This window comes from Onychostoma macrolepis, chromosome 03 (genome assembly GCF_012432095.1).
Source record: "Onychostoma macrolepis isolate SWU-2019 chromosome 03, ASM1243209v1, whole genome shotgun sequence".
Taxonomy (NCBI): domain Eukaryota; kingdom Metazoa; phylum Chordata; class Actinopteri; order Cypriniformes; family Cyprinidae; genus Onychostoma; species Onychostoma macrolepis.
In genome coordinates, this window is record NC_081157.1 from 48,634,924 (window position 1) to 48,767,937 (window position 133,014).

General features: G+C 36.5%; 7 protein-coding genes and 2 long non-coding RNA genes across 18 annotated transcripts; 4 read left to right on the plus strand and 5 right to left on the minus strand.

Annotated features, from left to right (window-relative positions):
- Positions 1-9,669: 9,669 nt before the first annotated feature.
- Positions 9,670-21,181, minus strand: LOC131537116 (zinc finger protein 135-like). The gene is made up of 2 exons (XM_058770395.1): positions 20,525-21,181; positions 9,670-10,278 (listed from the first exon to the last, which is right to left on the minus strand). The coding sequence occupies exons 1-2, from the start codon at positions 20,841-20,843 to the stop codon at positions 9,815-9,817; spliced, it is 783 nt and encodes a 260-aa protein (XP_058626378.1). The 5' UTR covers positions 20,844-21,181; the 3' UTR covers positions 9,670-9,814.
- A 7,864-nt stretch (positions 21,182-29,045) lies between these two features.
- On the plus strand, positions 29,046-34,940 carry LOC131537093 (zinc finger protein OZF-like). Of its 2 annotated transcripts, none has more exons than XM_058770355.1 (3): positions 29,046-29,171; positions 30,184-30,359; positions 32,027-34,940. In XM_058770355.1, exons 2-3 carry the CDS (start codon positions 30,251-30,253, stop codon positions 33,304-33,306), a joined length of 1,389 nt encoding a protein of 462 aa, XP_058626338.1. In that variant the 5' UTR covers positions 29,046-29,171; positions 30,184-30,250; the 3' UTR covers positions 33,307-34,940. The 2 variants fall into 2 exon arrangements, with proteins under 2 accessions (XP_058626338.1, XP_058626339.1); XM_058770356.1 differs by lacking the exon at positions 29,046-29,171 and adding an exon at positions 30,066-30,081.
- A 4,049-nt stretch (positions 34,941-38,989) lies between these two features.
- LOC131537117 (gastrula zinc finger protein XlCGF49.1-like) lies at positions 38,990-43,737 on the minus strand. 2 transcript variants are annotated; one of them, XM_058770398.1, is made up of 3 exons: positions 43,433-43,737; positions 40,797-41,544; positions 38,990-40,658 (listed from the first exon to the last, which is right to left on the minus strand). In XM_058770398.1, the coding sequence occupies exons 1-2, from the start codon at positions 43,488-43,490 to the stop codon at positions 40,826-40,828; spliced, it is 777 nt and encodes a 258-aa protein (XP_058626381.1). In that variant the 5' UTR covers positions 43,491-43,737; the 3' UTR covers positions 38,990-40,658; positions 40,797-40,825. The 2 variants fall into 2 exon arrangements, with proteins under 2 accessions (XP_058626381.1, XP_058626380.1); XM_058770397.1 differs by having other exon boundaries at positions 38,996-41,544; positions 43,433-43,735.
- A 4,266-nt stretch (positions 43,738-48,003) lies between these two features.
- On the minus strand, positions 48,004-58,547 carry LOC131537091 (serine/threonine-protein kinase PLK4-like). 2 transcript variants are annotated; one of them, XM_058770353.1, is made up of 10 exons: positions 58,440-58,547; positions 57,227-57,364; positions 53,822-53,888; positions 53,600-53,703; positions 53,049-53,132; positions 52,300-52,361; positions 52,073-52,159; positions 51,930-51,984; positions 49,948-50,136; positions 48,004-49,228 (listed from the first exon to the last, which is right to left on the minus strand). In XM_058770353.1, the coding sequence occupies exons 2-10, from the start codon at positions 57,350-57,352 to the stop codon at positions 48,356-48,358; spliced, it is 1,647 nt and encodes a 548-aa protein (XP_058626336.1). In that variant the 5' UTR covers positions 57,353-57,364; positions 58,440-58,547; the 3' UTR covers positions 48,004-48,355. The 2 variants fall into 2 exon arrangements, with proteins under 2 accessions (XP_058626336.1, XP_058626335.1); XM_058770352.1 differs by having other exon boundaries at positions 58,364-58,446.
- Positions 58,548-60,787: 2,240 nt separating this feature from the next.
- On the minus strand, positions 60,788-70,263 carry LOC131537104 (GTPase IMAP family member 9-like). Its single transcript, XM_058770376.1, has 6 exons — positions 70,051-70,263; positions 67,287-67,933; positions 66,974-67,127; positions 61,961-66,829; positions 61,490-61,554; positions 60,788-61,398 (listed from the first exon to the last, which is right to left on the minus strand). Exons 1-4 carry the CDS (start codon positions 70,073-70,075, stop codon positions 66,633-66,635), a joined length of 1,023 nt encoding a protein of 340 aa, XP_058626359.1. The 5' UTR covers positions 70,076-70,263; the 3' UTR covers positions 60,788-61,398; positions 61,490-61,554; positions 61,961-66,632.
- Positions 70,264-73,521: 3,258 nt separating this feature from the next.
- On the plus strand, positions 73,522-96,870 carry LOC131537087 (uncharacterized). Of its 5 annotated transcripts, XM_058770347.1 has the most exons (5): positions 73,529-73,588; positions 73,677-73,708; positions 91,338-92,104; positions 94,261-94,430; positions 94,580-96,870. In XM_058770347.1, exons 3-5 carry the CDS (start codon positions 91,361-91,363, stop codon positions 95,634-95,636), a joined length of 1,971 nt encoding a protein of 656 aa, XP_058626330.1. In that variant the 5' UTR covers positions 73,529-73,588; positions 73,677-73,708; positions 91,338-91,360; the 3' UTR covers positions 95,637-96,870. The 5 variants fall into 5 exon arrangements, with proteins under 5 accessions (XP_058626329.1, XP_058626332.1, XP_058626330.1 ...); XM_058770346.1 differs by having other exon boundaries at positions 73,522-73,708; XM_058770349.1 differs by lacking the exon at positions 73,677-73,708 and having other exon boundaries at positions 73,528-73,588.
- LOC131537129 (uncharacterized) lies at positions 76,528-78,634 on the minus strand. The gene is made up of 3 exons (XR_009270172.1): positions 78,554-78,634; positions 77,598-77,778; positions 76,528-76,742 (listed from the first exon to the last, which is right to left on the minus strand). It is a non-coding gene; the product is annotated as an uncharacterized LOC131537129 (long non-coding RNA).
- Positions 96,871-104,860: 7,990 nt separating the features above from the next.
- On the plus strand, positions 104,861-113,047 carry LOC131537083 (golgin subfamily A member 6-like protein 26). Of its 3 annotated transcripts, none has more exons than XM_058770338.1 (7): positions 104,861-104,895; positions 105,800-105,896; positions 107,576-108,175; positions 108,448-109,674; positions 110,500-110,583; positions 111,485-111,756; positions 112,115-113,047. In XM_058770338.1, the coding sequence occupies exons 1-6, from the start codon at positions 104,890-104,892 to the stop codon at positions 111,730-111,732; spliced, it is 2,262 nt and encodes a 753-aa protein (XP_058626321.1). In that variant the 5' UTR covers positions 104,861-104,889; the 3' UTR covers positions 111,733-111,756; positions 112,115-113,047. The 3 variants fall into 3 exon arrangements, with proteins under 3 accessions (XP_058626321.1, XP_058626323.1, XP_058626322.1); XM_058770340.1 differs by having other exon boundaries at positions 111,554-111,756; XM_058770339.1 differs by lacking the exon at positions 104,861-104,895 and having other exon boundaries at positions 105,803-105,896; positions 107,582-108,175.
- A 15,648-nt stretch (positions 113,048-128,695) lies between these two features.
- LOC131537132 (uncharacterized) lies at positions 128,696-129,720 on the plus strand. The gene is made up of 3 exons (XR_009270177.1): positions 128,696-128,790; positions 128,872-128,977; positions 129,068-129,720. It is a non-coding gene; the product is annotated as an uncharacterized LOC131537132 (long non-coding RNA).
- The last annotated feature ends 3,294 nt before the right edge of the window (positions 129,721-133,014 follow it).

The following is a 133,014-nucleotide window of genomic DNA, read 5'->3' on the forward strand; positions in this document are numbered from 1 at the left end:
TTTGAACTTGGCTCTTGAGCACATTGAGCCCGTTGTGGAGTGTTGTATGGATCTGTAGACAGTCACATACTTACGTAGCTCTCTTTTCCAGTCCTGGCCTTCAGCTTGGGCAATCTGTACTCGTTTCATCAGTGATGCATTTTGTCTTTCCACTTCCCCATTTGTTTGCACCCACTTTGGGGTTATTTTAATGTGGTGGATTCCATTTTCCTGACAAAACGTTTGAAATTGACTGGACTTTAATTGTGTCCCACAATCTGACCTGATTGACGTGTCCTTGGGGGCGGGGTGGGGTCTTGCTTTGATACGAGATATTATTAAGTCTTGCTTTTAATAAAACAAGCTCTTTCTATCATTAAAAAAACCATTTTCATCCATTTTATAGCATATGAATGATTTAATTGTGTCTGTGTTGTTTCAAGGGGAAAAGCATGAACTGTTTATGAATTAAACACTCAACGCTTCATATATTAAACTGGGAATAAATAACAAGCAAAGACAGCGCTCCATGACTTCAGTGTAAAAATGTGAGTTCTGCACTTTCACAAAAACTCTCGTTATAATTACTGAAGCTGTCTACATTGCACAATCCATCTTTTTTCTGCAGTTTGTTGTTTATGCTGATGAGAGAATTTGTGAATTCAGTCAATGAGCGTGCACACCAAATAAATCCGGAGTTTTCCGTAGTCATGAATCAAAACGCCTCTGATTGGATATTGCATTCATGAGCTCAAGAGAATCATGTGTGATTGGTGATAATGCACAACGCTGCAGACCGCAGAATCCTCTGACAACACTCAAAAAGAAATTTGATGTAATGAAATGATACAAATCTACTATAAATAAAATACGCAGAGATCTTGATCCACTGCGAGGCATGCCAACGGTGAAGGCTTGAGTCTCGTCAAGTCAAGTCAAGTCAAGTCACCTTTATTTATGTGTCAGATTGTGTGGCTGCTCTGCTTCGGCCATTCCTTCCATCTGGACCGCTGTCATCGGCTGCCGCGTCATCAGAGCAGTGTCGTTCTTGATGTTAGTAACACAGGAAACAGCGCGAGATCTGTGCATGCAAAGCTGGATTGTAAGGGAAACATCGTGAGATTCCTGCACATCAAGCAGGACAGAAAATGTGGAGTGAATTCCAGTGTACTACGGCCTCTACAGAGATTTACTTCCCATTAACACTTAAAATAGAACTTTTTAATACACAATCCCTTACAAATAAATCATCCTTTATACAAGACCATATCATGGATAAGGGATTAGACTTTATGTGCATTACAGAAACATGGCACCAGCCAGAGGTCTACTCAGCATTAAATGATGCCCGTCCCCCTGGTTACAGCTACCTGGAGAAAGCCCACAGCACTGGTCGTGGTGGTGGCTTAGCTATAATACACAGATAGAATTTGGAATTGTCCTCCCTTCCCTTGCCTACATTGTCTTCTTTTGAATTCCTTGCATTTAAGTGTAAATCTCACTTTCCCATAACAATACTTCTCATTTATCGGCCCCCTAAACAAAACTTTCATTTCAGAGATGCATGATCTACTTACAACACTCTGCACGATTTCTACTAACATTATAATTTTAATATTCATGTAGACACTCCCTCTTTCCACTTTGCAGCTGAGTTTCTGCAATTACTGGATTGTCCCAACCTCCAACAACATGTTGATGTCCTCACACATTTCAGGGGCCACATATTGGATCTGGTCATTTCAAACTTAGCCCCTATTATTAACTTTCTGGTGTACGAACTAGGTGTATCTGACCACAAGGCCATCTCAATTGAGCTGCCACTCCCTCTTTCTACACTAAAGATAAGCGTCAAATCTGTTTCAGGGATCTGAAAAAGATTAACTTAAGACACTTTGACTTAGAGGTCTGCATTCCCGCGGCTGTCCAGCGGGAACCGCGGGACCTGACCAGATTTCTCGCGACGCGGGATTAAATTCCCGAATAAAACGCGGTTGTGGTCAGTAACTCTGGTGCAGTTTGAACAGGAGCGGGTGGTCTAACAATATCCCGTTCCCGACGTCTTTTCTGAACAGCATATCTGTGCTTTATTCAAGCACCGGTATAGCTTGCACTCAGCTGTTATGCACGTGCTGCACGCATGAACCAGTGCTTCGTTTTATTTGCAAGGTCTGTGCGCAGCATGTGCATAACGATGCTCAGAACAGGCTAGCCTACCAGTGGTGAATATACGGCCCGCAGACAGAACAGGCAGGTGAGTGACAGAGCAAAATAAAGATGGAGCAAAGTGTGGATGCGCTGTCCTTGAAGAACACTCAACTCGGTTTTGTTTATATTTTGATTAGCCTATATTTTAAATGACAGATGTCGAATTTATTTATTTTTCTTCCGCGACACTTTTCCTAGGCTACTGTGTTTACAGCAGATGTTAAACGAATTTAGTATTTTGACAAGATGAATAAAATTATAATAGGCCGTTTTTGTACAACCTACATTTTTTTCCCCTCTGTGACACTTGTTCCTATTGTGTTGTAAAGGTAAAACTAATTGTATCCTGACAAGACGAATAAAAATAAGGAATACTATTTTTGTACATTTTTTTTTTCTCTGTGAGACTTTTTTCCTACTGTGTTTTTGTCTTAAGACACAAAATTTATTTAAAATTTTGCTGTCAATAAAAGACAAGTCGAACAAAATAACAAATACAATTTTGTACAGACTACACGTTTATTTGTTAGCCAATCTGTCTTTCTTTCAGTAGAGGAAATTTAAATGTGTGATTCTGGAAACAAGATCTAAATTTAGCGGGAGCGGTCGGGTCGGGAAGAAAATTATTCAAAGCGGACAGCGGGTGAACAAAGAGTGAATATATCGCGGGAGCGTGTGGGTGCGGGATATTACCTCGCGGGAGCGGGACTTAACAGTCCCGCGCAGACCTCTACTTTGACTATAGACCTCCAGCATCTTTCATCTGTTGATTTTTCCTCAGTCACTGAGTCAGTTGATTTCTACAACCAATCTCTGAGTCGTCTCTTGGATTTTCACGCCCCTATCAGAACGGCGTGTACTTGAACGTCGCTTTATGGCCTCAGGACTTACTTTTCACAGGCAAGCCTACAGAGAACATCAGAAGGCCTATGCAAGGTCTTTGAGAGACGCACGGTCACAGTTCTACTCCAATATCATTAATAATAGCCCTGGTAATTCCAAGCTACTTTTTTCTACTATCAATCACATCCTTAAACCACAAACTCATTGGAGTCATTCAGGAGTTACAGAGGAGAGGTGTAAAAACTTTATCGCTTTTTTCAGGAAAAAAGTAGATAACTTTCGCTCCGTCCTGTCCAGCTCCCCTGTTCTGTCTGTTCCGACTGTCGACCCACAGCCTGGGATTTTCCAACCTCTATGCCGTTTCTCGGACATCTCACAGCAAGAGGTTGAGAACATTATTAGAAAGATGAAACCATCCACCTGTGCCCTGAATCCCTTTCCCACATTGTTGGTAAAATCAAATCTCTGTGTTATAAGTCCTTTGATCACTAAGGTCATCAATCATTCCCTCCAGGCTGTTCATGTTTCATCTACACCGAAATCTGCTGTCATTAGACACTCAAAAGTCTACTTTAGACCCAGAAGTCTTTGACAACTACAGGCCCATCTCCAACCTTCCATTCCTCTCTAAAGTGCTTGAAAAAGTAGTAGCTGCGCAGCTTCTGGTCCATTTAAAACAAAATAAACTGTTTGAGAAATTCCAGTCTGGTTTTCGGTCCGGCCACAGCACGGAAACAGCCTTGGTCAAGGTTACAAATGACCTACTGATGGCCGCAGATGCTGGCTCCCCATCTCTCCTTATCCTCCTGGATCTGAGTTCAGCATTTGACACTGTGGACCACAACATTCTCCTTCATCGTCTGCACTCCACCATTGGTCTCTCTGACTCTGTGTATAATTGGTTTTCATCTTACCTCTCGGAGAGAACTGAGCATGTCGCATTGGGCGAGGTTAAATCATTGACTCACAATGTCACCTGTGGTGTCCCTCAAGGCTCAGTGCTCGGCCCCATCCTGTTTATCCTCTACATGCTCCCCCTTGGTCATGTCATCAGCCGGCATGGAATTTCTTTTCATTGCTACGCTGACAACATTCAACTCTACATCAGGACAATCCGAACATCTGTCATTAACAGCATTACTTTCTCTGGCCAGGATATTTTACTTTCATCATCAGTTACCAACCTGGGTTTTAAAATGGACTCACATCTGACCTTTGAGGATCACATCAAATATCTGTGTAAGACCTCTTTTTTCCACCTGAGGAAAATCCCTATGCTCACTTTTGAAGATGCAGAAAAGCTTGTCCACGTCTTTGTCACCTCCAGGCTGGACTATTGTAATGTGCTCCTCATCGGGATCCCTGGCAAAAGCCTCCAGAAGCTGCAGTACATTCAAAACAGTGCTGCTAGGATCCTGATGAGGGTCCGCAAATATGAACATATCACTCCCATCCTTAAATCACTCCATTGGCTCCCTGTCTCATACAGGATTGAGTATAAGGTTTCCCTCCTTACCCACCAGTGTGTCCATGGTGATGCCCCCCTCCTCCCCTCACTTCTTTCTTCACAATGCTCTACACGTACCCTCCGCTCTGTTTCAGCAAATCTTCTGAAACCCCCATGGACCAAGCTCCGTACTATGGGCGATCGGGCCTTCTGCTCAGCCACTCCCAGTCTGTGGAATGCTCTCCCGGACCATCTGAGGACACCACAGTCGGTGGATGCTTTTAAATGTGGCCTTAAAACCCACCTTTTTAGCAGAGCTTTTGCTTGATTGTGTTTTTATATTGTAGCACTTTGGGATTTTGTTGAAATATAAAGTGTTACAAATAAAATGTAGGTTTCACTTTATTTTGATGGTTCCTTTAACACATTCTATTGACTATAAGTAATGTTGCACCTACATTTCTACTTACTCTCATTATAGTGTTAGTAGTGTATTAGTTGACTGGTAGGGTTAGGGTTAGATTAAGTTGACACGTTCTTGCAAAGTTACTTATGGTCAGTAGAATATCTTTTGGGAAACCAACACAATAAGGAGTTAGTAGATATGAAGTAGATAGTCTACTAATAATCTTATGAGAGTTTGTTGACATGTAGTTGCAAGATTACTTAGTGTCAACAGAATGTTCAAAAGGGACCATCAAAATAAAGTGTTACCAAAACGTATTATTATTTATTATTATTAAAGCAATTAACAGTATCAAATTGGAGGATAGAGTGTCAGTAATGTATAATGATAAGATTAAACACTCAATTTTCAGTTAATGGCATTTCATTATTGAATTCAGATATGTCATTGTTTAGCACAGTTTAGTTTAAATAGTATCTGTGAAATCAAATTGACAATAATCAGAAATTAAGTGTCCAACTGAGCAAGCCAGAGGCGACAGCGGCAAGGAACCAAAACTCCCTCTGTGACAGAATGGAGAAAAAACCTTGGGAGAAACCTGGCTCAGTTGGGGGGCCAGTTCTCCTCTGACCAGACGAAACCCGCAGTTCAATTCCAACCACAGCCATGTCAGATTGTGTAAAGGGCTTATCTGATACCATGGTCTTGTCTCGATGGGGCATTTTAATTTATAATTTAATGCATTTGTTATATTTGTGTTTTATTCATTATTTGACGTTTTATTCATTTGCTATAATTGTAATGTATAGTTCAATGCATTTATTGTTTCTCTGTCTATTTTTATAATATATATTTGTTTGTTTATTATAATTTTAATTTAGTTTAATTCATTTAATATATTTCTGTTGTATATTTATACATAACGGGGCTCCCTTGTAGTGCAAAGATTGTCGTCGTCGCTGAAGGAGAAGAAATCTGAGGATCCTATTTCTCTTTTAATGTTTGACGGTGGTTGGCATCCAGCGTAATTGGTGCATTACCACTACCATCTGCGAGTGTGGATCAGATAATAGGTTTACAGACTAAGAGAGAAACCGAGGACTTAATTAGAGCAAGCAAATGAGAACTAAACAATCTACTAAACAAGCTGCACCTGAACAAAAGAGAAACAAAGGAGAAACAAAGGAGAGCATGACTTAAACGAGATGATGAACTAAACAGAACAGGAACTCAAACATGACAATAACAACATAATTACATAGAGTGAATAATTGTACAAGGCGAATTAAGGTATATGTACAAATAAAGTATAAAATTGTATTCAGATTTCAGAAAAAAGCACTTTCATTTGTAATACATTTATTGAGGATCTTGTCCATCAGATGTTCATCGTGTTCATCTGATGTTTGCTACTGTAATGAATATGATATATATATATTTTTTAATAGGCAGATTCCCAACATTAAACAAATAATCTTTTACATGCAGCACATTTGCGTTGTAAAACCTTCAGATATAAAAACACTGACTCGCTCGGTGATGTTTTCTCATTAAGATCGTAAAATTCATTGTTAATTCAATAGAATATATGAGAATACTAGTGAATAACAATATGGCGCTGCAGTGGCTTCACTTCTGTGATGTCATCAGCAATCCAGTCAGGCCCGGATTAACACAGTGTAGTGCCCTAGGGTGACCACATTTGAATAAGAACAGGTAGAATAAGAAGAATAAGTTACTAATCAAAAGAAATCATTTAACAAAATTAGTTTCCACTACAAAGGTGGCACAGAAGAACACAAAAGTGGCATGTAGGTAAATTTACAGACATTTAGAGAGGCTCAGAGGTGGCATGGATGTTTTAAATTCATAACAATGTTGTGAGATTAATGTTTTAAATATAACATTTTGAATATAGAACTATTGTTTGATTGAAATGATTTAAATAACTGAAAGGACACTTTAAACATAAAAATAAAACTGCCAACAGGTGGCGGTAAGTCACTGATTCGTTTGAACAGCTGATTCATTCAGGAACGAAGCAAGTGACTCACTTTATGAGTGGGTAATTGAATCACTGACTCACTAGACTCATTTAAAACGCAGGTTCATTCATAAATGAAACACCGCTATGTTTGAATGGAGATCTTGCGGCTCGGCTGTGACTGTTTGAAACTATGTTCCTTGACTAAATAGAGCAAAATCAGGCAATATTGTTAAAAGTCATACAATGTACATCACTTTATATAACTTATTATTTATTGAGCTGTTGTATTAATTTAATATCACATTTACAAACACCTTTAATAATCTTTAAAAGCTGTTACTCACTTCAGCAATCTCACAAAACTCCATTATAATCAATGAAGCTCTCTACACTGCACAACGAATCTCTTATTTACACCGTCTACACTTTGTTTGTTATAACGAGAGCATTTGTGAGCGTGCATAACTCAGCAATGAACAAAAGTATTTTGAGCAGTGAGTGGATTCTGATTAACATTGCATTCAAGGAATCAACATATGTCTGCGATATATTAGGCCTACTCACCGCTGCACAAACACGCAAGTAGAAAGCTTTGAAGCTCCTCTCAGCGCAAACACAAATAGTCTATGCTGATCGGGTTAGTCGCACAGGTGCTCCTAAATATGTTTTGATAGTCGCACACAGTAGCTACTTTTCAGTCGCCCTGTATAGCCCTGGCTATGTGTCATGATATTTTCTCGTCTTTTTTTTTTAATTTACGTTTCGCACAACCGCCAAGTCGATGCTGCCTATCCATTTGTGAATAAATATGCTCGACTCTGACTGGGGGGAGGGGGCAAATACACTGTGACCTGACACAATCGCAATTCTTTATATGCGTGCATATATTTGATATTCTCTCTGTATATTGTATCATTAACTGTTCATTTTCTATGCATCTGTATCTCTTCCAGCAAAATAATATATACAAAACATGAAAAAATATTTTAAAGGTCTTGTCATTATCGTAATCACTTGGTGCCCCAGGGCACTCGCCCAATCCCGTCTATGGATAATCCGGCCCTGAATCCAGTTCTCTACTATGTATCAGTGGTGTAAACTCATAATAATGGATTACTACGGTCACATGGACATAACAGACACACACAGCGGCCATAAAGTCATCAAGACATCAGATTTTCTCTCATATATCACCAAGTCAAACAACTTGTTTTCATAATCCTTGGAAGTCAAACTCAATCGAAAATCAAATTAGATTAATCTCACAGCCCTAAAGTACAAGAGAGATCTTGCTTCTGGATTGCAGAAACAAAAACGCGACAGTGATGAATGTCTTGATATTATCACATGTAGAAACGGTTGACAAGATACAGTTAGCTTGATAATATTTATGTAGCAATAATAAACTGTAGGTGTATTTCCTTAATTTACCCAGCAACAAAAGAAGAACAGTTATCATTTGCTTTTCGATACTACAGTCTTTCGTAATTAAGCCCTAGAGCTCATTTAATACCGGGTTCATGTATTCATTCCTACTTACAAGAGAAGCAAAGAAGGATCAGTTGCAAAGCTTCATGACAGTGTATCTAGCACATGCATTTCCTAAATACATCTTATGTGGAAGAATAACGCATTTTAAAAACAACAGTGAAGAACAATATTAAAAAAGTGAACCAAAAGAAGTGACCTGAACAAGAACAGTTTGTAAAAAGCATCTACAAGTAAACTACAAGTGATACACATGCATTAGAAGGCAACTGAACATAATATGAAATTCACAAGAAAACACAATGATATAATTTATATCATGAAGCAAAACGGCATACAAGAATAAAACTTTTTGACATTGTTCTTTGGGGAGGAAGTCCATCTTTGAGTTAATCTGAATCAAGTTGAATCTGCTAGTTTAGAACATGAAGATTAACTTCAGTCACTGTGAAAACTTTAGATAATGTTTCTTTGTCATGTCGCTTGTTATGACTGGTCAGGACAGATTTATCCAGATTATATTTTATGACTTGAAGCATTATTCTTTATTACTCATCCACACGAAGCCAGAGCTTTCCCTATCCAATCTTTTATTTTCTCATTCTTCCGTAAACACAGCGTTGTCTCAAGAAATATCTGCATACACACAAAATCACTGAAACTGACTCAAAATGATGTAGTTTTCATGCCAGACCAGTATGTGGCGCTGTAATTCTGCCACAGAGATGCACTAAAAATGGAGAAGAAGACTTGGAGCATGCGCATAAACCTTGTGCACTGTATACAAACCCAACACAACAACAAGAAAAGCTAGTAAAGTTAGTAAAGCTAACAGGCTTCTGCAGGATGCACACAAGCATGTAGTTGTTGTTGTTGTTGCTGTTATGTGATGTAGCGGTGTCTGACTAGGGTAAAGACGTGGGGTGATGACATCATCGTTTCACAAAATATACAGATTGGCTGTACACACAAAACACAAAGGTGTCGTTTTCAGATGTATCCACTCTGAGACCCGGTTTAAAGAAATAGTGTTTTCAGGTTCCCAGAACGCCCGATCCGTCTGGACGAAATGCCAATATGATACACATTTTTACATATACAGCTAAATGCGTCTCCGTGTGTACAGGGCCTTACTGTGATTGTTTTTTGTATGACTGTGTAGAGCAGATGAACGATTGAAACACTTCCCACAGGCAGTGCAGTGATACGGTTTCTCTCCAGTGTGAATCCTCTCATGTGTTTTCAGAGTTGATGACTGACTGAATCTTTCATCACAGTGTGAACACTTATAAGGTTTCTCTCCAGTGTGGATCCTCTCATGTGTTTTCAGAGTTGATGACTGACTGAATCTCTTGTCACAGTGTGAACACTTATAAGGTTTTTCTCCAGTGTGAATCCTCTCATGCAGTTTTAAACAGGTTGCTGTAGTAAAAGTCTCTTCACACTCAAATCACATTTACTCTCTCACAGCAGTGTGTATCTTCTGATGTTCTTTCAAAATTGAAAAATGTGAAAAACTCTTTCCACACAAATAACATGAATACGGCTTCTCCTGTGTATGAACTGTCAGGTATTTCTTTAGGACTGAAGTGCTCAAAATGTTATTATCAGATTGATCACATGAGTACATTTTCTCTCCAGTGTGGATGTTCATGTGTTTCTTAAGGTGTGCTGATTGTGCGAAACTCTTCCCGCATTGATCACACGTGTAAGGTTTCTCTCCGGTATGAACTCTCATGTGACGATCAAGACTATATTTGCTTGTGAAACTCTTTCCACACTGAGTGCAGGCGAAATATTTCTTCTTTAAATCTTTCTGTTTAGTTTGAGAGCAACTCAAAGGTTTTTCTCCAGTTTTGACATCATTTTTCTCATCATCTTCATTCAATTCTTTGTTCTCCTCACTTTCTTCAATAAACTCTAAAATAAAAGCAAAACATTTTATTTGTCAGTAGCTTGAAAAACAAACAAACAAACAAAAAAAAAACAACAACAGAGAACAATGGACTATTTTGACGATGTCTTTCATACCCTCTGGGTCTTGACAGTGTTTTTTACTTGGCAGTCAATGGGACAATCACAAGCCTCCCAGGTTTTCATCTAAAATATCTTAAATTGTGTTTCGAAGATGAATGAAGCTTTCACGGGTTTGGAACGACATGGGGGTAAGTGATTAATGACAAAATTTTCATTTTGGGGTGGAGTAACCCTTTAAATATGTTTGATCAACTACAAAATTATCTAACATACATTTTGTTGAAAAAAGCGTCCCTTATTATTTGCTGCTCCATTTATATCGGCGGTTGGGAACAAAAATCTCTTTGACAATCATGTGGCTCATCATATATAATCAAAATTACATACATTGATACATCACACACACACACACACACATATACATATACATATATATATATATATATATATTTTTTTTTTTACTTTGGCTCTTTTGGAAAAATGCATTTAAAAAAAAAAAAAAAAAATGGCTCTTTGGTCAAAAAAGGTTCCCAACCCCTGATCTATATTATTCAGCAGCTCTAAAGATTGTTTATATTACAATAAACTAAAGGTGTATTCACACCAGGAAAGTCCACTAGTTCATTTGCTTTGGTCCGGACCAAATACAATAGTGATTTTTTGTTTTGTTTTTTTGTTTGGTGCGGTTCGCTTTCACACTGCCCTTTTTGCAAGTGAACCAGAAACTGTAAACAAAACCACACGTCTGCTTAAGGTCATCCATTCATTGGTTCATGCATTCAACTGTACCAGAGTTCGTTTGGAAGCGGACCGAGACCACCTCTTCAGCTGGGTCTCAGTACGGTTGTTTGGTGCGCACCAGAGTGTGATTGCTGTATTCACACCTGCCCAAAATATCCACACCAAAGGGGAAATGAACTTGAGTTTGATTCAATCAAACCAAACAAGACAGGTGTGAATGCAGTGATGTATGGTCTGAGCACTGACAGGCTGACCCCCACCCCCCACCCCTTCAACCTCTGCAGCAATGCTGGCAGCACTCATACGTCTATTTTCCAAACACAACCTCTCGATATGACGCTGAGCACGTGCACTCAAGGCGAACGCGAGGCGAACACTCTGGAATGCAGTTAAAGGATTTATAAGGAATAACTCAATTTCATATGCCTCTTTCCTTCAGAAAAACCGACACAAAAAGATAGTTGAACTGGAATCACAGCTCCAGAATCTGACTAGAGATAATCAACACTGTTTCTCAGACAACACACTCAGTAAAATCATGGCAGGTTAGGTCCGAACTCAATTCATTACTGAGATCCAGGGCAGAATTCTTGACTCAAAGATCCAGGCAGAATTACTATTTTCAAGTGAGTAGACCAAGCCACCTTTTAGCTCTAAGATTACAATGAAAAGTTTTCTAATATTTCAGCAGTGAAATCCCAATCTGGGCTCGTTATGACAGACCTAAAAGACATTAATATCACCTTCCACTCTTTTTACTCTAACCTCTATACTTCTTCTGCTGATGGTGACCCTGACTCTTTTGCATCTTTGCTGTCCAACCTTGATTTACCTGGGCTGTCAGATTCAGATTCGGATTACCTGGCTGAACCGATCGCTCTTCAGGAGCTGGAGTCAGCAATACGATCTATGAACAAGGGGAAATCCCCAGGCATAGATGGTATTCCAATTGAATTGTATACTACTTTTTGGTCAGATTTAGGCCCCCTCATGTTAGATATGATACATTTTTCAGTTACTCAAGGCTCATTCACCCATATATTAATATAGCTGTTATTTCCCTCTTGTTAAAAAAAGTTAAAGATCTGACTTCCTGTTATAGTTACCAGCCACTTTCTTTGATAGGGACTGATGTTAAATTATATGCTAAAGTTCTATCTCATCGTCTAGAGAAATTTATGAATAGGCTAGTTCATTATGAACAAACAGGATTTATTAAATCTCACTCAGCTTCGGATAACTTATGCAGGTTATATCATATTATTAATTCAACAAATATTACGTCCTCCCCTTGTGCAGTATTATCTCTAGATGTGATGAAAGCTTTCGACCAGCTAGAATGGAACTATTTATGGGCGGTTCTACAGCATCTGGGTCTAGGATCGAGTTTCATAAATATGATAAAAGTTCTGTACGCCAATCCAGCAGCCACTGTTCTCACAGGTTCTGTTCGCTCTAACCCATTCTTTATACATCAAGGTACTCGTCAGGGTTGCCCGCTTTCTCCTCTGTTATTTGCCCTATCCTTGGAACCCTTAGCTCAAGCGGTCCGACAATCTGAAACTATTTCTCCCATAAATATATGGAATACTCATCATCATATTTCTTTGTTTGCTGATGATATCTTATTATTTTTGGAGAAGCCGTCACATTCTATTCCTCATGTGTTGAATTTATTTGACCATTTTGGATCTCTCTCTGGGTTTAAAATTAATTGGAGTAAGTCATGTTTACTTCCCCTCAATTCTAAAATTGATTCCATTTCCCTTTATATATCTATTCCATTGGTTCAAAACTTTAAGTACTTAGGGATGGATGTTTTTCCTTCTCTACAGGAAATTGTCTCAAAAAACTATAATAGTATTCTAGCCAATGTATCCTCAGATTTGGAAAATTGGTCTCGTCTTCCAAAGAAAGAAGGCGTGGTTTCAGTAACCGCAGTAGTGTTGATGCAGCTGTGTCAGGGAGAGGCTGTGTGCTTCTATGTGAAAGCAAAAGCGGCTTGTGTGTGTGTGTGTGTGTGTGTGTGTGTGTGTGAGAGAGAGAGAGAGAGAGAGAGACAGATGGTCACATCACAGTGGAGTCAGCTGTCTTAATCGAGGCTTGTGACTCTGTTCCCCTCTCGGGCTTGAACTGATGGTAAAACTACGGACATTATTAATTGTCTTTAATTTTATTTTGATAGCTGAAGCTCGCGATTATGGAAAGGGGCGTTACATTTCCGACGAGTGCTTGTGGTGTTCGGCCAATCACAACGCACTGTGCCAGTTGGCCAATCAGAGCAGACTGCGCTTGTCAGAAGGAGGGACTTTGTACAAAATTACGCGTTTGAGAGAGGCGGGGCATAGAGGACCTACAATAATGTACAGTATTTGAAAAATAAGCATGTCAACATATTCTGTTACACCAAATACACAAAATAATGATCTTTAAAAAAAGCATCATATGTCCCCTTTAATTTATTTTCTTCCATGATTCCTCTCGTTCCACCGGTTGGCTACTGGAACAAACTAGATGCATGTGTTTCAAGGTATATATGGGATGGGAAACGTCCTCGTATTAAACTGACTACTTTACAACGATGTAGATTACATGGAGGTCTTTTTTCCCCAATTTTAGACTGTATGCTCAAGCCTTTTCTCTCCGATCCTTTATCAGTTTGGTTTGATCCTGATGCTTCTGTGTCTCAGTTTGGTCCCACTGTAACCCACCTCCTCTCCACACACTGGCGCCCTCCGTCCATGCCGCTGTTGCGCGCTCAGACAGCAACAGCTCAGCGTACAGGAGGAGGAGTGAAAGAGATGGCAGGGGAGCAACAGAGGCTTAGTAATAGTGAGGAGGAGGAGGAGAAGGAGGAGAGGAACAGACAGAGCAGCATGACAAGGATACACAGCCAGCATTAGTTACAGAACACAATGACGAGGAAAAACCTGGTAATCAGAATCAGACTATTGATCCCTGTTGGGAAAGTCCTGTTACATAAAGCAAAGATGTGATTGTTTCTGTCCTTGCTTTTATTTGTATCTGCTTTTCCCCAGTAACTGTTTTGTTTGCAATAAATGTACACCTTATGCCAAATATAATTGCAAAATAAAAATAATTGTTGTGCAACTCAAAATGTTAACTGTACTGTTATTAGTCTATGCACATTATATCATTAGTAACATTAAATATAACAGAATAAACCAAAGTATATCAGTAGGAGTTTCCTTAAGTCTTTCTGATAGTGTTTTCTACAGGCCGGTTTACTACAACAGTAGAATAAAATTCTGAAATTATGGTTTATAGTTTTGGTGTGCCACCCCAAGATTTTAAGTGGCCCCATCTGGCCACCCCTATGAAAAATTTCTGGAGGCGCCACTGTCTCCACATGGAGGGATGTTGAAAGACATTCACAACTAGTTACAATATGGCATAGGCATTTGCCTACTTTCCACAATAATAACCTTTTGTCAGGCAGTACTCCATTCCATTGTCCGCAATGGACTCATAATAAAGTAAAGGGTTTACTTGACTCCAATGAAACGTTTTTATATGAATCTGTCATCTTCTCCTAAGTGTAATCTCTGTTCCCAAGGAGTTTTAGCATTTTTTTTTTTTTTTAGGAGTGCCCCTCTCTCTCACCTTTTGGGACATGTTTGACTCCGCACCATTTTTTCATGAATGACTTTTGGGACTTTACCTTGTCCATCCAACAGAGATGTTTACTGTTGGCTGCTGTCACAGCAGCAAAAAAATTGCTAGTTAACCGTTGGAATCCTCCTCACACAATGGACAGATGAACCTGGACTGTGTATTTGTTGGACATTATCTCGATGGAACTCTCAACTTCTCGTATACATGGATCTAATGTGAAAACTGTAAATTCATGACACTCAGCTTTTAATGTTGTCATATTTTCTAAAATCTTTGCAAAAAAATATTTTATTGTTATTTGTTTATCTATTAATATATTATTATTTTAATTTATTTATTTTTGAAGTCTACCAGGAGCTGGGTTCTAAATTTGTACAGCTGCTTTTTGCTTTGTACTACTGTTCCACTGAATAAAATTCAATAAACAGTTGTTAACAAAAAAAATAGTTTTCTTTCATTTAGGACTGGTTTTGTGTTTCTATTTGCATCTGATTCATAGTAGGCCTCATTTATCCAATTTTTGAGTGAAAAAAAAAGCATTTTTTATGAATAATTTTCACAATATGAGAAAAAAAAAAAAATATATATATATATAAATTTGCACTGTTTATCACACTAGTGTGCTTTAATGTTTAATCAGGAAGTTTGCTTTTAAATGCTTTAATTTTGTACAAAATTGCACAAAGTCTCTTGTCAAAAGTGGCTGGCCATTGAAAGTCAATGGGGAAGAATGAAAGTAAGAGAAACAACTAGTGTTCAGGAGCATATTGTGCTTGCAAACATAAAGGCCTTGGACCTGTGCATGTGTGGATGCATGTTTACTCACGCAATCTCTCTCTCTCACACACACACACACACGTCTGGTTTGCTATCCTTGTGGGGACTCTCCATATGCGTAATGCTTTTTCTACTGTACAGACCGTATATTCTATTGCCCTACACCAATCCTACACCTAAACCTACCCCTTAACCCTAGTTCACACTACACGACTTTACACATCGGCAGATCGCTGTGCTGTTCAGACTACATGACTTCATTGTCTGTCTTTAAGTCGTTGTGGTGTTCACACTACGTGACTCAGTGTAAATGATCTGCAACCAGGGGTTACACAATACAAGAGCTGACAACAACTCTGTCACCCAACGACTTGATTCGGTCCCTAAACCACGTTTTGTCATGAAAAGATGCAAGAACTGACCATTAGCAAAGAGCTCGTTGACATGCAATCTGACCAATCAGAAGGCGCATATTATTTGCAGCCGCTGTGGCCAGTCTTCATAGAAATACATGTTAAAACAGGGTAAAAAAGATCGACTGAACTGAAACTTTTTCAATATAACTAAATATAAATATGTGCGGAGGGTTAAGCTGTGCTGTTGTTGGCTGCCATGGTAACGGCTAGGGTTGTAACGATATACCAGTATGACGGTCTATCGCGGTTTGAACGTGCACGGTTATCATACCGTAAACAATTGCATATCTACGGTTTAAAAAAAAAAATAATGAAAAAAATATATAAAAATCTCACCCGCGCATATGCAATGTATTTCGGCTGCTTCACTCTGCATTCACGTGGCTGCTTACACGCACTTGCAGCGGAGGAAATGGCAGAGACAGAGATTATATCTAATCTCCATCCCCCACTGAAAAAAAGTTTAAATCTGCAGTATGGGAATACTTCGGATATAAAAAAAACAAAAACAAAAAACGAACGAACGAACGCGGTGCTGTCCTTAAGGACAGATCCAATTGTCAAAAAATGTAGACGCAAAGTGGCTGCAAAAGCAGGCAATACATCCAACAAGTTCGCTCATATTCGCGGACACCATCCCTCCGTGCAAATAAAGGTATGTCGCATTTATAACAAGTTAAAAGGCCGTATAATTTCCGTGATGCAGAGGGAATCCCGGTGTAGTCGTGAACATGAGATTCACAGTATAACGTTAACGAGGTTGTCACGTAAAACGCGCAATCTGATGGATGGATAAATCAAAAGATATGAGTGGCGCCGTTTTATCTACTACTACATACTGAAGTATGCATGCATGACACTAATGGTGTTTTCAGCGTCTACATAAACATGAACATCAGCAGAGCTGCTCTGAGAGAAAACCCAAATAAACATTTCCCAGTTTTATTTGAGACAAACCATTGTCAAATACACTCTGAAACTCAAAGGTCCGCTACAACCCGTCAAAATAAAAGTTCAATTTAACTTGGTCAGAAATATTAGCATTGTACAATGTACTTAAAATTTATAACAGCAACAATAATAATAATAATATTCTTTATAATAATTAATTTATTTAAACATTATTTTTAAGGAATATCATGTTTGTCCATGTTTTAACTTAGTGTACCTCTGTTGTGCAGCACTTTGCCAAAAATTGACAATCGGTTCACGTGTTTGAACTGAGGCAATACAGAAGCCACAAAACAGTATTTATTGTTTGAATTTCTTTAAAAATAACTCAATTTAAAAGCTGAGAGTCCTGAGATCTTGTTTCATATCAGAAGGAACCTGCTCTGTCTGGCAGAAGAGCACGCCGCAGCACTTCGACCTCGGCGCAGTAATATCATCACTCAAGTGAGCAAGTCGCAGCACTTCCACCTCGGCGCATGATGATATTACTGCGCCGAGGTCGAAGTGCTGCGACGTGCTCTTCTGCCATACATTATAGTTATCATTTTTTATCCGTTTAGAAAATCACCACGTTTTATTTTGTGTCACCATACTTACTCGTGTAAACTACTCATGTAACCATCTTTAAATAGGGAAAACATGGAAGTGTTTGGTGGCTTCTAAATTCATCCCTGTTTGGATCCTAAGGAATGAATGGTGCTAAGCTAAACGCTAACATAGTTGCGCCGTGCACTAGAGCGATTAAGTGCACGCACTGAGACGGGAGAGGTACGTTTCAACTCGTCTAAGTTGAGGGAAGAACATATTAGAATATGGAAAACCGGTGGCGTTTTCCTTTAAACTAACATTTTGATATGCTTTAATTTTATTTTCAGCAACTCGTAATTACATCGTATGACATTCATTCAGGGGTGTCATGCACTCATTATTTTTGAGGGGGGCACTTATGCCTAGGGATGCAACGATTATAGATTTTGTTGGTACGATTATAGTCTGAGGAATAATCACGGTTTCACGATTATTACGATTATTATGCATTTATTCATTTCACAACATAAAATCACATAAACACTCTTTAGATATTAAAGTGTTATTTATTGCTGCCTTTTGAAACAGAAATAACACAGTAACCAATACTACAGCACAAAATAATAATACTAAAGAAAAAAAAAAGTCCATCTCTCCTATTGGAATTTAAAAAGGTGACCTCTGCTCTGTAAATATCCATGTCAGTATTTCCCTTTTGAAAATAACAAATGTATTTGATGTTTTCATTTCATTCTTTCTACATTTCTTTTGGACCTGAGGTACAGAACTTGGAAAGATGGTGAAAAATAAATTGACTTATGAATAATACTATAACAGGGATGATAAATCACAATATTAATGAAGTATTATTAATATATGACTAATATTAACTTTATTTATCCCACAGAGGACACTGTTACTAATGAGGGGAATAAACTAAACTATTAAGTTAACTATTGTAATCAACTGTCATCAATACTTATTCATTTTAATAATCTTTATTCATCTGATTTTACATAAGGCCTGAGAAAATCATGTCTATTATTTTGTTTTGTGAGATCGAGATCGAGCTGCCCACAAACATTTAGGAGGACAGAAACATGTTGTCAACGCTGCCCAGCGACTTTCATTAATAAAATAGCTTAGATACTGGATCGCTACATTATATTAATCAGCAAAGAGGGGGTAAAATGACTGTTTAAATAACTAAACTCAAATCTTCATTGTTTGTAGTGACGCAGATGCAGGTAGGCTAAAGCCTCGTTTATACTCGCGCCTGGCTCCGCCGCGAGCCTCCGCTGACTGCGCGCGCTTCACACGCGCCGCGCTCTCTCACTGCACTCATCTCTGAAGCGGCAGAATGTTCGAGCTAACGAACGTCGCGTCAGGTGGTCCTTGCCTTCACGTCGTGCATTAAAATCGTTTATTGCACAGCCAGAACAGGTTGGCTAGCTGTGCATTATCCCTTATGTATTCACTCTTTAACAGCGATTTTTACGGCAATATTGATGTACCCAAATTTAAAATGGTCCCACACTATCGAATTCAGTCATTTCTCTGAAATAAAGGATCACTGTTTGGTTCCTCTGTCATAGTTAATCTAGTAGCCTCTGTGTCTCTGATAAGCACGGCATTTTAAGCTGGTGCACCGCTAGTGTAACTTTGTTTTCGTTTTGCTCATGTTTCAACAGTTCCATTCCATACAACAGAAACACTCGGTGTAGCGGAGCCTTTACGATTAATTAACCGTGACGTTTTAAAGCGCGGTTAATCGTAAAACCGGTAAATCGCTGCATCCCTACTTATGCCCTTATGTTTTATTTATTTTTTCCTTTTTATTCGAAATATTCCCAAACGCATTAATTATATCATGAAATATATTGATCTAACATATACATGTTAGTTGATCTAGTGGGCTATGGTCAAAGTAACCTAATAATGTAATCTATAAACTATGCATAAAAACCTGTCAGTTTACTTAATTAACAGATATGGGTGTCATGCCATAACATATTTTAATACGACTGACTTTATATGTGAATTTAACATTGAAATGTAATGTGAATAAAAATATTGTAAGTTAGGCTACTAATCATAACACTTTCAGAGCATTTAGCTACATTATCAAAGAACATTTTCACTGACAGTCTAGAGTTCAAGCACTCTCAAAAACTCCCATTAAAATCACTGAAGCTGTTTACACTATTAAATGAATATTACTTACAGATTTGTACACACATTTGCACTTTGTTGTTTCTGATGAGAGAATTCGCCAGAAATAGGTATTCAGTCAGCGAGACAGTGAAGAAAACACAACATTTTAGCGATGACTCATCTGAACGCCTCCGATTAGTCATTGTGTTCATAAGCTTAACAGAATCGTGTGTGATTGGTTATAATGCGCAGTGCTGTAAAAAAACGGCTCAGGTACCCGCCAGCGAACACAGATTTGAATTTAACAGCTGATGATATGACGCGCTGAACGATTTCACGCCGGTGTGATTGTATTAAGTATAGAAAATATTAATCGGCTATTTTTTGTCCTTTGGAAGCTGCATTCAAAATCCACTTGGCTCAAAAATCTGAGGAGGCACGTGCCCCCTCACTTTGAATGAGCATGACACTTCTGCATTCATTTGATTCTCATAAGTTTCTTCATATTGCGTTAGTATCTCATAATAGCAAATCAGAAAAAATAAAATAAAAATTGCACTACGAAAGATCTCCATAATTAGCCTGTTTTTGCACTTCCTGTTTTCCCTGCTTGAGAATTTCTGTTCAATGAAGACCTTAAGCATACATGTAGTTTTGTTTACAGTTTCTGGTTAACTTGCAAAAAGGGCAGTGTGAAAGCGAACCGCACCAAACAAAAACATCAACATAGTATTTGGTCCAGACCAAAGCAAGTGAACTAGCGGACTTTCCTGGTGTGAATTTACCCTCAGAAATCCATTTTTAAAACCTTGATTAACTATTCTAGATTAAGCCTACTTCTGGCTTAATTTAAACCCTGTCCAGGAAACGAACCTAGAATTTACCTCAGAAGAATGCGACGTGGGGTCAAACCCCAGATGGTTAAAGCTCTGTAAGCCTAATGTGCCATTAAAGTCATTAAAGATGAATGAAATATAAACACCGACCTCCTTGTTCCTCCTGTTTTATTCTCCAGGTTTCTGGTTCCTCGTGTTTTATTCTCTGGGGTTCTGGCTCCTCGTGTGTTATTCTCCAGGGTTCTGGTTCCTCGTGTTTTATTCTGCAGGGTTCTGGTTCCTCGTGTTTTATTCTCCAGGGTTCTGGTTCCTCGTGTTTTATTCTGCAGGGTTCTGGCTCCTCGTGATTTATTCTGCAGGGTTCTGGTTCCTCTTGTTTTATTCTCCAGGGTTCTGGTTCCTCATGTTTTATTCTGCAGGTTTCTGGTTCACTCGTGTTCTCTTCACTCTCCTCTTTAACAAACACCATCTTCACAGCAGCAGATCTCAGTTCAGATGATACTGCTCCAGATATTCCTGCTTGCTTCAAAACTTAGTCACGACTGTGAGGATCAGAATATTACAGGTATTTACTGACCTGATTCCAAAACTGTATTTTTATATTTACAGAAACAACATTTCGAACAGACTGTATTAAAATAGCACCACAACAAAACAAAACAGAGAGCCCGGTTAACTGATCTTCTTCATCTGAGGTTTAATGGTGTTTGGCAAACAAACGTAAGTGTTTTACCGCCACCCGCTGGACTGGAGCGAAGCGGAGAGAGGAGGGAAATATAATACGGGGAATATTTACTATGTGCGCTGATTTGTTTTCCTTTAAAAAAAAGCTTATCTGCACAAATAAAATTATAGACTCGCGTGGTATTTGATCATCATAAACAATCTTCGTGAGTGAGGATTAGAGGAAAGGAGCGAATTTATTAGTCAAATATTTCATTGAAAATCACACAAAGTTGCAGCATGTAAATATGGAAATTGAGATCAATGAAAACACGTGATAATGATAAGATGTAGCCTTATGAAAAAAAAAAAAAAAAAACTAACTAAATCCACAATATTAAACAGGTTTAGCATGAAAACATCCTTGGGTTATGTGTCTGTCTACATCTGGAAGTTAAACAGTTAAATGACAGGTAATGTGATCCACAAAATAATGTATTTTGAAGAAGTTTCTGAAAAGGTGCTTTTGAGGATTCAACTTGATATTAAAATTGATATTGCATTTTGCAGTGTCTAACATCAGCTTCTGTGGTGAGGTCATTCTATGGATTTTTTTTCTGTCCCTAGCCTTTACAGAAGTATTACACTTGAAAAACACTTTAGGGTTATTTTTTTTATATTTATATTTTAAAATAAAACAATGTGTTATTTGAACAATTACACCTTCTTAAACCATCAATGTAGCAATATTTGTTTTTAATTAATTATAAAGAATTCCAAGCACCACAAAACTGCTCGTCCCCACAGCCATGTACAGAGGGAACATGCTTTATTTTGATTTCAAAAACAGGTTTTTCTTTAATTTAAAATACAATAATGTATTCATAACTATCAAACATATGATGTAAATGACATTAAAAAAAAAAGCCAAATAAATATTATAAAATATATAATGAAAGTAGTGGTCCCCTGGAGTTGTGTCACTGTTGTTACCGTTTAACAAAAAACATAATTTATTTTGAAATAAAAATCACACTGATGACATTGCTTGACTTCCTTCTTCCTATTTCCTGAAAATCTATTTAAAAAATGCCCATGTTAAGTCCACTGTCTCTTTTCAGTTATAAGAAATTTTCTCATTTATCTCATATGATTTCATATGAAGCTTTTAGTTGACGTCACTGGTATGACTTACATTATTGTTAGGGAATTGTAAAAAACTAATACAAATGGATTAAACTGCTTAATTTAGTGAGTATACCATGATTGACTACATTTGGTTTGATCATTTGCAAGAGCATTTTTCACAAAATTTGTCACTGGTGTCACCTTCCTTATGGATAACAACAGTAAAGATCAGTTTATGTTTATGTTCTTTCACTTCACTAATTGCCAAATGTAACAATCTATTAATTATAGTTGAAGAATAAGTATCTTTGGTCTAATGTATGTCACTGGTGATTCATTGTGTCACTGGTGTTACCGTGTTTTTTTTTCTGTCGCATTAAATAAAATGTCACATGTGGCATGATAATAATTTTACATCCATTGAATTCTGCTACACTCAAGAGTTATGATTTTAAGGATTGCATCATTACTTGTTTATAACAGGTTTTTCAAATATTTTCATTGTTATAGAAAATGCATGGTTGCGCATATGAACTAATTTCATTCAATCACACTTTTAACAAACCTGATTAAAATAAATAAAACAATCTCCTTATTTGTTGCATTATCATTATTTTTCTGTAACTCTGACTACATGTGCTGAAAAAATTAAGAAATAATATTTCATAAAAACCTTTAAAATTGCCAAAGAAGTAAGGTAACACCAGTCAATCATTAAGCTGTCATTTATGTGTATTCATAAAGTCAAAAGGTAATCTAATAATGTGGTCTAAGTTTAAGTGTTAAAAAAGAAATACATTTTAAGACATCTTGTCATACTAAAAGTTGACGTTTCTGTAGAGAGGATATTGCAGAGAGAAGTAGAGAGAAGATTTTCTTTCTCTCGAAAATACTAGTTAAAGTTATCGCATTGGACTCAAACTTACTGACTTTGTTCACACAGGGTATTAGTAGTTCTCAGAATTTTTTATTTTATTTTCGTCATTTTTTGTGGGTTTTATTTCACCTGGTCACACTTGTGGTGTTTTGTGAGTATATTTTATATTCTCTCGTGCTCCAAACATGAACCAGCACTGTGTTCGTGCACATATCATGTCTTCTTCCAATGAAATATACACAAATAAGGGCTCTTATACAGCGGTACGTACGTCTGATCATGAATGTGATGACACGACAGATTATTGTGAGACATAGCAAACAATGATATAGAGCGAAAATTCAAAGAAGAGTAAACAAAAAGTAACTATGCCTTTATTCTTTCCATTTTAAATAGATATTAATATTCATTTGTCTGTATAGTGAGTGTGTTGTAGGTCTGTGTGTTATTGGCTGTTGTCTCCCCTCTTTCCACCCTCTACACTCCCACTTTTCCACAGTTTAACACGCCCAACTATAGATGTGTTAAAAAATAATGAGAATATATATACATATATATCCGAGTTCTGTTCGGGAGGTAACATCCGATTCCGATCGAGTCTGAAACCACGTGATCGGGCCCGATTTCCGATCACGTGATCGGATCTGGACATCCCTAATGCAGACCATGAAATATGGAAAAATTGTAGAAAAAAACAAAACAAACAACAACAAAAAAACACTTCAACTTCACAGAATATCACCAAGCATAATTAAAGATACACATTTTAAATTTAACAAAACTGTGATGTTTAATACATTACAATTTTTAGTAGGCACTGTGTAATCACTGAAAGATAAAAAAAGAAGTACAATTTGGCCCAAGTTAGCTGAAATTACTCAAAATGCTACCCCACCCCAGGGTAACACATTACAGCTCAAAATCAGCCTAAAATATGACACAGCACATCTTTACTCATCAGTGTCACCCCTATCCCTCTCATCAGAGCTTCATCCTATGTATGTCTTTTGTCTGTGTTCTGGGAAACAAACATTTGTGCAATACTGGACATTAAGGTGACTAGACGTACGGGGACATGCACTTTGATGTCATGCAACGATCATTCTGTGCAGCACAAACAACCAACACCTGGTTATTTTAGGCAATATAGAATTACTGTGCAGAACGTGTCCCCAGGAAGTGGCACATCTGGGCACCTTAACTGACATAAATCAGTAACCAACCATTTCATTCAATTAACTTCTCTGCACAGGCATACAAAAAACTATCACAGTAAGTAGATCATCTTCAGATCCAGCACTTTCAGGTCTGATATCGTGTCCTCACCAAATTTGACACAATAATGTATCAAACAGTAAAATAAAAATAAAGTAAAAATAACCAGCAGATTGAACTGTGAGATTCCGTTCAACTCAAAGATGGAGTTCCTCCCCAAAGAACAATGTCAGAAAGGTTTATTCTTGTGTATCATTTTGCTTCATGATATATAAATGATGACATTGTGCTTTCTTATGCATTTTATATTATGTTCAGTTGTCTTATAATGCATATGTGTCAGCAGCCTAATAAACCTGCAGCTGTCTGTGTCCTTAATGGTCATTCTACAGAAACGCCCACTTTTGGTATGGCAAGATGTCTTAATTTTTTATTTTTTGTTAACATTTAAACTTAGACTACATTATTAGATTACCTTTTGACTTTATGAATACATATAAATGACATCTTTATTATTTTTTGTAGCTTTTTTGTGCAATTATTTCAAGACCACATGTATCATTTTTTGTCACTGGTGTTACCTTCTTTAGCAATATTAAAAGTTTTTATGAAATATTATTTCTAAAAAAAAAAAAAATTCAGCACATGTAGTCAGTTACAGAAAAATAATGAAAATGCAAGAAATAAGGAGATTATGTTTTATTTATTTAATGTGACAGACAAAAACAGTACAGTAACACCAATATACTGATCTTCACTGGTGTTATCCATAAGGAAGGTAACACCAGTGACAATTTTCATGAAAAATGCATTTTACAAAATGTCTGCTGCAAGGTATCAAGCCACATGTTGTCGATCATGGTATACTCACTAAATTAAGTAGTTTAAACCATTTGCATTATAGGTTTTTTTGTTACATTTCCCTAACAATAAGTAGGTCACACCAGTGACATCAACTAAAAGCTTCATATGAAATCATGAGATAAATGAGAAAATTTATCATAACTGAAAAGCAACAGTGGACTAAACATGGGCCTTTTTTCATAGATTTTTAGAAAATAGGAAGGAGGAAGTCGAGTGATTCCAAAATAAAAAACATTTGTTAAGCGGTAACACCAGTGACACGACTTCAGGGGACCACTATTTTCATTATATATTTTATAATATTTATTTGGCATTTTGTTTTATTATGACGTTAACGTCAATAGCAAAAATATATATATATTTTTGAATGTTAAAAGTCATGTTAGAGTAATACTGTCACGCCCCTGGATTGTTTTGTTGTGTTTTGGCTCCCCATGTGCTCCCTGTGACCCAGTCTGATTGTGTTAATTTGCTCCAGGTGTGTCTTGTTTTCCCCTGATTTCCCTGTCTTTATAAGCCCTAGTCTGTTCAGTTTGTGTTTGTCGGGTCTACCAGTTATGTTTGTGTGCCATTCTTCGTTCCATGTGCGGATTTACCCTGTGTGTTGGATGGAATTAAAGTCTATTCCATTTATCCACGGCTCCGTGTTCATTCTAGCAGCAACCGTGACAAATATGTGGACAATTTAGATGTTTTAATGCAACTGGAACTGTCAGACGGTCCCTTAGGCTTGTGCCATTATAGTGCATCAAATCATTCTGATATATAAATGCAGCTATAATGTGACTTGGCAGTTTTGATCAAATGTTTCATGTTGATATACAATAGCTGCATATTATCAAAACCAACTGTGGTATTGATATCTTTGTTAGACTGTCGACTCTATAGAACAAGGGGCAGGGAAAAGATTATCTGTAGAATACCGGACCTAAACTAACTTTAATTACTGTGCTTTACATGGTTGAAATTAAAAACAGATGCTGCTATACTTCATATTGAGCCATGTGCTACATTTTAAATCTATTCATAAATATGAACAGAGATTTATGCATCATCTGAAAGCTGAATAAATAAGCTTTCCATTGATGTATGGTTTGTTAGGATAGAACAATATTTGGCTGAGATACAACTACCGGTATTTGAAAATCTGAAATCTGAGGGTGCAAAAAAATCGAAATATTGAGAAAATTGCCTTTAAAGTTTTCCAAATGGATTTCTTAGCAATGCATATTACTAATCAAAAATGAAGTTTTGATATATTTATGATAGGAAATTTACAAAATATCTTCATGGAACATGATCTTTATTTAATATCCTAATGATTGTTTTGCATAAAATAAAAATGGATAATTTTGACCCATACAATGTATTGTTGGCTATTGCTACAAATATACCTGTGCTACTTATGACTGGTTTTGTGCTGCAGGGTCACATGTGTGAGTGCAGTGTTACTGAATGAGCATTTTAAATATACAGGTGCATCTCAATAAATTAGAATGTCGTGGAAAAGTTAATTTATTTCAGTAATTCAACTGAAATTGTGAAACTCGTGTATTAAATAAATTCAATGCACACAGACTGAAGTAGTTTAAGTCTTTGGTTCTTTTAATTGTGATGATTTTGGCTCACATTTAACAAAAACCCACCAATTCACTATCTCAACAAATTAGAATACTTCATAAGACCAATAAAAAAAAAAAAACATAGCGTGACTGCTCTCTTTACTTCGTTTTCTGTGTATCAACTTTTTACTGGAAAAAAAACGTAACACTGCATTCTGGGTGATGTAGTCAAATAAGCAAAGTTAACAAAATATATCATCTGTGCAAGAAGATCTGGTGAGTTTTTCAGCCTCACACAATCCAAATTCTGTTCAGAGGAGAACTGACCCCCGACTGAGACTGCTCTCTCACAAGGTTTTATTTATTTATTTATTTATTTTTCTCCATTTCTGTCTCCGATGGAGTTTAGGTTCCTTGACACTGTCACCTTTATCTTGCTTAGTTGGGGACACTTAATTTCTGGCAGGATTGTCGACTAGATTGCACAGATACTATTTGAACTGAACTGAGCTGGACGATATAGACATCACTGAATCAATAATGAACTGACTTTTACTGGAAAACTGACTGTTCTCTGTTGTCCTCTTGTATTATCAGCACAAGTTTTTCCTGTTTAACACTATAAAGCTGCTGACACAATCTGTATTGTATAAAGTGCTATTGAAATAAAGGTGACTTGACTTGAAAATCTGATGATTCATATTGATCTGTAACAATCTACAATCATGAGAGCTCAGTAAATGCTTTTGTGTTGAATTATTTTGCAGGGAGGAAGAACTCACAGCACCGAGAGGAAATAGTGACGAATACAATATTAGAATAAAATACTCTCAACAAATAACAAGCCAGATTACAACAAGATTTATCTTCATTTTTTAACATTTTACAACAGTAGCCAGGTGGTGAAGACAAGAAAAAAAGAAACAAAATTACAATGTCAGTTGCAATCACCACCTGCACTCTCCTCTATCTGCTTCTTTACTTGCAATCGACACAAATCGTGTGTGTTGTCAATGGAGACAAGATGCTATGGTGTTCTCTTTCGTAGGTTCGCTTATGCTACGTTTCTGGACGTTGATTGTGTTAATTACATTGCTGTCTATGGGAGGGTCAGAGAGCTGTCAGAAAACATAAATATCTTTATTTTACGAAGCTTTTACTGGTTTGGAACAACATGGAGGTAAGTGATTAATGACAAAATTTTCATTTTGAGGTGGAGTAACCCTTTAACCTGATTTGTGTATCAGTTTGGAGGACAAAATGTTTGCTTTTTTTTGTTGTTTTTTTACGCCAAACCACAAAATGAATGAATGAATGAATGAATACATGTAAAATCCAGTAATCCTTGATATTATTATTTGTGACATTAGAATGAAATATATGGATTTAATAGTGTAGGTACAAATCAAAATTTAACAACAGTCTCTTGAACATTTTTATTTTAACATTTTCATCTCATTTACAATTTCATTAAACATGGACCTTTACTTTCATTAAAAAGGCTTATTTCTATTGTATCCTCATTTTGTGAGTGTCAGCTATTAACTTAAATTACAGACAAGTGCAAAATGGGTGCTTAATGCAAATGTAATTGGCCACATTTACAAAATCAGGCGATTATGTTCGCCCATCTATGTAAATGTGTCTTTATGTATAGAGACAAAAGAATGAGGTTAATCACTGTCGTTTTGTAGCGATATTGTAGATTTGCAAAGATGGAAGGCACACCACAAAAAATCTTCAGCTTTTGGTTTTATTTCTCAACAAACACAAAACAACTTTAAGCAAATAGTATTAAATCATATCTAAAGGAATACTAATCTAATTTAATTTTAATTGGCTCCACTTCCGAATGTATAACTTCAAGGCGACTTTATTTGCATGTGTGTACGCCATGTGCACCAGAAAAAAAATGCATGGGTTCTCTGTTTTACGAAAGTCCTAGAAGCATGCAGCATTGTTTTTTTCCCCTCCTGGGGCCTGTTTCATAAAACAAGTTTACCAAATAAGCCAGGCTTATAAGTCTGACTTATTTTGAACCAAATCGGCTGACAATAAGTCAGACTAACTGAAATAAACCTGGCTTATTTGGTAAACTTGTTTTATGAAATAGGCCTCAGATTTATCATGGTCTCGACTTAAGTTGTTTTCTCGTGATCTAGACATAACAAAATAGCTGTGAACTCCAGAAAGTAAAAAAAATAAAAAATAAAATAAAAACACATGGCCTCTTCTTAGGTCGTTTCTGATTGGGTAGTTTAAAACGCTCTGAAATTGGAGAACGCCCCTTTTTTTTTGTTCTGCAGGGACTCTACTTGAGCTCAGCAGCTGTAGTCCTCGATTCCATGCTGCCTCAGAACAGAAGTCTGTCTGAAATCAATTTCTGGAGAAACCATGTACAAACGCTGGCTGTAAAGTCATTGCCTGATAAGGGATCAAGCAAGTCATCAAAGTTTAGATGCAGCAACGACGACTCTTCTGAGGAGAGGTGAGCAATTATTTCACATATTTGCATAAACATGAAACACATTTTACACAATGCTGTTTCTGTGTTGTTTTCATCGAGTACAGCTGTGTTTGCTTAGTTAAATAAACACTTAGTAGAACAACAGACAAGCATGTGAGGGAAAGATGAGTTCATTGAGACCTGAGTGATTTTGTGTTTTGTATGTTTAAATGATTGTTTTGAAGTTTGGAGTGATAATGTTGCTGTTACTGAATGTCTTGTGATCTGTGAGGGGAATGCTTGTGAGGCCCCTGTCTTTAATTCAGATTCAGGGCTGTGGGCCGAGGGAAAAGCGGTTGTGTACCGGAGCTGGGCCAGAAAACAATTGCTATGTGGGTTTGCCTTTCTGAATTTGAAAGGACAAATATCCTTTTTCAAAATATCCTTGTAGTCGGGTATGTCTTAAGTCCAAGATATTTAGACAGACACATAACCCAAGGATGTTATTTTTCATGCTAAATCTGATCAATTATTTTGGATTTATTATTATTATTTTTTTAGTTTATTCTTCTACATCTACATCTTATTGTTGTCGCGTGTTTTCATTTATCTTAATTTCCATGCTGCAACATTGTGTAATTTTCAATGAAACACATTTTGCTCGTTTCTCTCCTCTAATCCTCACTCACGAAGACTGTTGATGTTGATCAAATACCAAGCGAGTCTATAATCTTAATCTTAATTCCTTTTCATTTATTTGTGCAGATCGTTTTTTTTAAGAAGAAAAAAATAATAATAATCAGCGCACCTTATGGACGCACTAAGTAATTTCGCCGTATTAGTTCCCTCCTCTCTCCGCTTCAGTCCAGCGGGTGGCGCTAAAACACATGCGTTTGTTTGTCAAACATCATTAAACCTCAGAGGAAGAAGATTAGTTTTACCGCGTTCTCTGGTGTTTTGTCGTGATGCTGGCTTAATACAAACTGTTATAAATGTTGTTAAAATAGTTTTTGAATCATGTCAATAAATACCTGTAATATTTTCATCTTCACAGTCGTGTTTTGAAGCAAGCAGGAATATCTGGAGGAGTATTAGCTGAACTGAGGTCTGCTGTTGTGAAGATGGTGTTTGTTAAAGAGGAGAGAGAGGAGAACACTAGTGAACCAGAAACATGGAGAATAAAACAGGAGGAACCAGAAACCTGGAGAATAAAACAGGAGGAACAAGGAGGTTGGACTTTATTCTTCATTCATCATTAATGACTGTTTGTGGTACATTAGGCTTACAAATAGGGCTGCTTGGTATTGGAAAAACAAAACAAAAAACTCATATTGCAATATTTAGTTTTTCTGCGAAATATGAGAAAGAAAAAAAAATGAGATCGCCAGATGACTGGAAGCTCTAATTGGAAAAACAACAACAACAAAAAAAAAACACAACAACAACGATTGGGTTGATTATGTAGGTGAGTAAATCAGCAAATAAACAAATTACAAACAGATAAATATAACCAAACAAAGATACAAATGAAACAGTGCTTTATATTTTTCAGGCAAGTTTAACAGTATTCAGGACAGAAATTGAATAATCAAATTTAAAATAACACTACATGGTCTTCACTGTATAAATTAAATATAATAAATCTGTGTTACAACTACAAAAGTGTTTTTTCTCTATGTGTTTTGTTGTTTGATTAACATTCATAACACCGAAAGCCTCAAGAACATTAAACTGTTTTGAACCAATATACTGTTACACGTACGTTTTCTTTCTCAATTGTTTACCTTCACTTAAGCCATAAGCAACTGTGTTTTTTGCATTTTGAATAATTTCGCACGTATGTGTCTTTTCGGGCACAAATAGACGTGGAACTGAATGGAATTAGTGTTTGTGTGCATCTGCTTGGCTCTCACTGTGTCTGAAATGTACGCGAGTGGTGTGGCGCGACAAAACACAATAGAACCCATTCAGTGATGCTGTCTGCACTGGATGCAACATGACAAATCTCCGCCAGTAAACTGTTGCCTTGTTCTATTTATGACGTACTGACACAAAGTTCAAATGATTGGCAACGGTTGCTTTGTCGCGTCCAGTGTAGACAGACTTTGGGGCTGTTTGGCATGCCTAAAAACGTGTGGAAAGCGCTGCTTTCTCCTTCTTTCCAAAGTGCTCGGGAGCTTGCACTTTCTTAGTGTCTCCTGTTGCTAAGCAACCGTGACCCACACTGTCCACAACGACGTGGAACTTTCAAAGGATAAATGGTTTTCCAGCACTGAAAATCGCTTGCTGTAGCTCTGCTACTAAACCTATTTAAAATCTCTATACAGCTGTCGTGTCCATTGTAGACGAGGTGTCTGTGTGCGAGCAAAGAAAACGATCACTATACAAAACATTGCACATCCTGCGATGTGACTATTGTGGATGCACACATCGCGATATCAATGCTGAAACGATATATTGTGCAGCCCTACTTGCAAAGCTTTGATAATACTGACAGTTATAACATTTCAAGAAGTTTTAATTTAGTTTGTTGTAATTGAAACAATCATTAGAGCTGCTGAATAATAGGCTATAGATGGAGCAAAGAATAAGGGACACTTTTTTTCAACAAAATGCATGTTTGATAAGTTTGTAGTTGAGCAAACATTTTTAATAGTTCTCCTTATAGAAACATGGGATTTGTGTCTATAATATTTTAAAAGTGATTCATGAAAAGTTTCAGGGATGTATAATTTTTAAAATTGCATCAAAGGAACAAAATTTTGTATACAAATTTCCTTTAAACTGTTACACAAGGGTTCACTTTTATGTCCTTTCACATTTGTGTGTGTATTTTTATTTTATTTGTTTGTTTTTCAAGTTACTGACAAATGAACTGTTTCTCCTTTTTTTTATAGAAGAAAATGAGGAGAACGAAGAATTGGGTGAAGTTGAGGAGAAAAATCATTTGAGTTACTCTCAAACCAAACAGAAAGATATAAAGAAAAGAAGAGCCAAGAAATCTTTCACCTGCACTCAGTGTGGAAAGAATTTCACAAGCAAAACAAGTATTGACCGTCACATGAGAATTCACTCGGGAGAGAAACCGTACACATGTGATCAATGTGGGAGGAGTTTCACACAATCAGCAAACCTTAAGGTACACATGAACATCCACACTGGAGAAAAACCATACGAGTGTTCACACTGTGACAAGAGATTCAGTTGGTCAGGACAACTGGAAAAACATGAGAGGATCCACACTGGAGAGAAACATCATAAGTGTTCACACTGTGATGAGAGATTCAGTACGTTTCGAGACCTGAAAGCACACGAGAGGATCCACACTGGAGAGAAACCTCATAAGTGTTCACACTGTGACAAGAGATTCAGTAAGTCTCGAGACCTGAAAGCACATGAGAGGATTCACACTGGAGAGAAACCGTACAAGTGTTCACACTGTGACAAAAGATTCAGTTGGTATGGATACCTGAAAACACATGAGAGGATTCACACTGGAGAGAAACCGTACAAGTGTTCACACTGTGACAAAAGATTCAGTTGGTCTGGATATCTGAAAACACATGAGAGGATTCACACTGGAGAGAAACCATACACATGTGATCAGTGCGGGAAGAGTTTCACACAAAAAGTAAACCTTATGACGCACATGAGAGTTCATACTGGAGAGAAACAGTTCACTTGTGAGCAATGTGGGAAGTGTTTCACACACTCAGCAAACCTTAAGGTACACATGAACATCCACACTAGAGAGAAGATGCATACATGTGATCAATGTGGCAAAACATTTTTGTGGGCTTCATACCTGAAGAAACACCTGACAGTTCATACAAAGGAGAAGCCATATTCATGTCATTTGTGTGGAAAGAGTTATTCATTACTACAAAGTTTAAAAGCACATCAGAAAATGCATACTGTTATGAGAGAGTACACATGCTTTGAGTGTGAAAAGACTTTTACTTCAGTAAGCAGTTTAAAACAGCACCAGAGGATCCACACTGGAGAAAAACCTTACAAGTGTTCACACTGTGACAAGAAATTCATTCAGTCAATACATCTGAAAAGACATGAGAGGATCCACACTGGAGAGAAACTGTATCACTGCACTGCGTGTGGGAAGCGTTTCAATCAATTGTCTTCCCTACAGAGTCATACAAAGGACAATCACAGTAAGTAGATCATCTTCAGATCCAGCTCTTTCAGGTCTCCTCACCCAATGCAACTCAATAATGCATCAAGCAATAAAATATCATCTGGATAAATCTGTCCTAACCAGACATTACAAGTGACATGACAAAGAAACATCATCTAAAGTTTTCACAGTGAATAAAGTTCATCTTCATCTTCAAAACCAGCAGATTCAACTTGATTCAGATCAACTCAAAGATGGAGTTCCTCCCCAAAGAACAATGTCAAAACATTTTATTATTGTGTATCATTTTGCTTCATGATATAAATTATATTATTGTGATTTTCTTATGAGTTTCATATAATGTTCAATTGTCTCATATTGCATACAGTATGTGTCACGTGTAGTTTACTTACTCTTTCATGAAGGAAAGTAGAAGCTTTTTCCAAACTGTTCTTGTTCAGGAAGCTGATGAAGTGACTGTAACACTTGAGCTTTAATTTTAATGTGTTCTTCATTGTTGATTTTAAAATGACTGAGTTATTCTTCCACTTAAGATGTATTTAGTAAATCAGATACAAGATATACTGTCATATAGCTTTGTAATTGATCCTTATTTTCTTGTAAGTATGGATGGGTACCTGAGCCCTGTGGCAAAATTATGAAAGACTAGTATCAATAAGCTCTAATGTTAACTCTTCTGCTTTTGGAGCTGGGGAAATTAAGGAAATACACTTACAATTTATCATTGGTAAATAAATATCAAGCTAACTGTATCTTGCCAACCATTTCTACATGCGATAATATCAATACATTCTTCACTGAGGCATTTTCGTTATTTTGCAATCCAGAAGTGAGATCTCTCTTGTACTTTAGGGCTGTGTGATTTATCTAATTTTATTTTCGACTGAGTTTGACTTCCGAGGATTATGAAAACAGGTTGTTTAAGTAATTATTAGAGAAAATATGATGTCTTGAGGACTTTATGGCCGTTAAGTCCATGTGACCGTAGTAATCCATTATTATGAGTTTGCGCCACTGATCTATAATAGAGATCACGATTGCTCATGACAGCATAGAAGTGAAGCCACTGCAGCGCCATATTGTTATTCACTAGTGCTCCCATCCATTCTATTGAATTGAGTAAATCGTATGATTTCAATGAGAAAACCACCTAACGAGTCAGCGTTTTTATATGTGAAGTATCTGAATAAAATTGTATACTTTGTATGCACACATACCTTAATTCACAAGTATTCACTGTTTATGCAATTGTTGTTATATTGTTTTTATTTGTAACTGCAAATGTTTCAACAACGATTTCATTAACAGTCTGCATTTTGAAGCATTTAATGATTTTAAGGGTTGATTAAATTAATAAGCGATATATACATAACATTTTACCGCATCACAGTAGTACCACATTCACAGTTTTCGATTAAATTACATTAAATTTGTCCCGAATCGTTGTTATTGTACATAATGAATTATGTATTGTGCATTTTCAGCAAATGTTTGTCCTTCTGTGCCTCTAATAAAGTTTGTATGCTTCACTTATAGACCTATAATATAGATTGCGCTTTCTCTTTCCATTTGCTGAGTTTTTTTTAACTCAATTATGCCTCATTGTTCAATCTTGAAGTAAACTGATGTCTGTTTGGTGATTAAATAAACAGTTTTAGACCGCTGCTCGAGTTGAACGTGATTATTAATTAAATAATGCCATAATAAGCGGTTTACACCATGGTTTCCATATCTTCAACATTTTTCAGGTTTTTGTTATCCAGATACTTGCTGTCAGACCAAGCATTCAGTAGTCTAATCAGTAATCATTTCCGTATAAAATTTATCAGAAGCTACATTTCAGTAAATTTAATTTCAATGTTAGAAAGTGTTCAAATGCTAATACTTTTGTTCTAATATAAATTATTGTGTATTGTGACTTATTTATACACATGAACTGTGCAGGATTAGGCTGGGGTATGGCGGAGTGTTGGCTAAACGTCTGATGCATATAGCACACTTATCTGGAAACATTTCAGGACTTTCGAAGTCGTCATCGGATTGGTTAAATTATACAGGATTTCCGGGAGACGAGTGTGTTGCATTCTTTAATGTTCTGCCTGGAAACAAAGATGTTGTGATGCCAAACTCCCTCTTTGAAGAAGAAAGCTGTCATGTTTACAACTGTGACAATGAGCGCCTATCAGTATCAACTAAACTCTGGATTTTCAAAAGTATGTGAAATCTTAAAATTTCGCGGCATAAAATTTTTAAAATATGTCAAAGAGTTTTAAGAGTCTGTTATTGTGGCGACATTTCCACGCCCCTAAACATGACGCCCCACAAAACGAAACGTGATTGGTTGCTTTACCTGTCAGTCAAATAAAGTGTCTTACACACATTTGACTGACAGGTAAAGCAACCAATCACACGAGACTACACTGTAAAAAAAAACATCCGTAAAAAAACGGTAAAATTCCGGCAGCTGGGGTGCCAGAAAAATACCGTAAAATAACAGGCACAATAAATAACAGTAATTTTCCGTAATGAAAAAATACAGGTTTTTGCTGTAATTTAACATGAGATTTTCTGTATTTTCTTCAGCTTTTAATGTTCAGTAAGGAGCTTTACTTAAATACTCCCTTCTCGGGGTTCATCTTAAAAAGGCATCTGTTGAATGGAAAAAAAATGTTTAGTAATGAAACATGGACTGTAACATATGCTGTGAATGTATTAAAAATAAAAGCAGAATAATAAGAATTTGCAAAGGGCATGCTTGTGGTGGTCGTTACTATAAAGACATGTATGTGAGTGGATGTTGTGTGCAAGACAGACTGAGGAGATTGTGACAGTGTAAGAGAGTGTGTGTATGTGAGAGGATGCATGTGTGACAGTGTGTGTATGAGAGTGTGTGTGTATGTGAGAGTGAGGATGTGTGTGTGCATGAGGGTGTGTGATTGTGAGGATGTTCGTGTGAGGATGTGTGTGAGACGATGAGTGTGTGTATGTGAGAGTGTGAGGATGTATGTGTGAGTGTTCGTATGTGAGTGTGTGAGGATGTGTGTGTTTTTGTGAAAAGTCAGGACATAGTTTTGTATAATGACAAAGGTATGACTTAGGTATTACAAGGTGAAGGTGACTTTTCAGGACATTGACCCATGTCCCCACTTTTCAGAACGCTTATAAATCATACAGAATGAGGTTTTTTGGGGGAAAGTTGAAATTCACAGTCTCCTGTAAGGGGTAGGTTTAGGTGTAGGGTTGGTGTAGGGCAATAGCACATACAGTAAGTACACTATAAAAACCATTATGCCTATGTCCCCACTTTTCACAAAAACGAACGTGTGTGTGTGTGTGTGGGAGAGAGTGTGTGAGTATGAGGATGTGTGTGAGGAAGCGTGTGTATGTGAGAGTGGGTGTATGTAAGGATTTGTGAGTGCATGTTGAAAAAGTGTTTGAGAGAGTAAGTGTATGTGATGCGTGTACGAGTGTGTGTTTTTACCTTTGCACAAACTCTAGCATTGCTCCTTGGTCTCCTGGGTATGAAATGTTCAAGCAGTAGTACGAGGCAAACATCAACTTCAGAGCATTGCAGAAGATGGTGATGTGGCTGTTAACTATGATTTGGTCGACAGAAAACAAAGTTCTCTGCAGTCAAAGGGGAACTTCCTGTTGTTATGCATAAGAAAAAGAAGAGATCAGTAACACTGTGACAAACATAAATTCCTGCAAATATTAAATTGTTTTCATTTAAAAATATTCAAACATACCACACACAATTATGCAGGGTGTACTAGGAAGTTTGACACAGTCCACCTCAGAGGGCAAGGTTGTCTGATCCACTTTATGGAACATCTGGTCCTCTCTCTCGCTGAAGTACTTGAAAACTAGCTGAAGAAACCCAGCAGTGTTGACATCATCCACATTCTTGCTTTATTTTTTCATTTCCCTGCATCTTAGCTGTCTTATCATTACATTTGAAGCATGAAACAACCCTAGCACACTCACTTGCTATCGCTTTGTCATAAATTTCTATCCCTGTTAGCTCTTTAAAGTGAGTCATCATGCCAGCTGTTTCAAACAAATACGGCCATTCGTGCATCAAATCAAAGGTGTCAACACCATTGATGATATCTGGCCTTCATCATATTCTCAACAGTGTTGGTGTCATGGCACCTTTGTTTGTTCATTTTCTTAATTTCCTCCTGTAAAGATTTCTGGGTGTCAGGCGTTTCATTAGCTGGTAGCTGCACCGGTTGCCAGATTTTACACCCGCAGCTGTGTAGTCTCTTCTTTCTACATAAAGTATCTTCTTCTTCACTGTTGCCAGCTGCTTGTCTCTTTAAAGAAAGTGATGTCTTTCCTCTCCTCACATTGTCCACTCTGTTAATCAGCTGTTGGATGACTGAATCATACCCACTCCCAACAACTTGACCTTCAATGACATCTTTAAATGCCCCAGGATATGCCATAGCCATTTTCCGTGCAATCTCAGTGATGTGCTTCTTTACAGGTGTTGGACATACTGTTAATATTTCACTCACTACAAGTCTTATAATTTCAAGTCTCTCGCTTTTTCTTGGCCTCTTCCCTGTTTCCAGTTTTCTGAAGATCTCAGATGGGATCTTCTTCCAAGGAATTTGAAAATGATAATGCCAGCTGTTGTCAGGCAGTTGAGGTGTACCGCTCACACTTGAACTAGATGTTGACACTGAGCTTGAAATTGCTGAGCTGTGAGTACCTAAAGAGTTGCAGAAGTTCACAAAGAACATGGGCTGTTATTAAATGATGCAACATGCACTATAAAGTTATCTATTTTTCCACACACTGTAAAATTTGGGGTGTTACTTAATGTTTTAATCCATCAAAGAAACATACAATACACTATGAGATGTCTGAGCTGGAAGAGCCTCACATATTTAAATCCTATTTTATAATGTAGAATGGTAAATTATGACATGTACAACAGTGCGAGAACATTATTTAAGGTTGGGTATATCACTGAAAAACATCCTAACCCAATAAACTTAGGTGTCATGTATCCTTGAGGAGAGGAGAATGTATCCTTGCACCAGGGCGGGGATTTCTTCAGTTCGAATATTTAAAGTCTTAATTTTTGTAATTTAAATATCAGCGTATTATTATATCACATTATGAAACGATACTGTGGGAATAAATGCGTAAAAAAAAACACTAAACTGAGCAGAACTACTTTGATAAGCGGAAGAAGATGTGGTCAGTCAGTGACAGCAGTATGGAAATGATTCGGGTAGGACGTTTCAACAAACCAGTTCAAAAACTGATTCCCCTTCTCTTTTACGCAAACACGCAATGACGTATACAAAATGTTATATCAATAATAATTATATAAAAAAATAAATAAACTTGTTTTAATCAAAATGTCAATTTAATAAACCATGAAAACACATCATAAGTTGACATTTCACCCCTCATTTAAGTCGGCTGCTTAGTTCACGAGTTACTGACTCTGCTTAGAATAAGCTGGCAGAAGAAAAATCTGTGTTGATTTGAGGCAAATAATGTGAATACAAGGCATAATTGGCAAGTGGGATGACATGCCTGCACTGCTTTTTGCCAGGATCCATATTGTCGCAACCATTTTTGAAACATCTCACGCCATGGACATATATTTACAGTTGAACAGGGAGTGTTATTTTCGTTCGTTTGTGTTAAAACGTGACGATCTAGCGCTGCAGTGTCCTGTTTTTCAAAATAAAAAAACAGACCTTCGGCTACATATAAAAGTGCTGATCTATCTGTTTATTTATAAAGAAATGTCTTCATAAAGACATGTTTTACTACAGTAAATAAACTATGAAACCTATAAATATCCATATTTACATGCTGCAACGTTGTGTGATTTTTCAATGAAATATTTGACTAATAATTTGCTGTTTTCTCTCCTTGCAAAGAAACATTTTATCTTTAAGAAACGTTCAAGCTTGAGTCTGAAGTTTAATTACACTTTTTAAATAGCATTCTAATAATCAGAAAGCATGTAAAAAGAATGTGTAAATGAAGTTAATGAAATTATTAGCATACAATGTTGCAGTTGCGTTTCCAGTAAGTCATGAAGTTACCAATATATTATGATTAGAGTACATATCTGGGACGTTCTTGGTTATCTTGTTATGTTAAGAGGACATACTGATGACGTGCTGAGTTGGTAAAGGGATGGTAATGGAATTACGTGCACACCACGTTACAGTTACATTGCCAGTAAGTCATGAAATTACCAATATATTACTAATAGAGTACCTATCTGGGACATTCTTGGTTATCTTGTTACGTTAGGATATATTTGTTTGTTTTTTAACACTAGTCAGGAGCAGTGCTCATTGTATGCAAATACAATGACAATAAAGGCTTTCAATTCAATTTGAAAGCTTTATTGCGAAATTTAAAACAGAACTAAAAAAGCAAACATAACACTTCATGGCCTTCAGACATAAAAACTAAAATTAGAAAATGTATTTTCCTTATTCAAATACAATCGGCAGACTATAAATGTTGTTGATAAACTATTAAAAGTAAAAATAACAATGTATTAATAAAAAGTTAACATTTAATCGATAATTACTCAAAGCAAAAGTGATCAATAATTACTGAAGGTAAAAGTGAAAACTAATGAGATGGATCTTTCTACTACTGACTTACAGGTAGGGATGTGTATCAATGAGGTTTTAAAGGTATTACTATTCTTACAATACTCAGAATCTGCGCATTAGTCCGGTTCTTTAACGGTAGTTTATTCCAGGTTTTTATTTATTTATTTTTTTAAATTGGAAATGGCTTTGTGTTCTAAAACTTAAAAACCTATAGCAAATAAACAGCATGTTTGAACAAATTACTATTATAATAAAAATATATATAAAACATCTATTTGTAATTGCACCAGTATGAAGGTATTTTTAGTGATTAAGATTTATATACATACAGTTTATATTTAATTCTGATACTAAAGAAAAACCTATGGTCTAACAGTAATATTCAGGTAAATAATAGCCTACAAAACCAAACTCAAAATCGAAAATAAAATTAGATTAATTGCACAGCACTAATGTACAAGAGAGATCTGGCTTGCAAATAACAAAAATGCATCATAAACAAGTGTCTTGATAATAATCGCATATACAAACAGCTGCAATTAGCTTGATAACATTTATGTACCAATTGTAAGGGAAAAGAGTAAGCAAACTACAAGTGATACTTATGAATTATAGACATTTGAACATTTTATGAAACTTATAAGAAAGCACAATGATATAATTTATATCATGCAACAAAAAGAAATACAAGAATAAAACTTTTTGACTGTTGTTTGGGGAAGTTCATTGTTCTCCATCTTTGAGTTGATCTGGATCTCAGAGTTGAATCTGCTGGTTTTGAAAATGAAGATTAACTTTATTCACTGTGAACTTTAGATAACGTTTCTTTGTCATGTCGCTTGTAATGACAGATTTATCCAGATGATATTTTATTGTGTCACATTTGTTGAGGACGCCACATCAGACCTGAAAGTGCTGGATCTGAAGATGATCTACTAACGGTGATATTTTTTTGTATGTCTGTGTAGAGCAGATGAATTATTGAAACGGTTCCCACATTCAGTGCAGTGATACGGTTTCTCTCCGGTGTGAATCCTCTCGTGTCTTTTCAGATTTGCTGAATCACTGAATCTCTTCTCGCAGTGTGAACACTTATAAGGTTTTTCTCCAGTGTGGATCCTCTCATGCACTTTCAAATGTTCAGCTGAAATGAAAGTTTTTTCACACTCAAAGCACATGTACTCTCTCAAACCAGTATGTATTTTCTGATGTACTTTCAAATGCTGTAGAAGTGAAAAACTCTTTCCACACAAATGACATGAATGTGGCTTCTCTGTTGTATGAACCGTCAGGTGTTTCTTAAGGTATGAAGCCCTCAAAAATGTTTTGCCACATTGATCACATGTGTGCAGTTTCTCTCTCGTGTGGATGTTTATGTGTTTCTTAAGGCCTGATGATTGTGTGAAACTCTTCCCGCACCGATCACAAATGAATGGTTTTTCTCCAGTGTGAATTCTCATGTGAACATTAAAACTATATTTGTCTGTCAAACTCTTTCCACACTGAGTGCAGGTGAATGATTTCTTGGCTCTTCTTTTCTTTAAATCTTTCTGTTTGGTTTGAGAGCAACTAAAAGGTTTTTCTCCAGTTTTGACATGATTTTTCTCCTCAACTTCACTCAATTCTTCATCCTCCTTGTTTTCTTCAATCAACTCTGAAATAAAAGTAAAAATGGTACTTTTTTTAGTAACTCGTAAAACGCAGAGAAATGTGGACATATAAAAAGAAACCATGATAACAGAGTAAAGTAGATAATTGTTATACACAGTTTTGGTCATTTTGATGATTTTTTATAAATTATATATCTCTGAAATCTTTCCATGTGTGCGCCTCAGAGCATTTCTCTCTTGCCCAGGTTAAGGCTAAAGTAGCTTAATGTTTAGCCTACAATAACTACAGAAAGCAATTGACACTTTTCATTTAATTTGCAATTTATTCACTTTATTATACACCACAAAAAAGTGGGGAAATGTGCAAAAAGATCACTCATCTCACTAAAATAGGCTAATATTATCACTTATGTAATGCTATTTTGCTTGCCCATTATTACACATAGTACAACAACATACATTTTTCAGTCCAACTTCAAAGAAAAAAAAAAAAGTCCATGGTAAGTTCATGGATTATGGTATTTTTAAATTTATTTGGCTGAATTTGTCAAAGCTGATGTAACATGAATTTCATTAAGAGGAGGCAGAAGGGTTTGCCCAGGGCTCCACACGAGCTAGAACTGCCACTGTGTGCCATTATTCTTCTGTACTGACCAGAAACTTCAGAGATTAAGGAACTGAATTTTTCAAAATATAAAGCAAAAAGTAAAAATAAATGACTAATAAGCTAATAAGTGCTCCTCTGCTGCCATTGAAGTAGTAATTAGATTTTTTTTTGCTTTAATTCCTGAAATTAATGAGGGGTAATAACATTTGACTATTTCTGCCACAACACCATGATATGTATTACATTGCATTACATTAAGTCATTTAGCAGAGGCTTTATCCAAAGCCACTTACAAATGAGGACAATAGAAGCAATCAAAATCAACAAGAGCAATTATATGCAAGTGCTATAGCAAGTCTCAGTTATCTTAATGCAGTACACATAGCAAGTTTTTTTTTTTTTTATTATATAATAAATAAAAAGAAAACATATATTAGAAAAATAATAGAGCAAGCTAGTGTTAGAGGTCTTGTTAACTGTATAATAAATGAAAAGAAAACAAATAGAATACAAAAAGATTAGAAAAGCTAGTGTTAATATTTTTTTACAGAATAGAATTAGAATAGAGAGTGCTATGTGTGTGTGTGTGTGTGTGTGTGTGTGTGTGTGTGTGTGTGTGTAACTGTCCACTGACTCGTCTGCTCCGAGCGGGTCTCCCCGTGTCTCTACACTCAGCGACAAACCCGCCAACAATAACCAACAATGAGTTTTCAGAGGAGAGTTCAGCAGTTCACGGTATTTCATATTTTGCTTATTTACACGACTATCAAACACACTTTATACAGTTTTTTAAAGCGTCATTTTACAGGCTCATTTCTGTATTGTTTTCATCGGGTTCAGCGCTACTTGTGTATCTTTTCTGGCGTCTACTGAAATAAACATTTAGAGCAGCAGCAGCGAGCATGTGAGGAAAATATGATGGTTTTCTACATCAGCACTATTTGCTCGGTTTATAGCAGATAATTCTGTGCAGAATTCAACGCTTCTCTCTGGATCTCGCAGCAGTAACAGTGTCGCGAGATCAGCGCTGGGTCTGTTCTGATCTCGATCGGTTTGCACGCGTTTGCGCTGCGCTCAGTTATTGGTCCGAGCTGATAAGCAGCTCAAACGAGTTTGGTTACACTTTTGTTTCGATTGCCGTTTGAGGTTTCTCATATGTAACAGAAATGGCAGCTGTTATTAGTTGGAGCCCTGCCTTATTATTTGTTGCTTCATCTAGATATTGCAGAGCTCTACAGATTTTTTCCTATTACAGCAAATCTAAACCTGCTTGAAGCTTTATGGCCATCAGCACTATTAATAAAGGAAGAAAAATAAACACCAACCTGTTTGTTGTTCAGTATCTTCAGTGTGTTTGATTCTGTAGGGTTCTGGGTCTCTCATCTTCTCTCTGTCCAGTCGTTGCAGATTTCAGCTCTTCCTGATGATTTGATGCTTATTCACTTGTGAACTGATGGGAATATTATAGAATTTATAGCTGAATTACTGTGGGAGGAGCTTCACTGATGATAAGATTCTTCTTCTTCTAATGATGTTTTATGGCGGATGGCAAACCAGCTTGTGGTGCATTTACCGCCACCAACTGGACTGGAGTGTGAAGCACTAATAATCACTTTATAATAACTAATAAAAAAAATAAAAAAACTTGCATTGCTTTTCAAAAGGCTTGTCAAATTAAATGATTCAACATCTATATTTCTTACGTTTAACTTTTATTTTTTCATTTTTTCATTTTTATTTATTTTTTACATTTTATTAAAACATGCTCTATTGTTAAAACATATTAAAACATATTCTATTCTGCCTGATTACAATAAATACATTGACCTGCTTATGATGCGATTCTTGTGGGAGGAGCTTCATTGAAGGTGAATTGCAGCATGTGAGGAGCTGATCTGCTAAATAAAATAAAAAATATATCACTTACTGCAGATCGTTTTCACAGCACACTATAAATAATGTAGGCTAATATATATATATATATATATATATATATATATATATATATATATATATATATATTGTTTTTATTTATTTATTTTTTCAAATAATAGTAAGAAAAATAGTTGAAATCATAAACACAGAAATACATCTACAGATTTGTTACCAACAGTATTGACACCAGATCTCCTGTAAATTGCCACTTAAAGCTCCTTTCATTGAAGACATCAGCATAATAAATGAGGTGAAAACAGGATTCTTCTTTTCAGCAGCTGTTAATATTGATGAGCCTCAGACTATTAACACTCATTCAACAAGACATTCAGTATCTTCAGCAGATCATCGCACTTTATTCTGAGTGTTTGCTGATAGAAACACATTATTTGAGTCAGAATATATGATAAAAGTATATAAGTGTTCAAATGAAAGACAATACTGTTATTTCTCACAATGTGACATCTTAATATAGTTTGATTTTCTACTAACTACAGTAATTGCAGAAAAGTAATTAGATAATTAACATTTTACAGTTTTTCATGTAGGCTACAGAGACTGACAATGATCATAAAACTTAAAAAAAATAAAGAGCAGCAGCAATATTTAAGATTTTTTTGTGTGTCAGACTTCATTAATATTTATATATATATATATATATATATATATATATATGTTCATATTTCTGAATAGATTTTAAATTTCCCTCATTAGGTTACTATAATAAAGTGTTTAGAAGTTCTATATATTTCAATTTTAACAAGTAAGCATAATCTGCTCGAGATTTGATGCTACACCCCTGTTTGTGCAAATATAATGTAGCTACAATAAAGAATGTTGAAATAAAAATGGAAGTAAAAATAAATAAATAAATAAATGTAAAATCCCAGGCGAATGAAAATCCACAGAGCGTCCAGTAGGTGGCGCCAGATCTTTATTCAAACCGTAGACTGATTCGAACTCTCGACGACAAACCCCGCCAATAATAACCAACAGCAGAGACTTCAGAGGAGAGGCGAGCAGTTCATGGTATTTCTCTTATTTACACTACTATCAAACACACAGTTTGTTTAAGCGACATTTTACAGGCTCATTTCTGTATTGTTTTCATCGGGTTCAGTGCTACTTGTGCATCTTTTCTGGCGTCTTCCTACTGAAATAAACATTTAGTAGAGCAGCAATGAGCATGTGAAGAAAATATGATGAATTCATTCAGACCTGAGTGGTTTTGAGTGCTTTTGTGTGTTAATTTGTGTGATTGTTTAGATGTTTGTAGTGAGAACTGTTACTGAATGTAAAAAATTAAATAAAAATAACAAGTTTAAGTTCACTGATACAATCTACTGCCCAATGGATAGGCCTCAGACTTACAGTCTACATTAAGACATCCAGTATTGGAATAACTCAACATATTAATCAGTATATTGATTACTTTCATGACCATGCATCATATTTTTGAGTAAAATAATACCATATTGAGTAAATAGCATAATATAAAGGAAAATTACACAATAATATTTACAGGTAAACACATTCATAGCTGTCTCTGGTTAAACCAAAATATTCTGGTTACTGCTGGTAAACCTCATCTGCAAACATGAGTTGAGAAGATTAGGTTCTACAAATCAGGTAAATGTGTTACTGTTGTTTATTCTTAGTTTTAACCCTCTACTGCATGCATTTTGATGGTATATGATTAAAAAAAAAAATATTCCACATAATTTTGGGGGGGTTTATTTGGGAACATTTTATTGATAACCACCCAATAAAGCATTAAAATAATCTAGCCTCGAGGTCATGAGTATTAAATCTAGAGTATGATTTCGACAATGAGTAGGTCCTGACACGTGTTGTTTAACACCAATAGAGTTTATAATGTCTATAAATGCTGATCCTAATGCATCTTTTTCATTATCAACAAGGATATTAAAATCACCAACAATTAGGACTTCATCTGCAGTCAGCACTAACTCTGATAGAAGATCAGAAAATTCTTTAATAAAGTCTGTATGGTGCCCTGGTGGCCTGTATACAGTAGCCAGTACAAACATCACAGGGGATTTATCATTAACACTTGTTTCTTTGGATAACGTTATATGAAGCACCATTACTTCGAACAAATTATTCTTGAATCCCGACCTCTGAGAAATACTGAAAATATTGCTATAAATTGTAGCAACACCTCCCCCTTTACCTTTCGGACGAGGTTCATGTTTGTAACAGTAATCTTGGGGTGTAGACTCGTTTAAAGTAATGTAATCATCTTGTTTTAGCCAGGTTTCTGTCAGACAAAGCACATCTAGGTTATGATCAGTGATCATATAATTTACAAAAAGTGCTTTTGTAGAAAGGGATGTAATATTCAATAAGCCAAGCTTTATCATGTGTTTATCTGTATTATGTCTGTTTTTTATTCATTGAACATCAATTAAATTGTTACTCTTAAATTGGTTTGGATGTTTTCTGTATTTTCTAGTTCGGGGAACAGACTCAGTCTCTATAGTGTGATATCTAGGTGAAGGAGTCTCTATGTGATGAAAATTAACTGACTTCTGTGATTCATTAAATGAAAAGGGAAAAACACTTGAAACACATTGATATATTACATTTGATACAGACGAACGTCTGGGAAACTTCGGTCCTGGAGGGCCACTGTCCTGCAGAGTTAAATCACTAGATCACTAGAAAGCTACAGGCAGGTGTGTTTGATTAGGGTTGGAGTTTTTAATGATAATTTTAAAAATAAGTTAATTGAATTGTCAAGTTCACTTAACTTTTTTTTTTTTTTTACATTATTATGTACTTAATAAGTTTAAGGCAACGGTTTTCCTCAATTTTTTTAAGTTAAGTCAACTTTAACTTTTTAAAGTGTGGCTATCTCAAATTTTTTTGTCCTTGAATGAAGAGAAAACTGAGGTGGTTGTTTTCAGCCCATCAGAAAACATGAAGGCCTTTAATCTTGACCTAGGACCTTTATCAGTTTTTAGGTCCTCGCAGGTATGGAATTTGGGTGTTCTTTTAGATGACTCGCTAAAATTCGATAAACAAATTTCCTCTGTGATCGGGTCCAGTTTTCATCAGCTCCGTACACTGGCAAAAATTCAACATTTTTTCAATGACAAGACTATGGAGATGGCAGGTCACGCTTTTATTACATCGCGTCTCGATTATTGTAACTCTTTATACTGTGGCATCTCCAAAGCTCAAATTACCCGTCTTCAACTGATCCAGAACGCTGCCTCTAGATTCCTTTTAAAAAAGAAAACAAAAAAGGGATCACGTCACTCCGCTCTTGAAGGCCGTTCATTGGTTGCCTGTTCAATTTAGAATACACTTTAAAATCTTATTTGTTTTTAAATCTCTGCATAATCAAGAACCCATTTATCTATCTGAATTGCTGCATCAGAATATCCCCTCGAGAAGCCTAAGATCTTGCGACCAAAACCTTCTTTTAACTCCGCATTCCAGACTCAAGCGTAGAGGTAATTCTTCTCAGTAATTGGTCCTCGCCTTTGGAATGACTTGCCAGCTGAGATCAGAACGGCCCCTAGCCTGACTATTTTTAAGTCTCTTAAAAACCCATTTGTTTTCATTGGCCTATTAGGCATTACATTCTTGCCTATTGTATTTTCTATTTGTGTGGGGGGGTTTTTTTGGTTGCAGTTTTTGTATTATTAATTTTATTAAGTTTCTTATTGTGAAGCACTTTGGTCAGTCTTGTGGTTGTTTTAAATGTGCTATATAAATAAAGTAAACTTGAAACTTGAAGCTTTTTCTTCTTGATAGTATTATATTACTTAGTATTACCTTCACCTCTTTAGATTTGAACCTTTTAAACATTTAATCAATCATTTTACAGTTTGATTAATATTCATAAGTGATCCCTATTTAATATTAATTTATAATAGGTCTGTTAAAGTTTAGTGAATTAAATCAAAAGAAAATGTAAACGTCTGCATTTCTGATATATTTATTTTGGTACAAGTGAAAGAAAATTACAATAAGCAGCCACTCGCATACAGAAAAAGAGGACACATTTTGTGCTTATATTTTCTGAAATCCAAAACATCAAAGAAACGAAGGCAAGAAGTCCCGATATGCATTCTTAACATAATGGGACCGCAGTAAGCTTCATTTATTGCTTCTCAAAAAGTTTCTCTGTGCATTATTGAAACTAGCAATATTGAATTAGATATTTCATCATAAAAACCAAGAATATACAGTTACCATCACCTTTGGTACGACTATAATAAATCTATGATTGAAGAACATATGAGCTTTACTAACAGTTTTTGTTGTCAGTGTTTGGCAGCTCAGTTTGGGTGCAGTGCATCTCGAAGTGTATCCAGAATCCTCTGAAGCTCCTCTGTCGTCTCCTTTATTTTTGTCACAAATTTCATGGTCTCAGACTTCAGCTCTTCTGCCTGTTGAGTGTTTGAAGGCAGCAGGTTTGTTCTGTCGCTGTTATTTGACGTCTGGTTAGTCGACTCAGCGGTTTGGTTGCTTGTGGATTCTGATTCTCGTTGACTCTCTCTTAATGTGTAATCTTGGCGGATGTTGTGGATTTCTCTGGAGTCGAGAAAAACAAAGAAGACATCAACAGCTACAAAGAGTGCAGACAAAACTCCAGTAGCTGCTTCAACCACACTAACAGCTCTCGCAGCCTGAGCTGCAACCTTCCCAATATTTACGACTTCAATTACACGGAGAATCTCTGGAATTCCTCCCAGTCCTCGCCCAAGTCGAATTCCAGCATTTGCCCCAGATTGTGCATTGGAAAACGAGTCATCAGTAGTGGAAAACTGTCTTTCTAAAGTTTCCACGGCTATTTGGATGTTTTGGATGCAGCAAACTGTGGAGGTGATTTTTTCTTGGAACTCTTTTATGAGCATTTTGATCTTTTGCCGGTTTGTTTTCTGGTTAACCATGTTTGTTATGTTGCTGGCACCAGCTGTTACTCCTCCAGCTACCGCCACACTGATTCCTATTCCTGTTACTATCAGGGATGCTCCGAGAGTGAACGGAGAGAGAATAAGTCCAGCTATAGATGTGATTCCTCCAGCCAGTCCTATGACACCTCCTGTGAGACTGCCTACAGTTGTTTTGAAATGGACTCTTTCCAAATCATCAGCCACGGCTCTCAGTTCCTCTAGTGTCCTATAAAGGGTCTTAATAGTTTGCATGTTCTGGAAAAAAAGGCAAATTTCATCAAATCTTAATTATTATTTTTTTTTGCAAATTCTCTGAACAATTAAATACCGTATTGTCCCGAATATAAGACGATGTTTTTTTCTTGGAAATACATCTGAAAAAACGTGGTCGTCTTATATTCGGGGTCTAGACTTTGACGTGTCAGTAATACACCCACAACAATAGGTGGCGCCAAAAACGCATAAAACGAGTGAGCCATGAAATATGTAACGTAATGCGTGTTGTAAAGTCGTGACTGTCATGTTAGCCTGACGGGACCAAACTTCCTCTGTAAGTGATTTTAAAACATAAGACAGTACCCAGATTTGAAGACTACAATAAGATTTCACTTCTACTGATAATAAAATTTTGGTTGGCTACTATGAGATGGATAGCCTAAATGTTATATAATTCAGATGGGCTACCTGTTATTTCAATGGTATATCAAAAATAAATTTTTCAATGTCATTGTTGGTACATTTTTACCAGTATTTACCATAATTTCAAAACAAAAATTAAAATAGGAAAAATATGCAATTTGAAAATAATTTAAGAAACAAATGTGTTTTACAGAGAGAAAAAAAAAAAAAAAAAAACAAGATTTGGTTTTAAAAAAGCCTTTTTCTAAAAGGTACATCTGGAAAAAGGGGGGTCGTCTTATAATCAGGGTCGTCTTATATTCGGGACAATACGGTATTTTAATGAGGTAACTCACCTTTTCACGAAGATAATTAATGATAAAAGGTCTGGTCAAGATCTCGCTGACAGACGGACGATACGCTGGATCGGTCTGAAGTGTGTCTGTTACCAGCTGACGAAGATCCTCAGAGAAGGTCTCAGGAAGAGCTTCATAGGAGGATGTCAGTATCTTTTTAACAGTCTCAATTGTGAGTGTTGCAGGAAACTAAATGGGGACAAAAATTAGGTAATCAGTTGTCAAAATCTTTCATTTATCAACAGGCTCAAACAAAAACATACTAGCGGTATTCCCAGTGAGACAAAACAATTAAGCAAACACATTTAAAACGTGTGAGTCTTCAGTCATTTTTCAACTATTATTTGTCGGGTATGTTCAAGTAAGCTAGATATGCACAGATGCTGTGCAATTAGGCTGTGTTTAATATATAACAATGACTCACAAGTTCAGTAATTATTGTTCAGTATTTGCGCTAAATCTGCACAGATTTGGCTTAAATGAACTTGCCCAAGAAATTAATGATTGAACAGAATTTTGAAAAGTAACCCACCAAATTAGCTATTGATTTGACAGTGTTACACAGCTGATTTTTACTCGAAAAATGTTTACCCCAAAGAAATTGTTTGAATGAAAACTATAAGGTTTGGATTTTATGTACCCTGTACAGAATATTAATGTAAAGACGTTCAACGTCTGTAGTGCCAGTGCTATATGCAAAAAGTTAACATACAGCCCTGATATGATATTTATTGTTTTGACTGGAGGAAAATAATTAATAAAATCGGTGTCTTATCTCCCTCCTGCCACCAGAGTGTTTACCTTACTGACAAAAATATGTTTTCGATGTGTTTGTTTACAAAAGATTGTTTCTTTTCTATGTGGATTCCTAAAAAAAAAAAAAAAAAAATCCTGTATAATCTCTCTCCTATATGTTGTTGTTGGTTCATTAATATTCAACATACAATTACCATACTGAGCAGAAACGCAAATTTAAAAAGTACTAGTTTCTATTAAGTTCAGGATATCTTTGGTCTAAAAGTTACTAGTAACTAAAAAATAAGTACTAGTTCTAATTTTTCTTAACAAGAAAACTATATTTAAATACTAGTCACTACGTTAAAATGGCTTGCCATAACTAGCATTGCATCCTATAAAGTTAAAAGGCAGGAAATGTAATTTATTATGAATAAAACAGTTCAATATAAAATATTTACATATTATAAACTGATTGAGGATAAGATTGAAAAATAATAATTCAACAAAATTTTAAATTAATAAAAAAAATGTTAAATTTTATTTTATTTTTTTTTTGTTTTTGTTTTTGTTTTAGAACGAAAAATAATAATTCAACAAAATTTTAAAGCAAAAATCCATATGAATTGAGTTGTGAGATTTCAAAACATTCCCTCCCCTAACATTCAAGGTCCAGAATGGTATGAAAGACATTGTTAAAGTAATCCATGTGACTCCATAATTTACCACTTCATTTTTGAAAATACTGGACTGCAATGCACATTCACGCGAGAGTTGACAATGTTGCGTGAACATGCTTTGTTTGCGCCAAAAAATTAAAAATAAAAATTACAAAATGATATCCAAAGCACTCATGCCGCTTTATAAAATTTTAATTAAGCTACTGGAGTAATATGGAGTACTTTAATTATGTCTTTCCTGCGTTCTGGACCTTGAATATGAAAGTTGCACTGGCTCTCTATGGGGGAACAGAAGCCATTTGGATTTCATTAAAAATATGTTAATTTGTGTTCCAAAGATGAATGAAGGTCTTACAGTTGGGGAATGTAATGTGCTTATGACAGAATCTGATTTTGGGTGAACTAACCATTTAACTGATTAACCAATGAATTGATGCAATTATATATTATTACTTGATACCGCATTGGTATTTCTTAATACATTATATTAAATTCATTGCAATATATTAGAACATCATTGTTTTATCCTGTTGAAACGGTTTCAGTCTGATGAAAGGAAAATCTCACCGCACATTTCAGCATGCACAGCTCATAGATGACACATCCCAACCTCCATATTTCACTGTGAAAGTTATTAAAAGCATAGTATAAGTATTCAGTTTGAAACATATACTGTATAGCCAGTCAACAATTTGAAGATGTTTTATTACGTTTTTTCCTCATAAGGTTTGTCATTCAAAATTTCAGGTGCAACATATGAAGAAGGTCCATTTTCCGCTGTTTGCTCTTCAGTGGACCTGATAGAAACAGGGAAAATATGGCACAGAGTACAGATCATAAGGCACAGATCATGTAAATGATCTCTGCTGTGTTTTTGGTATTATGCACTGAAGAGTTCCTGGCAAGTTATGTTTTGAATTATAGGAGCAAACAATACCGTTGATGGACCACTCCAAACTCTCCAAGACGTATGGTTCCAAATGTAGTGAAGAATATACTCTGTCATAAGAAAACAGATATATTTTTTAAGTTTGGAGATACTGGTAATAAGTGAAAGCATTTTCTATCAATGCTTTGACTATCTGCTTTATTCTCAAGTTTTTTTGTTTGTTTGTTTTTTCCTCAATGTTACTGAGGGTATGTTTACACGAAAACGATGTACTAAAAACAGATGACAACATTGTCAAAATGATCCCCGTTCAAACGGCTCTGTGGGAATGATAAAAAATGCTGTATTCTTCTACCAGGCCAGTAGTTGGCGATGTAACTTTGTCAAGAAACACTCTGTGAAAATGTATTAGGCATGAGCATGACATCAGTAAAGGCATCGTTTTCAAAACCTTGCACTTTGAAAAGCTTATGTTTTCATGCCCCAAAACACTGTTGTCACGTAAATGAACGGCCAAAACACATAAAAAGCTTTCCATTTGCAGTTGAAAACAGTTTTGTGTAAACAGCCCCTTTGTGTGTTTCTGAGTCGTTGCATTTATGGTTTCCATTGGATTATTTTACATCCTAATTTCTTCTCGATTTGTCAGCCACTGTGTATTTAATGCTGCTGCTTATATTAATTCTAAGTGTAAAGCCAGAATACATTTTTAGAGCACAGTAGCCGAATTATAGGCTCCAGCACTCCCTTGTTCCCATATAGATGATATGTATAGATGAACTGAGTTAAATCTGTACCTCAGGTTGCAGGTTTTTATGCAGGATCTGTTGATCATGCAGGTACTTTAAAGCCATGCAGATCTTCACAATCCAGTCCAGAATCTGTAAATCAGTCAAATGTGAATTTACCAATTTTATTTAGTTAAAAATACAATATTTAATATTGACAGCAAGAGGTGCACACCAGAGCAAAAACAGAACTGTGGCCAACATATGGCGTATGAAGCACAAGTATATTATGAGATACTTTTACTGGTGTGTAAGAAGTTGTTTGCTCAGGTGTTCTCTGACGTGCATCTCACAATGAAATGCATAATATGAATGTCATTATATAGGGTTGGGTTGTTTGAAAAGATCCTATAGATCACGGTTGCTCAATCCTGCTCTTGGAATGTGCTCCAACCTGCTCCAACACAGCAGTCTGGAAGTTTCTACTAACAACCTACCAGCTGGTTCAGGTGTTTTAATTAGGGATGAAGTTAGACAATGCTGCTCCAGTTTAATAAATCGTGCTAACATATGGATGGATGGCTAATGGGTTAAGCCTTTCCATCAATCTACAATGATACCTCATTCTCAGGAAACGTAACGTTTTCCTCCTTTTTGTTTTTGATTTTCTGAGCGAGATCTCCACCTTCACAGTGCTCCAGGACAAGATACAAACAGTCAGAATCTAAAAACAGATTAATTACAGTTTAAAAACACTCATATTTAATAATTTATTTAGCCGTGAATGCAGCTAATGTAAATGAATGTAGATGAACAGAATTAATTTTTGAATTTCTCTCAACCTGTGATAAATTCCTTGAGCTGGACGATGTGTGGGTGATTGAGATGTTGGAGAAACTTTGATTCGTCCTAAAAACACACAGGAACTCATTGAGTCACAGTTATAGTACTTTATATAATACATTTTGTTTCAAAGCAGCTTCACAGTAATAAAGAGGAAAATAACAGTTACTGGTCAATGTTGTTTAAAGGGTTAGTTCACCCCAAAATGAATATTATCCCATGATTTACTCACTCTCAAGCCATCCTATTGTGTATATGACTATTTCTTTCAGACGAATCCAATCTGAGTTATAATATTATTAATAATAATAATAATAATAATTCCTGGCTCTTCTAAGCTTTATAGTGGCAGTGAATGGGTCACTTTATTTTGAAGCCCCAAAAAGTGCATCCATCCATTATAAAAGTTTAATACTTAATAGACTAAAATAATTGGCTTTAAAATATATAAAATAAGTTTTAAATATGGATTTATTTTTGTTTTTTTTTACAAAACACATGGCATGGCTTCAGACGGTCTTTATTAACCACCTGGAGCTGTGTGGAACACTTTTATAATGGATGGATGTACTTTTTTTGGGCTTCAACAAGTAAAGTCATAACATAATGATATCTTTACAAATCATTAGCTAATGATTAAATAAAGCAGACATCTGGAAGTTGAAGTGCATAGCTTTGACCCGTTGTTGTAATTAACACATTACTTTATATTATTAATACTGTATGTTGTTAAGGAATTACTACATGTTGACATGTTTAATTAATAGCAATTCATGTATCACTTAATATATTATTCAGATAGACTATTTATTAGTTGTTGATAGTAATCATTAATGAATGGTTTAGTTCTTCATGAGTCATGCATTAACTCATGATTATCTGTGCATTAGTTAAGAATGAATTAATATGCTTATTAGTGCACAAGTATTATAAAGTGTTTATATATATATATATATATATATATATATAAAATCACTCAGATTGTGTATGTCTGAAAGAAGAAAGTAATGCTTCCACTTTATATTAGGTGGCCTTAACTACTAAGTACCTACATCAAAAAATAAATACAATGTACTTATTGTGTTCATATTGTATTGCAATACACCATTTCTGCTATTAAGGTGGGATATGGGTAAGGTTTGGGACAGGTTTGGTGGTATGGGTAGGTTTAAGGGTGGGTTAAGGTGTAAGTGATAGGCAAACAGTGTAATTATTAATGTAAATACATGTAATTACATGCAGGCATTTTTTTTTTTTTTTTTAATATAAGTACAATGTAAAAACATGTATGCACACAATCAGTGCAATGTATCAAATTATTAATTTAAACGTAAGTACATAGTTCCCACTTTATTTGGTGACCTTAACTACTATGTCATATAGTCATAGGCGCCTGTATTGCAGCAGTGAAGCAAGAAGCAGAATAGCAACTAGCAACTCTAGGATATACAGCGAACATTTCCATTCAGGTAAGGAAATATCCCCCCCCCATTTGATTATTTGTATTTCTTTACATTAACTCTTCAAGTATGATGCAGCATTGTGTTTCCGTCATTGTTTACATATGCGCCTAGCATTTTGATTCTTGTTTAGTGAAAAAGGCCAAGCTTTTATTTCCGTTTTATTGCAAGCGTTATAAGGGCTATAATTAAATATGAGTTCCCATTAGTTGTCTAGCTATCTTGTCAGCAGATAAATGCAGTGCGTAACACATTATAGAAATGTATACTGTAAACTTTAATGTTGTATAGTGTAACAGTTAACTGCAGTAGTTTACAATTGTAATATTTCAAAATATGACTGTTTTAAATGCAGGCTTGATGAGCAGTTTTTTTTTCCGTCTGGTCGACGCTACAGAGCTCTGAGCACCAGAACGACCAGGACAGAAACTGTTTCTTCCCTCAGGCAATCCATCTCATGAACACCTGACAATAATTGTGGAACACACACTATTTATACACTTATACACTTATTTATCTAACACACATACTTAGTCTACATTTCAATTGCACATAATATACCTACATACAACTGTGTATTGTTATATACCTGTACATACAATTGTCAATTTGTCTATTGTTATTCCTTATTTACTTGTTCTATTTTTTAATTCTTTTTTTAATTTTTTATTATCTGTATTTTTTGTTCTGTCACTGTCATTCTGTTGCACTGTGGAAGCTTCTGTCACGAAAACAATATGTGTAAACATACCTGGTAATAAAGCTCATTCTGATTCTGATAAACATTAAAAATAGTAAGTGCCCACACTTTTGACCAGTACTACTGTATATGTGTTTACAGTAAATGTGCATAAAAACATGTATACCCACATATATACTGTATTTATTGTGTGTGCATTTATTAATCTGCATGTAGGCGTATGTAAGGTGTATGCAAAACACGGTAGCCAGCACTGAATTGCATTCATCTTGTTTATTTGTGACAACATGATGGCTGATAGAGCATTGAAATTCTTTCTCGCACTGTTCCACAGCAACAAACTTAACCAAACTAAGCACCCATTTTAAAACGAATGAAATCAGTAATAATGGCATGTAGTGATTAGTTTATTAGCATTCATATAGCGTTGTAATATACATGCATGTTCTATAAAGCTGCAGTGAAACGATATGTATTGTGAAAAGCACTGTACAAACAAATATGGAAAAGAATATTTGCATAGTTATACAGACTGACCCAGCAATGCAAATTAAATGTAAACTAATCAGCTCCGCGGACATCTTAGCAACAAACCATGATAAGTACGTAAGTGACACTGTTTGTCTAGCTTCAGTTTAACCAAACATAAGACTGATGTCCTCGATTGTACGAACAAATGATCCCAAACTTTCCGCTATGGAGTTAACTGTAAGCATCCAGACTGCGATACATTTACTGCCATCACTTGTGTACACGCACGCAGCATCAGTCAGAGCCGCTTTGAGCTGTCCGGAAGACTACTTTTAATGTTCTTTGTAGGTTTGCACCTCAGTCATATTTAGGGTATTCCAATCACCGTTTATTTATTTATCATTCATTTATATCATTTATGCATTTAGCAGATGCTTTTATCCAAAGCGACTTACATTGCATTCAAGTTACAGTTTTTACATTTTATCAGCTCTTGCTTTCCCTGGGAATCGAACCCATGATCTTGGCGTTGCTAGCACCATGCTCTACTATTTGAGCTACAGGAAAGCTTTTGAAAAAATTTATTTTTTTAAAATAGCTTAAATGTTACATTTTCACTAGACTTAAATACTACGCGTTTGTTTTGACAGATCTGAGATGTAAAAATGGCGCTATTGGAAATGCTTCAGAACCAGACATGCGCAGTAGAGTTCCAACGCCTTTGTTATTGTTTACGTCCTTGAAATGGTCTATAATCAAACTGTCTAACTTACCTGGTTAGCGCTCAACTTTTTAATGACAAACTGATCACCACCTTCATTTTTCACCGGGATCTTATTCTCCTCTTCACTCACTAGAGAGTAGCCATGCTCTTTTAGAGCTGACAGACTGTTGTCCATTGCTGAAATTTTCTGCAAAACAAAATGTTTAAGAAATGAATATATTTATGTGTCTTTAAGCTAACCAAAGATTTACTTTCTGTTTACATTTTTATTTTATTATTATTAGTAGTAGTAGTAGTAGTAGTAGTAGTATTTATTAAATATGCAAGGATACAAGGGTGAATTAAGCAGATACTTTCAATATGAGAAATAGAAACAAGGTAATCGATTTAAAGAGCATTGGTGAGACCAGTTAAAGTGTTTACTGTTTGTTTCCTAAGAAATTATATTTTGAGACCATAAAATTATTTTCATGATTTGTTATCGCAACTGTTTTTCTTTTGACAAATCAACTAAGATAATTAATGTTGTTCAGATAACATAATATTTAGAGTTTCTGTTGATGAAACTAAACTCTTTTGTTGAGTTAACTGATTTTTTTTATTTCAGTGAACTCAAAATTTCAAGGCAATCAGATTACTTTTTAAGTTAAATTGGCATCCTGTGGTAACTAGGAATTACACAAGCTTCAGTCTGGATCCAGACCATACAAAGACCTGAGAGGCCCGAACACCTGAAAAGAGATGATGCCAACCCCTCAGAGGACCTCAGATGATGCCAACCCTGAAACAACATCCAAAACTACCAAATTTTGCTATAAGTTTGATCGCAACATATTATCATTTCTGTTAATAGTGTTCACCGTCTGTTTACGATTACTGATTACATGACATTAACTAACTGCTTGATTTTTACCGTACATTTCTGCCATATGGACATCAGCTTGAGATAGTCACCACCGATAAACTATTACTAAACATAATGTAGAAACTTTACATTTCTGTAAAGCTGCTTTGCAACGATGTGCATTGTGAAAAGCTCTATACAAATAAACTTGAATTTAATTGAATTAAATAAAAAATAAATTTGTGCAGTCTAATTAACAACAATCAATCTTAAATCAGATGTTTTTGAATCAAAAATGCAGTTCAATTATTGTAAGTAATGTATCTTTGAAATTACTTATACCATCTGAATAGCTCTTTTTGGACTGATTTCCCTTACGTAAAAAACTAAAGAAATGTAAACAACCGGGAGCAAAAACCTGTATTCCTGTCTTTAGAAATAGTTGTTATTGTCTTCAATAATGTTTCCTTCTTCGTTTAAGACTTCGACCGATGAGAAGAACAGTATTTTTTTCAGTGAACAGAACATGTCATTAAATGCAGTAGTCTAGTTTCACTTTGACAGATATTTGGGAGGGGCGAAAACAGTATAGGAGGTTTGTGGTTTTTAAACAAATCAAATGTTGTATAACAGCATGCCTCTTGAAAACATTTTAGTATAAAAGATCAGTTAAATAAAATAATGAATAAAATAATTAATGAATGCAGTTGTCAATGTTTTACTTAAAAACACCTCACTGCCACAGGGTATTGAAAAATATGTCAGCACTTTTTATTTGATTTTATTTATTATTTATTTAGTTATTAACCAAATTAATTATTTGTTTCAAGTAGTTTGTCAGATTTACACATAGACTCATCTGTTTCTCTGAGTAGCTGGTGAACTGAGAGAAGAATAAGTAAACTTTATGGTTAACCACGCATTGCATGTTTGCCATGAATAAAATGTATCATCAAATTATGTTTGAAAGGTTATTTTGATTATTACTGGCACTTAATAAATATGTTTTGTTACTATATATGGTTATTTAAATGTTTGATACATAAACATTGTGTTGTTGAAAACATAGAACAGTTATCATTTATGACAAGTACATTAAATTTAGCAGATGCTTTTATCCAAAGCGACTTACAAATGAGGACAATGGAAACAATCAAAATCAACAAAAGAGCAATGATACACAAGTGCTATAACATTTCTCAGTTAGCTTAACACAGTACATGTAGCAAGTTTTAAAAAAACATTTTTTTTTATTATATAGTCAATGAAAAGAAAACACGTAGAATAGAAAAGAATAGAGCAAGCTAGTGTTCAAGGCCTTTTTTGCTTTTGTTAATTGTATAATAAAAAGAAAACATAGAATACAAAAAGATAAGAAAAGCTAAAGTTGCAAAGTCTGGAACCATATCTCCATCTGCAGATATTAAGATAGTACTTTGAAAACACAGAATGATGCACAAAACATTTACAAATATATGCATCTGTAATATGCTGCCCCATCCATACAATATACACAGAATCACTTCTTTTCAGGGTGTAAAATGATATCAGTTCAGTTGAATTTTACAAGAAAGCCCCAAAGTCCAAACACACTCAGACTACCTCAGGAGGTGGTGTGAGTACAGTTTACTCCAGGATTTTAGAGCAGTTCACTTAAAACACACACTGGGAAAACAAAGCACTCTGTGTACATATTCAATTTACATAAACAGCATCTGAAAACCTCTATGAATAGCTGTATTGTACAGTGAGGTTGACATGAGATAAAGTCAGCACAATTTTTCAAAATATCTAAATTTCACGATGACTTACACAAATTTTGCATTACCTCTGTACCTCTAATTATATATTTCATTAAAAAACATCGATAAAGATGTGTTAATTATGCTGAAGATCAAGAAGGGATGCTTTTAGTCCTTTGTTTTATTCTGCTATTCAGACCTTAAACATTTAATTATCTTACTATCTAATTACTGTAAATTGGACAGTCTCATCTGCATGCATTATAACAGTCAATATAATATTAATGTATTATCAATTCTAAATGACTATACTCTTAAAAACCGGCTGAGCTCACTCTGTTACAGTTAACTGACATCAAGTAAAGAAGTAAAATTTAAGTAAAAAAAAAAACAAAACAATTTTCTGTCATATAAATGTTCATTTTGCGCTTTTTAATGCATGTGAATCGCGCACATGGCCCGTGTTATGTCAATTAGCATATATTAGCTTTTCAAACGCATTAATTATCTGAATTTCTATCATACGTATGCCTCATTCTCTTTACTGTCATCGTTTTCTTTACCGATAAACCCATTTCAGTGAACAATATGATTAATCTTCTCAATCACAACGCGAATTCAAGGCATTTGGAGGCTTTATAATGAGTCGATTTCCTCAAAATTGATGTGACCGTTCTTCCAAAACTTCCGTCATACTTTTAATATTGCTAATCTTTCATAAGTAATTCGTTAGATACATTATTATTTAGTCGCGGCCTATCTTCGAGCTTCTTAAATCGCATATATGGATTATGACTGTGTGAATATATCTTGTAACAACTGCCAACAGAAAACAATGCACAGAAAATAGGCCATATAGACAAGACTAATTTTTATGAATCAATATATAAATCTTAAAACTTTATTTACTTACCTAATTGGCTGCTGCTGTATCACTCTTCCATATTCAGATTGCCTGCTGCCGGAGAGACCCTGCCTCCACTGCGTCTGAGCTTGATTAACCAATCAAAAGGCAGCCCACGTTTTCCGAGGCGTCTCCGCACATTCAGGTCTAATGTGTATAAGGGTGCTTTCACACATTGCCGTTTGTTTTTCGGAACCTGGCGCGTTTTCCCCTTAGCTCGTTTCGTTTGGGCATATGTCAATCCACGCCAAAACAATCGATCCGAGATCGCCTGAACGAGGTGGTCTCGGCTCGATTGAAAACGAACTCTGGAGCGGTTCAGTTGTAGTGAGAAAGCAATTTGATCCAACAAAATGAATTTATTAATATCAACGTTTCGACCCTCAGGTCTTCATCAGGGTCGAAAAAAAGTGCTTCGAGTGATTGTGTCATGTATCTGGAGGAAGGAGTCAAATGCAGAGTGAGCGTTAACAGATTTATTGGACAGACTTGCAGACAAGACGAGAGATGGTGAGGAGCGGAGTAAACACAATAGGCAGGGAACGACTTGTAAACAGGCAGGCCTGGGTGAACGGCCACAGAGTCCAGTCCAGGAAGGCTGACCGCCAGAGAAGGCAGCAAAGCAGGAGGCCAGTGGTTAGCAGCGGCGGCCTGACACTCCTCACCACTCTCCAAAATGTGGCCACCATCTTTGCTCACCATCCACTTTGTTAGTGACAGAAATGTCTTCTCTGAAAAACAAGACGTAGAAATAGCACAGTTTTAAAAGGCAAACCTCATATAGAATACACAAACCTCTCAAAACCATAGTTGTTCTCTTACCATGAATTGTCAGTCTCAGGGTGGCTGGCCTGCTCATGTCTTTCTTGATGCTGCATTGTAGTTGCCTTTAAAACACAAATATAAAAAAATGCAGTAAATCTTAAATTCCATTAAAAACTATAACAAACTAATTCTAAAACTAGAAAGGCAGCAAGCCATAAAACTAGTTTAACTTAGCTAACATACGATTTTATTTTCTCAATAGGCTACTGGCAAACATTAACTACTAACACCTGGACTAAATTTCACATTAGTTAACCTAATGTTAATATAAGATAAGCGTTGCTCGTTAAAAATAATTTAATTCGGTAACTTAAATCAATAAGCTGACAAAAGTCGTTTGAAACGACAGCGCAGTTTACCATGGTAAAGATCTGTAACCGCCATGTTGACGAGCAAATGTTACTATGGGTTAAACTGGTGTGCAAAAATCTGATACAAACACACAGACAAACGTACATATATTTTTACCTTGCTTGCTGGTCTTATTCTCTCGAAAGGTGCATCGAAACACAGCGTAGATGTTCTCCGGTGCTCTTCCACGCTCACGGGTTCATCCCCAGGAAAAACCCCGCGGCACGGACAACAGACAACAATATAGAACCCATTATATATATTATCTACAGTGGATGCTGACAGTAAAGTGATGCCCCGGTATATTTCTGACGTACAGATGTACTCCAAGCGCTCATGCTGTGTCTGACAAAGTACAAACAGATTTTCCAATCACTACAAGTGATGTAACACATTCTGTAGTCAGTCCCAAGCTGCTGCGGCGTTGTAGACACGGTGTGTCAAATCGTGTCAATCCAAATGTAAGAAATGAGGAAAATAAAAAACAGCAAATACAGTAGTATACAGCAATTTTAAAAAATACAGCAAGTCTCTGTATGTGGGGTCTGACGTCACAGAAAATTCCCATGATGCAAAGGTTATTACAGTTATTTACTGTAAAGGGAATTTGCAGTATTACACTGGGTGATATACAGTAAATAACTGTGGAAATTACAGAAATGTCTAACAGTGTAGTCTCACTCACACGTTTTTCTATCTGTGCTTATTTCTGCCATTGGTAGCAGAAAATAAAGAGGCCTATAATCTGTTACTGTAAACATAAAAATGCACATCTGACCACATTCATGACATTTGTTTAGTCGAGGTAATAAGTTTCATATACATACTGAAGCAAATCATTGAAGCCTGATATTCAACTCCTTTTGCTGGGCACAATTTAAATTAAAAATAACAAACAATACTCTTATACACGAGCTGCATGCTTTACTGAAATGTCAGTTGACTTGTTACGTGATGTTTAGATTTTTTGGTTCTATTCTTTTTCTAAAAAAAAAAAAAAAACCTTGCTACGTGTATTGTGTCATTGCTCTTCTGTTGGTTTTGATTGCTTCCATTGTTCTCATTTGTAAGTCACATTGGATAAAAGCGTTTGCTAAATGACTAAATGTTTTGACTTTATGATCATTAGTTCCCTTTTCACGTTTCTGCTTCACAAACAGGTCAAATCACTGTGGTATTGTTGTGGAAACAAACAATGGTCTTTTCAAATTTGTCAATGAAGCTCAAGAAGCAGAGTTCCAGATGTCAAAATAAGACTTTATTGACCACAGCAACAAAGCCGGGTTGACAGCCGCCGCATCTAATTCTCTGTCTGTCTGTGCAACCATTTTATATCTTTCTTTCTTACCATAATTGGTAGTTCCGGTTTTTAATTGGCTACGCCTATCTGGTTTGCCACAATTTCTTATCAGCCCACCTGGCCAATTATTTAATGGTGGAATTTGGCCAGATCAGCCACTTTTATTCTGCTGCCAATAAGGTGGTCACATGAGTCATACATCAAACTTGTTTACCTGTCACACTCTGGAAATCACCCAAAGTTCATAAGGTTATTTAAGTTCACTGATACAATCGAATGGAAACCACCAGTACTGCACAAATGGATAGGCCCTCAGACTTACATTCTACATTAGGACATCCAGTATTGGAATAACTCAACATATTAATCAGTATATTGATTACTTTCATGACCATGCATCATATTTTTGAGTAAAATAATACCACATTGAGTAAACAGCATAATATAAAGTAAAATTACACAATAATATTTACAGGTAAACACATTCATAGCTGTCTCTGGTTAAACCAAAATAGTCTGGTTACTGTTGGTAAACCTCATCTGCAAAATGAGTTGAGAAGATTGGGTTCTACAAATCAGGTAAATATGCTGCTGTTGTTTATTCTTAGTTTTAATATTGCTTCCTGCCAACTTTAAAATGATAAAACTATATTTAATAATAAATATTAAAATACGCTCTTTATGAACTCGTTCATGGTGAAAATGCTGAGAGCATGACGTTGTTGAATTTCACACTTTTAGCAATAAGTTACTGTAGTATGATTTCCAGGGTGCATCGAGTTGTTCAGTGTTTGTATTTCATTGTTCACAGATTAATTCTGATGAATATGGAATGTGTTTTTCAGTGCAGGTGAGACGAGAGCTGCTCCTCAAATCTAACCCTGTTGTAATTTCAGTTTTATTTAATCAATTTAAAAGATGGGGCTAAAATTTTTATTGAAATTTTATATGACACCTCACTAGCTGACTCATAGTTTTTGACTTTATGACAACAGATCAAATACGCCATGATCATCTTCACACACAAACATCAGCTGAAGAATTGAAACAAAAACATGTGAAAAAAAAACATGACTTTCCATCTTCTGTGAAACACAAAAAGAAGATATTCTGAAGAACACCTTTGTTTTGACTCTTATCTAGAGCTAAAAAGTGAAAGTTAAAGTGAAATATGGCGACCCATACTCAAAATTTGTGCTCTGCATTCAACCCATCCAAAGTGCACACACACACAACACACACCCGGAGCAGTGGGCAGCCCGGGGAGCAGTTCAGTGCCTTGCTCAAGGGTACCTCGGTCGTGGTATTGAGGGTGGGGAGAGTGCTGTTCATTCACTTCCCCCTATTACAATCCCTGCCGGGGCCTGAGACTCAAACTCACAACCTCTGGATTACGAGTCCGACTCGCTAACCATTAGGCCATGACTTCCCACACAATACAGTAAGGTTATACTGTAGAAATGGTAGCAATACTCTAGTCATTGCAGTGGGTAGAAGAACATAAGCCTGAGAATGTTGTCATTTGTTCTGATTTAGTTTCAGTCTTAAAGGCCTGGTTACAGAGATGGGGCTTAGCTTAATCCAGGACTGGGCCTTAGTTAAACTAAGATATTTAAGCAGCTTTTATAAATAAATAAATAAAAATGCCTTAAAAGAAAACATTACTGGTGTGCATCTTGACACAAAACAAAGGCACTGGCATATTTTAAGATATGTCAGAACAAGATATTTTCAGTTGAGACAGCTCAAACATGCATGGGTTCCAGTACACAGGAATAAGGGGAAATGAAGAAGTGGATAAATTAGCAAAACAAGCTTTACAGAAAGAGACAATACAAGTTCCATTAAGTAAATCAGAGATTAAGGTTTTAATCTGGAGTAAAGTGATTGAAGAATGGCAAGTAAATGGGAAAAAAAGGTAGATTTCTTTACAGCTTAATTAACACAGTAAAATATAAAAAACAAAATATAAAATGTATAGGTAAATCAAGGAAAGAAGAAGCTATTTATTAAATAGCGCACTTAAAATAATAATAGGGGAAAAAAGGAAATAATAAGAAAATATCCAAAAGGCTTATGTGAACAATGTAACAGAAACAGCACCTCATTTGTTTCTTGAATGTAGCAAGTACGAACAAGGAAGGGAAAAAAAATAAAAAATAAAAAATGATAGGCTAGAAGAAATAAAGAAAAATAATTTAGGACATTTAATTCAGGACAGACAGGACTGATAAATCGAATATAAAACTCTGTTCCACTCTGTTTTACTGAAGGTATCGGTAAAACCAAGAAGAAGTTTAAAATGAAAGTAAAGCTAAATGCTACAGCTACATTTCTTCAGATATAAAAACACTAACTTGCTACCACGGTAAACACAGTAAGCAAACACAGTTTTTCCTAATGACAACCATGCTAAAATCTAATGAGAAAAGAAAACAAGACACTTACAAACTGCTGTCCTCTTCTGCTGCTCGACTGCTTCTTCTGACTAATGACTGACTGGTAAAGCAACCATTCACATTTCGTTTTGTGCCACATCATGTGTAGGCGTGTGGCCACAGCCATATCACCCTGCAGCCCTAGGTTGCCCTCTGAAGCTAAGCAGACTTGAGCTGGTCAGTACCTGGATGGGAGACTCCTGGTTGCTGCTGGAAGAGGTGTTAGCGAGACCAGCAGGGGGTGCTCACCCTGTGGTTTGTGTGGGTCCTAACACCCCAGTATAGTGACGGGGACACTATACTGTCAACAAGCACCGTCCTTCGGATGAGACGTTAAACCGAGGTCCTGACTCTCTGTGGTCATTAAAAATCCCATGGCACTTCTCATAAAGTGTAGGGGAGAGTAACCCCAGTAAATTCCCTCCACTGGCCTCTGACCATCTTGGCCTCCTAATAATCCCCATCCACTTGATTGGCTCCATCACTCTCTCTCCTCTCCACCTGTAGCTGTCATTCAAATGTCCCCCCAATAACAGACAGGTATGTAAAACTCTCTGACCTATTTTAAAAATCGTATGCAGCAAAATGTAAATATTTTACATACTTTTGAAAATCCAACAGCAGCTTTGTTTCCCTGGCAGCACGTTAAAGAACGCGACACACACGTCTCCCAGATATATTTCAACCAATCCGAAAACTACTTTGACTATTGTTTTCAATTTTGTGTGCAATATGCATTGGACATTCAGCCTTGGGCGTGACCTCTTAAACTAAGACTAGCGGTTACCATGGTTTTACCATGATTTTTTTTTTTTTTGCATTTTGAATTTTTTGTTATTATTATTAATATTAATACATTATTCTCTACTATAATTTAAAAAAAATTGTAGCCTAAAGTTTTATAAAGAAATGTACAATGTGTCAGTGTAGGATGTATATGTTTGGGGGTGGGGGATGGTTACGTGGAACAGTAGGTAGAGATATTATATATAATATTATATATTTTTTAATTTATAATATTGGCCTTGGTTTATTAAATATATTTTATATCTTAAGTGCATCTTTTCACCTGAAGAGGCTGGATTTGGAGAAACAGCAAACAGACTGTTCTGAGATTGGTGGAATGAGACAGAGTTGGTGGAGCCATCTGGAAAACATAGGTTGATACAACCAACCAATGAGAAGTGATTTGTGTGACTTTGATGTTACTTTCGCTTTTGGTTTGTTGTCTCTGTATTTCAATGGCAGCTGAAGTCAGAGGATCAAAGAACACAGAAAGGTTTATTTAAACTTCATAACAAATCATACAATCTATTAAAAGTCAAATATAACATTTATTCAGATGTGGAATATTTCTATAAGAAAACACAAACAAAAAAGATCTAATCTTACTGCATGCACCCAAGTATGAAAAGTGACCAAAAAGTTTTTTATCTGACAGACTAAGATCCCAGATCCAGTTTTTTTCCAGCAGAACCAGCCTGATTTGATCATTTCTCTCCGGAATCTGATGAATCTGAATCTGCTGCTGAAGACTCTCCTTAAACTAAAACAGAATGATCAAATCAATTAAAAAAAAAATGGTCTCTATAGATTTTTTTAGAATAAGTGTGAAATGCTAGTGACTTAAACCTATAAACAAACTTCCATGTGTTTGTATTATAAAAGTAATTGACAAATAGAAAGAAAGAATGAAACAACTTACAGTTGATAAGGCTGGCTTGCTGTCACCCCTTTTCATTTTTGCCATGACAAATTTCCCTCCGTTCTCTGTCATCATTTCTTCAATCTTCTGCAGTAGTTCTTGTTTCTGATCATCTGATTCTCTCTTATTATTAAAACAGTGAAACTTTCCTCCACATTCTGTCACCAGTTGCTGGAGATCTGCATGGTTTTGTAAATATTCATCAATAGTCTGTGGTTCATTCAGATCATCCAGTTTATCTTTGTGTGTAAACAGAATCATGATGTATTTCTGAACTTCAGGACCAAATAAACACTTAATAAAATCCAAGATCTCTTCCTCATTCTGCAGAGATTTCTCTAGAGGAACAGTGAACAGAACGGCACTGAGACCTGCTGAACATTGAGAGACCAGCTGCTCTTTCATCGTCTCCAGCTGCTCTTTATTCAGATCTGGATCCAGTAGATCTGGACAATCAATCACAGCAACCTGCTTCTCTCCAATCTGTGTTGCTGCATCACAAATGTAAGCATGTAGTTTTTTACTACGATTGTTTAATTTAAACTTTCTTTTTCCTAGTATTGTGTTTCCAGATGAGCTTTTCCCAGACATCCTTCTGCCCATCAGGAATATCCGGATCACTGGATCATCTGGACTCGAGCTGAACGCTGACGTAAATTAAAAAAAAAAAATTGAAATAAGACATCAAGTCATGACAAGAGCAAGACAAGAACTAGATACAATTTTAATATAATCTTTATAATATTATTTTTATAGTTTAATATAATTTAACGTTATAAAATGTAAATTATAAACATTTTTGTTAAGTGTGTAAATGGACTGTGCACAATATTTTCACTGACATCAATTGTGGAACAAACACCATTATGATACTGAAATCTTTATGTGGAGTTATATTGTACATTTACATCTTATCGCCTTTGCATCAATAACTCAAAATAATCAAAAACAAGGGTTGTGTAATGATATGCATAAAAAGGTTTTAGATTTCTGTGGCAGCTCTTTATTGCTTCTCACTTTTCCCTCTAAAAGGCCAAAGAAATACAAACACAGAACATTACATTGAAATAAAAACGAAATACATTAAAAGTGCAAATACAGTAGATTATAAATTAGTGTTCTCTTGTTGACCTTTGATGACAAAATTTAACTGTATACACACACACACAGAGAGAGAGAGACTGTAAATCACTATACTTGAGGTGACAAGTGTTTTATGTACTATTTTTTATTGCAGAAAAAAAATTTTCTTTATGGCCAGAAATGTTTAAGTGGGTCGGCCAGGTGTGTAGCATATGAAAACTGCATGTCAAATTGCCAACAAAAAAATGCAGCACCAAGGTTCATTACACAGTAATTCTAAAGCATGCATTAACATTAGTAATTTGTTATGTTAATGTTAATTTCAAAATGTACTAATGGGACATTATTAAAATTTAAAAGTTGTGTTAACATTTGCCTGAGCTGATTAACAAAGATGAATAAACATGGTAACAAATGTATTGCTAATGTTAGTTAATGCATTAACTAACGTTAACTAAAGGAAGTTTATTACCTCATTACCTCAGTCTGAAACAACGGGGCTTCCCTGATGATTTCATAATCAAGCGTCTCTGTCAGTTCACGCGCATCGAGGACTGCAGAGATGTGCGCAGCTGCAAATTATGCAGTTTGTTGTGGCGACCAGGATCTAGCACAATGTTTATGTGTTTCTTTCCACAAAGGACACATCTGTTTAGTGGATCAAACACTGTACCTATGCTAATATGATGTTTCAAACACACTTGGTTCAGAGGTTTCCGATCGATAAATCCAGCACCCTCAGGTGGTCTTGGCCTAATCGGTCATTGTTGCATCGTCACAGAAATGTATTATTTGCACGTCTTTTTAAGTCTTTCGGTACTCGTGCGCTCCAGAGGCGCTTTTCTGTGCGCTGCAGTCACACCCAAAGCGCGCGCTGCGAACAAACAAAAGCTTGTTGCGCTTAAGTGGCCAAATACACACAAAATAACGTCAAAATGGTTGTCCTGGCGAGTATCCTCATAATGTCGGTTTTGTCTTAAATTGCGAAAGAAAACGCATATGTATAAGTATTGGATCTGTGAAACAGGTCTTGTGACAGCAGCGTAATAAAGCTGTGCCGTCTGTTATTAATGTTAATCAAACAACAAAAGACAGAGGAAATCCCTCACTGCTCTTGACTAAATAATGTTTTGTTGAATAACTTTAATATGTTGATTTACAGTTTATTCAATTTCTGTATCCTATTTAAAACACGTTCATATTTTAGAAAATGTAGTTATAAAATTTGCATGATTAATGATTTATCTTATCCACCCGCGACCCACCCGCAAATAATCAAAATGCAATATTTTATTACCCGACCCACCCGACCCGCGGATTATCCGCAGCGCCCGCGGATGTAACCGCCATCCGCGCATCACTACCTTACATCGTAAACATAACATTGTGGGTGGGACTGACAGAAACGGACGAATCATCATTTTGACAAGCGTATGATGAAAATTACAAACTTCTCATTGGGTGGACCACAGATGAAAGTGTTGATTGATTTTTCTTCTAGATTACAAAATTCGTAGGTTCCCTAACATCTTTTCAGAAACCCTTCGGTTTTCTTTTTCTTTCTTTTTGTTTTTCTTTCAAAGAAACAGCAAATAATAACCACAACATCTCAGATCATTTTAAAATAAATCAATTTAGTAACAAAATAGAGTCATTTAGTCTGTGTGAATATATTTCATACCTGTAGCTGCAGATCCTTCTGCCATCTTTACTGACTCCAGAAAACAGACACAGTACAAAACATCAACAAATAACACTCTTTATATGAAAGATGTCAGGAAATCCCCAAAGAAGTTGTTTTCAGTTTGTCTTTCACTTTTGGTTTTTGGTGGTGAAATGTTCCTCCTGATACGTGACTGTTGCGTGTGTGATGTCTGGATGTTTGCTCTTCTTTTCTGCCGCTCTCCTTTTTTACTTTCGCAGGAGACATGCTGATTGGTTATGGAGCGAATTTTGTGCCAATAATCATCAAACAAATCCAGTGTTTTGCAAATAAACACAATCTGCTTTGCAAAGAAAAACTCGACTTTCAAACAAACGCAAACTGATTTGCAAATACAAAACTATCTGAGAGAAAATGCAGATGTATGGACAAATATGTATTGTGTGTTACAACTGTGAGACTCATTTGCCTTTTTATGACGAAATGTGACTTGATTTTCTCACAAATGCGGCGGATGCAGGCGGATTTTCTCACAAATGCAATCCAAAAACAGCAGATGGCGCTGTTGCTCAATTTATGCTAGTCTCTCGAGACCCGAAACACCTGTTTACCTTTTCAGGGAATACAGCAGACCAACATGAGTGGAGAACAGGTGAGTTTCTGTCTTACTATATCTATAATTAACCATTTAGCCTAGATGTTTTCACAAAGCATCCCCACTACACTGTTAGTGAGTGAAATTCACAATAAGTGCTGTAAAGTTGTTAACATGATTGATTAGTTCAAAAATCAGTAGTGACATGGCTAAACATTTAACTAGGCAGTCTTTCTCTATAAAAATTATCTGATCCATTCTCTGTACCTCTCATCCTCTTTTGGATCGCAGGATATAGAATATATAGGCTACATATGTTGATACAATTGTTCAACAATCAAAACAATGCAGGGGTATAGCAATATATTGTCACAATATATAGTCATTTTAAAATGCAAATGTATTATGGATAGCGACAATATTGTGTACCAAAAATGAAAGCTTAGACAATTTAATTTAGTATCAGATATAGTAATATCACCCAAGAGGTCATTAATTATTTACAAAAAAAAAATGTAAAACAAAATCACATTTAGTGCAATATCTAAAACTTTTTAAATGTTATAACACTGTGCAATCATTTGTGTCAAATAATTATGTAATTTTGTAGCTAAGCAAAATGATGAATATTTCTCTTCTGGTGTCACTCTTGTCCTGTGAATTGGGGAGAAGGATCAAGTTCATGCTGATATAATACTAAATTCAGTGTTTTAATAAACAGTGGTTTACCAGTATTTCAGAATGATTTTAACAATGGAATGATTAGAAAATAATATTTGGGGTCGAAGACCACGAAAATAACTAAAAATACAGATACGAGTATTGCATAGTTTTAAACTGCAAAGGTTCTACTTTTATTGGTGTATAGTCTTAATAACAGAACAATGTGCTTTGGTTGAAATATGAAATCTCTCTTTACAGGCCACTTTTAGTTTTAAATGCTGTACAAGGCGTGCATATAAACTATTGTATGCTATATATAAACATAAATATGATAATAAACTATGATATCCCTTATGAAAATTAAAGTTGGTTTTACTATAGTAAAAGTGTGGTAACCATGTTTTTTTTTTTTTTACCATTACAGGTTACCATTTCTGTAATAGCAGCTTTTCTGCAAACACCATGGTATTTATTTAGTAAAACCATGGTTAATTTTCTAAAGGGATATCGATGTTTAGATAATATTTCGGTACATTTATGTAGCTGAATCACAATAAAGCTCATCTGAACTTAAACTAGTTTGATTATAGTAGCCTTTTTGTAATTAGTTTAGCCTACTCCTTTCAGTACGTTGTCTATGTGTAGTTTTATACTTGTTTAAACTTTTACTGCAGAGGTAGCCTACAACATTTCTCTCCACTGTAGGCTATGTCTCAACATATATAGCAGAATGACAATAAATCTTACTTGACCTAACGTAAAAATAACATTCATTTTTGGTACACAGTTGTCGCTATCCAAAATACATCTGCATTTTAGTATTACAATATATTGTGACAATTTATTGTTATACCCCATGCATTTTTTTTTTAATGTTGAACAATTGTATCAACATATGTAGCCTATATATTCTATATCCTGCGATTCAAAAGAGGATGAGAGGTACAGAGAATGGATCAGATAATTTTTATAGAGAAAGACTGCCTAGTTAAATGTTTAGCCATGTCACTACTGATTTTTGAACTAATCAATCATGTTAACAACTTTACAGCACTTATTGTGAATTTCACTCACTAACAGTGTAGTGGGGATGCTTTGTGAAAACATCTAGGCTAAATGGTTAATTATAGATATAGTAAGACAGAAACTCACCTGTTCTCTACTCATGTTGGTCTGCTGTATTCCCTGACAAGATAAATAGGTGTTTCAGGTCTCGAGAGACTAGCATAAATTGAGCAACAGCGCCATCTGCTGTTTTTGGATTGCATATGTGAGAAAATCTGTTTGCACACATGTGAGAAAATCCGCCTGCATCCGCCGCATTTGTGAGAAAATCAAGTCACATTTCGTCATAAAAAGGCAAATGAGTCTCACAGTTGTAACACACAATACATATTTGTCCATACATCTGCATTTTCTCTCAGATAGTTTTGTATTTGCAAATCAGTTTGCGTTTGTTTGAAAGTCGAGTTTTTCTTTGCAAAGCAGATTGTGTTTATTTGCAAAACACTGGATTTGTTTGATGATTATTGGCACAAATTTCGCTCCATAATTGGTTCCCTCTGCTGTCAATCATCCGCGAGAGGCGGGCTAAAAATCAGAGCAGAAACCATATTTAAAACCAAATTTATTGAAACAATTTATTTAACGCAATATTTGCTAAAATGTTCTAGAAGTAAAAAAAAAAAAGTAACTTTAAACAGAAATTGTTTGCTTGGTAGATTTTAGCCCGACTCTGAAGGGTGTTTACTTATTTGTTTTTCAGTACAAAAATGTCTTAAATTTGATAAAGTAATTTACACAAGTGTCTTTAGTTGAAATTCTTATTTTCACTGTTGAATTTTGAGTCAGTTGCTCAGTTTCTTCACTATGTCAGTAAAGCCGCACTGAAGTCTCGCTGCGACTGAGAACTGATTCTGAAGAAGAACAAAAATAACACATTTATTTGAGCTCAACAATGAATGACACTATCTTCGGTAGATCTGCTTTAGAGCTGAAATTAAAGCAAATATATCATTAAACCATGTGAATGTAGATTACTGTTTACTGCTATCTTTATTTACTTCAATACATTGATAATTAACTCTGTGTTACTGACATAAACTGAAAAAGAAAAAGAAAAGAAAGGAAGAAAAAAGATATCATATATGTGGCCAGGTTGTAGAACAAGACACTTGTTTCTGTATTGTGTTTCAAAAATGTTCGTGGCTCCTTTAAGAGATCCCCTTTCTCTACTCGCGAGATGTTAATCGTGTGAGCATCGGGGAGATTTATTGTGAAATAATGCTGTCTTCCTGGGTAAATATTACTGCAAAACCTCTTTGATATCTGTGGGAACCAGAGACCTAGCTGTTTGAGTGAATGTTTGATGTGTAATTCTCCGTAGATGAGAGCGTGAGCCTCGTGACGGGTGATAGTGTAAGTTCAGTATTTCTTGTTCTATTCATGTTAACATCTGGAAATGTGCAAATGCTATCGATCCTGTCAAATTTGTGTTTTAATGCTTAACAACGTGTGTTTATGTGAAAATGTGGTTATTGGGAGAACAACGTAAGATGACTTTATGAATGTGTTTATTTCATCTCTTCTTTGTACCATAGCGCTACTGTGTTCTTGACTGTGTCAGTATCTTATTTCGTACTGTGTTTGTATAAGGATGCAGTATTTTAGGGAAGCAAAAAGGGTTCTTTAAGTTTTCTTTGTACTTTGTCTATACGGCCTGATCGAGTGTGTAAGATAATTTTTTGGTTGTCCTCATTCCAGAGAAACTTATTAGGGAGTGCGTATACTGGTTTTTAACCAGTGTTTATCTGATATTACTCACTGTCTAAAGCCGCTTTTCCACTGTCGGGCCGAACGGTTCTAAGAACGGTCAGGTACGGTTCCAGTTGTTTTTCCACGTGAGCCTGGTACGGCGCGGCACGATTACAAACCGTTCTCGGCACGGTTAGACAACTGACGCATTCCACAGAGATCCGTTATCAGCCCCGCAGTGGAAAACGAAACCGTATCCGTGCTGACTGACCCGGATCGGCACGGAACGGAACGGTTAAGCAAAGAGAACCGTTCGGCTCGATAGTGGAAAAGCGGCTTAAGATTTTGTTTTCTTTACACCAAAATTGAAGAAACGTTGCGTTGTTTTTTTTTATTATTCTGTGAATCTACCTAACCTGCTGCCGTGTGTGCTGCTTTTTCCTGTTCACCCGGTTACATATACAACTTTATATTAAATTAGTTCTTAAGTTTTTCTCTGAAATAATTGTTATGTTATGTATGTATGCATGCATGTATGTATGTACAATGAAACACTTGTTCATTTAAAAAGAAAAAAAGAAAAACTATAATTTCCATTAATTTTTCTTCTTGACTGTTATATTTCTTAATATTACCTTCACCTCTGCAGATAATATGAACCTTATAAACACTTAATCAATCATTTTACAGTTTGAAAATATGAAGAAATATTCATCAGTGATCCCTATGACATATTAAGTATAGGGTGTTCTAATTTCTGCAAATCTTTCATTTAAAAAGAAAAATTGGCTAATTTACTTATTTTATAGTTAAAGACAAATATTTCTCTGTTTTATTAAGCATGCTGTATGTTCAGTATATTTAAATCTTGTCATTTTATTAGTGATCATTAAGAAAATACATCTTGTATTCATTTATGCTATGCACTCTATTACCACGGCTTCTTGGGGTTTATTGATTGCATATATCTCTTCTTATTCTTAATAGATAATTGCTTCTTTTTTTTTTTTTTTTTTAAACAATTAATAAAAAATACAATGTTAAGTTGACAATGAAAGCTGGGACAGACACCAAATGTGGAGAATAATAGCTGAAACAATAACAAATTCTCTGGCCAAGAATATAAATATGAGGGGTGTAAAATGGGAAAATCAGCTTTAAAAGCTTGCTGCTGATGAATGTTGTTCTTGGTAAGACTGTAGTAAACATAAGTCATGACCACATCTGATTTAACAAATATATTTATTTAATATTGTACAGTAGAAACACCTTTCAGAGGCAATTATTATAAATTCCAATAACCCATTATAATTGTTATTGTAATACACTTTTAAAAAAAATGTACATTCTAATAAAATCTACATGCATTTGTTTGTACATTGTACACTGTTAAAAATTGTCCTGTTAAAAAACAGTAAATAACTGGCAGCTTGGTTGCCAGCAAGGAACTGTAAAATTAACAGTATCTTACTGTTGGGTAAAATTACAGTTGGTTACTGTTTATTAAAAAACAGTAAATAACTGGCAGCTTGGTTGCCAGCAAGGAACTGTAAAATTAACTGTGTCTTACTGTTGGTGAAATTTACAGTTGACTACTGTTTTCGCAAATACTTTTTTTGCTCTTCTTCACAACTAAACAAACAATGTGTAAACTACAATACAAATATACTATGCCATTGTGTACGCTATTGAATAATGGCCTGCTAGTAAAAGGACAACATTTTCTTCTTTTTTAATATATATTTGTACCCTTTGAAATAGTGACTTGAAATGTAACACAAGTAAAGCAGCTTTAAAGTGTTGATTCAAAACTTGTTTTGCTTTATTAAAAAAAAAAAAAAAAAAACTTTCTTAGAAAAAACATTAAAGACAATAATTGAAATTTAAGGGGAAGAAGTGGTCATAACAGAAATAAACTCATATTCAACATATTCCCCAAATCAGATTCTGACTTACAGAACATTGGTACAAAATGAAAACAAATTGTAAAATAAAGCCCAAAGCTTATTACATTTATGACAATAAATGTACATTTCAGCTGTATAAATGATAAATAAATTGCTTTAACTCTTTAACAATTAATTCTAATAGGTCATGCAGGCTGTCCAAAAAAATAACTCTGGACACAAAGATTAAGTGAAAAACTTAGAGAACACCTGAGTAAATGTTTTTGAGTGAATAGAAATTAATGAATACCTGAAAAATAGAGATCAAGAGACTGTGTGTGTGGGTGTGTGCGCACATTTTTGTGACAAATGAGGACATAAATGTGTGTAATGACAGGTATTACAAGGAGCAGGTGACTTTTCAGGACATTACCCCATGTCCCCACTTTTCAAAAGGCTTATAAATCACACAAAATGGAGTGTATTGAAAATCTGAAATAGCACAAAGTTCGCTGTAAAGGGTAGGTTTAGGTGTAGGGCAATAGCACATACAGTTTTACAGTATAAAAACCATTACACTTATGGGATTTCCCACTTTTCACAAAAACAAACGTGTGTGTGTGATGTGAGTGTGTGTGTGGTCTGTGGTGTGTAATACTTGTATAAAGTCCAACTCAAAATCCATAAATTTTTTTAAGTAGACTGCAGACACGAGGGTTCACGGTTTTCTTTTTCTGGGTGACCTTCCCCATCAGCTTTGATATGACTCCTCCAGCCCTGGTCCCTTTTCCGGATTTATCTCGATGAACCACCTGAAAAACAAATGTGTGTGTTTAGAATTAGTGTGGAGGGGAAAAAAAGATGGTAACACTTTATCTTAGGGTCTCTTAACTAGTTGCTTATTAGCTAGCATATTACTAGACTATTAGCCATTTATTAGCACTAATTAAGCACATAGTAATGCCTTATTCTGCATGACCTTATTCTACATCCCTAATCCTACCCAATACCTAAACTTAACAACTACCTTACTAACTGTTAATAAGCAGCAAATTAGGAATTTATTGAGGGAAAAGTCGTAGTTAATGGTGAATAAGTGTTCCCTATTCTAAAGTGTTGCCAAAAAGGGTACTCACGGATAACATATAAATATTAAAAGTATATAAAATTCTATTCTTTTATCAAGAACACTTCACTTTACTTTGTCAGGAAAGGAAAGCTTTCTTAAGAAGCTCCAACACTCAGATCTTTTGGACTGAATGATGTGTTTCAGTCTAGATTAAAGATATCTCTTTGTTCAAGCATTGACATAACACATCTTATACCCTACTATTTTAGCCATGTCTGACAGAACTGTAACATATGCACATGATCATCATTTTAATGATGAAGGATGGGTCCTAGATGAATCTGCTTCCTTTCAAGGTTTCCACCAACACCTCACCACCGATAGACATTTTATTTCCTTGACATTCACCTACTGCTCACTGGGGCTCAAATATTTGACAGGAAATTTCTCTATTTGATGCTATTCCCTGTTTATTAGGGCCAAATGTTTCAATGAAACATACATTTTCTGTATAGCTGCTTTAAAAATATATGTATTGTAAAAGTGATATAGAAATAAAATGTGAAGTGAATTGAATGTATGCATCCAAGTATCTAACCTTTGAATAAATTCCAACGTGCATGCGTCTTCAGCTTGGTATTGAAGATTGAAATTGTTGTAAGTAGAAAAATCAGCTGCAAGCCCAGACAGAAAAGCCGGCTGGATGCCCTCACAAATGATGTGCTCCTCAAGGCTGATCATCCAGTGCTGGATTCTTCTTCCTGGTGTTTCACCTGAACCTTTAAAAAGAAAAACACATTTAATGTTTTAATTTAATTCACATTTAATTTCAGCATTGACATAACATTAATTTGACATTGCCAGATTACAATTGAATGCAAAGAAAACTAAAATCATTGTAAACAGTCACAGAGTTCAGCACTTCTAACATAAGAAAAGCATTTCAACATGGACTGGTCTGGACAGACCTTTAAGTCAAAATGTGTATACTGTAAATTGTGTATTGTAAAATGTATTTTCATTTATATTCAGACAACAAAGAAAGCCCATCCACTGAAAGTCCACACAAGTGCATGGTAAATAAAAACTCAATTTCAAACATGCTAGCTTTACACATGAAAACATTGGTTCTCATACTTAGCTTTCGTGTTTACATTTTTAAGTGCTCCAAGCATATGATTTCCGATTCAGAAATCCAGCTAATAAGTATTCTATCACTTTAAATACAAAACCAACATGGATTGATGCAAAAACATAACCAACATAAAAACAATATAAGCACAACAGTAAAAATCCCCCTTAGAATAAGCATGTCATACAAGAACATGCTTACCCAAATTTGCAAACACACGAAATTTTGAGTTTGTTCGTTTGTTTTTTTCAAACAGTGGAGGTTTAACGTTAGCAAATTCTGCAAACTGATAGCCTATTAGCCTATTAGCAAACAACACCGGCCATTTCAGCATGTTACAGAGCCATCGATGTGATTTCAATGCAACAGTGTTTGAAAACTTAACTTTGCATAGGAATTATCTCATAACGAATGAAACTCACCCTGTAATTGGGAATAATATAATCCGAGTCACAGAGTCAGAAATCCAGTTGCACTCGATGATGTCGCATTTGGCGCGTTCATCACTGAAAAGAGCAAATAAAAGATAGTGTCACTTCCGATATCCACTATACAGATTAGTTGCAGTAGCAAATGTAATGTATTTTGTCTATGAAATCGCGCAAAGCAAAGGGGAACTTGCCTGTTAACAAGACGGATGAAAGTCCCGGCGTGCTCACTGCAGTTTACAAAAATACTGGATAGTAATGTTTTATTTCCTTCGAGTTATAAATACAGTAGAATGCCGTTATATTGTGTCTACGTCATTTCACAAAAACGAAAAAAACAGTAATGTACTGCTTTTGAACATAACAGGATTATACTGTTGAAATTCTGCCGTAAATTAACAGCAATTTTTAACAGTGTATTTCTTAAGATTAAATAATGTCATAATATGTGGTTTACACCATGGTTTCCATACCTCAACATTTTTCAGGTTTTCGTTCTCTAAGTACTTGTTGTCAGACCAAACATTCAATAGTCTCATAAGCAATCATTTCCTGTATGAAATGAAATCTACACTGTTAAAATTAGTAACTTACTGGCAGCAGTTTGCCATAACTTAAACTTAAATTAAGCTTACAGTAAAATACTGTATTAATATTTACAGTACCATTTAACTTGCTCTAAATGTATTTACAGTATGTATACTGTACTTTTACAGTTTTTCTGTAAAATATACAGTAATTTTATGGTCTTTTCTTCAGTAATGTATTCAATATAAGAAAAATATATAGAATTTAAATAAAAATAAGCAATGAGAACTGTGTAACTTTAAATTTTTTTAATTGTTCAATTGTAATCCTTGCAATAACATTTTCGCTGCGTGTCAGGCGGTTCTTCGCCTCCACGTCGTGCATTCAAATCGTTTAATGCACAGCTAGCCGTTGATTATCCCTTACATGATAAACATGCATGGTATCGTTATAGTGGGCAATTCAAAATTACTGTGAATAACTCCATTACAACTTTAGATTTTAAAAATAAATTTTAAGAATACTATCTAAGTGCTGGTTTAATAGAAATAATTTGAATGCATGAAAACTCAATCTTGATGTGCGCAAGACATGGTTATAAAAACATTCAGGGCTTTACCTAAAACATTCGGGGCTTCAGCCCCTTTAGCCCACCCCTAGCACCACCACTGTTTGACTCCCAGGGAATGAATAACTCAATAAAATGTGTACTTTAAATACAATGTAGGTTGTTTTGGATAAAAGCATCTGGCAAATGCATGAATGTAAATTCAATGTAAAAGAAAATGTATTTTGGGTTACCTAATTCTGTATTCTGTAAAATGTACAGCTGGCTGTATGATGAGTCACTTCAATCTGAGCAAAGAACAACGATTACAAATATGAGCCAATATGACAGAAACAAAGAGCTGCAGTAATTCAATCTGGACTGAGTGTGAATCAGATCTACAATGACAATATTATTCAATAGATAAAGAAGAACAGGGCAAACGAGAAGTAGAAATTGCTTAAATTACTGCAGGTCAACAAACTAAGAGTATCAAACAAGTAAGCTATTAGAAAACTAAGTTCTTACCGCTGTCATAGTTGAGGATGATTGTTTTGAAAACTTAAATGTCATTCAGTGTAAAATCACTCATATTAGACATGTTGAATATCTGCTTTAAATAAAAACAAAATTGTAGCTGAAAAAATACAGCTTGTGTTGCATCTGCAAAATCAAACATCTCACACGTGTGGACCATGCCCACATTTAACTAAATACACACTAAACAAAGATTAGAGAGGAAGAGTCAATGTCTAATGTCGTTAACAGAGCAGTTCAGCAGTCTTGTGTTTTGCTCCCTGTGTAGTGGGGGATGAGAAGCCTCCTGTAGGAGCTGTTCTTGCACGCCCAAATGGTCACACCTGTAGAGCAATGTTTATCAGATTTTGAAGGGAGACCGCCCACAACAGAAGCACAGAGTTAACTTAAGTTTTCAATATTTCTCATAATACAAGTGACTACTATGAAATTGAGACCAATTTACCCATTGCACCGAGACCTTTAAAATGATATATAAAGGTGAAAAACAATGGGTTCACAAGATATATGATATGTATATACCTATTCTTACTGAAATTTGAGTGAAGCCTTTTGGGGGAAAAGAGAGAGAGGTAGAGAGGAGAATGGGTCGTAAATGAGCAAGGAGAGAGGTGTTTTTTGCTTTCTTTGGAGATCCCTTCCCTAGATTAGTTTTATGGTTTTATTGCATGGCATCTGTGAGTTCCTGAGTTTTGGCTTCATGAGGAGTTAATTTCATAAGGCAATAATTTCACACCCTACATGAGAGATGCTGCCACTCACTTCAGAGCCTTCTGTACCTGATGACCTTGCAAGAATAAAAGGTGGAAAGACAAAGACCTGACTGGAGTCTTCATTTCAGCCTCACCTGAATTAGATAATTATTTAACTTTTCCACAACATTAGTTACCTTTTCAATGGTCAGCAGTAACAAGAATCAGTAGAGCAGCAAGTGTCAGCTTCACTTGCAAAAGCATCTAGAGTAGTTATAAACCTTTTTGACTCAAAAACCCCTTCATTGGAACCTTAAAAAAAAAAAAAAAAAAATGGAAAATGTAAAAAAAAAGCTTTCTTTCTGTAAATGACAATTACACAGTAGATGGTGAACAGTGACTTATTGTAAATATTATAACTGAGCAGATTCAACTGAAGAAGCATTAAATCAATGCCAGAATGACAATAATATTGTGATGAAGGGTCAGAAACGTCTGGATCCATTTGCGATAATACTTTAATGGTGTTAGATAGGCAGGGTCAATACAACAGCGTAGAGAATCACAAACATAAACCAAAATCAGGAACAGATACCAGGCTTTGGTCGGGGCAGGCAGCAGAGAATCAAAGACGGTGAAGCAGGCTCAAAAGGGTCAAATCAGAGGCAGGCAATCAGAGATAAGTAAACAGTCCTAGGTCAATACACAGGGAATCAAAGAATCAGAACCGCTCAGAAATTGTGGCCAGAGCTAACAATACTTCACAACAGTGGAGGAGAAGAGCACAGCTTAAATAGGGATAGGAAATGACAAACACCTGGGGCAGGTAATCAGGCCAAGGCACGGGGCATGTGGGTAATGTAGTCCACATGAGATTAGTACGCTGGTGAGGGTGCCCTCCGGTGGCAATCGGAGAGAGCCACAGAGGTGCGATTTGTGACAAATATAGCTATATAATATAATAATGACAAAACATGCATTCAATGAACATTCAGCAGCCATCTGGGTCCATATTCACAAAACAATTTAAGACTAAACGTAGCTCATAACTTGCAGATTTTGGAGAAACCTTGAAAAATAATGGGTGTGTCAGTCCTAAGTTTAGGAGTCCTAATATTTTATTTTAAGAGTATTTCACAAAGTGTTTTAGCGCTAAAACTAGCTCCTAAATCTGTGAAATGTTAGGAGCAGTGAAGAGGACTCCTAAGTCACTAAGACCAACTCACAACTATCCTAAAATGGCTGTTGCCTGAATATAAACATTTTAGAAACATTTGACGATAATGAGCTTTTAAAACGGTATCACCTTTGGGTTTGGAGGTTATCACAACTTCAAATTTTCCTTTGATTATATCCTTATCATTAACCAGTTGGGCGAGAAGTAACAGATGTTCTTGCGTCCAGTTTGGTTTTCTTTTACGTTTGCATGTCTTACTATCAGCCATGATTATTCTAATCTGTTAATTAAAAGGAGGTTTATATGCATATCTGCTACGAGAGGCATACATGTAAGAGGCTGACAATTATCTGAACATATACTTGTTTAATTAGTGACACTTAGCCTGCATTTTAAAATCTTTATTTGAATGTGGCAATTAACATTATTTTTAAACCTTTATTTGGATATGGCAACGTAATCGCGCTCAACAATATTTCTATGAATAAATTTGTTACAGAGACCCCTCCCCTATCAGCCAATCACTGTGTGCATAGTTAGTAAGCATGCTGACATCACCCATAGCAACAAGGTCAACCCCGCCCCTTTACTCTGAGTTTAAGACTTCTCTCTGTTCCTTACTAAAAGTTTATCTCAGCAGCTTTGTGGATAGGTTTTAAGAGAAAAAAACTTTAAAACTCTAAAAACATTTACTGTAGTGTTGTCAAAAGACCCGGTACTTCGGTACCAAGTCGGTACTAAAAAAATGAAAACGTCACGGTACCAGGTTTTTGTAAGTACCGGTGGTACCGAGTACCCGGTCAACCCGGTTCTTGACGCGTACGGCCCTATGATTTCCGCGATGCAGAAAACACGGACGGAATCGTGGAATCCAGTTATAAAAACGGAATTTACAGTTTAGCACGGAATGTCACGGAATTTGTCAAAGTTTGGATGAATTAATCAAAAGTAGGTCATTACACTTAAATTACATCGCGACATGGAAAAGTCGATTCAGATATGAATCTTGCATGTTCTGCAAGCCTCTGTGTGAATTAATGAATGAATGGCAGAGACGCGTGTTTTTTATTTTTTACTACATGAAGCGCGTGTGATGCTCGCGGTGATTTCAGCATCTGCCGTCTCAATGAGGACAAAAATACATAAACAACGTCTCCAGAACAGCTCTGAGAGTCACTTCACGAGCATTTTACCGTTTCATTTGAGTAAAACCAGCGTCATATCATAAGCTACACACAGAAATGTAAAGGTATTCATGGCAACCCGTCAAAATAAAAGTTTATCTTAAAGACATTGTGCCAGAAATATATTACTATTATTTAGTAGAATGTATGTGATACTCTTACTACTGTTGAAAAAAATTAATATTTATTTTTAAAGAAATAATCACACAATATTTCTTCCATATTTTAATTTTAATAGTAAATCCCCTTTATTTAGCAAAACAATAAAATGTGTTTAAATTTCATTAATTAAAAGACAAATTAAATTTGGGTAAAACTTTACTGTTTACTGTTTTTCATACTTTTTTTTTTTACTTTTTTTATAAGTATAAAGAATGGTATTGATTTTTGCACATTTTATTTTTGTTTGACTTTATTATTAAAAATAATGTGTTTTTTAATTAGCATGTGGTACCGAAATTGGTACCGAGAACCGTGTATTTTGACTGGTATCGGTACCGAATACTGAAATTTTGGTACCGTGACAACACTACTTTACTGCTATTTAGGAGAAATCTTAGTGGTAAGATAAAATATTTTGTGAATATGGACCCTGGTTTGTAGACTGTGTGCCTTGAGACACCTCAAGACCAAATAAGAAAAGCATTCACATGCCTTTCCAGTCACAAGTCATGCCTCCCACTCCCAGACCCATCACTGTTTTTTTTTTCTTTTTCTTTCTCCTGAAAGTCATGTGATTTATTGAAAAGTGAGATCAGATGTCTGACATCTCAGTTGAATACAGATCCTTTCTGATTGGCTGACATGCATCTTATGCAACATCAGTGCACTTATTTAAGTCCGCACAGTATAGTAGCAAAAGAATTAAAGAAAACAAGACACATACTATATATAATATCCAGCAGAAAAACTCAGTTTGCTGTTTGGAACACGGATTTTCTCAGGTTTGACTTATTTATATTTACATTTATTTGTTATTTCACTTTTATTAAAACCCAACTATTCATTTTTGATTCATGAGACATTCAGGAAATGGATTCAATTTTTGTTTGTTTGTTGGTGGTTATTCAGAATGTAGCCTATGATGTTGTGCATGTATGTCTCGTGCAGGTTATAGGAAAATTAGTGATAGATGCTCAATGCTAAAGCACATAACGCATTTTAATGCATTAGACCATAATGTTGGAGGAAACATTTTATCAATGATGCAAGCAGATGACCCCAGAATGCAACACATTAAATTACATGTTAATTGTTTCCCAAAGAATTCATTAATGAAATGTTTAATGTGCCTTAATGTTTTATTGTGATATTGGAGGACCAAACTGTTAGCTAACACCTGTCAGTATAAAAAGGTAGGTCTATTTTATATTAACATTATTTTAAAAGGATTTAATTTGACGTTGTATTTCATTTGATCTTACAAAAAGTGTGTACTTATACATTTTATTTTATTTTTGTTCTACTGACTTAATTTAAATATATACAGTAAATAAGACTCAAAAGACAAGTAATGATTCAAAGTTAATTCTGAATAAATTTTGCTAAAACTTAAACTCCAGGGCCCGTATTCATGAAAATTCTTAGTGCTAAGAGTTGCTCCTAGTAACAAAATTCTGAAAAAAATTTCCTCTTAAAATTAAAGAAAAGATCCCACTAAAGAAAAAAGTAATTCAGAAAGCATCTTAACCCTTAAAAGAGGTCTTAAGGTCTGAAATTGTTAGGAGTACGGACGAGGACTTTTAAGAGGCTTAAGAGTTTCTTTAGCAGCGGAGAAAATGGACGAAACATGAAGAGGGAGAAGAATTGTGTTGCACACAATGCATGACAGTGAGTTAATAAGACGCTACACATTAGATCGTGCAGGGGTCATGTTTGTGACCGATCTTTTTAGAGACACGCTGACATACCCAACACTGCGCAGAAATGGATGTAATCACTACATTAACTACATTAACATATTTAGCAACTGGAAAAATGCAACTATGCAGAAGTGATGATTTGGGTCTGTCACAACCTTCTATAAGCAAAGTGATCACACAAACAATTACAGCACTTTCAGAACCTTATTGTGTCGCTGTACATTTCCTATTATATACGTTAAGTCTATAATAAATAAAAAATAAAGAATACATATACATATATAATGTGTGTGTGTGTGTGTGAGAGAGAGAGACAGAGACACAGTGACACAGTGTACAGTAAAACAGGAAAAATGACACCTGTAATTTCAAAGTGAAGGCTTATAATAGACCCTTACTAGACCTATTATCTGATCTTCCTCCTAACATGGTCCACCCTCTCGAAAAAGTCTCTCCCTTCCTGTAGTTTCCTGGGAAATATTTTGTTGATTTTTTTCTTTTTTTTTTTTTTCAGGAAATTATAGGAAGGGAGAAACAATGAGTCTTTCTGGGCCACTTCCTGGAAAATGTTTTGATAGGGTGGACCATGTTAGGAGGAAGATTTATTTATTTATTATTTTTTTATTCAACTTTGTAATTGTCTGACCCTGGTGTCCTGCAGAGTTTAGCTCCAACTTGCTTAGCTAGTTTTAGCCAGAGATACCTTGCTAAAGCACAAGATGTATGACAAACCAGAAAATGAACGTTTTTGTCTTCATTTGTATTGGGGTTGAATACTTAGGGACATTTTGCTCTGTTTTGTTTGGATTCAGGAAATGTAATAAAATAAATTATATTGCCCATCCTTTGGAGTGGACACCGGCCCTCCAGGACTGAGTCTGGGCATCCCTGCGGCCCGACTCATACCATTACAAAGCCCTGCAATACCAAGAGATCAACGAAGAAACAAATCCCTAACTAAAATTGACAAAATTAAACCAAATTACAGGACAAACGAAACACAATCACATAGAGCTGCCCCCTTATAGCCGACTAACCTTTATATTTAACCTTGATTAAAATACAATAAAACTAAAAATATAACAAAATAACTAAAAATATAATAAAATACCTAACTACATAATACTATTATTGTTAGAAATTGCAACAAAATAAAAAATAGAAATATAAACTTTTGAACTGCGGGTTTCGTCTGGTCAGAGGAGAACTGGCCCCCCGACTGAGCCTGGTTTCTCCCAAGGTTTTTTTTTTTTCTCCATTCTGTCACGGAGGGAGTTTTGGTTCCTTGCCGCTGTCGCCTCTGGCTTGCTCAGTTGGGGACACTTAATTTCTAATCCAACCATGGTGGCGGCAAAGAAGAATTGGATTTCTGTATTATTTCACTAATTGATGTAGGGTTAGGGTTTGTAAAAATTGTTCATTCTCTTACTTGAGATTTTCAGCTTTTCATAAAGTGTCCTTTTTTTTTCAGATTAGTGGAAGAAAAACATCCAACATAAGAGAAAAAGCAGTATAATTTAACAATTTAATCTAAGAAATTCTCATAATAATGAGATACTTTCTCACAATAATGACTTCACGACTCGTAATATTCGTAATATTAAATTTCTGGATTAAATTGTCTAAGATTACTGCGCGTTCTCGTGTTCCTTGAAAAGGGCAGATGTATCGATACGCAAAACTACGATCAGCAATGCAGCGACGTAATGACATCATATCATTAAAAAAGACACCTAACGAAAAAGTTGACACATTTCTGGACTTTTATAAGGAAACATCCAAGCGAACAAAACTACATAAATGTTATAATAGATATATATATATTTTAACATGAATCCCAATTATTTATATTCACGATTTCTAGTATTTGTACAGGCTTCACATTTGTATTTCAATGTTGTAATTAGCAGTTCATTTTAATTTTATCTTTGAAGCAGATTTGTTACGTGACAGCATTAATTAAAGTTTCTTAAGGGTCAAGATCAAGTTATCTGCATCTTCTGTGCTCCATCAAGCCACTCCCATAATATCTGTCACCACTCAAATTAATGCACGGTTCAGATTAACTGTATAGCATGCGTGTAAGACTCCAATACAGTTATAAATTAATTATTTTATCATGAATATATATTTAAATGAGTAAAACTGGTTGTGTCTATAGTATTATATAGTGCACAACATTATTATATTATTTTTCAATAACTTTTTAAATGATTATTATTTTTAATTATTGTCTCTGGATCAGTAGGGTAACTCTTCTAATAAAGTAGCGGTGTCTGAGACAGATTTTAAGTATCGATTCTGCTATCACAGCAACTCCGGGATGAGCTTCAAAGAACCAACCAATCCAAGACCAAGCGAAATCGGCAGCAATAAAATCCAGCTAACTGAGATAGTGACGTACGAAGAACGGGCCCTTGGAATGTGTCACACCCCATGGACTGTTTGTTGTGTTGTCTTCCTCATGTGCTCTGTTTGACCTAGCTTCTGTCAGCATTTGATTATTGTCATTTGTTTCTGGTGTGTCATTAATTACCATCATCAACCCTCCTATTTAAGTTGTGCTCAGGGGCATGTTCAAGCTCACACCGGTGCCCAACGTATATAAACTCCACAATACAATAGCAAAATATGTATAGCATTTTTATTTTACATTAATCAGTGTCTAGCACACCTTTCTTAGGAAAGGATATGGACCAGATTACATTGCAATTACTACATGATCTTTAGACAGACTTAAAGAAGTTCCAGATCTTGCGCTGGACCCATCGGCCTCTTTAATACCGCATGAATGGGTCCAGCACAAGATCTGGAACTTCTTTCATAAATTTTTCTATGCTCCTCTGGTTATATAATGGTAAATATTACAATATCATAGCACAACAACAGTGATCAACAATAATGATAAGCTTAATACTCACAATAAAAATAATAAGGTCATATAGATCAGTGGTTCCCAACCTTGTCCGCCCTTGAGGCCTCCAGAGTGCCCACCCCCCCTCCCCGTTGGATGTTTTACGGCGCGGGACGCGCCTATGGGGAGGGGGGAGTAATGTCAGTCGGTGTCTCCGTGTCCTGTGTTTTCCCCTCCTCTTGTGACCTTATATGGAAGTTCCTGTCCTAGTTTGTCTTTATGAGTTAATTAGTTCCCAGCCCTGTGTGTTTAGTTTCCTAATTTCCCAGTATTTATAAGTCCTGTGTTCCCTCTCCTCTTTGGTCCGTCTTATATTGTCTATATTGTCATATATTGTCATCTATAGTGTTTGTATGTTCTTTGTTTCAAAAGTTTACTATTAAAGATTGGATTAAGTATTACTCTGCGTCTCCTCGCTTCCCTCCCTCGACACACATGCTGACACCTATTCAGTCTGAGGGAAAAAGACTTAATAATAATAATAATAATAATAATAATAACCAACTCTTTAGTTTATTACCTTTGTTACCACATTCAGTGTTATGGAAAAGAACCATCATGACAGAAATTCACATTTATAAACTGTAATTAAAAAGCTACAATTTGAGACCAGAAACGCATCACGTAACTGTAAATAATAATAATAATAATAACTATGCACCCGTTTGTAAGGAAGCTTGTAAATTAACTAATTTATCTGTCCAATGCTGTCACGTCATGTGACAAAAGAACGAACGACTCGAAAGACTCGAGATAAACTAATCAATTCTCTTTCCGACTCAGACTGCATAAGTTTAGCTTAACTTAAACTCAAAAGCTTACAATGATTTCAGTCTTTAGGGAGTTATCATGATCTTCACTTTAGAATACTGATCCAAATAATTAGTAATTCCCTCTGAAGAATTTAGTAATACTTGAGTCATTACTAGTGGGTTACCATGACCTTTACTTTAGAATTAATTAGACATTATGTATTATTCATATTAATTTTGAATCTGTATACAGTAGTTCTTAGTAGCTCTTGGGGAGGTATGGAAAAATAACTGATTAGCTAATAGTGAACTACCACATTCGACTAAGCACTATCACTTACTAATTCATTAATCAGAGTTTCTTGTTAGTTACTAGTAGTTACTAGAGCGCTAATATTATGTTACTCATGTGTTCTGGTGTAGTTATTCATTAATGATGGAACAGTATTCTAAAGTGTTACCTTATTTTCTTATGAAATGAATTCCTCATGAAGCCAAAACTCAGGAACTCTCGCAACACATGCCATGCAACAAAACAATAAACTTTCTAATCTGACGGGAAGATCTAGAAGAAACAACTGTCCTTTCACCCACCCTTAAGCTCCCTCCTTCCTTCCTGGGCAGATGGCCCAGGTCACCAAAAGTTGACTTAGGAGTGTCAAGAACTCAAGTTACTATACTTATATCATGCATTTACTGTATCTTCAGAATTCATAATCATAACCCTTTCATGTTTGGTATCGTTCTAAAGGTCTCTGTGTGATTGGTAAACTGGTCTCAATTTCACAGTAGTCACTTATATTATGAGAAATATTGAAAACCTGAGTGAATTCTGTACTTCTGTTGTGGGCGGTCTCCTTTTAAAATCTGATAAACATTGCTCTACAGGTGTGACCATTTGAGCACGAGAACAGCTTCTACAGAGGCTTCCATCCCCCATACACAGATCTAATCTGTTTGGGGCCGATAATAAAATGCTTATTGCCCTTTTGTTATGGTAGTATTTAAGGCAAAGTTGCAAATCAGTCATTGCAATTCTGTAGCCAGATCAGCCCGTCGTGTGGAGTGTATTATATGCTCCATACTGTGTATCTTGCTGAAGTCAGGTAAACATTTTACTCTTAGATTCATCTTTGAACAACTGATGTTGTGTATTTTCTTATTTTTGAATTGGCTTTTTATTGTTTAATTATGTAATTGGCATGACACGTTTACCTGACTAATGATAAATTGTTATATTTTACTCTTCTGAAATCATTTTTTCAAGTAGATTAATGTGTAGCGGTATTTCCGCAAATCTGCGTTCAGGACAGATCACACCGAAGCACCAATGGATGAACCATGGGGACCATCATTAAGGGCTTCTGATTTCTGACTGTCACTGGCTTAACACGGTGTAGCTCTCGTGGTTATAGGAAAAAAAACACTTTTTGTTATGAGTATGCAGGCGCAGCTCACTTAAAGGTATTATAACCACTCAGCACCCTCTGAGTAAGTTCAGAACTGACGAGTTTGTGTCCGTGCGTTCATGGGGAAATATATGGGAAAGTATTACGTATTACATATGGGAAATAGCCAAGTGACCTACGCAGGAGACGAACACATTTAACATAGTCACACATGTAACAGTTATCCTAATTTAACACAAGACACACGGTCTAAAATGCATAGCAAAGCACTCAGATGTTTTAGAGAATAAACCTAACTAGCCTACGTGCACATGTAGTAGCACAAACAACTATACAGTGTGCTCTCTGGGCACAATGTGTTTAACACAATTACATTTTTAAATCATACCTGACAGCAGAGAGACACACAGCAGCGGGAGCTCCAGAAACCCTCACACACTGCATGGGGTCTGACTACAGAAATTCCAAAGTAGTGTTTTGTCACTTCCCTTATATACCCAAATAAGAAAAACAAAAAATCTTCAGATCAGTCGTAAAAACATAAAAGACGTTTTGGTGTTTTTGGTTCTAGTGCTCCAGGGTCGCACCTGAATGAAGACGGATAAACATTCCCGCAGACCCCTAAAGGGGGATACACCCCTCAGCAGCAGAACACAATTCTTCAAAAGTTTTTAATATTTCTTATAATACACGTGACTACTGGGAAATTGAGACCAATTTACCAATCGCACAGAGACCTTTAAAATGATACCAAACATGGAGGGGAAAAACAACAGGTTCACAATATATATGATATGTGGTACCTATTCTTAATTAACTTTGCGTGAAGCCTTTTGGGGAAAAGAGTCAGAGTTAGAGAGGGCGGGGGAGGGGGAGGAAGAGGGTCGTAAATGAACAAGGGGAGTGGTGTTGTTTGCTCTCTCTGAAGATCTCTTCTCCAGATAAGTGTTATTGTTTTATTGCATGACATCTGTAGTGTGTAAGTTCCTGAGTTTTGGCTTCATGAGGAATTAAGTTCATAAGGAAATAATTTCACTCCTTTCTAAATGACTAAATAATTCTAAATAATTCCTAAATAACTAAAAAAAAAACTATTTTTCAGAAACTAAATAACTAATTTTCAGAATCTAAATAACTCCTAACTGTTTATTTCTCCCCCCCCCCTTCTAATTCCAGTTCCTCCATTTTCCTCTACTACTATGGGTGTGGCAGATGAACTGTGCGATGAGCTGTTCCGTTGGATTTATCAGCAGGAGAAATGTGCAGATGATCTCGAGGCTTTGGCCACCGAGCTGGAGGAGATGAGGGAGGTGATGACTACAGGCCAGTTGGTGGGAAACACAGCAACTGTGCTTGGGTCTGCCACCCTTGTTGGAACAGGCATTGCAACATTTCTGACTGGAGGCCTGGCTGCACCCTTGCTGGCAGCGGCAGCTGGTATCACAGTTGGAGCGGGTACTGCAACTAGTCTTACACTTTCGCTCGTGGAGAAATGGAAATCCAGTAAAAAAATGGAAAATGCAGAGAAGACTACTAATAAAATCAAACAGATTCAGAACAATATTGAAAGGCTCCAGAAGAAACTCCAGAAGGAGTGTGAGAGTGAAGGCTTTAAAGCGTCATCCTCCGATGACGTGGAGTGTGAAATCACAGTGAGAATCCTGAGAGCCATGGGCAAACGTAGTGGTAGAGATCTGCCCCTCAGTCGCCTAAGGCACCTCTTCAGTATTGATGGCATGTATACACATCACAGATATGGGTTTCATCCAGACATTGCATTCTTCTGCACTGTCAGTTCTTTGGTAACATTCCTTGGATATTCTGCCGTCTTTCTGAAAACAGCAGCAACAAAAGGACAAAAATATTATACTCCACTTTTTGTGAAAGCTACTGAAGGAATGGTTGATCTTTCAATCAAAGCTGTATTAAAGGGAACAGGCCAGGTATTTTTTCATAGATATAAACCACACACACACACATTCAGAAACCAGGTGGGGTTAGAAATAAGAACACACTTCCTACTTTCAGTCATTAGAATAATTAGCAGCCATGTGTTACTATTGGCACACTTTTGTGTATCTACATCACGCCAAGAAGAAAGGACATCAGCCATGACTTCAGAGAAGCAATTGTTGTCCCAACAATTTAAAATTTGCAATTCCACAGTAAGAATAATTGTTTAGAAATGGACAGCCTTAAAGACAGTCGCCAATCTTCCCAGGAGTAGGTGTCCCAACATACTCAGTCCAGGGGTGGTGGAGGGATGATGATTTGGGCTTGTTTCACAGACACAGGGAATTTTTTGGGGGATGACTACATAGTGACAAAATCACATGGCTAAATGTATATAGATGTCTGACCATCATATATATATATATATATATATATATATATACACACACACACACACACACACACAGTGCCCTCCATAAGTATTGGAACAGTAAAGACAAAATTGTTCTGTTGGCTGTGGAGTCAAGACATTTGCAAATATGATTAAAAGATGAATATGAGACAAAACTACAGAATGTCACATTTTATTATTAGCTGTTTCAACACATACATGTTTTACCAAATAAAAAGTACAGCAATTTTAGAGTTCATCCCACTCATTGATGTGAGCATAAGTATTGGGACAGTTGAATATAAGGCAGATATAAAAGATTAAAAGTATTATTTAGTTGCAGATCCCTTGCGCACAATCACAGCAGTGAGTCTGTGACCCATAGACATCACCAGACTCTTGCTCTCATCCTTTCAAATACTTTTCCCAGCCTTTAATGCAGCCAATTCCAATTGTTGCTTGTTTTGGGGAGTTTCTGCCTTTACTCTCCTCTTCAGCTGGTGAAATTCATGTTCAATCGGATTTAAATCTGGAGATTGACTTGGGCAATCTAAGACTTTCCATTTCTTTGCCCTTATAAACTCCTTGACTGAACTGGCAGGGTGTTTTGGGTCATTGTCCTGATGCAATATGAAGCACTTCCCAATGAATCTGGTGGCATTTTCTTGAATATTGGTAGGCAAGATGGTTTTGTTCCCTTCCAAATTCATTCTGCTACTGTCATCATACATTAAGTCATCAGTAAAGTTGAGAGGCCTGTTCCAGAGGCAGCCATGCATGCCCATGCCATGACACCACCTCCACCATGCTTTACAGATGAGGCTGTATGCTTGGGATCATTGCAGTTCCCTTTTCTTTCCCATCACTTCGATAAAGGTTCATCTTTGTCTCATCAGTCCATAAACACAGTTCCAAAACTGTTCTGGCTCACCTTTGTGCTTTTTTGCAAACTCTAATCTTGCCTTTCTGTTTTTGGAGCTGGTCAGAGGTTTGTATCTTGCTGTGTAGCATCTGTAATTCTGTGTCAAAGTCTCCTGAGGACAGTAGATTGTCAGAGCATCACCCCAGCTTTCTGGAAGTTGTTGGTGATTTTACAGACACGTCTTTTAGGGTTCATTTTCACAGCTTTTATGATTTGTCTGTCATCAACTACTGTTGTTTTCTCAGCCGATCAGGTGGTTTCCAAACTCTTGATTTCTCCATGCCCTTTGTATTTGCTAGAGCTCTAATTGACTTCCTCTTTTCTTTTAGCATCCAAATTGCTTGTTTTTCTCTCAAAGTCAGCTCCCTCATCTTCATCCTGGTTTGTGTGTGTCATCATCGAATGCAAGATTCAGAATGCAGAAGTAATGGATATAACTGATACGGCACATTCCCTGCTTTTAATATCTGAAGAATTAATGCAACAGGACACAGCTGATCGCTTAGAAAGACCTGTGAGGCAACTGTTCCAATACTTATGCTCACATCAGATAGAGAGATGAACTCTAAAAGTGCTGAACTTCTTAGCTGGTAAAACATGTATGTGTTGAATCACCCAATAATAAAATGTAACATTCTGTAGTTTTGTCTCATATTCATCTTTTAATCATATTTGTAAATGTCTTGACTCCACAGCCAACAGAGCAATTTTGTCTTTACTGTTCCAATACTTTTGGAAGGGACTGTGTGTGTGTGTGTGTGTGTGTGTGTGTATGTATATATATATATATATATATATATATATAATATTTATTTATTTTTTCATCTTTGCAGGCCGCAGGAGGAATATTTGGGCTGATATTAACAGTTCCCGATCTGATTGATAACTGTGAAGAACTGATTAAAAACAAACATCAGACTGAAGCTAGCAAATTTCTGAAGACAAAAGCTAAAGAAATCCGTGAGACTGCAAAAAAATTTAAAAAGCCATTGAATGAATTGCAGTAAGTACATAAGTGTTTCTCTGAACATTTTATAAATGATACATTGAGTAACATGAGTAAGACTGCTTACTATAACACAATAATAATACAACAGATCTGGTATTTACTACTCACTGCTGGATGTCATCACCTCTAAACTTATCTTTCAGAGAGATGCTCAGTCAAATCCCTGAAATAGAGTGTCACATTGATTTGGCTCAGGAGATGTTTGGATCTCAAATATACACACAAGGCACCATTTGTGTGGAGTATAAACAGACCCAAAAGCAGGACAGGAAGACACAGAGGTTTATTTTCCTATGCACAAAAGACATAGGAGTAACTAAGTATGGTTCCACATGTAAAGACAAATCAGGTAACAACAAGAACAAAAGACAGAAGAAGAAGGCTACTTCAACTGAAGACAGGTACCTTAACCAGGAGAGGAAAACTGCTTTTCTGAGGAAACCACCACACAAGTCTAAAACAAAAGTAAAGGAATTTCAGTTCCGCCTTCCTAAAATAATGATGTCTAATGTGCGTTCTCTTCCAAACAAAATAGAGGAGCTCGAAGAAATGATGGAAGATGCGGAAAACTTTAATTCCGATCTGATGTTCTTCACAGAGACATGGTTGAATAGGAACTCACCCAGCATTAGCTTGGAGGGATATATGTCTTACAAGGTTGATCGTGATGCACGGCTAACTCAGAAACATAGAGGAGGGGGATTGATAATGCTTGTGAATGAGGTCTGGGCGACTGATGTGGAGGTGGAAAACATCATGATTACTCGAGATTATGAGTTAATGGTTGTGTCCATTATACCAAATGAACACCCTGAGGGTGCTCCACCACTTACCTTCATCCATGTGTATATCCCAGGACCTAATATTACTCAAGCTGCCACTGACATTGCTGGTATTTATTATGATGCTCTGGAGAAGTATCCTGGTGGTCCTGTTTTCTTATTGGGTGATTTCAACCGGTGTGACATCACTCATCTCTTGGACCTGGAGCAATATGTCACATGCCCAACCAGATACAGTAACACCCTGGATAAGTGCTATGGGAATGTGCCAGGGGCTTATAGATCTGTATGCAGACCCCCGCTTGGCCGGTCAGACCACAATGTCATTCATTTGATTCCTAAAAAAAAGTCGGATGAAAGTGATCCTTCCAAAGATGAGAAGTGTACACACGACAAAACCAAACCCAGAAAGCAATGAGAGGCTGCGCAACAGTTGTACTTCTGTTGTTTTCATGTAGCACCGTGGTCCTGGAGGAACATTGTTTAGTTTCACTGTGTGCTGTACTAGTATAAGATAGCTTGTTTTGTCCTATAGATGCAGGTGGCATCTAACTACTTTCAATTAACTTATTGAGTATAAAAAGTAATTTAGAAAAAAGAAGACAGGATTATAGTGGGAACTGGTCTGAATACTGGCACAACAATGAGGAACAACAAAATTCTCCTTTGAATGAAGAAAATTAAATGAAGGAAACTGTTGCTTGATATGCATAAAGGTCCCCTTAAGTGCTTTGAAACACACAGCGTTATTCTGTGTGGTGACGTAATTTCAACTGAAACAGGAAGACAAGACGGGCAGCCCCGTCCCCCTTTTTAAAATAGCCAATACCGTTTTGTTTATATCTGCTCGGGCCAGAGCCGTTGAGCTCGGTAAAACCGCATTTGACTTGAAAAATGACATGTGACTTAAAAAAAAAGAAATGCTACCACCTTGCTAGTCTACAATTTTAATCAAACAAATATCTTTTCTACTTACAGTAATACTGCTAAAAGATATTCAATCACTGAAGTTTACCATTATAACCAAAAATGACCTGTAAATGTGTTGATTACATTGAAAGGACCAGGACTCTGATGCAGTCTGGCTGTGAATGGTACCATTAATTATTCACTGAAGAGAAAAACAAGAGAGCATTCACAAGCTCTGGGGTGGTGGAAGTTCACTGAAGAATCCTCTGTAAACCAAGTGCAAGATAAATCCTGAGGAGAGGATGGAAACTGTTAATTCAAGGAAATGCCTTAACTACTAAATCCCCAGGAAGAATGGTTCAGTGGGTTCACTTTAAACTATTCGCCTTCTTGAACTCTCTCAATCTACTTTTATGTGATACTGATAAACACACACCAATTAGTATCTAACTTTGAGCGCAATCCTAATCATAAACTGTAGCCTATTACGTAAAACATTGAGCATACATATTTTACACTGTGTTAAGACTTCTAGTGGAACAGAGAGTAAAGTTTGTTTGTGTGTGTGTGTGTGAGAGAGAGAGAGAGAGAGAGAAACAATAGAAGCCCAATAGAAACCATCACAGAAATTCCAATGGTTTCCATTAAAATACCATTATGAACCATTAACATTTCCCAGTAAAACCATTGCAAAATTCCTTTTTATAGTGTGTTTTGGGCATTTTTCCAATAGGATTTAACATCCCACCAATAGAATCCATCACATACCAGTAGACACCATTATAGTTTCCATTAAAACCAATACAATTCCCATTATAACCATTAAATCCATTACATTTTCTATTGTGTTTTGGGCAGGGTTCTATTGTTTTTTTTTTTTCAGCAGGGAGAGAGAGTCACAGCGTAGCGTCTTGTGTGTGTGTGTGTGTGTGTGTGTGTGCTCGCTTGTGTGAGGGAGGAGACACGGTCAGAGCAGGGGTTAATGAAGCCCAAGTGCCACCTACAGGCCTATTATGTGAAGTGTAGGCTGGCAAAATGGTGACGTGTGTTATTTCTGTGTATAATTGTGTATAATTCCGTGTATAATTATGCAGCATTATGAAAGTGTCTTATGCTCATCAACCCTGCATTTATTTGATCAAAAATACAGAAAAAACTGATATTGTGAAATTATTACAATTTATAAGTAAGTTTTTCTATTTTAATATACTTTAAAATATCATATATTTCTGTGATGGAAAGTCTTCACTCCAGTCTTCAGTGTCACATGATCCTTTAGAAATCATTCTAATATGCTGCTTTAATATCAATGTTGGAAACAGTTGTGCTGCTTAATTTTTATTTATTTATTTGTTTATTAATTTATTTTTTATGAAATTTTTTTTTCTCTCATACACATTAGCTACAATTATTGGTACCCCTAGAAATTCTTATGAGTAAAATATCTCTGAAGTATATTCCCATTCATATTCAAAATTTTGAGCACTCCAGGGTGATTATGAACATGAAATTATCCAGCCATGGCTTCCTGTTTCACAGAAATATAAACAGGAGGGAAAACAAAGCCCAAATTCCCCTAATCATCCATCACAATGAGAAAAACCAAAGAATATATTTCTGATTTGCAGCAAAAGATAATTGAACTTCACAAATTAGTGAAGTGGCTTTAAGAAAAGAATTCCCATTTCCACCATCAGGGCAATAATTAAGAATTTCCAATCAACATAAAATGTTACGAAACTGCCTGGAAGAGGACGTGTGTCTGTATCGTCCTAATGCACGGTGAGAAGGAGAGTTTGAGTGGCTAAAGACTCTCCAAGGACCACAGCTGGAGAATTTCAGAAAATAGTTGAGTCTCGGGGTCAGAAAACCTTAATAAAAATTGTCAAACAGCAGCTACATCATCACATGTAGTTCGGGAGGGTTTTAAGAAAAATTCTCCTCGCTCATCCAAAAACAAACTCCAGCATATTCAGTTATCAGACACGACTGGAACTTCAAATGGGACTGGCTTCTATGGTCAGATGAAACTAAAAAATGAGCTTTTTAGCAGCAAACACTCAAGATGGGTTTGGTGAACACAGGGATAAAAAGTACCCCATGTGTACAATTAAATATACTGCTGTATTTTTGATGTTGTGGGCCTATATTTCTGCTGTAGGTCCTGGACATCTTGTTCAGACACACGACATCATGGATTCTATCATAAAAAATCAACAAGTGACCGATTCTGTTAGAAATCTTATAATGGGCCATGTTTGGATCTTCCAACCGGACAATAATCCAAACACAAACCTCAAAAACAACATAATAATGGGTCACTGATCACAAAAACAAGCTTCTGCTATGGCCATTCCAATCCTTTGACCTGAACCCTATAGAAAATGAGTGGGTGAACTGAAGAGAAGAAGCACCAACATGGAGCTGGGGATCTAAAGGGTCTGGAGTGATTCTGGATGAAGGAATGGTCTCTGATCTCTTGTCAGGTGTTTAGAGCTGTTAAACTGGCAAATGGAGGTTTCGAAAATTATTGAATAAAAGGGTGCCGTTAATTATTCTTATTTATATCCTCCTGTTTTCTAAGTAATTTGATTATTCCATTTATTTTAAAGATGATCTTCTAATTTTCCAACTCCATTCTGCTTCTGTCTCCTTCGGTCCATCTTCTTTCTTTCTTTTAACCCATAGCTCCAGTCTTTTTGGATTCCTTGCACAAGTAGTTAATCAAAATAAATTTCTAGTTTACCTGTTTCATCGTTACTGTTCCCAATTGAGAATTGATCTGGGAATTGTTCATATATTGGGTCATTTGACCCTTCAATTTTCAATACTTATTTTACCCACTGTACATATGTATATACATATATATATATAAGAGGATAAACAAAGAAGTATTGCCAGACAAAAGTTGAATAAGACCACTAGAAATGGCATCAAATACTAATCTTACAATCTTATAATGAAGGAATTCGGGTTTTAGTTAGTTATGTGATCTATTATGAAGACTCTAGTCCCGTATCAGTGCAAGATGTCAGCGCTCTGGGACACTGGCAGCTTCACTTCTCTTCAGTCAAAACACTTTTTATTTTATCACAAATTACCTAATTGTGGCCAATGTATATTAGAGAAAAACATTTCATAATGATATTTCCCCCCATTTTAAATTCTTATTATCCAATGAAAGGTTAGATTTTTGTGAATTTTTTTAATAAAAGATGAAAAGGATTAACAATGCAGATACATTTTCACAGCCTTCTTTGATCATATTTACCAAGGGTGCCAATATTTTTGGCCATGACTGTACGTGGCAGTTTTAACCATTGCTAACTATAAGTTGAACAACACCTGTTCTTATTTCTGACAGGATGCACGCTCAAACTGCATCTAAGACATTTTGGATCGTCTGTTAACGATTCTAACGTAGCATTTGGACCAATCAGACAAACAATTTTTCATTTGATTTAACAAATCAAATTAGTTATTAGATTAACAAATAATCACAGACCCCTCACCCAATACACATACTGGGTGCCGGTATGTCTATGGATGACTCCAGGCCCCCGGTTCCATGGCAACCAACCTGATAACACTAGTTTTACTGCCCAAAAGAATGTGGGCAGAGAAACACTCACTTCATTTCCCCTTAGGAAAATGGACTCTTCTCTAATTAATTCATAGGAAAACCTTTCTTTGAATGAATACACATGTCCTTCAGGTCATTGTGTATATTATTACTGTTCTTGTATATGTTCTTGTGTATTGTATCCTGTTTTATGCATGCTTATGATCGATCACTAGTTAATATTACCTCACTTATACCATGTTTGGTCTCTATCAATTCGTCTTCGGATGATCTAATTGAGAGTATATATTATATGTTGATACTTATGCAACATATTAGTGTTCTAAGAATCTTTAATAGTTTGTATATAGTTTGTATATCAACTTCCAATCCAGTTCATATGCAAATTACCATGCTTGGAGACAAAGAGTCATAAACTTTCCCTCCAAAAGTTCAAGTCACCATTGGCTCTTTGACTCCCCAGAGGTGTGACCTCTATATCAGATAAAGCTCTCACATCAGGGACGCCCCCCATTCTGCGGTTCTATTAGATCCTAAGAGGATGAGAAGGATGTGAGCTCCTCAGTGACACTTAAGTCTTGCACCAGGCCTTGCGGCCTTGACTTTCCATTCAACCAAGGATCCTCGGATCTCAGCAGATCTCTTTCTTAGCTCTTTTTCCCTTTCTACCTGGGAAGAAACTCCCAATTACCACTGAGCCAGAATAACATCTTTTGGAGTTCATCACCCTTCAAACCCGGAAGAACGTGAAGAACTCCAACACCACCAAACCTTCAAACCATCAGAACTTTAATCCGAGACTGCATCCGGACACTCATTCAACAAACAAAGGCAATGCAAGTATCATACATTTAACTAAACTAAACAGAGGTTTAGTATAAGTTATAGACCCAGTTATAAACGGCGCTGATGGTTTTACTCAGGCGGTTAACTGACTCTGTCCATAACTGCATTCTCTGGTTTCTCTAATGGCTTCATTCATCCACTTTAGCTCCCCTTTGTATGTACGCGTGAGTGTATGTTTATTCGTTTGTTAGTTTAGATTAGTTATGTGTGTTTGTGTTTAATTAATAAAAGTTGTGTGCACAAATTTCATGAGTTTCTGGTTCTGCCTTGCAAATTAATGTCTCTTTACGATTTTGACCCTCGCTACATGCTTTAATGCATTAATAGGAAAGTATTTTCTGTGGCCAAGGAGATATCCTTTCTTAGAGTTGATATGAACTTGTACTGAATGTTTGCTGGATAAACAGATCAGTTGATGGCAATTTAATTCTGCTACAGTTATTACTGTCAGCCGATATAAATAATTGTAATTAATCATAATTAATTATAATTATTTATAGACATTTCCCTTTTGAGCTAATTTATTACACTAACTCAAAATGAAAATTGCTCAAAATAATAATTTCCTTTAGCAATCTCATCATTTTCTTATTTATATCCTCCTGTTTTCTAAGTAATTTGATTATTCCATTTATTTTAATGATGATCTTCTAATTTTCCAACTCCATTCTGCTTCTGTCTCCTTCGGTCCATCTTCTTTCTTTCTTTTAACTTCGCAGCTCCAGTCTTTTTTGGATTCCTTGCACAAGTAGTTAATCAAAATAAATTTCTAGTTTACCTGTTTCATCGTTACTGTTCCCAATTGAGAATTGATCTGGGAATTGTTCATATATTGGGTCATTTGACCCTTCAATTTTCAATACTTATTTTACCCACTGTACATATGTATATACATATATATATATATATAAGAGGATAAACAAGTATTGCCAGACAAAAGTTGAATAAGACCACTAGAAATGGCATCAAATACTAATCTTACAATCTTATAATGAAGGAATTCGGGTTTTAGTTAGTTATGTGATCTATTATGAAGACTCTAGTCCCGTATCATTGCAAGATGTCAGCGCTCTATTGGGACACTGGCAGCTTCACTTCTCTTCAGTGGAAGAGAGTGAAGGTGCATCCTCCATCTTTTTTACAGTCTATGGCACACGGAGAGAGAGAGAGAGAGAGAGAGACGATCAAAACACTTTTTATTTTATTACAAATTACCTCTCATACAAATTCACAACAATAGTAATTCTCATAAAATACTCAAACATTCAAAAACAACTGACCCTCAAAAACCACACATAAGATGTCTTTAAAACACCAGATATCACAAAAAACAAAAACAATTCATTATTAACAAGTTTATAATAGGCAAATTCAATTTTGATTCTTCCACCAACTAATTTTCTAAACATCATGTCCACATCAATAGTCCCAAGTTGTTGTCCTTTATTCTTTCTTGTTTTCCATATTGCTAATTTAGCTGTTCCCAACAAATAATTTAATAAACATGTCATCCTTCTCATTGAATACCTATACTTAATGCCCCCAATAAATATTTGATCTGAAAACTCCTCATCAAATTTTTTAAACAAATCCTTAAGAAAATTAAAAAGATCTTGTAATCTTCCACATTTTAAAAACAAATGTTCTAAATCTTCTTGTTTTCCACAAAATCTACATTCACCACCCACTGCTGAGTTCAGGTGCGCCACATGTCTGTCTGTAGCTATTGCCCCGTGAATAAGCCTCCATTGTAGATCTGCTGTTCTCTTCTCTATGGGAGGCTTATACAGGGCTCTCCACCTGTCCCTCACGAGGAAATCTGATCCTAACAATCTTGGCCACTTTGAAGTTTTAATTCTCTTGAGAAAAATTTGATGTATGACTTTTACTGAAGAATCGTAAATTGATTTCTTTGATGATAATTCAAAGTAGTCCAACTGAGGTGTATCAGAAGACAAAATTGAGTCCATATTTACTTCCACACTCTCCTCAAGCGTAACTGGAGACACTTTAATTTTTGGAAATTCCTTTTCTGTGTCTCTTAAGTCCATCGACCGACCTTTTTCGATGTACTCTCTGTGGCCACTTGGTAAGACATTCCAAATCTCCTCTATCAGTTTTGATACAAGACGTTCAGGCTTTAAAAATCTAAATTCAGCTTTACAAAAATATTATCTATCAAATTCCCCCTTTTAAATCCAAAGTAGAAAAAAAGAAATGGAAACTTTCAAGCACCTCTCCGTGAGCTCCCTCACCCACACCCAAACACTCCCCGCATGCAGAGAGAGAGAGAGAGAGAGAGACTTTAAACAAAAACATACACTTCCAGTAATTTTCAGCATCTGCACACTATTTAAGTCTCTGGAAACTTTTAAGAGTCTTTACTCTCAGCATTGACTTATAAAATGATGACAGGCCAGTGAGGTCCAGCTCATTGATGTCCATTGTTTTTGAACATCCAGTATCAGTTCTTCTGGAGGTTCTTCTAATATCATCATCTAATGCCATAAAGCAGCAGCAATGAGATTACAGACCAAACTCTAGCCCTATAGGACAGCTGGGAGAGTAACCATTTCCACCGAGACAACCTTGTTTTCTCCTCTAGTCCCTCTCAATACTGTTTGCTATTTTCTCCAGATCTTAAAAACACTTATTTAAAACCTTCTCTTCCTCATTTCAACCCTCCAGTTATTGTCATGCTCACACCATACAGCCACACTTTGACCTTAGGTTTCTCAACACTTCTTTAAAACACAAACATCTTGATTTATTGATTAAAACTGTAAGATCATCTGCATAATGCAGACATTTTAATAGATAGGTGAAAGACCAATATCTCTGATTTGTAATCCCATTAATTCTCTTCTTAATTTACATAACGGTTCAATGCTATAAAGCTGCCCTGAAAGAGTCTAATACTCCTCTGAATCTTTATGGGAACACTGAGACCCCCGGCTATGTAAATCAAGCAAGTTGCTTCATTGTAAAGCAGTCTTATGTCAAATTAAATTGTCTCCAAAACCAAAAACCTTAAAGGTATAGTTCACCTAGAAATTTAAATTGTCATTAATTACTCGCCCTCATGTCGTTTCAAACCCATTAGACCTCCGTTCATCTTCAGAACACAAATTAAGATGTTTTTTATGAAATCCGAGAGCTCTCTGACCCTCCATAGACAGCAACACAACGCCATAAGAACTGAAGTGGATTCGTACATGTCTTGCTGTCTTTCTACCTTGGAATTAAATGAATCCTCAGAAGAAAATGTTTTCAGATTTCAGACGCAACTCCTAAACTGAGGACCAAACCTGCAGAAATTAACTAACTAAATTGTAGGAAAATAAATAAAGAAATAAATGACTTGATAAAACAAATATAGTTCATTTGTTATAAAATTTAATGCTGAATTTATTTGTATTACTTTTCTTTATATATATGTATATTTACATTCCTTTTTTTCATTTGATCTTTTATTTACTTATTTTTTCATTTATTTTTCATATCTGTTTGATTTAGTCATTTATTTATAAATGTATTTATTCATGCATTTTATGAATAAATACAGAAGACTAAGAAAGCTTCAGGAAAAGCTTCTTTTTTTTTTTTTTTTTCAACCAGGCCATATCCCACCTGAACAATAAAAACATTCATAACTATACATTTTCCATCATAACTGACACATTTATACATACAAAACTGAAAATTCTACATAAATTGCACACTTGTAAATAACATATCTGTACATTCATTTAAACAATTATATTTTTCTCTATATTTATACTTCTGTATAAAGTGCATTATTTAATTTTCTGTTTTTCATATATTAGTGTTATATTTCATCTCTACTGTGTAATTCTATGTACGTCTGCGCTATGTCTGTACTTTTCTTGTTGTGGTACTTTGTAATAAAGCTCTTTGTGACTTCTGAATCATAATTCAACAGACTCCATCTTTTCCACTGTAATATCAGCAGTCTCTCCGCCAGAGGACAGTGTGCTGATTTACATCAGAAACCACATTAGATTCACACTTCCAACATCTGTGATTTAAAACATGCGATCTAATTCAGATTTCACTTACACTGAAAACAAATGGCTGATATTAAATTAAAATTAAATATGAATATTTGTATGATAATTAATACAACACTTTATGCTGTTTTCAGGTTTAATGCAACATATTTCTTGAACTTGTATAGCTTGAACTCTTATCTGCTGTTAATCAAACAGAAACAGGTGTTCAGCTTTGTGACATCACTGAGTCTGCCCACACACACAGATCACTTTCTATTCTCAAGACAGCAACAAGGACATAATCATCAACACCAAGAAACATGCAGGTATCACATTTCCTTATAAACACTCTATATGTTATATGAAATCTAAATATCAGATAGACTAAAACATGGGTTTATTTTAATCATCAAATGTAAACTGCAGGAACATCAGTGAGTTTCATTTTCATTTCAGTCACAGAACTGTATGAGAAACAAATCTGTGAGAAAAAGACTGTGTTCAGAGTTGAGACACATGAATATTAGCTGATGTCAAGTGTGTTTAGTTTATGGTCTTTAGATAAACATGCTGGAAACATGGTGCAGAACATCTGGGGCTTGTACCATGAAGCCAGATTAGCTAGCTAGCCAGGTAAGTTTCAGTTTAGTTTGCACCAATCCTGGGTTTTAGGTACCATGAAAGTGGCTTGACTTTTAGCTGCGTTCAATGCCATAGTAACTTATACTCCACAGCTAGCCTGCTCCAGGGCAGGTTATGTTCTGAGTTAGAGATCTCAAACTGAAATTGGACCAATCAGATGTGAGCAAAGTGACATGTCTGACACAAAGAAGTCACTCTCCCAGTTTCTCTGGCTCCAAATTAAAGGTCATTAGTACTAAAAAACATTGTCTGGCCAAAATAAAAAACTGAGTTATTTTATATGATTTATATTATTATTAATCCATTACACACAAGCAATTTTAGTTTAAATAAGTTATTATAAATCATTTATTTTAAATGAATGTTAATATATACAGATCGTATATAATATAAATAAGCTGTAGAATCACTAGATAACACTTTAAAAATGACTGTGACCTTACATGTTCGAGTCTCTATCGCTGTATATTTCTAACTATATAAACTAATTTAACAAGTTTCACTTGTGACTGCACTGATAAAGCAAGATCATTTCTTTTATTTGTCCTCTTTCATGAACAAGTATTTTATTTTTTATTTTTTTCACAGACGCTTGAGGACATTGAGATGATGAATGATGGACGTTATCTGGACTGTGCTGAAGCTTCAAAGTGTTTCATGATGGAGGAACAAACCACAGAGAGACGTGAGTGTGATGATGCTTGAAGTTTCTAGTAGTGTATACCAAAATATTGACTTCAATATGATACTCGACTAAAATATATCGAGACTACTAACCGATACCAACATAGAACAACAGGAAAGGTTTTATCTTTCTTATTAATAATAATAACATAGATACAAGTAACAAGCTAAAGGACAAATACAATAAAATAAAGACACAAAATGAAATAAATAGGGGCCTATTAAATCTGTTTTTGTCACAAACAGAACCGATAACCAAGGGTGAGAGGTGCAATGTGACTTTATTTAAATGAATGAATAAACAGAGGAAGTGTGGGAGTCGATATATGTCTAGGGATGGGGTAAAGAATAATGTCCTTGGGAGTGACTATCCGGGAAGCAATGGAAGTAGTCGTAGGAATTCGGTGGAGTATCACAGGGGAGATCTGAGGAGTAAGCATAAGCGAGTTAGGGAAAAGAGGAGCCTGGTCAATGTTCAGGGTGTGAACTGTAGACCGGACGATGAATGCCAGAGAGTGTGAGTGCTTTATGGGAGTGCTGATGAGGGTGCGCAGGTGCTGGTGATTAGAACGCAGGTGATTGCGATCTCGTGATTCCTGGTGATGACGGAGACAGTGACTCTCTGACAGTTTTATTTCTGCCCAAATTCTGTTATTTTTTCCAAATTCTGCTTTTTTTCCACTCTATTTTAATGGTTACATTAAAAAATATTAATCAAAAAGCATGTCTAATTAACTGAAATCATGAGCCTTACACAATTTAACAGCAATTTATTAAAAGTTTAACAAAAAAATGCATTTTTAAGGCCCTATGAAATACGTTTTATTATTTTTCTCAAATTCAGTTTTATTTTTATCAAATTTGGTTTTCCATTTATTTTCTGGATTCCATTTTAATAATAATTATATAATAATAATTTAAAAGCATTTCTAATTATTTTATAAAGATTAATTCAATTTTATAAAGAATTAATTTATTATATTATTTATTTCTCTTTTTTTACAAACACTGTTGTGTATTTACAATTTTCTAATAAATAAATTCAGTTAAATATTTTTTTCCTGATAAATATTCCTTAAATATTGCTAATTGTTAATATTTTATTAGTAGTAGCGCTATTATTAAATTAAGTAATATTTATGTCAAGTTGAACTGAACTTTTATTTTGACGGGTTACTGTGAAGACCTTTAAGTCTGTTTGTATATGACATGTCGATGGTTTTTCTCAAAAGTAACAGTAAAATGCTCATGAACTGACCCCAGAGCAGTTCTAGAGATCATGTTTGTGTTCATAAACACCACGAGCATCATGTGCACTTCAGTATGTGTGTAGTAAACGAAACCGCGAGTCTGCGTCATTCATTCACACACAGACACATACATGCAGGATTCAGATTTAAATGGCCAGATTCCATGATATTCCACGTTATGCAGTAAATTATGAGTTTCCTGTGATTCCATCCACATTTTCATAATCATACGGCCCTATAAGTAAACAGTGTTTTACTCAGGAATTACAGCTCTTATTAAAATGCATTCTTAGAGTACCATTACTAGTAAAATGCAGAATCGTACCATTTTTAAAAGCCAGGGATCGCAATAACTTTTTAGTACCAGTATATTGTGCAACACTAGTTCCTAGTGATAAATGAACATGTTTTAATCATCTTCTTCTGTCAGTTTCAGAGAGTGTGAAGCTGAATCTGGTTGTGTGCGGGAGTGACGGCTCATTAAAATCGTCCGTATCAGAGCTGATCCGGCAGCAGACAGACAGAAGATCAGACGTGGAGCTTCATGATCGTCTGATTAATCTGCTGGAGCTTCCAGCTCTGACTGGTCTCTCGGAGGAGGAAGTGATGCGTCAGACTCTCCGCTGTGTGTCTCTCTGTGATCCTGGAGTTCATGCTTTCCTCCTCATTATTCCTGACGCTCCACTCAATAATGAAGACAAAGCAGAAATACAGGAGATCCAGAAGATCTTCAGCTCAAGAATCAATAAATACATCATGATTCTCATAAAGCAGAGTTCAGAGCATCAGACAGAAGAACTCAGTGAAGAAACACAGTCTGTCATTCAGAGGTTTGGAGGACGACATCAGTTCTTTGGTCTCAAAACACAAGTGTCCACATTGATGGAGAACATCGAGCAGATGCTGGAAGAAAACAGAGGACAGTGTTTCTCCACAGAAATGTTTCTGGAGGCGCAGGTGAAAAAACTGATGAAATATGAAGAGATAAAGAAGAAAGTTCATTCACTAGAGACACATTTACTGTCACAAGGTAAGAAAAATAGTTTGGTTTTAAACTACACAGCTTTTTTAAAATTAGATTTTTACTAGAGTACGGTTTGATGTTATATTAAAGTTTTATACATTTGTCTTTTAAACAGAAGAACTGCAAAATTTAACATTATAAAGTAAAAAAAATCTAAATTTAATTAAAAAATTTGAAAGTCAAACATTCTGATTGTACAAAAATAAGGTCAAAGGTCAAGTTTCAGTGTTCCACAGGAAATGAAGATTGCTGCAACTGATGTATTTCCTCTCTTCCAGGTTCATCAGAGAGTGAAGATGATCTGAGGATTGTGCTGCTGGGAAAAACTGGAGTCGGGAAAAGTGCAACTGGAAACACAATCTTAGGAAGAGAAACATTTACAGCAGAAACATCTCATGAGTCTGTGACTAAAGAGAGTCAGAGAAAATCATCTGAAATCAACAGCAGATGTGTTACTGTGATCGACACTCCAGGACTGTTTGATACTGAACTCAGTAACGAGGAGATCCAGAGAGAAATCAGACACTGCATCTCCATGATCCTGCCTGGACCACATGTGTTCTTCATTGTGCTCAATCTAGGACGATTCACTCAAGAAGAAGCAACAGCTGTGAAGATCATCCAAGAGACATTTGGAGAGAAATCTTTAATGTTCACCATGGTGCTCTTCACCAGAGGAGATGACCTGAAGAACAAAACTATTGAACAGTTTCTGGGAAAACCTGGATCTCCTCTGATGAATCTGATTGAAGCGTGTGGAAACAGATATCATGTGATCAATAATAATCAGACTGAAGACCGAACACAGGTGACTGATCTACTGCAGAAGATAGACAACATGCTGAAAGAAAACGGAGGGAGTTACTACTCGTGTAAGATGTTCAGACAGATGGAGAGAGAAAAACAAGAACAACAGATGAAGATCCTGATGGACAGAGTCAGAGAAAGAGAAGAAGAACTCAGAGAAAGAGAAGAACGATATAAAAGAGAAATGAAGGAACAGGAGGAGCACATGAGAGACGAGATGAAAAGAGAAAGAGAGATGTTTAAAGATGAAATGAGTCAAGAAAAAGAGACTGTAAAGAAAGAAAAAGAAAATCTACAGATAGAAATAGACAGACTGATGAACAGAATAGAGAATGAAAGACAGAATCATGACCGTGAGAGAAAGAGAAGAGAAGAAGAGATTCATGAGAGAGAAGAGAGATATAAATCACTAATGAAAGAGAAAGAGGAGAAAGAGAGAGAAATGCAAAATAAGATGAAGAGAGAACGAGAGAAATGGACGAAACAGAAACAAGAGGAAAAGATGAAAAGAGAAGAAGAGGATGAGAAAAGAAGAGAGAAAGAACAGAGAGATTATGATGAATTTAATCAGAGACTGAAACAAGAGAGAGAACGAATGGAAAGAGAGAAAAAAGTTCTTCAATCTAAACATGAAGAAGAAGAAAACAAGATGAAGATGATGATGGAGGAAGAACGAGTGAATCACAAAGAGAGAAAGAGTGTGTATATATATATATATATGTGTGTGTGTGTGTGTGTGTGTGTATACACTTCTGGTACTTCATCTGACTACATTTAAAATCAATTTAAAATCAATTTCAGTACATTCTTGCAGTAGTATATTTTATTTCAATGCACTAAAAATCAATTGAATTATTAGTGGTATTAAGTATACTTTTTCAAGTGCACTCAAGTACTACTGAAGTAGAAATGTGCTTTCAATTCGTGTATTTAGAGATGGTTATATGTTTGAGGAATATTACATAACTAGAATTATTACATAAAATTTCAGTCATTGTTCTGTAAGAAGAGTGTAAAGGTTCACACCAAGAATGATAACTATGAAGATAACTATAAAGATAACTAATATAATGTTACCGTCCACACCAGCGGATGATGTCTGTTTATTCTAAGCGCACGCTCATCTTTTATCGTACATCAGCTGAAAAGAAAGTTGTTCTAAAACTGATTCCAAGGATATTGTTTCTCTGTGCCTTTAACGTTATATTTGTGGTGTGGTATTCTCTGCTATTCTTTAATAATGAGAATGATCTTCATTGTTATCTTTATAGTTACCATCCTTGGTGTGAACAGGCCTTTAGTGTATTAACACAGAATTGTATTATTTTTACTTTACAGCCTACATTGTTTGTATATTGTATCGTATATTATTTTCTGGTGATTGTCATTATAAAGGAGCATTCAAAAGAGCACTCGTTAAAAAAACCTATCAATTAACTGCAAATGTTGATTTTAGGGGTTATATCTTATAATATGTGATTTGTTCTTAATGGATATCTGTGTGTTTTGTCCCTGTTTGTCAGGATCTGGATATGTGTGTCTCTGGCTCATTGGTGTTCTTGTGCTGGCCTTCATATATCAGCACTATCAATTCACCAAAAGCCTAGGTATGGCAAACTCTGATGACACCATCAAATCTTATGAAGCAGTCCCACGTTTTCTTTCATTCCTGACCCTGTACATGCTGCTGTCAAATCACAAGCAGATCTACATGTATTGAAGCCAAACTGAAATGCATGAAATCAAAATGCTTGCAGTGGTGTAGCAATAGCGGAGAGAAACAACACAAGTGTGTCTTTGATGCATCCTAAGATGAATGAGCTCTAACTTTTTCCAGCACTTCAAAGCTCAAACGTCTGATTATTTTTCAATTTAAATGTGATGACCATCAACATTAGTTTTTTCCTTTAAAGATTCTCTTTATTTGTAAAACGAAAACTTTCACAATGTACAAAAACGTACACTTTTTATTTTAACATTTAAAACCACGCTGAATTACCATTACAACCAGTAGATAGTGCAGAGCAGCACTCATTAGCCATTTGCACTCCCTAAAATAGTTTTCAATAGTATTCCTAAAATAGTGCTGTCTATCCCACGAGTTGTTTGGAACTATTGAGAGCTCCATGAACCACGTGAGCGCACAGCGGGGAGATCAAAGCATGTCACATCTCTGATTTTCAGCGGCTCTGCTATGATCGTATCAAATGTAGAAATATCAAGAAGTATATTACTAACATATTGGCTGTTTATTAGTACTTATAAAGCTCATATAAATGCCTTTTTCTGCATGATCATATTTTAGATCCATTAATCCGACCCAGTACCTAAACTTAACAACTATCTTACTATTATTAAGCAGCTTAATAGGAGTTTGTTGAGGGAAAACTCTTAAATAATAGTGAATATGTTTTTCCATAGTGTTTTTCCAAGTGTTGATAGATATGTTTTGTTGTGCAATAATTTTTTTAAGGATATCATTAACTGTTTTGCTTTTGCTGTCAGCAGAACAAGCAAAGCGTGAATATGAGAAAGAAAAACAAGAATTAAAAGAGAAAATTAAACGTGAAACCAGAGAACAAGCAGAGCGTGAATGTCATGAAAAACTTGTAAAGGAAGTGGCTAAAGCTGAAGCAAAACGATCATACAGATCAAAGGGAACTCGTGACTGGGCTTACTATATTCCTGTTGTTGGAGCAGCTGCTGGAGTAGTTGCTGGTTTTGCTGAAGACATTGTGCATAGGATTTTCAGATAATATGAAGCTGAAGGATGAGTTCAGGTAAATGTGGGAATATTATCACATTAAGACACCTGTGCATGATGCAAATTTCCAAAACCATTCTATTTGTTTAGATTTTTTTTTTATCCTTGCTTGAAGAAATTATTTATTCACTTCTTAATTATACGTTTTATTTAAACTCTATTTCTTTGCATATTCTATAACTCTGAATTGATCTGCAACAATGAATATTAATAAGTCAATGTTTGTTTAATTTCCAAAAAAAAAAAAAAAACTTTCTCATTCAGATCATTTCACCTGAATATCATGAACTGTTTTAATAAGATTTTTCTCAGAGTTTGATTATTGATTTCTCTCTGTATATGTAAGAATATTGATTTTGTTCATTTCATTTTAGTGAAATTAAGGCCACACAACTTCTCCCTCATCATCCATTTGACACTGATGTTTGTCAAAGAACTCTTCATTATCCTCAAGAAATGCTTCACTTCAGCATCCATCTTCAGGCACCCTAAACCTCTGAGGACTTTCATCATGGAGACTGATATTGTTAACTCTGGAGTACATTTCAATAATATGTAAGTGCTGTGTAGGGAGTGAATTTATTTCCTTATAAAATTAATTCTGAAGCCAAAACTCTCCCAAAGACAGATGCCATGCAATAAAGCCATGAAACTAATCTGGAGAAGAGATCTCCAAAGAGAACAAACACCAAAACTTATCTCCTTTATCATTTATGACCACCTTCTTCCCTCTTCTCCCCTCTGCCCGCTCTGTCTCTCCTCCCTCACTCTTCTTCCCCAAAAAGCAAGAATATCCATATGCCACAAATGTTATATTTTGTCATTTATGTTGTATTTTTTCTTTCATGTTTGGTATCATTTTAAAGGTCTCTGTGCGATTGGTAAATTGGTCTCTTATATTATGAGAAATATTGAAAACTTGAATTAACTCTGTACTTCTGTTGTGGGGGCGGTCTCCTTTCAAAATCTGATAAACATTGCTCTACAGGTGTGACCATTTGGTGCACGAGAACAGCTTCTACAGAAGGCTTCTCATCCCCCATACACAGATCTAATCTGTGGGGGGCCGAGAATAAATGTTTAGGGCCCTTTTGTTCTGGTAGTATTTAAGGGAAAGTAGCAAATCAGTCATTATGATTCTGTATCCAGAATGAGCCCGTAGTGTGGTGTCTCTACACTCCATACTATGTATTTCCTGAGGTCTGGTGTGCATCTTTTAATTAATCTTTGAGCATTTGATGTTTTGTATTGATATGATTTGACATCTTTGAATTGGCTATGCAATTGTCATAATTAATACATATGCACCTGACTGATAATAAAATGTTATATTTGACTTATTCTGATCTCTTCAGAAATCATTTTTCAAGTAGATTAATGTGTAGTGGTATTTCCGCAAATCTGCGTTCAGGACAGATCATACCGAAGCACTAATGGATAAACCATGGGGAGCACCATGAAGGGCTTCTGATTTCTGTCTGTCACTGGCTTAACACGGTGTAGCTCTCGTGGTTATATGAAAAAATACACTTTTTGTTATGAGTATGCAGGAGCAGCTCACTTAAAGGTATTATAACACTCTGCACCCTCTGAGTAAGTTCAGAACTGACGAGTTTGTGTCGTGGATTCACTATCGGCTGAAGTGTAATTACTGTGCGATACCTGGTCCCTAATGAACTAATAATTGAAAGTATGGGATTTCCTGAATAATCAAATATCTAAATTAATATACAATCGATGTCTGTGATCGGTTTTCAATTATAAATATTGTCTAAATTTAATGATCACTTGAAATCGGAGTCAGATTGAACACAGAACTAAAATTGAAACTAAATCCAGATGAAGTCATAAGAGAAAGTAAAAGACCGAATGTGCATTATTCTGTCCTCTGCACGCGTGTGTCGAGCATATACAGATAGCCAAACATAGCAAGAAGATGACTGATCAGCTTCAGTGTCCACTCAGATGATTGAGTAAATCTTCTCTTTACTTTGGCTTGAGTGCAATCATGTAGTTCAATCTCTGTTACATTCTTTTGTGAAACTGCAAAATAAATACAATGCTTACTTAAATAAAACAAACAAAATACAGTAACACATTAATTATACAACGTTTACATTTGCATTGGTAAACTGCAGTAACGTTAGTTATACTGATCTTTGAATGTAAATATAATGCATGTGAAAGGCTAGCATGCTTCCAACATTTATAACTCTTAACAAAATACAAACAAAGTATACAAATTACCGATTATAAACGATAGATGTACAAGCAAAGCTTCTTAGGGGTTTTACACAACAGAAGGAAGAAGATGCTGCGAGATGGCCGCTGTGCTTTTCGTGCTTTTAGGCTATGAAGCATAACAAACGCGACAGTTGTCAAGTTGTGCCGCGCCGCACCAGCTAAAGTCTGTCTACACTGGTAGATAAATATCTGTAAATATCAGATCAGCTTTTCAGCGCTGGAGAGAACTCAAGGTTGCTTTGTTTCTTCTCGATCAGTGAGTAACATTGGTTTTGCTTTGTTTCACAGAACTATCGTTGCCTGGTTTGCGTACGTATGTGTGGGGTGGAGCTACCAAAATAGGGGCGAGACCCTTTTGGGGTAGGTGGCATTTTTGTTTTGGTGATTTGAAATATCAACATTGGCTACCAGAAATCTCTTACCCCACCTTTAAATGTGAAGTTTGTCATTAAATCAGCACAAAGGGAGACTTATTGATTAATACTTACTGATTACAGAAATATTTTAAATAAAAAAGAAAACCTTATTTCAAAGAGCTTCCCAACACCATGCATGGATGTGCATGTTAGAATTACTTTGTAAAGTTTTGTATGATGTTTTGACCTACACGCATAACACACATAATTCATGTAATGCTGAAAATGATACACATCAAATTTTTATAAAATGTGATCAATTGTAATTTCGACATGGGGCCGACACCTTTTCAGAGGCACTTCGAGTACATCATTGCCGAGGCACCTGTGCAGGATAAGGGGAGCCAAATGAGTACCATTCTCCCTCATTTAAAACAAATCTGGTGAACTATTGTGTTATAGTTCCTGTAAATTACCGTCGGAAGCTGCAGTCGAAGTGAATAGGAGATTTCTGTCCAGTCCAAATTGTTAACATATCTGGCATTTTAATCGCAACGTATCTCTCTGAAAATGTAACTTAATCTGTCTTTTTTTTTTTTTTTTTTTTACAATAGGAGTGAAGCCAGTCTAATCTAACACTTTGTGTTTCTCCAAGTTCATCGTTAATAGCCGCGGCATGTACATCCACCCCTCTAGGGGTCAGCCAGCTGTTTTTTTTCGCTGTTTTTGTTTTCCGTTTTATATATATATATATATATATATATATATAAATACAGAATCTGAATTAAAATGTGTTTGATGTAAGCCTACATTTCAAAATTTTGTCATAAAAAAATTTCTTGTTTTTAAGCAAATGTTGAATTTAGCCAGAGACAGGCGCGCTCAGAGCTGTCATGTATCACAACTTTTCAGTGTTTTTAACCACATACTGTTTATTTTAGGTTTCAGACATATAAATTCACATAAGTACTAAAAAAACAATACATTTAGAGTTTGTAAAATACACACTGATGTCTATGGAATAGGTAATAATAATCCTTTCCATTATAATTCGACACGTTTTATTCATATCAGATACACATTGTGTACAGTGGCGGCGCCGGGGCGGGGCTTGACGGGGCTATAGCCCCATCAGAAACTTTGCTTAGTCCCGGCACAGCCCCACCAAGGATTTCCAAAAGATTTTCCTGTTTTTTAACTGTGGTGTCACACTCATTAACATTGAAAAATAAATATTAAAAACCTAAAAAAAAAAAAACTGACGGTTAACGCTGCAGTAATGGCGCATTCGTAATGTGGACTAAATGATTCTGACTGTTTAAGTTGAAAATCATGCACCAACATATTTGTCATAATGTCAAAATGATTACCTAACAAATAATTAATAGACAATAAAATTCCCATGCCTTTCTCTGTGTTCATTTCTCATTGAAATCAATGGGGTTCCTACAGTGACACATAAGGGTACATTTAGTGTCTTAATAATAAACAAGGGGCTTGACCATACTTCAATTGTTGATGCTTTGTGAGTAAGAATGTTTGTTTGTTTGTTTGTTTTATGACTCTTTGTTGGACTCTAAACAGAAGGTCACTGCCTATAAAACAATTACAAATAATTGCAAATGTTTGTATATGTTTATCTTTATAACTGTTTATGGTCGGTTCACCAAAAGATGTATTCTGTCATCGTTTTCTCTCCTTGATGTCATTTCAGAAACAAATAGTAAAAGTAAATAATGTACTTTCTGGTCTTTTGATACAGGGATTTGTGACGGATGACAAAAGAACCACCACGTCTCATAAATGCATCTCAATAATCAGTGATTTCTGTGTAGTCTTCTGAAATCATGTGACGTCTTTCTGTGAAGATCAGACCGTTTTTATCATTTCATATATTTAGGAGTTCAAGCACGTAGTGCTGAACTATTGTAATTGTTAGGATTTTTATAATTTTTTTATCCGCTAAAACTGATCGTGCAGAACAAACCGTAAGGCCGAGAGAACTGAAACTTGGTCAGATCATAGAAGTCTTGACCGCTATTCACTTTACTTTATCGTTCAGCCTTGGCTGAAAATTGGTCTTTGGTCTCGCTTACAAACACAATAACAGAACAATTCACATTTCAATACAATGCACAAACACATCAAATAAATAATTAATACATTCATCACTCCTAAAAACACTGTAATCCTACCCTTTATTCAAAAGACTTATTGCGTATGGTGCAAAGGTTTGTTATTGCTTTAATTGCCTTCAGTGTCCTATAACGGCGTCCAGATGGTAACAATTCAAAGGCATAGTTCAGAGGGTGCGTTGTATCTCCACGTGTAGCCAAAGCTTCCCTCCTAACTGCCATATCATACAGCTGATCAATCGATTTTTGCTTAACCTCTATTATTTTGCTTGCCATCCTTATAATCCTATTTAATTTTACTTTATTTACTGATGTTATTCGCCCAAAAACAAGCCGTTATATTGTACCCTAAAACACTTTCAATTAAACTAATATAAACTCTTTGTAAAACTTTCTCAATTTCTGTAGCAAATATAGCCTCTGATTTGCTAATATAGCTTCTGATAAAATCTGAAAAAAAAATTTAGATTGCAATCAATCATAGTTCCCAAATACTTAAAAACCTTCACAGAATGGCGGAAAAATTTAATTTGATTTGATTCAGATCCAAAGACTCACCCCAATCGGCCAATAGGTGGCGCTACAGTGATCAAAAATGCAAAACTGCTCATAACTCCTAGTCCGTTTGTCATAAGCTGTGTCCCAAAGCTAAGTGTAAGCACTTCGGAGTGCATGGACTTTGAAGGCCACGCCTCCGAAGTGCACGAAGGACCCTTGGAAGTGCTTGAGACGCTCCGCCTTTGCAGGATTTTCTAATTGCGCCACCAGGTGTTCCGGATTGCCGCTCCTGTCGCATAGCAACGGTGCGAGAGGAGAGCTGCCCTCCTGACAGGACAGGTGGAGCCAGAGTTGATCATTTTTGTTTCTGTTTTATGTCATAATGGAGGAGACGGTGATGTACCTCAGGCTTTTCCAAGACCGAGGCCAGGTAAATTACACTGGTTTGCTGCATCCTTAATTGCCGGATTACAACTTTAAATGCAGGTACTGCTTGGAGATTACTTGAATAATGGAAAAACTACAAAATACACACACACACACACACACACACATAGCAGTTCAAATGCTGACTGATATCTTACAAAGGTGCGATTTTATATAGTTCATTGTCTTGACCATGCATGTAGACAGGTTTAAAACCCAGGATTTTTTTTAGGCAGTTAAGCATAAAAATAAAACGGTGAAAAATAAATAAATAAACAAACAGGGCATTGAACAGCTCAATGTTCAGCGGCAGCTGTGACAGCTGACCAGTGCCCTGCATGACCAGTCCGAGTCCTTCAGATGCAGCCTCTGATATAGTTAGCATCAATTTGTTAATATTCTGACAAAATGTTGTTGCTTTCATTTTCAAAATAATCAGTGGTGGACTGCAAGGAAGTACATTTGTTAAGTATTCTCGTACAAATATGAAGTATTAAGTTTTCTTCTTCTTTTTTTTTTTCACACAGGACAGCAGCAGTAATATTAATGCAAAACCATCCTGACTAATTATTTTTCAGAACAATACTGTAGGCCTATACCTTTATTTGTACTCTCAATACCTTAACTATATTAGAGTATGCAAGATAATACTTTTAATTAGAGGATAGTTCACCCAAAAATGAAAATTCTGTAATCATTTACTCATCCTCAAGTTTGGAATTTTCATTTTTGGTTGAACTATCCCTTTAACTAAAGTTTTCTTTTAAATATGACTAGTAGTTTTTCCCCAGTGTGGTATTAATAGTCACTACAAGTAGTTTACTAAAGTATCTCAATATTTCTTCTACCAAGGATAAAGCTGAATGTGTCAGCGCTGGACAGGTTTTTAATGGTTTTGGGCTGATCAGGGAGGCTCTGACAGTGCTGCTGGAGCTTCTAAGAAGTGCCACAGTCCAGACTCTGATGTTTCTCTTCTGTCTGGCCAGTGTTAAACAGTGGTCTCCAGAGTGTCTGACGTGCCTCGTTCAACTGTCCACCGCATTGTCCTCTGAGTCGCTGAGGAGGTGCTGGCCATTTACCAAGTAATACACCTCCTGAAGACCCCAGAACACCTGGAGGCAGGGCTGGGCTCAAAATCGATGTTGTTTTTCTGATGTTAAACCTAGGCTATGTTGTAAATAGTTGTAAAAAGTACTTTCAGTAATGTATAGAACAATTTGTTTTAATGTGTAAAACATTTATTTACAGGACAAAAAAAATAAATGTATAGAAGAATGTTTTGTAAGCGGCATTAAAAATGAAAAATGTACATAATTACTTCCCTTTTATTTACACATGTGAATATGCATAACAAAAAATACAAAATGTGCAGAAAGTACACAGGCTCATTTACAAATAAATTACATTACAAAAATGAATAATGTATACAACTTACCATTTCGTTACATCACAAAAATAAACTACAGAAATTGGTTGTTTCATTGACAACGTGACAAAAAAGATACTGAAAAATTTTAATGTACCCATTTTTTCCACTGTTTTCTCTTCTTGAGAGAAGGGTTAATAAATAATAAATAACTCCTGTGCTCTTCTCTCCTCTCTGTCTCTCTCTGGAGCTTGATGTCCTCTCTGAGTAGCTCCACCAGCTTCCACTCACAGGACACTCGCTCCCTCACCTGTTACCTAAAGAAGACATGAAGTGCAAAGTCCTTCCGTTTTAACGTCATATGGATTTATTTTAATTGTAACCTAATTTATTGTGTGTGATCAAGTTATTTTTAATTGATGTCATAATAAAGAGAGAGAGAAAGTGAGGATACTTTGCCTTGAGTTTGTTCAAAGTGATTTACTCTGCTGATTTTAGATCTTGCTTTTACAACCATCCTCTTCCTTGGACATAAAGCCTTGGACACAAAATGCCTATAGATCAAGAAGGTATCTAACACATGCACTGTTAACATTTGCAACTGACTTACCAAAAATCATTTATGGCACGTACTATGTGTAAAAGGATTATTCTATTATCTTGTCTTTCAACAAAGGTTTTTCTGGGCACTTGAAAAATCAACCTTGACGAGGCAAAACTGCTTGTTCTTTTAATGTTGTGATTACAGGGCTTGCTTATGCCAATGGACTCCAGGAATCTTCATCCTGGATGAGAAGATTCATCCTGGATTTATGTCTGATTTGAAATCTACATTTAGGCTTACAAATAGTAACAGAAGATTATTTCATTTTTTCCCTAAGTTATTTAAATGACAGAACTCAATGTTTAGAACAAATTGCATCTAATATTGCAGTTTGTTAGAATCATAATCAATTAAATTAACTGAATTTTCTGTTTGTTTATATATTAATAGTGTCTCTTTATTGTACGTTATGCTCAGTTAGGTGCTTGAATTTGAATGTTGTGAATAATATGTCTTTTATTGGACATGTAGAGAACATTTTGTCTTTGATATGTGGGATTAAACCAGGAAGGTATTTTTTCAATTGTATGTCACATCTATGTCATGTTTACTTTTTGAAGGTGACAAAATCAATGTTATGGATGGACTCGGACACGAAGGTGAGTGAATAACAAATGAAGATTTATTGAAACAGGTGAAGCACACTGGTGAAATGGTATTCTTGTAAGACGGTGAGTGGATGATCTTGAGGTGAGTTCTTTCGTGGATGGGTGAATATCTTTCTTGTCCACAGCGGTTCCAGAAGACAGACGGAGGGGGATCCACAAAGACACTCTAACACTCTGAAGACGGGCACTCTAGGAGGAGAGGATGACACAAGGAGGAAGAGACACAGCAGGTAAGTCAAACAAGGTAAGTTAATGCTCTTGGAAGGATATAGTCTTGATCTTGGATACAGCAAGGTCGGAGTCCACGTTGCTAGAACGAGATCGGACAGTGAAGTGAGTGCTTGAGGATCCCTTTGTAGTGAGTGGTGATGAGGTCGTGATTTGGTGCAGGTGTGCATGATTAGAATTCAGGTGAGGTGGAACGCTGCGATTGGTGGAGTGAAGGGCCTGACTGATCCGTGACAGTACCCCCCTCTCCACGGCCCGCTCCTGAGGGCCTACCTCGGCGCCGTGGTGGTCTACCCCTGCCTCGGGGTGCTGGGCGATCTGGGTGCGCTGTATGGAACTCTTCCAGTAGTGATGGATCTAAAATGTCGTCTCTGGGTACCCAAGAGCGTTCCTCAGGGCCGTAGCCCTCCCAGTCAACGAGGTACTCTAGTCGGCCACCACAACGCCGGGATTCCAGGATTTCTTTGACTTGGTAGACTGCGCCTTCGTCTAAGATTTGTGGGAGAGGGGACTCATTCTCGAAGTCAGGCCCTGTGGAGAGAGGTGGAGAGAAGGGTTTTAATAGTGAGACAGGGTAGGGTGAATCTTGTAGTGAGGTGGCAATTGGTGTTTATAGGTGACAGGGTTGATGCGTTCCAGAATAGTGAAGGGGCCAACGAATCTGGGACTGAGTTTCCTACAAGGCAGGTGCAGTCTGATGTCCCTGGTGGACAGCCAAACCTTCTCCCCAGGTTGGTAGTTGGGAGTTTCTGATCTTCGGGCGTCGGCTGTCACTCTGTCTGCGCACTGCCTGTTGGAGTTGGTGGTGAGCTGCGTCCCAGACTCTCTCGCTCTCCCGGAACCAGTGGTCGATGGCGGGGACGTCAGAGGGCTCACCTGACCAGGGAAACAGGGGAGGCTGGTAACCGAGTACGCACTGGAAAGGTGTGAGTCCCGTGGATTGTTGGCGCAGTGAGTTTTGGGCGTACTCGGCCCAGCCTAGGAACTGGTTCCAGGAGTTCTGGCGGCTATGGCAGAAACGTCCGATTTCTTGAATTTTGCGCTCGGTCTGCCCATTAGACTGAGGGTGATATCCGGAGGAAAGACTGACAGTCACACCTAGGAGAGAGAAGGCGGCCTTCCACACCCGGGAGATGAATTGGGGTCCCCCGATACTATGTCTCCTGGAATGCCATAATACCGGAATATGTGGTTGAACATGAGTTCTGCAGTCTGGAGAGTGGTGGGAAGGCCGGTGAGGGGAATGAGACGACATGACTTGGAAAATCGATCAATGATGACGAATATACATGTGTTACCGTCAGATGCGGGCAGATCAGTAATGAAATCCACTCCTAGGTGTGACCATGGACGTTGAGGAATGGGTAACGGATGGAGTTTACCGGCTGGGAGATGACGGGAGCTTTTGGATATGGCACAGTCTGGGCAGCCTTGCACGAACCTCCTTACGTCCCTGGCCATGTTGGGCCACCAGAAGCGATCTTGTAGCAGCGAGAGAGTTGCGTTGGCCCCTGGGTGGCCAGTACCAAGTGAGGTGTGAGTGGAATGGATAAGTGGGATCCTTTGTGTTCTGGGTACATACTGGTGGTTAGGTGGGCAGCCCGACGGATTGGCGGGTGGTGTGGATGAGGCAACTGGCGGAGAGGTCCACTGGATGGGGCTAGAAATGATTGTTGGAGGGAGGATATTGTCAGGTTCCGGGTTATTGTTCTCTGGTGCATGGATTCTAGACAGGGCATCTGCCTTGATGTTCTTGGTTCCGGGTCTGTAGGAGATCGTAAAATGAAATCGGGTAAAGAATAAAGCCCATCTGGCTTGTCTGGGGTTGAGGTGTTTGGCATCACGAAGGTACTGGAGGTTTTTGTGATCTGTGAGAACTATGAATGGGTGTTTTTCCCCCTCCAGCCAGTGCCTCCATTCCTCAAGGGCTAGCTTGATAGCCAATAGTTCCCGGTTTCCAATGTCATAGTTCCTTTCCGCCGGGCTGAGTTTCTTTGAGAAATAGGCGCATGGATGGAGTTTGGGAGGCTTCCCCTGCTGCTGGGACAGGACGGCTCCTACGCCCGTGGTGGATGCGTCCACTTCGACGATGAATGGGAGTTCTGGATCTGGATGAGTAAGGAGCGGAGCATGGGTGAAGGCGGTCTTGAGATCTTCAAAAGCCTTTTGGGCTTTAGGGTTCCAGTGGAGTGTTTTGGCTTTTTCCTTTAGGAGGTCTGTGAGTGGACTGGTGGTTGCACTGTAATTGGGTATTAATCGTCAGTAGAAATTTGAGAATCCAAGGAATCGTTGAAGTTCTTTGATTGTGGTGGGAGTTGGCCAGGAGGTTACTGCTTCCACCTTCCCCTTGTCCATGCGGACGCCACGATGGTCAATGATGTATCCAAGGAACTGTACAGAGGATTGATGGAAGGTGCATTTTTCAGCTTTAAGATATAATTGGAACTGCCGGAGTTTCTGAAGGACATCCGCAACGTGATGGCGATGGTCGGCCAGGCTCCGGGAGTAGATGAGGATGTCATCAATATACACGATCACAAAGCGATGCAGGAACTCCCGGAGCACCTCATGCATGAACCCCTGGAAGACAGAAGGGGCGTTTACAAGCCCATACGGCATCACCCTATATTCATAATGACCAGTGGGGGTTATGAAGGCTGTCTTCCACTCATCTCCTTTCCTAATGCGAATGAGGTAGTAGGCGCTGCGGAGGTCCAACTTAGTGAAGATGGTGGTGCCGCGTAGTTGTTCTAGAGCTGCTGGGACAAGAGGAAGGGGATACCTGTATTTAACAGTGATGTCGTTGAGTTTCCGGTAGTCGATACAAGGGCGTAGGTCGCCGTCCTTCTTTGCCACGAAGAAGCTGGATGCAGCAGGGGAGGTCGATGGTACAATATATCCCTGTTGTAGTGCCTCCGCAATATACTCCTCCATGGCCTGTTGTTCTGGTGGTGATAGGGGGTAAATCTTACCTCGTGGTACTGGCTCACCCGGAAGGAGGTCGATTGCACAGTCACATGGCCGATGTGGTGGTAGCTGGGCAGCCCTTTTCGGACAGAAGACGTCACTAAAGTGGGTATAACATGAAGGAATCTCGACGGATAAGTTCTCTTGAGGGCTTTCTATGGATGTGGTACCAATGGGGATCAGCGGACATCTTCGGCGATTAGGTTGAGGTAGGTTGGGAAAACAATGAGGGAAACACTTCTCATCCCACTTTAGGACTTCTCCTGTCCTCCAAAATAGGTGTGGGTCATGCTGCACCAGCCACGGACGACCCAAAATGATGTCCACAGTTGAACCCTCCAGAACCAGCAATTGGATGTCCTCGCGATGGAAATGCCCAATCTGTAACTGTACCGGTTCAGTACAACAGTGGATGGAATCCTTGGTGAGGGGTTGGCCTGTTATGGATTGGGCTTCATAGGTCTTCGGGGTGTTGGTGATAGGGATGCGGAGCTGCTGGAGGAGGTTCCCCGAGATGAAGTTCCCCACGGAACCAGAGTCGAGGAGGATGGTGACTGTAACAACATGCGAGTGGGCAGTAAGTAGGGCTCGAGTTGAGAGAGGTTTGAGTCTTGGTGTTGTGGTAAGTACTGAACTCACCAGGACGCGTGGCGGTCTTAGGGGACATTCCAGCACACGATGTCCATCATCCCCACAATATAAACATAGCCTCTGGGAAATTCATCTTTGTCGTTCTGACAGAGGTAGACGAGTGGAGTTTGTTTGCATGGGTTCTGGAGGGTCAATTGTCTCTGGTCGGCGTGGTGGAGGAGGAGGAGTAGCGATGGCTGAGGATGGATCTGGACTGCAAGACTGAATGCGGTTTGCACAGCGAATGGCTAGTTGTATGAACTTCTCCAGACCATAGTTGTCGTCATATGCGCTGAGATGTAACCGCAAGCGGGGATTCAATCCTTGGCGGAAAGCTGTGATGAGCGAGGGCTCATTCCAACTGCTGGCGGCTGCCAGTGTTCTAAACTGCAAGGCATATTGGTGAATGGGGTTTGCACCCTGACGAAGTTGGTAAAGTTGCTCACCCACCGTTGAGTCTCCGGATGAAACGCTGAATACCTCCTTGAAATGGCGGATGAAGTTGGCAAAAGTGTGAGTAGCAGGTCCTGCCTGGTTAAGGATCGTCTCAGCCCACTTTAGAGCCGGTCCGGTGAGTGAGGTAACTACATACGCGAATTTTGCCTGGTCTGTGGTGAAGACTTGGGGATGCAAATTAATCGTCAGGGTGCATTGAAGAATGAAGCCATCGCATTCCTCCGCCGAACCAGAGAAGGGCGCTGGTCGGGCTATGGGACTGGCGAAGACGATCGGTGAGGAAGTGCTCATGGTGGTGTTTGTTGACTGTGGTGGTGGTGCCGTTGGTGTGGGCGTTTGTAACAGCAGTCTTTTCAGGGAGTCCACCAGCTCCTGGAAGGGATCCGTGGTGCTCATCCTGTATGTGATGGTGTTCGGTCCGATCTTCTGTTATGATGGACTCGGACACGAAGGTGAGTGAATAACAAATGAAGATTTATTGAAACAGGTGAAGCACACTGGTGAAATGGTATTCTTGTAAGACGGTGAGTGGATGATCTTGAGGGGAGTTCTTTCGTGGATGGGTGAATATGGTGCTGAATATCTTTCTTGTCCACAGCGGTTCCAGAAGACAGACAGGGGGGGGATCCACAAAGACACTCTAACACTCTGAAGACGGGCACTCTAGGAGGAGAGGATGACACAAGGAGGAAGAGACACAGCAGGTAAGTCAAACAAGGTAAGTTAATGCTCTTGGAAGGATATAGTCTTGGATACAGCAAGGCCGGCGTCCACGTTGCTAGAACGAGATCGGACAGTGAAGTGAGTGCTTGAGGATCCCTTTGTAGTGAGTGGTGATGAGGTCGTGATTTGGTGCAGGTGTGCATGATTAGAATTCAGGTGAGGTGGAACGCTGCGATTGGTGGAGTGAAGGGCCTGACTGATCCGTGACAATAAAGTGCTTAACAACTGTTTAACAATTAAAACTGAACCATGCTATGAGATCTTTTTTTTACTGACTGGTTCTTTTTCCAGATTCCATTTTGTCTTGTATTGTATTTTGTAAGTCCTGTGACAACCACTAGTGGCAACCCCAACTTTTCATGACATAAGTAAAATATATGATATGATGATGATTTTATTTTTTTCAAATATGGCTGATATTCTACAAGACATCACTAACCTCATAATCATTTACCATCATAATCATTTATGATCATTTATCACATGAAAACCATGCCTCTCTACCAAACATCAATTAGAACAAGAAAAGCTTTATTTACTTATTTGCAAACTTATTCAACTAAAAATATGACACAATAGTCTGTCAGATTTATAAATACGGTTTATTGAGTGGGGGTCTGTTTATATGAACTATAACTTTGGATTGTTCCAGTAATATCTTTTGAGTGGTATCATCAACCTAGTGGTAATAACATATTCTCTCTCCTAATTAATCACATCATGTGCTTTCAGTGGTCTATTAATAATTAGGAACAGATGAAAAGGTCTATAAATACAGTGTCTTTATGTTAATTGACACCATTGTTACTAGGCCATATACAGGCCAGACAAATGGAGCCAAGTAAGGTTCAAGAGATCAAAAGATGTTTGCAGGATAACCAGTATCCAGATAGTTGCTCAAGTAAGGAGCGCTATCACATTAAGAGACGATGTGAACATTTCACACTGAAGGGTAAGGGTGTTTTAAGATGGTCTCACCCCATACAGGTAATATAACTGGTACTTTTATTCAATATTTTATTTAATATCAGATGGTGAGCTGCATTACATATGCAGAAGAAAAAAAGACAAGAGCCAACATTTGGCTAAAGTTGTGCTTTCACCCAAGGAGGCACACAACATCTTTGTGGAGTTCCATTCAGGCCCTCTTGGTGGTCATTGTGGGGTGGAGAAAATCCATAATGCCATAATCCTTAGATTTTACTGGCCTGGCATGGAGCAGAACATCCGCAAGTGGGTAAGTTAATTATTAGAAATGACACATTAGATGTTATCGATTACATTAAAGCAATATTACATTAAAATGGTTATGACCCACCTCTGTTTCAGATAGCTCAGTGTCCGCAGTGTCAGACCAGGAGAAAGTCAATAAAGGAGAAGGCGGCATACAATCCTATAGCTGTGAGTATGATACATTTAAGAAAGTAACTTTTATTCTGAGTGTTTATAAAACTGATTTCCATTTCAGGTCACAGAAGCTCTAGAATTAGTTGGGATGGACCTTATTGGCAAGTTGACTCCCACTGAAAATGGCCACCGGTACATATGTGTTATGGTGGACTATTTTACCAAGTGGTCCGAAGCCTATCCTCTCAAGACAAAAAATGCAGAAGAGGTCACAAAGTGCATTTTGATTTTTTTTTTTTTACAAATTAGGGGCACCAAAGCGAATTTTAACTGATCAGGGGAAGGGGTTTGTAAACAAGGTTGGTTTAACGCAAATCAGTTCAAAATGTATTGATATGACCATAAACAATATATATAAAATTAGTATTATTGTTTTTTTTTTTTCAAAGCTCAATTTTAGCCTGTGTGACAAACTGGGCATTACCAGGAGTCTTTGTTCACCCTACCATCCCCAGACAAATGGTCTTGTTGAGAGACTGAATGGGACAATTCAAAGGTGTTTTAAAGATTAAAAGACAAGTCGAGTAGTTTTTTAACGTTTCATGATTTTCTTTTTAATTCTTCATGTTCAGAAGTCTGACAAAAATGGTTGGGGAAAATCCTTCATCTTGGCACATACACCTAAGTGTTACAGTGTTTGCACTAAGAACAAAAAAAACAAATCTCAACAAAGTTTTCCCCATACTATTTAATGTTTGGGAGAGAGAGGCACGGTATCCATGTGAGGTACCGAAGGATTATGAGGTTAGTGATTTGTTTACTTTGTTTTTGAAACAAAACGATCTAGAAAGAAGTGAATAATTATTGTGAATGTTTTACTTAGATCTGTCATGGAAAAGTGGAAGCCATGGTTGCCACTGAGCAACTTTCTGAGGGGTTGACTGATAGGAGGGAGACCATGGAAGCTGTAAAACTGAACATCTCAAAGAGCCAGGACAAAGTGCGGAAGAGGAAAATGGAAAGAGGACAACTTTGTGGTTGGAGACAAGGTATTGGTGAGGAATGTGCGACAAGAGAACAGAAAGGGTGGAAAAATGGACCCAGACATGCTTGGTCCATTTACTGTTGTAAGAATTGAAGGAAAAATCGTTGATGTAGTTTCAAAGAAAGGGAAAAAAAAAACAATGACATTTAATACAGATCACTTGATAAAGTATGTTGAGCCAGAGCCCCACATTCCCAAAAAATGGATTCCATCAAACTCTGCCAGTCCTCTTCCTCCTCCTGCCTCTCTTCCTAGTTCCACTAATGGTCTGTCAGCACCAAACAGCACCTCCACCAATCCATGTTTAAAGGTACTTTCCTCACCTCGGCATACCGCTACCCACTCAGTTGATAGCTTCAATGCACAGACTCAAGTGAACCCATCAGGCCCATCAACCCACTCTTGCTCCTCAGACACCTTTCATGCATCAGCAAATTCAGAAGAAAATGGTAAATATTAAATGGTTTGCTATTTGACCGTGCCATAGCTCAGTATTTTACTTTGTGATATCATGTTTCTTTTAGTGATAAATGAGAGGGCAAAAAACAACAAGTGTTGTGGAGCAAAATGGGCCCTTACAAGTTGTTCACAAACAACATGATGGATCTGGCACCGGGCAAACAGTTAGAAAGTGAGGTAGGATTTAAGTATGCATTCTCAATTTTTGCATGGTTACCTCTGTTATGGTTCTTTGTGCTAGTAATCTAATCATTACTTTTCATTCTTTTTGTAAATAGGTTGTCAATGCTTATCTGCAGCACCTTAAAAACAGATTAAATATGTCAGGGGAGAAAAAGGCCTATTTAATAGATTCATACCAGATGACTGCAATCTGGAAAGGAAGCCTAAAAGGCTTGAAAGAGGTTTTTGCATTTAAACATAAGCCCCAAAGTATTTCTGTATATTAACAGAACACATTTTAAACTGCTGTTGCACTGTTTGATTGTTTTTTTTTGCTTTTTTTAGCTTGATCCATCCAGTTATGATGTGCTTTTTGGGGCTGTATGTGACAACCATTGCACGCTCATAGTAAGTGTCTGCAAGTTTCTTAATATACACAGAAGTACACGCATTAATAAATTATAATGAAAAGTTGAAGCAATTATCTAATGACAGTTGGTGTTTGTTTTAGGCAATGTTCCCAAAACTATCAAAGTCTATATATATAGACCCGTTCGATTGCTAAACAAGTAGCAATTACTAAATGCAAGGATGTGTCAAGGCAAGTAGACAAAGTTTCTTAAAATGAGAGGAAAGTAGCCTATCTGTTATACTGTATATAATGTGTTATTGCCTGTTAATGAGTACACTTTCTATTTAATAGATCTTTCATGAGGATGAGAGGTCTTAACATTTCGAGGTGGTTACTCATCCCACCCAACAGGATTCTACATCCTGCGGTGCATTTGTTTGCAAAGTAAGCTAAATCTACTTTCATGTATTTCTTTGTTTGCTGTTTTTATTGATAAAACAATTAATGTATGACTTCTCACATCAGCTTGCAGAGAATCTTCTTATGGAGGAAGAAATTACACTCGTTTCAAATGAGGAAGGGACTGCATCAATGCGCATGGATATTGCAGGAACGCTTTTGAGAGAATCTGGTGAACATGAGTATTTTATGTCTTTTATAGCCTAGACACATTTATTTCTCAATGTTCTGGGCATGATATGACTGTCTCCACATATTATAGATGACCTTTCTCAACTGTGCCATTACTGTGGAGAACAGGACAAAGACCAAACTGACCAATGGGTAAAATAAGACACTGCAAAACATAAATGTTGCTGTTCTCTAGTAAAATGTAACCTATTATATTTGTTTGTTCCTCTTTAGATTGAATGTACTGAATGTGGAAGGTGGTACCACTGGGACTGTGTGAGCAGACCCTCCACAGCTGGCAAATACACCTGTCCTGCATGCATTTAATGCATTTGTCCTGTGTCCTCATATAAAATATAATAAAAATAAATAAACTAAACTAGAAAAGCTTTTTTCACATTTGTCTTCTAAACTCTGGAATAGGCTTCCTGATAATGTTCGGGGCTCAGACATTCTCTCATTTTAAATCTAGATTAAAGAAGCATCTATTTAGCCAACATTCACATAACCGTGTACTTGATAAAATGCTAATTATCTTTTGCCTAAAATGCTACACACTGCAGCGACGCTAACCCTTCTTCATTGCTTTTCTGTTTCCACCTTGGATGGGAATCCTGAGGTACAGGCAAATAGAGAAGAGCTAGGAACTAAATTGCAGCCATTCCAATTCGGATCCAGCTGAAGATTTCAGATGACCCCAGCACCTAGAACAGATGACAACCCCTAAACTTCATATGACACCAACTTTGAATCAACATGCAGAACTGCAGAAGTATCCTATTTATTGTAATAATTATGATCACAATAAATTATTTCCTTATGTTCTGAGTACATGATGCTGCAGACTTTTAGATTAGTGTTCATTTCTGCCATATAGATTTGTCTTCATAGTAACATTGAAAAATGCATTTTATTTAAGGTTTCATTTATTTTAACTACTTTATCACTACTGTCCACTCTTGTAGGAACACTGATGAATTTTTCAGTATGCATTTTAACCAAATACATTAATAATAATAAAAAATGCTTAATCTTTAACCACAGCAGAATGTATGAGAGGGGTCTGTCTGCGGACTGCAAGAGAGGGGCGAACTTGAAGGGGGCGTAACGTGCAGCAGGAGGCGTAACTTGAAGTTGTTCAAATCACACAGAACCAACATGTAGGCTTGCTGCTTTTTATTTTCCAGCAAGGGCAGAGCAAAGAGTTTATAACTCGAGAAGAGTTTGTCCGTTTTTGTACCACTGAATGTCCTGAAAATGCCAGCAAAACAACACGAATGGCACCTGGAGCGGTCACTTCCCATTATTAAAATGTAAAAAGTGTGTTGTACATAGATGTCAGCATATTTGTTTTCTATACCAGTTTACGACTGTGATGTTTTTAAGTGATTATTCTACATTTGTCCATTGTATGTTTGGGGCCAAGTTATGATTTAATTCTAGTTTCTAGTGCTAAAATGATTTTCATCATAAAATAATAATTATTTATACACTGGCCTAATGTTTTCAAATCAAAATCACTTTTTATTGTCACATCACCACAGCACAAGTGCCTTGGTGAGTGAAATTCTTAAGAACGTGCTCCAGACAGTGCAAGAGAAAAAAAAACAAAAACAAAACAAAAACAATTTACATATAGACAGTACATATTTACAGACTGTACAGAAGACAATGTGCAAAATGCACATACATATACTCAATACACAGTGTACTATAAAGACATACTTAGTTACCAGTACACATTCTACATTATATACACATCTATACATAGTAATATGTGAAGGTGCAACAGATTGTACATTTACAACAGATTAGTAGTGCAATAGATAGTTGTGCAAAGGTGCAACAGATTTTACATATGTAATGTCGTGGATGTGCATTGTATGGTATCCAGTGATAGCAGATAGGTTGTATTATTGCAGTGTGTGCGTGTAGTCCGGTAGAACGGTGTTAAAGTGCAGTGCGTGGCATGTTGTGTGAGTGGGAGTGTGCTGTAGGGTGTATTAGTTCTGATTGTTTTGTTTGACAATAAGTGCTTATTGTAATTTCACATTTCTTTTGCTGTGGTGGCTCGCCACTCCTAAAATGAATGGAGGGAACACTGCTACCAGAAAATTGTGCATCAAAATTTTTTTTTAAATCTGACCATGTTTTACACATGAAACCCTCTCTTATTTTGTCATCAGGTGTGGTGAACTGGGACGCATTTTCAGAGGAGCATAGAAGGACCTACAGAACTCCATATCGAATCTCCCGTTGCATTCAGTGCAGTTCTCTATATAAAGACTGTGAAGGTTACAGGGGATCTGGACAGAGGGGAAAATTACAGGGGTTCTACTCCGACAATGAATTTGCCGGATACTGTAGCGCTGACTGTTTTTATGAAGCCGGAGGCACATTGTAATAACTGTCGTTCTATTTGATGTGATTTTCTATTGTTATATGCCTGTTGGAAAGGCTCAGACTACATGCATTTCTACTTTTTTTTTTTTTATCTCAGTTCTGTAAATCTGAAAGCACTTTATATGCCAGTTAATTAATTCAGTATCCAAAGAATCTATGCATTTTATCTACAGATGTTGTGTGTTGTAGGTGTCTGTTTCAATAAATCTAAATGCAAAATGGGCTGTAAAGTGTTACTACTATAACAAAACCATTGTTATCATAGGCAATGTATGTTGACAGGCTTGTACTACGATTCACCATGGCAATAGGTAAATTAAAGGCAGAACCTTTATGGACACAGAGATATTAGATTAGATTAGAAATCTTTATTGTTCACACAAAAACATATACCACAAATACACTTGACTTCACAGTCCAATACAACAGACACACAGAACATACAAGAACGTCCTACCCCAAGAATCAAAGACACATGAAACACAAAATAAGTATATAGAAATTAGGCCAATAGCACTAAACCTCAAATAGATAACAACTCAATAAAATTAACAAACAAACAACAGCAATTAGTTACATAATATACATAAACCTGATTATATATCATTTATTTAATAAAGTAACAGCAGATGATATAAAAGATTTCTTGAAGATGTTTCTTGTTGCTATGGGTACCCTGTATCGTCTGCTTGAAGGAAGTTTTTCAAATTCATTATTCCATGTTTATGTAGACAGTGGACATTTATCTTTAAAAAAAGACCCCGACTCAGAGCATGGAAAAGTTGTCAATAAGTTAAAGTCTTGAGTCTTGTTCATTAATTCGTCATTAACCAGACTTACATTTCCTTGGGGTGCATGTAAAACATCATATATTATTCATGAAAGTAAATAACACAAAGTCAGAATGCCGAGGAAAGTTATGTTTTTAGGTTACCAGCTCCAGAAACAATACTGCAAAACATAAAACTAAGTTATACACTTAAATTTAAACTATTATCTCTGGAAATATTGTTCTCATCGCTGTCGCTGTGCGAGCGGCCATCTTGCCAAAAACCTCTCGTTTCAACATCTGGCGTGGTTCTGTGTGATTTGGACAACTTCAAGTTACGCCCTCTCTGTATGCTCCAATTAATCATTATTTTAAAGAAAAACTGCACACACGTTGCAAAGAAACAAAATAAAAACCTTTATTAAATGGACTTACATTAGCCATCAGAAACTAATTCCACTGAAACCAATGTAGCAAAATAATGTGGGCGTGGTCTACGTGAAGCTACATGAAAACTCATTTTAACTTCCCTTAAACGGCATCTGATACATTTGGAACGGCGACAGAGGATACAACAGAGTCCAATAACGATACAAACATTTCCGTATAATGTCGAAAGCGTTTAAATCTGTTCTGTGACGAATCTGTGGAGGTCCAACATCTGCTGGAAACTCAGGTAAAACTATTAGCGCGCACGCGCACTTCCACAGTTAACACGATCCCCAGGTGATCCATAACAACGGCAACAAGGAAATAATCATATAAACACGAAGAAACCTGCAGGTATCACATTTCCTTTTAAACGCTCTATATGTAATATGAAATCTAAATATCAGAAACACTAAAACATGAGTTTATTTTAATCA

Bases quoted from the DNA above. Each gene is read 5' to 3' on its own strand.
- LOC131537091 (XM_058770352.1), bottom strand. The intron at 53,133-53,599 runs GTATCATTGTAG...ACTGATTTACAG, and splicing joins TTACGTTTCCTGAGAATGAG to ATTCTGGACTGGATTGTGAA. The intron at 52,362-53,048 runs GTACAGATTTAA...TTCTTATGACAG, and splicing joins ATAAAAACCTGCAACCTGAG to AGTATATTCTTCACTACATT.
- LOC131537104 (XM_058770376.1), bottom strand. From the start codon at position 70,075: ATGGCAGAAGGATCTGCAGCTACAG. The intron at 67,128-67,286 runs GTAAGTTGTTTC...ATTCTGTTTTAG, and splicing joins GCAAGCCAGCCTTATCAACT to TTTAAGGAGAGTCTTCAGCA. The intron at 66,830-66,973 runs GTAAGATTAGAT...CTCTGACTTCAG, and splicing joins TTCATACTTGGGTGCATGCA to CTGCCATTGAAATACAGAGA.
- LOC131537087 (XM_058770345.1), top strand. From the start codon at position 89,747: ATGGTAGTATTTAAGGCAAAGTTGCAAATCAGTCATTGCAATTCTGTA. The intron at 92,105-94,260 runs GTATTTTTTCAT...TCATCTTTGCAG, and splicing joins TATTAAAGGGAACAGGCCAG to GCCGCAGGAGGAATATTTGG. The intron at 94,431-94,579 runs GTAAGTACATAA...CTTATCTTTCAG, and splicing joins AAGCCATTGAATGAATTGCA to AGAGATGCTCAGTCAAATCC.
- LOC131537093 (XM_058770355.1), top strand. From the start codon at position 30,251: ATGGTGTTTGTTAAAGAGGAGAGAGAGGAGAACACTAGTGAACCAGAA. The intron at 30,360-32,026 runs GTTGGACTTTAT...TTTTTTTTATAG, and splicing joins AAAACAGGAGGAACAAGGAG to AAGAAAATGAGGAGAACGAA.
- LOC131537116 (XM_058770395.1), bottom strand. From the start codon at position 20,843: ATGGTGTTTGTTAAAGAGGAGAGTGAAGAGAACACGAGTGAACCAGAA. The intron at 10,279-20,524 runs GTCGGTGTTTAT...CTTTTATTTTAG, and splicing joins AAAACAGGAGGAACAAGGAG to AGTTTATTGAAGAAAGTGAG.
- LOC131537117 (XM_058770398.1), bottom strand. From the start codon at position 43,490: ATGAGAGACCCAGAACCCTACAGAATCAAACACACTGAAGATACTGAA. The intron at 41,545-43,432 runs GTTGGTGTTTAT...CTTTTATTTCAG, and splicing joins AGATACTGAACAACAAACAG to AGTTGATTGAAGAAAACAAG.
- LOC131537083 (XM_058770338.1), top strand. The intron at 105,897-107,575 runs GTGAGTGTGATG...TTCTTCTGTCAG, and splicing joins GGAACAAACCACAGAGAGAC to TTTCAGAGAGTGTGAAGCTG. The intron at 108,176-108,447 runs GTAAGAAAAATA...CCTCTCTTCCAG, and splicing joins GACACATTTACTGTCACAAG to GTTCATCAGAGAGTGAAGAT.